Source organism: Fundulus heteroclitus, chromosome 13 (assembly GCF_011125445.2).
Source record: "Fundulus heteroclitus isolate FHET01 chromosome 13, MU-UCD_Fhet_4.1, whole genome shotgun sequence".
In the NCBI taxonomy this organism is placed as follows: domain Eukaryota; kingdom Metazoa; phylum Chordata; class Actinopteri; order Cyprinodontiformes; family Fundulidae; genus Fundulus; species Fundulus heteroclitus.
The window spans coordinates 13,555,460-13,699,638 of record NC_046373.1 but is presented as its reverse complement, the minus strand read 5'-3'; the positions used below and the strand labels follow the sequence as shown (position 1 = coordinate 13,699,638).

General features: G+C 40.1%; 1 protein-coding gene across 2 annotated transcripts; it reads left to right on the top strand.

The window, feature by feature from the left end:
* The first annotated feature begins 60,249 nt into the window (after positions 1-60,249).
* On the top strand, positions 60,250-141,119 carry runx1t1 (RUNX1 partner transcriptional co-repressor 1). 2 transcript variants are annotated; one of them, XM_036145144.1, is made up of 11 exons: positions 60,250-60,789; positions 108,177-108,314; positions 110,548-110,789; positions 114,400-114,489; positions 120,016-120,197; positions 126,422-126,684; positions 128,875-128,963; positions 130,326-130,521; positions 131,515-131,583; positions 134,560-134,750; positions 135,870-141,119. In XM_036145144.1, exons 1-11 carry the CDS (start codon positions 60,762-60,764, stop codon positions 136,212-136,214), a joined length of 1,833 nt encoding a protein of 610 aa, XP_036001037.1. In that variant the 5' UTR covers positions 60,250-60,761; the 3' UTR covers positions 136,215-141,119. The 2 variants fall into 2 exon arrangements, with proteins under 2 accessions (XP_036001037.1, XP_036001036.1); XM_036145143.1 differs by having other exon boundaries at positions 128,875-128,972.
* The last annotated feature ends 3,060 nt before the right edge of the window (positions 141,120-144,179 follow it).

Here is a 144,179-nt window from a genome sequence, read left to right as displayed (position 1 = left end):
TTTTTTAGGGAGGGAATCATGCAGAAGAAATATGGTTAAGTGTATATCCTTTTTTACAGTATTTAGAAAATTCCTAAATAAATTATCACAAAATTGTATAAGATTTCTGAAGTCCAAGTACAATCCGTGTGAAAATGAATAAACAACATAATCACATAGCTTCAGCTGCTTCAGCTAGTAATCCATTTGTTTATCTTTAATCAAATTGATAAGTAACTGTGTTTCACAGGTCTGTCTAAAAAGTGGATCAGACAGCTGCAGCTGATCCAGAACGCTGCTGCCCGCGTCCTCACTAAGACTAAGAAAGTAGAGCACATCACCCCAGTTCTAAAGTCCTTACACTGGCTCCCTGTATCTCAGAGAATAGACTTTAAAATACTTCTGTTAGTCTATAAATCTCTGAATGGCTTAGCACCTAAATACATCACAGACTTTTCCTCAGTGTATCAACCCTCAAGACCACTCAGGTCTTCTGGTTCAAATCTACTCTGCAGAACCACAACCAGAACCAAACATGGAGAAGCAGCATTTAGTTCTTGTGCTCCACTTATCTGCTACAAACTACCAGAAGACTGTAAAAGTGTTGAAACCCCAAGTTCTTTTAAATCAATGTTAAAAACCTATTTGTTTAGAGTTGCCTTTGAATGTTAATGTATTAGTTTGTAGTCCTACTTGTCTTATATCCAAACCCACTGCTACTATTCCACTGTAATGTGTTTTGGTCTGAGATGTTTTATTTTCTTTGTTCTGTTCATATACAGCACTTTGAATTGTCTTGTTACTGATATGTGCTTTACAGATAAACTTGCCTTGCCTTGCTTTGCCTTAATAACAGGGATCTAACCAAGTCAGTTTCACACCAGGAGTGCTTTTACACTCAACTCCTATATTCAACCAGCTTATGTTTAGGCTCTGATAGAATAATAATAAAAAAGAGCAACCATAACCTTTTACAAACAAGATGATTAAAACACTTCCAAAACAAGTTAATTATTAGAAGAAATAATTTTCTTCTTTATCTTTGCTCATTGTTGAATAAACACTAGCACTCATCAATGTCTAAATGTTGCACATTGGACCAAACATTTTTCAGGAGGCAACTTTTAATGTGCCAATGTTGACAAAACAATAACAAACAAAACACGTTTAAGCGTAATGAATAAATACATAACACAGTAAAATCATAATTTTAAATTATGATTTTGAGTTAGTTGTTATGTAGCAAATTATAATTTATGTAGCCCATATATTGTGACATTTTTAAACAGTGTTTTTATTGATCTTCATAACAAATGATAAATGTATTATAATATATTCAGTAGGCTTTAGCTGTGACTCTTTTTTTTTCAAACTTTGGCAAAACAATTACCAAGATGCACATTTTAATATTTTTGTTTTTAAGTTTCAGTAGAATCATATCCCACTGATTTCCCTTTGTTTCGCCAGATTGTGGCAACTGATGTTGAAATCCCCAGCTTGGCAAAGTTAGAATTGGTCCAAGAACACCAAAATGACCTCTAAAAGTTGCTCCTTTGTCCTGGGAGAGGGTGATGTGCCAAGTCCCCAGTCTGTGCGCCCTGCAAGCGAGCATCAGCCTGGCAGTGATGCCAGTCTGGAGCTGGCTGGGAGTCCTACAAGCCATCTGGGAAAGCTCCAGGAAGATGCTGGGAGAGCCTGGTGCTCATCGGAGGAGCGTGGGACCTGGGATTGCATCATGAAGCTGCAAGCGTCTATAAGCACAGACGCACAAATGTGTTCAGAAACTAAAGATGTATAAAATACTGCTTTAATATATATGTTTATTCAGTCAAAAAATACATACTTGCATACTTCTGATTCCCAGAGCCCTTTCAGTGTGTTTTTACTTCACAGCTTTCTCTTTAGAAAACCTTCTCTGAATAGGTTCAGCACAGTAAAATGATTCAAATGATGAAAGGGAATTATTAAAACTCTCTTTCTCAAAGTGGTCAATCCAGACAGTGTTTATCACTACGCGGCTTTGAAGTCTTTGAAATTTTTAAGATGACTTTGATTCTGATGCAGAACACATCGGCTTTCTTTGCTGATGGTTAAAAAGCCCTCTCCCTGGGTTTAGGCGAAAGGTTTGAGCTCTCCAAGGACACCGTTGGTTGGTAAATGTGGCAATTAACTACTCAGTGAAGACATAAATATTTTTTAAGCTGAATTGTTTGCCTTAAGAGCTACAGCTGTTTGCAGTCACTTCACTTTTCATTCAAACTAACATCAAAGACGTGGAAAACAAGAAAAGCATCATATTTGTTTTCTGCTTTAAATCCAAAATCTCCTCTTTCATCTTTACTGCCCTCTCACAGGGTATATTGATCAGACAAGATGATACAATCTGACCCTAGCCCATAGTACTCCCTCCCCTCTCTTTCTTAAATGCAGTCAGTAATCATAATGGTGTGATCAGTGCAGTCCCCCGTGAAATGGCTTTGCAGCTGTGACAGCCTTATTTGACTGGCGGAAGAGCAGAAATATATGAAATACTATGGAGACCTCACTGAAGATAGATTATGCAGAAATGTATATGTGTATGTATGGGTGAACGCATGTTGAATAGAGGGAGGAGAGATGAAGTAAGTGTCTGCATGCTTGGAAGCATAACAGTTCATTTTACAAATGTGTAAAGGAATAGACAAATCTCTGGTTTACAGCGTAACAGATGGGAGGTTTGATGGAATGATGGGAGAGAGAGAAGGCAATAAGGACAGAAACGTGGCAGAAAAAGGGGGAGGGGGGTGGAGGAGTCCCATCGTAAAGTGGCATTCAGGCGTCTCAGAGGAAAGAGATTAATGGCATGTTCTTCTCCGCTGTGTGGCACTTTGCCGAGTGCATCCCCGTACAGAACACCCCACACATCTGCTACGAGTGTGGGTCACTAATATATTTCTTTTTCAACCCTTTTTTTTTTTTTTTTTTTTTTTTTGAGAAATGGAGCCCCTTAACGTTGCTCTGTTTCAAAGGTGGCTTCAGAAAACATGAAAAGAACCTAAAAACAACTGGTCACATTTGCAAATTTACAGTGATTGTTGAACGAAAGCCACAAGAAGCTCAGTTTTAACACTGTACATGGCCCTGTAACATGGTGATGGCATCATTATGCCGTGGTGATTATTTTTTCATCAGAGGCAAGAAATCTGGTCAGACCTGATAAGAATATAAAACTCAACCTACAAAGAAATGGTTTAGACCAACAACATTTAGATCAAAGTATATTCATGTAGTGGGTGGTCCAGTCAAAGTCCAGACCTAAATCAAACAGAGAATCTCTGGCAAGATTTAAACACTGATATTTACACACACTTTTTATCTCATCAAACTGAGGTGAAGCTTTAGTCAAAAATGAATGGATAGAAGTTTTAGAAGGGCAGACAAATAAGATCTGGAACAGTAATACTGGGAAAGACTGTAGTGAAATGTGGTTGTAAAGTATTGACTAAAGAAGAGTGAGAACAAAGACATTTTCAAGTTTTCTCTTTGTAAATAGATGTTCAAGGTCAAGGTCAAACCTACTTATATGGCTCTTGTTGCACAATGTGCGTTAAATGAAAATTTTAAAAGAAGAATAGCAGTTGTTTTTAAAAGCAGCTTTAAATGCTGATTTGCCTGCAATCCTACATCACAACCTTTCAACATTGTGACCATTTCAGGAGCTTTTTAAATGTTATTGTCTCTCTCCACTTTGTGCAGTCTGTGTCTGGTCCCACTCATGAACTCGGGCACACGCTTGACTTGGTCCTGTCGCACGGTTTGGATGTTACCAATCTAGACATTTGTGATTCTGTTTTCTCAGATCATGTGCCGATCCTATTTGACATTCCTACACACTGCCCGGTTAAACTGTGCGCTCTTCCTCACCGCTGTCGCATGTTTAACTCCTCCTCTCCAGCCCGCTTCTCCTCTACTTTTCTTGGTCTCTATGAGGATAACTTTAAAGACTGACAAACTGGTTTCCACTCTATTTATTTACAAGCATCGGACATTATCGCTCCTTTTAAGAACCGGCCCACCAGACCTGCACCCGAGCCCTGGCTGAATGACGTCACTCGTGCTGCGTAGGTGGAAAAAGGACAGGCTACATGTTTCTTTTTGGTATTCTCAAGGAGAGCCTTTTGTGCTATCAGAGATTGGAAAGGCTTAGAAGAATAAAAATCTCTCTGACATAATTGCTTTTAACTGTATCAACCCCACAGTTGTTGTTTAAAACAATAGTTACTGTTCTTGATGCTCCCAGGTTTGTTGGTTTTGACGCCTCCATTGAAACCTGTGAAAGCTTCCTCCACTTTTTCACTGACAAAACTGTGTCAACTATAACATGTATCCTTCTATTCCTTTGGACTATTCATCTATTTTTGATCAGTTTGAGCTGGTGCACCTAAAGGACACAATTGGTCATATGAGGTCCCCTGGTTCCCCTACAGACTACATCCCACCTCGCTTGTTTAAAGAGGAATTAGCTGCTTTTGGACCAAGTGTACTTTAGATTATGAACAGTAGTCTTTCCTCTGGTACAGTACCGGGGGCTTTTAGCATGCAGTTGTTTGTTCCCTTATTAAAAAAATAGGCCCCAACCCCCCTCTCTGCTCTAATTTCAGGCCTATCTCAAATATTTTTTCTAAATATTAGAGAATATTGTCTACAACCAGTTGTTACCATTTTTAGTGGACAATGGTGTCACTGAGCCATTTCAGTCTGGATTCAAAGCCCTTCACAGTACAAAGAGTGCACTTCTAAGGGTTTCAGATCATATACTTTTATCAACAGACTCTGGAAGGTTTGTTTTTGTAGCGCTTTTAGATTTGTCTTCTGCATTCGATACTGTTGATCACAGTATTTTGATCTCTCGTCTAGAGCACTGTGTGGGCAATTAAGCATGTCGCCCTTAATTAGTTTGGGTCCTACCTAACTAATAGGAGGTTTTGTGTAAAGATTTGTGTAAAGGGTCAGAGTAACTCCATCATTCAGGGGGAGCTCAAAGTGAGCCGCTCCTTCTCTGCATCCAAAGGAGTCAATTGAGGTGGTGCATCACGGTGCCTCTTGGGTGCCTCCCCCGTGGATGTGTTCTGGGCACATCCCACTGGGATGAGATCCAAGGGAATACCCAGAACTTGCTGGAGGGTCTATATAGCACATCTGGACTGGGAAGACTTTTGAATCTCTCAGAATGGGCTTGAGGATGTCACCAGGGAAAGGGATGTCCCTCCTGGACCTGTTGTCCCCAAAACCCAACCCAATATCAGACAAGCAAAAGAAAAAAGATGGACTAAGGCATGTTGTCTTGGTCCTGAGGCAGCAAAGCAGCCCAGAACATCACACTACCACCAACAGGTTTGATACCAGTGTGATATTCCCCTTTCTGTAATGCTTAGTTGTAAGCTAAGGCTACATTCACACTGCAGGCCCTAATGCTCAATTCCGATTTTTTAGTGAAATCTGATTTTTTTGCGTGTCCGTTCACACTTCCAAATATATGCGTCTTGTATGTGATCTCCTGTGTGAACTGCGTTCATTCGCCTAAGTGTCCCGCATGCGCAGTAGAGGACGCGATGACGTCATACGTGGCATGCGTGCTCATTGTTTGCGGAAGTAAAAAGGGATCGTAATGCTGCAGCGTATCTGGCGTTCTTTAAGTTATTCTCCAACCGGAGCCAGCACATTACCAATGCAATCTTTTTAAGAAGATGGAAAAGGAAGAGAGACAAAATTTTGTGATGTGAGCGGCTTTACTGATACGGACTTCATTCATAATTTTCGAATGAAAAAGGCAACCTTTATGTGCGTCTGAACGGATCTCTTCGGCCTCTCTTCACCTCTTCGGCCAGAGCGGTGAGTAAACACGTTGCCGTGGGGCTGTATTGACTTGCAACAGGTGTTTGTTACCGCACAATAGTCAACCTCTTTGGCATAGCCAGGTCCACCGTTAGTGACGTTTGTCGAGTATCAATGACGTGTAGGTCAGATAAATGCGACCCGGCCGTACAGACACAGGTAGCATTTGAAAAGATCAGATACGTATCGGATTCAGGACCACATATCCAAGCGACCTGGTTTGCATTTGAAAAAATCCGATCTGTGTCGTTCAGACTGTCATAAAAAGATCAGATACAGGTCGCATATGGGGCAAAAATTCGGAATTAGGTCACTTCAGGCTGCAGTGTGAACGTAGCCTAAATGTCATGGTATGCACACCCAAAAGTTCCACTTTTGTCTTGTCCATCCATACAATATTTTCAAATGTGTTTTGTAATAGCAATAGGATTTTTGGTAAATAGTAGACGGGCCTTTATATTTTCGGTAGATGGTATTTTTTTTTGTCTTGAAACTCCCCTATGGATGCCATAGTTTATAACGCTTGACTTAAGACGACATTTGCCCAGCCGTTAGGGAGTTTATCTTGCAATATGCGGGTTACTGGTTCAATCCCCTGCTCCGACTGTCTCAGTCCTTGTGTCCTTGGCCAAGACACTTCACTTGAATTGGCTGCTGCCGGTGCTCAGAGGGCCAGGTGGCGCCGATGTACGGCAGCCTCGCCTCTGTCACTTTGCCTCAGAGCAGCTGTGGCTACTAACATAGCTCACCACCGTCAGGGCGTGAATGGGTCAATGACTGACTGTAGTGTAAAACGCTTTGGGGTCGTCGGACTAGTTAAAGCTCTGTACAAGTACGAGCCAGCTACCATTTTTTTGGTTTAATAGGACAGGCTGGTTTAGCAAGAAATCATAATTTTTAACCTGCATTTATTTATTTAGTTGGTTTATCTTTGTTCGATATAATATTTGTTTGATGAGTGGGACAAAAAAAGCAAAACCAGAAGAAATTTGTATTTTCCTTTTTCACATCGCTCTAATCTTACTTTCTAGAAAGCAAAGATCCCGTGGCCTCCTGAGGTATAATACAGACTGTCTATGACCTCCTAATAAAACCGGACTTCAACAAATTTTTTATCGCACATTTATTAGGGAATAATAGTTTCAAAAGTGATCATCTACAAAGTTATTATACGGATTCAAATGCAGTTTGAGAGGTGTTTGCTATTGAGAGGAGAGCCAAGGGTTTTGTGTACGGACATTTAATAATGTATGCTGCAGCATAGGTCTGGTTTCTTTTGATAGGAAAAGTTTGAATGAGGCAGATTTTGTGGACACGGTAAGTACCAAACATGTTCACCCTCACGGCCATATGTGCATAACCTATCTGAGAGTTGGAGGCAATCAGTCTCCGGTGAATTCCTGTCAGTACCGCAGAGCAAGAGCGATTTGACGGATCGGCCTCCCCCACGCTCAGAACGCCACGTTCCTACACAGATGGCGTAATTAACAAGAGGCGAGCCGGGGAGGGAAATTTATCTTTGATCAGCACCTTCACGCCAGATTGTCATCTATGTTAATATGATGATAGGATCGGTGTGCATGCATGCACGCATGCATACATGCCCACGTGCACGCCGGGTGGCAAAAGATGGATGTTAAGAGAATGGAGGTTCGGCAGCAGTCGGCCCTGAGGATATGGGGTTATGTGCTGTCACATGCACAAACACACACACAAATGGTCTTCTCCTAATCCTTTGTTCACAGCATGGTGCTGCAGTTGCCTGCTGAGAGGAGAGCCGAGGCGATCTATGGAGGGTGAACACATACAGAAATTCAAGAGAAGCAATACAGAAAATTGAGGAGTGATTGCAGCTTCCAGCAAAAAATATGACCAGTTTCAAGAAGACCTGAATTATTGACCACTTTCCCTCTGAATTTTTATGATGCATTTCTCTAAAACAATAAATTACGTTCATGAATCTAATAAATTAAACCTAAAACATAATCAAGTTCAGCAAGGATATATCTTTCATCTTCTCTGTGTGTGCATTTGCTTTACAGTTTTGTTTCAGGATGCCACAGATGAGCTCTATCTTGTGCGTAGTCTCACCCCAGTGGGTTATTAGGAGTAATGGCGGGTTGGTGTACTGGCATGTGTGGTGGCATCTGGGCTATGAGTGAGAAAAAACAATGAAATGAGAAACCAGTAACAAAAGCTGGTCTACAAGTTCTCTGGGGGCTGTAAGTGCTGTGTAGCTATAGGAGGACAATGGTGGATGTGCACACAAATATATCTTGCAGAGATAAGGATGAAATTACAAAAGCTAGAATAGAGGTGAAGAAACAGATTTGTGATCATGTTTTACTCTCTTAGCAAGCAAAATGAAAAAAACCATGACAATGGATGTGCAACAACCAATTAAGAGATTGGTATAAATTACATACGTTAGTTTAAATAGAATAACAGTGCACAAGTAATGTATTGGTATTTCTAAAAAATAAAAAAAATAAAAATAGCCAGATAAGGAGAAAGGAGAAACATGGTGAAAAAGTAGGCACCCAGACATCTCTGAAAACAAAGACTGTGCTCCTTCGTCTTGCTCTACTTCTCTCCTAACCATCTGCTGCCTCTGCACACAGGCTGTGATCTGTTTCACACTTATTTTCAGCTAACACTTCTCTCCATTTTGTCCGCCATCTCTCTTTCACCTCACCTGTTTCCCGATGGCTCCTGTTTGTACCAACTTGCTTGCCTTTCCTTCATTGTTAACTTTCTTTTCTTCTTCAACCCCTTATTCTTCTGAACATGTGTGAGAATTAACAGGAATTATGAGTCAAGCACAGTGAATATCTGGTGTCACACTGTTTCCTGACCTTACCTATTTTTATCTTATTGTATAGTCACACTTGTACAGTTTGTCATATATTAATTTGCTTAATGTAATTCCACTTCAATTTCTAATATGAGGCCAAACTCAGATCAATTGCATCCTAGTTCTAAGCCAGAAAACCAGTAAGATTTATAGTACTGACCATTACTAAAGGTGGGTTGCACAAGTTTTGAAGTTAAATATTATTTATTTTCTTTTAACATACATGCCCTTACAACTCCCACATGTGTAAAATGAGTTATCATCTATTTCCTGCAGTTGCCTCTATGGGCTAGATTAGTCAATTCATGAGAGAGTAATTCAGGCTGAAACCTCTGGACATGCGTGTGAATGAAAGACGCTGAGCGCTCTCGCTCACTCTGCTACTTGCTACTGTTGATTCTCTGCCGCCACTGATGCATTAGCGAGAGAATACAGGCTAACTTCATTATATAGAGTTTTCTTACCTCAGATGACATTACACCTCTAAACAAAAGACCCGTGTAGTGCTATGCCATAAGAGGTCTGCTCAGACTACAGCTCCCAGCATGCAACACGGCTTGAACCCTCGACTTTGACTCCACTCAAAAGGTATAAATCAAACCGCAGCGAGCAATACGGCCTCCTTCTGGCGACATACGCTGTATTAAAGAGACCTCAAAGAATTCTCAGCTGAAGTTCCCTGGCGTTTGAATATGTGGTGGACTCGGTGATTGACGTTTTGCTGGACAAAAGCTGTACATCACTTTTTACCCTCTGTCGTGGGATTGACATAGAAGGTCCGGATTTTAATTAAATTGAAGCGCACAACCTAAAGAAGTTCTCTTACGCTTTCCTCTGGCCAAGCAGATCACAAGAACCTCTACTACGAGCATCATATATGTTTTATGTTGCAGTAACATGCAAAAAATTCCAAGAGGGAAGACTGGAATGTCGCTGAGAATGGAATAAAGTTAAATGCAGAGCGATCCAGGAAGAAAACCTAATGGAGGTGGTTAAAGACTTGAGATTTGGGCAGATGTTCACTTTCCAGCAGAACGATGGCCCTTACGATGGAACTGTGTAGATCAAAGCAAAATAATGTCAGAATTGTTGCAGGATGTATTGTTGCAATCCATCCTGCTACTACACATACTTGTACCACACGTATGGTCTTTTAAACATATTTCTTTACACATAAAATGTGGTTTTCTGTTGCTGCTAAATTCCTGACAACTACTTATATTTATAATATTTCTCGTTTGTCTTCTGGTTTTACTCAGGGCCTTGGAATGAAATTTCACTGAAATGCACATTGTGAATCTGCAAAAAGCTAAGTCTAAGAATGCCCCAGTCAAAATGTAGACCTAAATCTGAGTACGAAAAGACTGAAAAATTAAGAATTTATCTTCACAAATGCTTTCTCTCTGACTGAGCCTGTGCTATTTTGGAGAGAATTGGGGACAAATATTTGTGTGCAAAGCTTGAGGAGGCATACCTCAAAGACTGCAGTACAGAAGAAAGATGAATGAGAAAAATATCCCATATTACCATTTAAATAAAGCATCTTTCATGACAACAGCATATGAATAAAATAGTACAAAATGTTTTATAGTCCACCTGAAATCTTACATGATCTTCAAAAAGAGCCCTTATGTGACCTTTTTTCCAGTGAGACCCCATTTAAAGTTACAAATAACAGCCTTTATAAAAATTCTTTTCCATTCAGGGTTTTTTGAATAAGATAAAATCGCTGTGGTTGTCAACAAGTGCATGTTTTCCAACTTCCCAGAAAAGTGGATGTTTTAGTAAGCACACAAGTCAAAAGATACAACAAATGTGACCAAGAGTGAGTTCCATCACTCTTCTTACATTATGTCCTTGTTCAATTTTTAACACTTTTATGTGTCTGGTTCCTTTTACAAGCAGTGAACAGTGATTTCTGTGAATCTTTTTCTGTGTGTTTTTAACCACTTTTTAGGTTTGCCTGATGGGTACCGTGGGAGGCAGTTTAAAGGGGGAAATGCTGCTTAGGCTGAAATCAGTGGGTCTTTGAAATTGGCCAAATTGACAAGCTTGAATACGAACTGAAAGAGTGGATAGTATAGGGCACTCTAACTGTGATTGCATGTGTCAGAATCAAAAACCAAGCTTTCCTTGTGAAGAGGCAATTTATTTGAGACGCTTCATTTTATAGTCAAAAGGTTAAAATGAAGCAATTTACAAAGCTGAGTAGACTTCAAGGAGAAAAGAGCAGCACAGCGACTGCAGAAGGCACATCTGTGAGCGCAAACATAATAATGTGCGACAGAATCTCCAGCTGGTCATTGGTCTACATGAGCACTTTATTTTATGGGTCATACCAACAAATCCAAAACATATAAAATATGCTCTATGTGTTTCTTCATCCACAACAGTTTGCCTTTCAAGTTCTTGCCGGTCTTATTTTCAGCACCAGCCAGAATCTTGTCTATTTCTGTCAAATGGTGCTGAAAAAAAAAATCCCTTCTTTGAATACGATGCATGGGCAACACAAGTAAAGATTGCTTTTTGGCTGTTATCTATGCATAGAAAAAGCTGCTGTATTCAACTCGATGCATTGAAATCAAAAATGACTCTAAGTACTTCAGATGTGTTCTGGAATTTCTCAATACCAGAAATGATTACAGTCTAGTATGATTGAAATAATTTGTTCTGTGAAAAAGAAAATAATGTTGTTTCCAGCCTGTTCTGTGGCGGGTCAGTGTTTGGCATCTCTATGTTTTTGTACTACCACTAACATTCAGTGAAAAATAAAACAACCTAAATCAAGGGAATATTTAAACTATATATTTTCATTATAATTTTTCAAAGCTTTTGGTCCATTTCAAGAACCAATTGAAATAGCCAATCTGCCTAACACCTCTGCAGTGAGTAGGGCAGCTCTCCTCACTGCCAGGTTGTTCCAGCTTGCTCCTGGAGAGGTTATCTGACTGAATCCAGGTTTCTTGTTTCTAAATAAACCTTTTAAACACAACTCTTTCCAGCAAGAATATAGGGTCCCCACTCTGATTTTCCTGACAGTAGTGAACTGAATATTTGACCTATTTCTACATAAGAAGTAGACTGTACTGAAATGTGAAAGCACATACTTTAGCGTCAGTGGGATAGTTCGGATGCTTTGAAGTGGGGTTATGTGGAGTTGTTTTCTGCAGTCATCATATCTGTGTAACTTCTTCCCAATGGTATGGGGTGCAGTTTAGGACAGAAAGAGATTTATCCTCACGGAAATAGTAGTAGTGTGTGAAGTCTTTATGCAAAAGAAAACTGAATATTCAATATTTTTTAAACATCTGGGTTTTTTATTCAGGCTGTAAGTGAACAAGAGTTAAAGCAGACAACAAAATAGCTAAAATAAAAACCTACAATCTTATGATGGGACTATTGGATTACATTTTTACCTCAATTATTAGATATTTGATTAAAATAGGACTCATTACTTCAATTCTGAAATATGGTGACTCCAAACAAGTTAGCAACTACAGTCACAATAACTATTTTCCCAACCATATCTAAAATGGTTGAAAAACCAGTGGTAGGGCAACTAATTTGTTTCCTGAATGAAAATCAGCTTCTTCATCCTGTACATTTTGCGTTTCGCTCAGGATGTTCAACAGATTTGGCTACCTCCCACCTTACACATAACATTCAAAGATCTTTAGATAATGGCAAGGCAGTTGGAGCAGTGCTCCTAAATCTGGAATAAAAACCTGGTTTAGTTCATATCTGTGAAGTAGAGAACAGCACATCAAAGTTAATGGAATGAAATCAAGCTTTCAAAATTGTATAATGGGAGTTCCATAGGGTTGCAATTCAGGACAGTTGCTCTTTTTTCTATACATCAATGACAGTTGTAAAGATGTCCAATGTCAATTATATGCAGAATCTCACATTAGGACAGTGTCCAGAACTACTGAGACTAGCATCAACTGATGTCGTCTTATAAGATCATGCTTATCTACAAGAGCTGCCCAGTTGGATTTGCATGCCATAACTCTGTCCCATTTCTCACACCGTCTAAACTGTTTGGACCAAGCAATTCAATCTGCTCTAAAACCTATGCTGCTGTTGTATAAACAAGCACTGAACGTTTTAGACCAAAAAATAATGAAGTGGCACCACTGCAAAATGCTGGAGAACCACAATTTCTTAAGCTTTGCAGTTTCTTTTTTTATTTCTTTTTTTATAAATTGCCTTTTAAATGCATAAATGGCCTTGTCCCAGACTTAGAGAACAGAATGATTCTAAAAGCCAGCAACACAGCAGTCGCAAAAAAGAGAAGCAGTTAATAGAGACTGCAAACCAACAAGAAACAAAATGTAATTTGGTCAATCCTCGTTGTCATTCAAAGGTCCTCAGATTCGGAAACAGTTTCCCATCAGTAATTAAAATAATATTGGATTTAAGTTTTTTCATTCCCAGACGAAAATATGGTTGAAACAAAAATAAATACATGATCACCGATGTAAACAAGCTTATTATGCCTATGTACGTGACATGTATATTCATGTATCTTCTGTTATTAGTTGTATTTACTGTGTGTGTGTGTGTGTGTGTGTGTGTGTGTTTGTGTTTGTTGATTAGTTCTATTCTGCTGTATTTTTAAAAAGTCCAACCAAGGACTGGGTTTGCAAGTTTGCCATTGGTGAGAAAACATTTGTAAAACAACAGTTGCATTGTTTTATCATGCAACATGCAACATTTAAATGAACACAAGTAATTGGAATAAAGGGCCGATAGGAGTAAAAAATGTCATGCAAACAAGTCAATTGGAATATTATATTTAATATAATATCTGATTAAGCTCAATCGGAATGAAATTGTATTGCGAATGAGAGAGGTGGTTTGTGCTGATTCGTAATCCGATCAACGTGCATATAAACGCCTGTCAGGATCAATATATTCCGAATGTAGCAAATTGACCCAAGTGCGCATGTGCGCTGATGTAAACGTGACGTATTTATGACGGGAAGCAAAACTGTTGGGACTCCCGATACAACCATTCTATTCAAAATATTAAAAGAGCTCAAAATTATTATCTATTCATTAAGGACTCAACCGTAATGAGAACCTCAAGCCAGTCCAGCCTGAGCGCTCAGAAGACAAACAAACTCACATAATACTGCTTTGTTTACTATTAGTTACTATAACTTCTTCTTTTTCTGTGTTTTTTTTTTTTTTTTAGGAAAGTTTGATAACTGCGCATGTCATAGTGGCTGTATTCTGAATAATACAGTTAGGATAATATTGGGTACATATACACGCACATTATGATCAGATTAATTGATGGTTAAGTGTTAATATTTTGAAAAGGGATTTGCAGGCAATGTGGAAGAACCTGGTGAGTCTGACAGGGAGTGATGATTGGTAGATTCCGAGAGAAAGTGAGTCTACTCACTGAGGCAGAGCTTGACATAAGAAGTGTTTGGTAGAACTGAATCATCTGTTGGGTTTCTTGCAGTATGGAATCCAAAGTGGAGTTCCTGGCATTGGAGGGTGGAAAGCCAAGGGAGATGGTCACAGTGATTTATAGAGGATCCCAAAGACTTTGGAGGTTGGCACCTAGAACTGAAGGGAGGCTCACTGGTTGGACGCACATAATGACCTCTGGGCTGCTAATTAGGGAGAGATGGAACTGCAGGAAGCTTAACCTGAACACCAGAGCTCTCCTGGATAAGAGGAACATAGGGAATCAATACTATAGTCACGTGGAGTAAAAAGTTAAAATTGCACTGCAATTTAAGAAAACACAATTTTTTTAATTTTCTTACTTTTACACCTAATTGTTCTTTGTACAGTTAAGATGAACACATGTTTTTGCAAAAGCTGCTTTACATATAAACATGATAAACTATAAATGAAGGCGCACTGAGGTCTCAGGAAAAAAGAACTGTGAATCACACCTCGGTTACTACTTTATTATAAGTTGTCCGTCCTTTGATGCACAGATACTAAGGGCTCTCTCTGTGCTCCTCAACGTTTTATTGTGTAGCTAAAATCCCATCGGAATCAGTTTTATTTGGCCAGGATTGTGTGCACAATCGAGGACTTTATGATTAGAATAATGCCAAGACAGAGGTCTTTTATGAAGAAAATGAGTTTATTTCATTAAGCAATGCTACTTTGACGTTTTGTTTTTCTTCTGCTACATACAACTGATATTTCTTTTTCACGCCCCAAACTGGTCTCTCTGCGTGTACTTTCACAACGCACTCAATCTCTTGTCATCCACTCAAGCTATTAACCTGTCTGCTTAGTGCAGAATTGCTATAATTTGGCCATCAGTTTCTCAAAATCCTACCTGCTGAAATGAGGAGAGAGAAAGCTCCCCAGCATTCATCCTGGACGGCAAAGGGATTGGCTGCAAATGCACGCAGGCCAGAACGAGGCACGGCCTTCCACTCGGGTTTGACACTGGCCTCAGAGTCCTGAGTCGATAATTGTACATGTGATGAGAGGGGTGGGTACGATGGAGGGGTTTGTGTTTGCTTAACTGCATGAATGTTGTAACCATGAACCAATAAAACTAGTTGTGTTATTTTACATGAACACGCAATTTGTGCACAAAAGAGATTGTATTTTTTTTTTGTATATTAACAAAAATACTAACAGTCTTTGGCAGAAATACGCAAAATATGGGTGTACCAGCTAGCTACTCTCTTAGAGGGATAAATATTTCCATATTTTAGGTGGAAATTATAGTAATCCATTTATTTCAAAGGTTTTCAAAGTTCAGTATTGGTCCTTCCATGACTGACCATCAACTTTTTTATATTTTCAAGTGTAAACTGCACGTATTCTGGGAAATAAAATATTTCTACACAAGCTCATTACCTGGTTATGAGGTTTTGATTTTGGTTTTTAGACTTCTATTTTGCCATACTCAACTTATTCTAGGCTATGATCTGAAGCCAAGACCTTGTGTGCAAGGCAATAGAAATACAACCAGTGTTGCCAAGTCCACTTATTATAAGCGACTTTGGGCTTGATTTTTTGCAAAGTTGCTTGTAAATTCTGTGAGTCGTCCACAGCACTGTTAACATTTATACAGTATAGAAATAAATGCTGTATTACAGTAGGGTGGGTTGGTTGCTACGCTACTTTTGGGTCTGTTTTCATAGAGCTAGTCGCTTGTTTCTCTCGCTATATCTGGAAACACTAGATACGACTGCCATTGCTGCCTTAATCAAACCTGAACTGGTCTACTATGCATGGAAAAGAAAATCTTTAAAATACAATTTGAGATTTATAGAATGTTTATTCTATTTGGGAAGCCTTAACGTTTGCAATATTTGTTAGTGTTTTGGGGCAAGACATCAAATCTCAGGTTGACATTGCAGTTGGTCAAACCTGCGCTCAGTCATTGTTGATAGAATGCATAAGTATGGGTTAATCAAGGTAGTGCTCATGGATTAACCGCCACCAGGTGTAGTTGTTTTGTCGAGGTAAACTTTAAGCCATGTTTGGCTAACAGCTTTGCAGCCGAGCCTATGTCTCCTGGCACAACTTATGTTTACCATGTGTCCTTACCTGGCCAGCTAGCCCACCTCCTCATTAATCAGTGTCGCTAGCACTGATATTGTACAGTACTATGTGTGCAATGTTCATGTAAATAAGGAAAAAATATTTAAAAACCCTTTGTTGTTGTGCTACCCACTGATACATGTAGGATTGTGTATGCTTCTATGTTGCTTTATTACATTTCCAAGTTTTGGCTCAGAAAGAAAAAATCATAAAGGAAAAATCTTTAACTAAAAGAGATGAAGAATTCCCTCTCTCAGTTCAGACTAATTCGAACCATACTCTCCCCCATGACAGCTCGCCAAGAACAAAGCAGCAATGGTGTAACATTGAGGGGGTATTCTTGATTATTTATTTGTGTTTGAACAGGGGAAACCGAAGCTCCGTCACTGCTATGACGCTATGAGTCATAAAAGCCTGTTTATTTTGAAACCTAAACTTGCAGCTCGACAAGCTCGACACAGCTGGTGGCAATTATAACACTTGGCTCTCTACTGCAAATGCTGAATTTAAGTCATATGTTAGAGGCTCTTTTGTTCTGTATGGGTCCATTTGTTTCGTGATCCTTAATGCGTAATGCACGAATTTGTTTATGGTGCGAAATTAAATCAGGCAGGTTTGCATGAAAGTCTGAATCAAAATCTAAAATTCTGTATGTGTCTGTGTCTGAAAGATGAGATGAAAACACAGCGAGGTTTATTTAATGGAGGATCAATGAGTTCATTCCATTGGTCGTCTGTGTGTCACTCAGCGTTAGTCGTAAAACAGAGTAACAACTGCATTTTAGCTAAATGCCAAATTCCCTGTTGTTGCTTCTTTTCTTATTGGCTTCATCGCCACGGCTGTTTTGCAGAAACAGAGTTTAGTCCTTTAAAGGGAAACCATCTTGCTTCATTTTAGGCAGTCTGTTGTTAAATAACTTGGAACACTTGCTGTTTCATCCCTCCAGCTCTCCCTCTTCTTCCTGCCCTCCCCCTTGACCCCCCCCCCCCTTTTTCCTCACCCCAGGTTCTGTCAAACCACTCACAGAGGAAGAAAATTGAAGGTTGGAACCACATAGTGCAGTGTGGTGTGTTTTTAAATGGGTTTCCTCAAGTTATTTTTTCCTGTGCATGAACACTCTGCTTGGTGCTTTTAAGCATATTTAGTCATGCATGTGCTTGAGCTCACATGTGACTTGGTGTTTTCTCTGTTTAAGGCCACTGTCTCCCAGACCTTGCAAGGCCCCCCTGTGTATAATTGGTGACCTATTGCTTTCTTCCAATTGCATTTGACAGTTATGAATTGGTGAGTGCCTTGCAGACATCCTGATTAATGGAAACCTCAGTCGGTGCCTTGTAATTGCAAGGGATGAGAAGCCAAGCACTGCAGAGAGAAAAGGAGCCAGAATAATGAACCCGTGTTGTTTTGTGTAGTGCCGTGTTCATAGGGTCGTAGTATGTGCTCTTCCACATAAAGTTGCATCTTAGTAATTTAAAATGCCATTGAAAAGTTAATTTAAGTAATTCTGTTCCAAACATGAACTAAATTAATATATATATAGATTCTTTACATGCAGAGAAACATATTTTAGTGTGCTGCAAATCCCAATCCAAGCAACATAGGCTTCCCTTACACCGTGCAGTGCCTATGTAAAAGGAGCATTGACCCAAGTGTTAAGAGTGTAATTGAATTCATTCAACGTGCCCAATATATTCTACAAAGGTATCCCCACCTTTACCACATTTTTCCTTCCACTCAACTTTATTGCGATGCATGCAAGTTTGTGAATAGCCAGCTTCTGTGGCAATGATCTTTTTTTTATCTTACCCTCCTTGTCAAGGATACCAATATTCACCATGGTTGTGTAGGCCATAATATGGCCATAACATAACATTTATCTATGAATGATTCTTATTTGTGTAATGTAATATAATAATCTAATATTAATACAATAATCTAGGTTTATTATATTGTAATATTAATGTAGTAATATATTCTAATACAATTTTCTGAGAACCTGAATTTTGGGTTTCATGAGCACAAAGCCATAATTATCATAATTAATTGATACAAACTCTTGAAATGTATCTGTTCATGTAATGGATCTGTACATTAGTTTCAAATTTTTTTATACATTCTAAATTGCTGGGATATACCTGTGCGAGAACATTAATTGGAAGAAAAGTGTTAATCAGTCAGGAGGTTAGAATAAAGGTACCAGTTATTTGTCAGTGATGCAAAAATGATTTATCCAAAATATGTCCTGATGTATTTTCTAATGAATATGTTCATTTTGGGGTGATTAGTATTTAAAGACGAATGTGGGTGGCATCAGTAATGCATGTGACTTAACCCACATCTGATCATATGTAGTCCATAAACTAAGAGGAGAGATATATTAGCACACGGAGCACACACTTCAGTGGATTTGCACACCGCCAATTAACCCGGTACTCCTCACAGCTGCCGACCTCGACTTTGCTCCTGCCAAGACGGACGTGGGTGGCTCCTCAACCTAAATCAATCTGTACAAATTGCTAGTCTTGGCTCCCCTGCGTCTTTACCTTGCTGCTTGTCAGTATTCTTTTGACCTGTCTGATTTGACAACTAATTCCCACATCGTTGAGAAACGGTGATGGCTTAGGTAACTTGAAAGGTCACTGTCTCTGATTTTGGCACTGCGTCAAGACAATGTGCTGCCGAACTGTCTGCGCAGTGATCAGAGAGCTCTTCCAGTCTTGCATCTGACCCAGGTAAGGGCAAGATGAATTTATTTCTTGTTCGTATGGTGTTTTGTAAAGGTATTCTTACAACTTTGTGTTTTAAAAAAAAAAAAAAAAAAAAAACTTTATTCACTTTACAACCATAAACTTCAGTTTGTTTCATTATGATTTTTTTAACAGACCAACATAAAGTAGTGCATGATTGGGAAGTGGAAGGAAAATAAAACATGCTTTTAAAATCAGTTTACAAATGAAAATTAAGAAATCCATGCATTTGTGTCCACCCCCCTATACTATAAACTATGCTTGGTGCCACTTAAATTCAAGTGCAACCAATTGTTATTAATCCATGATCCAAAAAATGGAATAGTAAGGCACTCCTGCAGACCTACCAAGAAATGACTGTGGGATCAAAACTGGCAGGCCTGGTAAGGACAGGATTAACCAGAGATGCAGCTAAAAGGCATAAGGTAAGTCTGGAGGAGCTGCAGAAATCTACAGCTCGGGTGGGAAATCTGTCAAAAGCACAACTATTGAAGAACCCCATGCATTTGGCCTTTATGGAAGACTGCTAAGAAAGAAGACTTGCAGATGTAGCTGCAGTGAAAGGTTGTTCTACTGAATAGGACTTGGGGGCTAAATACAAATTCACTGCAGACTTTCCAGACTGATAAAATCTTTGAAAACCATCAAACCTTTTGCTTGCACTTCACAATTATGCACTACTATGTGCTGGTCTATTTCAACATGGAGTAAGTATTTACTCTTTACGTACACAGAAACCAACACTATAGGATTTTTTTTACACATCTATTCCAAAGCTCACTTATTCCTGTTGCAGACATAACCAATTTGTCTTCCTCAATCCACCCCTTTGCTGGCCAGAAATGTTCTTGTCGCCATTAAACATGTTGCCAGGAGCCCAGGCCTGAGAACGGGACCAAGAATGGAATGGATTTATACTTACCCACATCTCTCATAGCCACCAGAACCTTAAAAGGAAATATAAGGAGAAGGTAACTGCTCTGTGTCATTTCCTCAAAAGCAGTCATCTGTCTTGTTTTGGCTTTTCTCCCCCCACGCTGACAGAGGTCATGAGTTTATGCTGTGCATAATATGAGGTTAACAGGGAATAAATCAGAGTCAAAGGTATGATATGAATGTGACAAAAAGAGGTAAATATATAGCAAATAGCAGGGAGAACAAGAAAGAGCCTGCAATCTGGTTTCCATAGTAGATGATTTATTCTGTCAAAGAAAAAATAAAACTGACCGATGCCTGATCAAATATAGCTTTAATCAGCTGTTTACGTTCATCATCAGCCTGGATGTTAAATTAGTTAAGACCTTGTAATTTTCCTTGGAACAGTTCAGTTCAGTGTGTGTGTTTTTTTTTTTTTTTTTAAGTTGGGACAATCCTTCTCCACCCCTGATGGAGCATTAAATGATTGTAAGACATAGGGGGTAACCTTCTTGTTAATCCTTTAATGTATGCTGATCATTCTTTCCCCTTACAGTGCTGGTCAGCAGCAGCTACTCAGAGTTATTGCGAGTTGTGGTCCAGCATGACAATTTGTTTGACCCTAAAAAGAGCATCGTTGTAAATGCTACAACTAACCAGGACCAGAAGCTCAATTTTTCATCTATCTGATTTAGCAGACCAAATATTTGATGTGGTGGGCAAAGTGAAATACTTAGGTCAGGTCTTACGAAGAGATCCTTGTAGTTATGATGATTTGAAGCGACAATGTTACAAGTCGTACATGCAAGTTAATATGTTGGCATGTAAATTTCACATGTGTACACATAAGAGGCCGTTTTTTTGAGCCTATTGTCAGTGTTGGGAGTCATGGCGTTAGAAAATGATGATGTTGGTAACGGCGTTATTTTTTCAGGAATGGAGTAATGGAATTACTTGTCTCATTTCAGTTACGCTGTTTTGTTCCCTACAATACAATCCGGCACGATACTACAACTCAATCAATTAAAGGGACTTTTCATAAGCGCACCCTCTCCGCTGGGGGAAAGTTTCTGTCTAGTGAGGGGGAAAGCGGAGAGTAGGGTAAGATAGAGGCGAAAGTGAAGCTGATAGGCTGAGGAGGCTTAAGGTGGGCACGTCTTCTCCATGCATTGCACAGACAGAGCAGGCGAACAGCAAGAGATGCACATGACGATGGAAGAGAACCTTGTGAATTCAAAGACAGCATTCAGAAGCTGAAAGTTTCAGCACTAGTTTGCGTTCTCTGAAGTCGGCAAAAATGTGCAGAGCGCAGACTCTCCATTTAGTATGGAGAATCTGGATTTTAAATGAATGGCCAGAATTAGTCCAATAAAGCTTATAGTTTTTATGTTATGTTTACAACTGGTTGTCTAATTTTTTTGCGCTTTACTTCTTCAGTGGCACACTGTTATTTTTTTACTTTTATAAGCACAAAAATACTTAAAGTACATTCTACCAAGACAGGTGTGACCCTATTTAAATATTATTTAAATAATTATTTTATATTGCTATGACATTATTATAGTTAATGTGTGACAATTTTCATGTTCTTAAAAATCTAGGTTGTTCTTCATAATTATTAACATTGAAGATATTAATAAACATATCATGAATCACATTGCAATTGATAGGTGTCTTGACTCTTGGCACATCCAACACACACACTAAAATTTTTATAGATTAGTGTACAATGTTTTCAAATATTTAGCCCATTTAATTAATCATGGTAAATGGCTTGTACTTGTATATTGCTTTAACTAGTCTGACAACCCCAAATAGCTTCACACTACAGTCAGTCATTCACCTATTCACACCCTGACGGTGGTGAGCTATGTTAGTTGCTTCAGCTGCCCTGGGGCAGACTGACAGAAGTGAGGCTGTCATACTCGCTGCTACCGGGCCCTCTGACCACCACCAGTATTTCATATTTGATATTTGAACTAAGTAGTATTTAAAGTTCCAATAACAGGCAAGTAATCCAATTTCATTCACATTTTAGAAGTACTGCATAGTAACTTTGCCTGGTAACTAGTTAGTTTGTTTGTGCAGCAGCTGGGTAACTGACTCTGTCACTTTTTGTGAGAAGTAACTAGTAACTATAATTAACAACCTTTTTAAAGCAATATGCCCAAAACTGCTTATTGCACCTGCGGTGTAATTGAATAAAGCCATAAAAATCCAGGATGTATTTACTCTTCCTGAGGCTTCAGAGATGGCATAGTCAAATCAAATGTTTGTCATGATCAACTTTCCAACTTTTCAAGCCTTAATGAGGAAATATACTGTATGTATACTGTTCATTTGTGGACTGTTTAAATTAGTAAAAAAAGCAACAGTAAAAGCCGGATAATGATCTGAAACACACATCAAAGCTGATTTTGGGATGCATGAAACAGGCTAAAATTAAGCTTCTAGTATGACCTCTGAAATGTCTAAACCTAAAACCTGCTGAAAATGTTTGGCCCATTATCTAATAACAAGTTTAAATAAGTTATATCATCTGTGACCAGAAGCGTGATCAAGCGTGATTTTTCAGATGCTTTCTATCTATCTATCTATCTATCTATCTATCTATCTATCTATCTATCTATCTATCTATCTATCTATCTATCTATCTATCTATCTATCTATCTATCTATCTATCTATCTATCTATCTATCTATCTATCTATCTATCTAAATTAATAGGATTTTTATGCCTGTGATGAGTGTGTGGAGGCTTTATATCTTGAAATCTGGTGTATGGAAGAATTTTGATTTCAATGTGTGTAAAATGATGGTGTGATAAAGGATGGCCTTACAGCGCCACTTTGTCACATGCACAGGTGTCATGGGTGTTTTCACTGGAGTAGTTGTGCAAAGCTGCAAATTTATAGGCTATCTTTAATGGAAGTGAGGACAGTAAAGAATGTGTCTAATTAATATTTTATGAGGTGTATGATTTGCTACTAGGCCACTCCACAGATCTGAGGAAAAGTGGCAGTGCTTAAATATAGGAAGATTTTTCGCTAATGCTGTAATATTTCACCTGTTAATTTTTTAGGGTGTTTATCAGCTTATTGATATTTTATCTTCTGTTTTTATGGATTTAAAATCTACAACTTTTATGGGAATGGTTCAACCACTCCTTTTTGGCCATATTTAGGGTCAGATGTGGATAGAAATCTGCATAGTCAATAAGCATCTTTACATCTGTGGGGACAAATTGGACTTTTTCTGCCTCATAGATTCACATATATAGACATTTGAGATTTGTCCAAATTAATATACAACCCAATTTATCACAAAGTAAAGCAAAGTGCCAGCAGGCCTAATAAATAGTAAAGTCATTGACTTACAAATGAATGCCACCAAAATCATTAAAAAGTGTAATATCTACTAAATAAATGTCAATGTTTTTTAGTGTGCTTGGCAGTTTAATAGGACAAATAATGTAGTCATGTGCATGTTATATGGATAATGTTGTAATTTTCAAAAGCACACACACATTAACTGTTTCTATACTAAACATATCTTTACCAATGCCCCAACACAAAAAGGGTTATTGCATTATTTATTGTATTACATATTTTCATGTTTCTAACTATTCCTTTGAAATAATGCGTGATCTTCTTGAGGATGTTGCTCAGTACGAGACCAGATAACTTTTTGAATATCTTGCTCAAAACTTCATATCAAAACAAGACTTACTTTCCAGGATTTGTAGTTTTGATAGGTATGTATTTAGAAAGGGAAAAACCATCCCAACTTTCCAAATATTTTGGAAAGTTCTGGAAATAGTATAGGTGTGAATTCTGTTCAGACATTGTGTCTTGTTAAAAACATTCCACTTTTGGTTGGGGACATTATTCCTGCAGGAGACAAAAACTGGTACATGTCACTGTTGTCACTGGAAATAATGAACATTGTCTATCCTCACTATGGGTATGACAATATATTTGAAGCATTTGATTATTGAGCACCACAGACTATTTAAGTTCTTATATCCCCATAGGAACATGATACCTAAGCATCATTTTATGATTTATCATCAATCTTCTATTAGGAAAATAGGCCCATTGTTACATATGTGGTCAATGAGGTTTGAAGCCAAACATAAAATGTTTAAAGATCATTTTAAAAACTTCAAAAATTTGACAAAATCCCTTGCTAAAAACCATCAGATGGTCAGAGCCAATCTTTGAGAGACAATACCTATTAAACAAAATGAGCACCGGTCTCTCAAATAATTTTCACTTAAAGATGAAGATGACATAAGTAATGAAATGCTTCAAATAATTTGGTCAAAAAATGTTTGTTCAACTCGCTGGGTTAGAGTTGATGGTATTGAATACAGACCTGGATCTGTTGTTTTCAGTGCAATGCAAGACGAAATGCCAGTGTTTTGTCAGATAAGTGACATACTTTAGTTGACTACTTTTCTTTTATTATCTAAACAACTATTCAGAGACCTTTGATGATAATTTTCATGCTTTCAGAGTTGTTCATGGTGAAGAAACACAGCTTGTGAGAATCCCTGAGCTTAAATTTTATAAGCCATTTGATATTCAGGACTTATGGAGTTTCTAATGAATGTTCAATGTACCACAATTTAAAATGTTGGAAACACAGCTGCAAAATTGTCTTTAACATGCATTTGTTCTAGTTTCTCTTTATTATAATTAACCACAGTCATAAAGTTATTTTTTTAGTAGAACACGTGAAAGTGTTAAACCAACTCTAACAAAGTAGGTAATTTTTGTTCTTTGATCAGTGTTAACCGTTGCATCCACACAGTGTTAATTTAACTCTGTCTTGTGAGTTAAAAAAGGAACTCTGATACAGTGTTAAAAATTTAACTATTTCGATTGTGTTAATTTAACTCAAATTAGTGTGGACCTATATAAACTCTGAAAAAGTGTTAAAATCAACTATGTGTGAGTTAAGTCACACAGAGGGCTTTTTGCTGTGTTGGGTGTTTTTAAACTACATATACTCCTATCAAGATCAAGGAAAAATGTGGGTAGACGAGGGGATGCAAAGTACAGAAAAAGCATTTTTGTCTTTATGCCTTTCATACATATCAAAAGTAAAGTCTAACTTCCTAAATGACAGCATTTTATTACATGTCTTAACGACAGATGCACTGATTGCTATTTTCTAGGTAGACTCCAGTTTTCCTTTCTCACTGCTGATGCTTATCCTTTTTTATATCTCTCTATGGGTACTGTAAGTAACAGAAAACAACATATTACTTATTAGTTTCAGGTTGACTAGATGTTTGACATCTATGGCAAGAAAAACACATTTTAAAAACTGTCATGTCAAATCTAGAACCATAGTTAAGGATTTACGCTTCAAAATCAAATTTAATTTTTTAACCTCTTTTTTCTGAGTACATAATGTATTGACTACTTTCTGGGTGGAAGAATGATTTCACCTAGTATGACAAAAAGTGTTTCTGAACAGGATCGCCAACCATAGCTTTAAGGCTGTCACAGATAGGGAACTCTTCAGTACTTCTACATTGAGAGTGCTAAATACTTACATTTAGCAAGTACAGTACGGAAACTACAATATATTAAACAAAATTTGCAGAGAAATTTCAGGTTTTTTCTTTGTTTTTGGTGTCATCATCATTCATCTGTTGTGACACTGTCACCTTTACTGTCCTTCAGTCATTCATGTTTCAAATCCTGTGGGTAAGGTCTCTGAAACTATGAATAAATTGTAAACATTTAAAGCCAAATTTAAAACCACCTGTTTTTTTGTACAGAGGGTATTGCCAGTATATGCACAACATCATAAATTACATGTGGAACCTGTCTGCACCCAAATCTACGTGTTAAAAAATCCATGCATAATGAGGTAACACCATTTGTTTCCACAACATTCTTACCTTTTGTTTTTGCCCGTCTCTGAAAGTAAAAGTCCATCGTATAACAGGAGAACCTTTTTATTTTCAGCAACATCTACGTAAATCATCAATTGGATTTTAACATGTCACCATTTTAAGTAGGTGCTAGTACAGTGGCACCTTTACTTTTACAAATTTGCTGCTTACTTTTAATTTAAGAAATAAATAAGGCACGCTTTCTCTATTTTTGATCCAATCAAGTTGATAATCAAGCAACCAGACACAAACTCAGTGTAGCTTTAAGTTTGACAGTTTTCAGTTAAATTGATTATACTCCAGTCAAACAGAAGTGTTTTCAGCGGCCTTGCATTAAGCAAATGTTTTTGTTGCATCAAATTCAGAGCAGCAACCAAGTCCTGTTTTACAGCTGGAAGCTTATTCTGTGTGTGTGTGTGTGTGTGTGTGTGTGTGTGTGTGTGTGTGTGTGTGTGTGTGTGTGTGTATGTGTGTGTGTGTGTGTGTGTGTGTGTGTGTGTGTGTGTGTGTGTGTGTGTGTGTGTGAGAAGGAGAAAATCTAGCACTGAATTACCTGAATTTCTGACCTCTCAGACCAGTTAAGAACCTGTCACCTAAACTGAACTGTGTGTTTGAATTCTTTTGTACATATTTAATACAATGTCAGTGTTGGACCTGTCCATAAAATTAGTAATTCGCTTCCTTCCCTGGGAGCTGCTCTCAAATGAGACTAAGCATCAGCTAACATGTAACAGGAAATAGTGTGAAGTTCATTAAATTTAGCCCCAATTTGATTGTAAAACAAGCCGCATGATAAATGGTAGAAAAGGAAGAGTTGAAGGGTAGAAAGAGGTTGTAAAAAAAAAGACATGTCATTTCTCTGCTGGAGTGCAGCTTACTGCTCTTTTGACCCCTCTCTTATTTCCTCTCCTGTGCACTCATATTTTCAGTGGAAGAAAATGTGAGATCCAGATGTTGGGCTCTTGCTGCAGATGTGCTTATGCACAGGCCAAGAAATCGTAGCTGGATTTGTCGTGCACACAAATCCACACACAGGGGCATAATACTGAGCTTGCACAATTTACATGAAAAAAAGAAAAGCACATTTACTGACAAAAGGCTTTATCTGGGTTTGTAAAAACTCCTGAATAAACTTCAGAGACAACCAGACAAACAATAAGCCCTGATAGCACCTTGTTCCCAGTGCATCAATATTTTCTTCCTACCCAATACTGTAATTTATTCACTTAACAGTCACTAACTGCATATATTTTTCAGGCAAGAATAAAACAAGCACAACTACAGGACCTGCCTAACGGTCCTCAAAACAGCTTAAAATATTAATGTTTTTCTCCGTCAACCACTTGTATGCCTCGAAACCCGTTATTTTGAAAACAAGCTACATTTAAGTGACCTTGGCTGTCTTCAACCAAAGATTTAATGCTTCTAGAATAAGTGGCACATGGCAGCGCTGAACAGCACTAAAACACTCAGAATATACTTACTGGAACATAAATGAAACAAGCAAGCCATTTTCTGGCTTTTTTTTTCTTCATTTTGCTATTATTTTGCTATTTTAAATTGATTATTTAATGTATAATTACAGGTGAATAATAAAAAAGATGCAGTTGTTGTCATCTAAAATGTAGTTTCATTCATGCAATAAAATAATAAAATCAGATAACGCTTTATATTAAGGTCCTTGTAATAAGCATTAGTTAATAGGTAATAAGACCTTAATAAGTGCCTACTAGTTGCTTATTGACATTATTATTTGTTTATAAGACTATATATGCATTAGTAGACTCCTTATGATGTTGTTAATAGCAGACTATAAAATATTTATAATAATTTATAAGAAACTTGTTAAGATCTTTATAAGTGCATGCAAAATGCTTATTAACATTGTATATAAAACGTTACCTAAAATCATTGTACTCCATTTGAATAATAATAGACTAATCATTCACTAAAATCTAACCTTAAATTAATGCATTTAATGCATTTGTCTAGTAATCGATTAAAATAAACATAACAGAAGCTTTTTGTGATTCCTAGTGTTTTTATAAGTTGTTTTTTAAGTCTAGGAAGTCTGCGAAGTTTAATTTGCAAACTACAACGTCTTGTTTCCCTATAGGGTATAAATATGAAGTGACACAGAGGCACATTTAAGTTTGTATTGCAATGATGCAAAAAAACAAAACAAAAAACAAAGCTCACAGTTAGACAACTGCAGCAAAAAGTGGCGTTTTATTGTCACCAAGTCTCCTTAACAACCATTAGAGGCTATAAGCCAACTAATTGTTTGGGAAGCTGAACACTGCTGTTAATTTAAACTGTAAATGTGTGTGCAGAATCCAACACTATAATGCCTGCCAATAACATTATAAAATGATTTTGACCGTTATAAATGTAATAAAAGTTGATAAAGTGCATGGCAAAACCCGGCTGGCTTCTTTGTGAAAACTGGAAAAAGAAGGTCACTGGAGCATTCTCCTGGATGATTCAATGACCTCCAAGGATCTCAAACCTGCGGCCATTTCAAAACAGGAAAAGTTATACAGACATAAAACCAACATTCTTTCATGGCCATTTCATACCCATCTTAAATCCTAAAGAAGACTTAAAAAGACTTTAAGAGTTTAAAAGTATTAGAGAGGACCCATGACTCTGAATGATCTAGTGCAAAGAGGACTGGTCAAATATCCCTCTCTGTGTGTGCCCCTACCTGACGAAATGTTGTAAAATTAGAAAAATGACATCCTGATTGGTGATTTAAAAAAAATCATTCACTAATTTCTATTTTTTTTTCTAACTGATTAAATGTAGTCTCCTTAAACATCGCTTTTCCCCCCTCACAAGTTCAGCATGAGATTACACTACTACTATAAACAATCTATTTTGGGACAACACATCTTTATCAGGGGTTCCAGTAGGTTTGGAGGGTGCTATGTCTAAATGTAACAAACAGGTTGATAAGAAAAAAAAAGTGATTTAAAAACACTGCAAGAATTTTTCTTTGCAAAGACCACCATTTGTACCCTTTTTTGTGTGTCAAAGGAAAATGGAAACGAAAACGCCACAGATAACCCAGTTTGACAGGTATGAATTTGTGTTGCTGCTCTGAAACCCAGAATCTAGAAGCAGCATATTCAAGCGCCACTATTCATCCACAAAAATGGATCCTTGTCTGAAAGTAAGAATGGCTACAGGGAGTTTTTTTTACAGAAAGAATATCTCTCTCTCCTGGAGATCTCAAAGTACAATCTTAATACAATGTTCATGTTTATGTTTTTATTAATAATTTGATAAAATTCTCTCATTGTGGTTGTATATCTGCAGATACCAGCACCCATTTTGTCCTGCAGGTTGGCTTGTGCCGGTCAAGTCTTTTTTTCTTTTCTCCACAGCAGTAGATGAGTCACATGACTGGCAGTCAGTTAGACGATAGCGCTAAACCTGGGCTGAGGTCAGCTGTTCAGTTATTCATTGAAACAGGAATAAGAAAGTGTGTCTGTGTGTAAGAAAAACATAAGAAATCACATTATATTAACAAGAGAAAGAGATCTATTTCTTCCCATTGCCCATTTCAATAGGTGAAAATACCTCCCTGTTGTCATCCGCCACATTACAGAGACACACAAGCACAGCAAAACAGTCCTGTTACCAAAACTACACACGCACACACACACACACACGCACCAATACACACTCAAAGCATATGGGTCAGATTTAATCGTTATAATTTCATTTCCCCCCTCATCAGCTTCAAGCTAGATAGAGTAAGTCCCATTTGTAACCACCCCAGCGCTACTGGAAGGAAATATGACAGATAAGGGGACTCTTGTAATAAGCTGACTGTGTGGATCAGATAAATAAAGAGAGCTTTTGGCCAGTTAGTCAGAGAAATGTATTGTAGAAGTGTGGAAACTGAATCTTGCAGCTTGAGGATTCGTACATGTATATATATATATACATAAAAAAACTAATTGGAGAAACAAATTAACTTTGTTGATTGGTTGCAAGATTTAGGAAGCTCCCAAGAAATAATTCAAAGACGCCTGGGAAATCTTGTCAGGATGAGATTGCATTGTGGTGGCAAGGAGAAGGCAGGGGTACAAAAGACAACATATACAATTTCAGGATAAAGTTTACACCCAGTCATCAACAGAATGAATGCCATATCAATGTTTGACTTTACTTAATTACACCAGTTTTTTTTCAGCAGTGGAGTGATCACTCCAGGAATTTTTAAAACAAGAATTTTGTGCACAAGATTAAGTACAATGTAAGTTGTCATCCATGGAGTCAAACTTGTACACACAGCATAAAACATGCAACTACACTGAAAGTAATATTTGGAATACATTTCCCTTAACAACCTGCAGAGAAACTATACACTTTTTTGTAGCCATCAATGAGCTTCTGATATAGTTCTGGATGGATGGTTGACCATTCTTCCAATCAGTAATGGTTAAGCTCATTTATATTTGCTGGGTTCCTAGCACAGATCTGGCTTTTAAGCACAGTCCATACATTTCCAGCAGGTTTGTAATTGGGACCATTGTGTTAAGCTAATTTATCAATTTCAAAATCAGTTGTGATGTGTGTTTGCATCATTGTCCTGTCAGAAAACCCAGTTGTAGCCAAATTCAAGCATCTGACCCAAAGTATTACCCTTAGTAAATAGTAAATTGGTCAAGATGTTCAAGACTAAACCTCGAACTACTGAGGCTCAAGATTATCATAAATTGCTAAATGCTGAAAGTAGCCACATTGGTCCAGCATGTTTAGGTAAGTTTTGCATTGCCACAGAATGAGGATGCTGGGCAAGAAAGAAGCCACTGTTACAAATCAACACAGCTTGAATGAAATTATAACTTGTCCACATGGACAAGCCAAATGCCTTCTGTTAAAAAGTATTGTGGTCAAATAAACAATTTGGACACAATAAAAAGAAGCCTAATGGGGAGACCAAGGTGATGCTTTCAAACTGAAGGACATCAAACTATATACTCAAGTGATACCAGCATCATGCTGAGGAACTGCTTCTCTGCCAACGGTCCTAGTGGTACAAATTGTGTGGATTAATGAAGGACAAGGACAGCTACCAAATCATTTAATCGCACCACTAATCAACACCTAGACTGTTGAAACCTGGCCTTCCAACAAGATAATTATCCCATACCACATAACAAGGCTGTTGTTTATGACTTAAAAAAGCGCATGGAACAAACCATGAAACCAAGCCCATTAAAAATGTATGGACTGTAAAACTGGACCTGTGCCGAGAAATCAACCCTCTAACATTTCAGGGCTAAAGTAATCAAATACCAAGTGACAAACATACCAGAAGAAATAATTATTTCCTCTTGAGATTGTCCCTGACTTTCCTTTTGAGCTGATTACACTAAGCGTTCACATGTTTTCTCTCATGACAAACACCATTTATCTGTTTAAATCAATATTAATCTGTTAGAATGTAATGTTGTTGAATTTGTTTTAGTAGATTTTTTTGTGTGTGCATATTTTAAAGGTAGTCTAAAGCATGTCAACATAATTTCCGCAGTGTCAATGACGAATAACCTTTCAAAGACTCACTTGCCATGAAAGGTTTAAAAGGACAAAAGAAAACGCTGAAGAAAAGAACGCAAGGATTTATTGATTCTTAAACATTTACAGTTCTGGTTGGAAGTTTACATCCAGTCATCAACTGAATGGATGGCATAATTAGTTTTTGCGTTTAATAGTTTATTGGAACTGTTCTTTTTTAAAGACTGGATGATAATAATTTTATGACAATAATATAACAAACGTCTTCAGTTAATCTTAAAAACAAGAATCAGGTGTGTAAGATTGAATTTACTGTGTATAAAATTATGCAACCAGACAGACAAATACATACACCCTCATTTACCTTTGGATACATGTCTCCTAGCACTTTAATATGTGCACCTTACTAGTATCATATTAGACCTCTTTTTGCCATCTGAATTGCCTAAATTCTTAAGGTAAAAGTTCAGCAAGACATAGGTTACATGCAGCAGAGACTGTACAAGCTAGCCTCATTTTCCTGTTCTTAGCTGATGATTTGGTCTGAATCCACAATCATCGAAAGAGATGGAAATGGGTTCTGACAGATGCAATGGTTCAATCAGAACGAAGGAAGAAGAGAAGGATTACATCCAGGAGGGGCTTCACAAAGCGTTAAACCAGAGGCTGTTAAGATCTGGGAATCATGAGCTTAGTCTAACGAGGAGAGATGTTGTCTCCAGATAACTCGGTTGGATGAGCACACACATAGGAGTATGTTTTCCAACTCCTGGGTCATGCAGTCATATTGACCGTTGGTTTGAGGATAGTTGAGAATTACCTCTCAGAGCTAAACAGAAGTCTTTCCAAACCTGAGCAATGAAAATGGGGACTTCAATCTGATTTAATTTCTGGTGGGAGCCGTGGAGTCAGAAAACATGGTGTATAAGCAGCTTGGCGGTTTCTGCAGCAAAAGGCCACTTGGAGAGCAGAGGTGGGTAAATCTGTCTAAATGAAGTAAAATCTCTGGCTAGTTGTTCTTCATCCTGTTCACTTAACCAGATGATTTTAAACCAGCAGTCTCAAACTTCAAATCCTTGATGGCATGTGTCCTGCAACTTCTAGGTATGTTCCTTGCCCTATATATGTGAATCAAATGGCTAAACTACCATTAATATGCAGTCAAGCTCTGCGGAGTTCTGCTAATGAGTTCATATTAGAGTCAGGCGTGTTGAAGCAGAGACATCTAAAAGATGACACTGGTCTTTGGGGACGGGAGTTTGAGACCACTGTTTTAAACGTTGGTCCCTGTCTATACTGTGAAGCCAGAGATGCAAATGGTTGGAACTAATCTCTGTACAGGCTTTTTACTTTCTGAACCTGGATTATCTACCTTTGTTTGAGAGAGCTACTGAATAGAAGGTTTAAAAAAGGTCTATAATGATTGAAATGACTGATTTGTTTTTGAAGGTGGGAAGAAAATATGATAGGAATGTCTGACAATTGGAGGCTTGGAATGGAGAGAGGCTGAAGACCTAAAGTTGGATAACAGGAGCTTTTTTGTGTTGCATGTGTTACAAGCTGATATGGAGACTGCAACTCCTTATTAAAGAATGACCACCGGAGGTGATGACGGATTAGGCCAACAGTATGGCTAACTCCAGGTTAGCAAGAGAAATGAAAAGTGTGTGCACAATGGATTATCTGAGATAGGATGGAAGATGGGCAACCGGGGCGATCTGGCTCATTTTTCAGCACATGTTGGAGAAGCCTCTCCAGATCCCTGGGGAGAGCCCCAGTGGTGCAGGATTGGGGGAGAATGGATTCCGGATCATCAGGGGTTTCCTCTGCATAGAAATACCATGGGAATAGCTAATTTTTTTATTTCTAGATCCAGGACAGTGTGATAGTGTAAGAAAGTGATACAGAAGCACAGACCAACGTGACTATATGAAGTTCTGGCATTTAGCAGACTGCAGCTAGAGGACGTTCTTGTGATTGGTGCCTCATTTAGATTTAAAGAGACCCCGCCAAAATGAATTGCTCTCAGATGCATTTCTTTCTGCAGGTGAAAATCATTTTGAAAAAAATGCATATTGGCGAACCTTACCATCTGAAGAAGATCTTTGGAATGAGACAGCACCAACAATCTGATGCACCAACCTCAAGAATGAATGGGGAGACAGGATCTGAATGGATGAAGATGGAAAATCTCTTCTTACTTTTCTTTTTGTTTCTAGAGGAAGTTAGAGATGCAGCAACTAGATTAAAATTCTATATTAAACGTCAGTAAAAATGTGGAAATTCCAGAAAATGGGTAATGGGGAGGGGGTCTTTTTTTAGGAGTTGGACAAGCACTGTGTTAATCTGTTCATAATCTGTCTTCGCCTGTCCACCCTTAAAAACAGAGCCAAGTAACATTATGGATGGTTTGTGAAACTTTTCAGCTTTAACAAAAAGGTGATTTTCCAATAATCTTTGGAAGACCTGTCTAACATAGGATTTATATTCCTCAGGGCTCTTTATAAAAACAAAAATGTCATTGAGATATACAAAGATACTCAGGGCATCCCAGAGGTCATCTCTAACCAGAGCCTGGAAAATATCAGGTTTTTTGATGACAAATGGCAGTTTTCCATTTGTCATTGTTATGGAGATCCAGTTTGGTGAAAATGATGGTCCTTCCAACAACGTCAAAGGTGGAGGATATGAGTGGAAGGGAGTATTTGTTTCAGACTGTTATCTGATTTAAACCTCTGTGATAAATACAGGATCAGAATATTTTGTCTTTCTTCTTCACTAATAAAAACGCCGCCCCAACAGGACAAGATGAAGGGCGTATTATCAAAATCAGAAAAAAGTTTACATTGCCAAGTTACTTCACACAATGAGGAATTTGGCTTTGGTTCCACTTTGCTTTCGATGAAGACAATTTCAGTGCAATATACAAATAAGCTAAGTAGAAATACTTTTCTTGTATATATGAACATGTATGGAGCTGCACAATGGAGCAGTGGGTAGTGCTTTTGCCATGCAACAAGAAGGTCCTGGGTTCGAGTCCTACCCTTGCCCTGGATCTTTCTCCATGGAGTTTGCATGTTCTCAATGTGCTTGCATGGGTTCTCTCCGGGTACTCCGGCTACCCCCCAAAGTCCAAAAACATGACTGTTATGTTAATTGGCCTCTCTAAAATTCTCCTTAAGTGTGAGTGTGTTTGAGAATGGTTGTTTGTCCGGTTTGTCTCTGTGTTACACTGCGATGGACTGGCGACCTGTCCAGGGTGAACCCTGCCTCTCGCTGATTGAATGCTGGAGATAGGCACCAGCACCCCTCGTGACCCCACAAGGGATAGACGTATTAGAAAATGGATGGATATATGAACATATACATTTTTATAAAGGAGTATGGGGGCAAATCATAACGGTGTTAATCCAGGTACTATGACTGTTGAGTGTTCATCAGATTAACAGGGTTGGGGGAAGAAACTGTCTCTGTGGTTTTAGCAAATAGTGCTCTTTAACGCCAACCTGAAGGTAAGAGTCTAAACAGTTTGTGTGAAGAATGTGTGGGGTCTGTCAAGACATTAACCACCTATTTTCTGACCCTGGACCCGCACAGGTTCCCAATGGAAGGAATGTTAGGTCTGGAAAGAGGACCATTGAGGCTAATTGTTTGTTGCAGTCTGGTCGTATTCTATGGATGAGCCAAATTGCACAAACAAAGATAGGACAGACTGCATGAAGGCAGTGTAGAAGATGAGTTGCCATGGGAAGTATGGTCTCTGTTGGGCCTTCTTCCGAACAATGTCTACATGATTTGTTTACAATTAGGGTTAGAGTTAATTAAAGGAACTTGACATAGGTGAACAAGTAGATAGTATTTTCAGTTTTTTTAAGCTTTAGCCCACCCACAGTTTTGATCCACTGGAGACAGATGGCGTAGGTCCTCTTATTCTCTGAATAATCCTGCTGGTTTATTCAGAGAATGAGTGAGAAGAGTGGCCAACCACCTGTCTGGTGTAGACTAAAGCAGGAAGGTGAGTACAGGCAGAAAGGTTGAGATCACCAGGTGGTGGTTGATGGTAATGATTTCCTTATTCTTTCTTCCAGGTGGAGACATGAGAGGCAGTGGAGTACCAGAGTGTGGAGAGGCAGGCGAGTGATGGTAGATGGTTGCAGAGGGGGCATGAAAGCGTGAACACGAGAAGCAGCCAGAAGAGTGGTGAGGAGATTCACAGAGGGAGCCTTGAGGTGAGTTCTTAAACAAACCCCGAGGGCGAGGAGACAGAACACTGGAATCCAGAGGCATAGTGTAAACTGGAAAACTGGTTTCATGAAGATGACACAACAAGAGGTAGGCGTGTAACACCAATGAAAGCAGAAACTAATAGGTTGTGGGCCTGATTACCTCTCAGGGAGCAAAACACTCTGGCGTCTGCCTCAGGGAATCCACTCTTCTTTAAGCTCCTCGTGATTAGGCTTGACGAGCTCTAGCTGTGTGGACACACCTGTCGGTCACACCCTGCAATCACAGAAGGTACACACACACACACACACCAATCGGCACGCTGGCCTATGAATATGACAAGGAAAGACCATTTTCATCTCTTTTTCTGTTCTTCTGAAAGAAAATTAGTGTTCTTGTGAGGCCACTGAATTGGTATAATTACATGGGTTTAAATGCAAATTTACAATGTGCCTATTAATTCTATTCTGTTCATTTCAAATGACTGACTGCACTTAATTAAATCAGATTGATTAGAGCTTTTCAAGACTTTCCCTTTACAGCCACATAATTATGACAAATAGAGCCACTTGACACCAAATGCAGAGGACTAGACTTTCTTTTCTCTGCCAGTCAGGGTCTTTCAAGTCCTTGTGTAGGGCGGGTAAGCGGAATGTCAAAGTGGGACTCCACATTATTCTCGAGGCATGGTGTTTATTTATGCAGTCAGTTAAGGCTTCTGACCTGTTGTTCTCATTTTTACCAAACCTTTCATGAAAACATTACATCAGCCATTACTGCTACACACAGCAGCTTCACTCAATCACCACAAGCCTCCTTGTTCAAGTACAAGGATTGTTCTTGTTCCATTTTCTGATGCTCCTGGTCAATAAACCCACATGCTCTGCAGAAATGGGTGACCATCTCAATTGATTAATGCTGGTTGAAAGATTTTGACCTGGTCTTTTCCTTAATGTACAGAAACCGAGAAGAAAAAACGTGAAACATCCAAGTCTTTACTTGCCGACATTTTCATTATTTGTGCACAGATTTTATCTAGAAATCTAATATGCGTACATTATAGTGTACTGTTTACATGTTCTTGCATAGTATGATTCTGATTAATATCCAGTAAAATGTTTTTGCATTGTATAAGGGTTCTTGATGTGGGTGAGAATGGTCAGGAAACAATAAGAATTTAAATCAAGTATTTTTCGGATTTAGATAAGTATGAAAATAATGTGTCCATCAGTCTATTAATCCACACACCATCCATCTGTCTGCTCCTTCTTACATCCATCCATCCATGCATGCATGCATCCATCCATCCGTCCGTCCATCCGTCCGTTCGTGCATCCATCCATCCATCTATCCCTTTATCTTGCAGCTTCTTTCTTCATAACCTGACCAATACAAGTTGAAGTTTTGGTAATTGTATTTTAAAAAGGGCAAAAAAGAAATGACTGAAAACTCTGAAAATTTAAGTCTGAGTAAGTACAGAATTTTGACATGAAAAATGTGTAGGAACACTGTAATTATGAAAAATCATGGAACAATTTTTATTTTTTTATTTATTGCAAATGGTGAATAAGTGTATATACATTTAAACACTGCTTTTCTCAATCAAGCAGCTAAGATTTGATATTACCAATTCCTAAACCGAAGGTACTTTGAAGACAAAGACAAATAAGATTAATAGTTAAGCGAGTGAAGGAAAAAAAAACACAACAAGCGCATAACATCAAATTTAGAAAGCAGCGCCCCAGGACCTGGCGAGTTAATGGCTAAAAGGGCTCCTGCTCCTCAAGTGTTTTTCTGAGCTTTGATTGCAATTTGGAGGAAGAATTATCACATCGGGGTGTGTGGGCGGAGGGAGGTCGGATCTGGCTGTGAAGTGCTTGTCATTACCAAGATTTTTCCCTTTCTATTTTCTCTTTGTCTTGTTTTTTTTTTCCCTCTCCCTTTTGTTAAAGAGACAGCCAGACAGTCTCCAGATACAAGCAGGTCCTATGCACAACGCTTTGACTGCGTCTTTTCACATCACAAAAAGAATGTATGAAACCTTTCATGCCTCCTCATTGGTCTTCTCCACAAAGTTTATTTTTTCAGACTAGTTCTTGTGCCTAAGCATTTTAACAGGCACCTTAAGAACCCGTGTCACATTCTCAAAAAGCAGACAGTGTAGCAAAAAAAATAAATAAATAAAAAGAGCTTATTTTCAAAGATTTGGCATAAAGTTACAATATCACAGATTGTAGAAAAAATAAACAGTAGTGAACAGTGAAAGACTAACAGCATCAACATGTTTTATCTTATTTTAGCTATTTGAAGCAGCTCAAATTGAAAATGTTTACGTCTATGAGATATTTTGCAATTCTAATTAGATTAGAGTATATATTATATTTATAAAAATGTATTTCCAATCTGCACAATTATCCTCATTTCTTTGTTGGTTTGTGCACCTGGCCTATACCACCGCACTTGCTGTCATCAGATCATCTGCTTCATTCAGATAATGGTATGATTGTCTGTTTTTGTATATGATTGGCTTCATGGTGTGACCATCAAGTCCTGCCCTTGCCTACATGGATTCACAGCCCACACAAGATTTATCTCTCCCCAACTGCTGTTCCTGTTCGGTACAGAGAGTAAGTTCATTCATGAATGACTCGTGACTCTGGCTGCATTCTTATCGAAGGCAAAAGTGACAAATATTTGTTTTGTTTTTTTTGTGCCAAGACGTAATTCTTAATCAGATTTTTTGATGACAGTCTGAACAGCATCATTCGGACAGGCCTCACAATTCTACAAGGAAGCAGGAAGGAACCAGATCTAATCTAATTAATGGAAGAAACAATGAATCTGTTGATCAAACTAGTGATAATTTCATCAGCTCCGGTTGCACAACACTATCAGATTTGATACATACATGGTGACCTGTGACATCCAAATGTAATTCCTTAAACATAGCATGCTGCGTGTCTTCAGGTCTTCTTTTGCAGGTTGTTTCAGTGCTGTAGACTGTTCATGCTGGTGTCTGATTGTAGTCCCATTGCACATTATGTACAACCAAGAAAAACGTCTCATCAAATGTTGATACTGGGTATGAACATAGCCTAAAAAATTAAGATGTAGGCAACTTGGGGTGAAGTTGTTAAGTTATGGATGAAGTTGGAATTAAGACAAGGCAAGTTCATTTTATATAGCACCATTCAAGCTCAAGGCAATCATTGATTGTGTTTCACACAAAATCCAAGGTGATACAGAAATAAAATATCAAACCAACAACTTTCCGATTGCAAGACAACTACTCTTGCTGATCTGCAGTGATCCCACGCTGCCCAAGCTTTAAGGTGTTACTTTACAGCACAATGAAACAAGAGGCAGTTCACTTGGATTCAACGAGAGAACTGCAAACAAGAGAGCTGGAATCCCAAAACCAAGATGGACAGTTCAGCACCACCTGAAAGGACCACTGGCCTTCATATCATAGGACTGATTCCTCAATGGTTTGTAGGTACAGTCTCGCCCTTGCAGGTAATTGTCAGCAGAGGGGAAACAGAAAATATAAAACAGACTAGAATACAGAACTCACACAATCATGCCAGAATCATGGGAAATGCATAAATGACTTTTGCACCAAAACATAAAAATCCGTCCCTCTCATCAACAACCTTTCTCACCTCAGCAGACTGACTCTCCACTTTCCCTCTCCTATAGCCTCTTACATTTTTTTTCACTTTTTGCGTAATCTTTTACTCTAATGACTCATTTTTTTTAAATGCCGTCGGCACTCAGGTCATGATATTTCCTGTTAATTACTGTGCCACATTATCAGCATAAAGTACCTCTGTCACTATTCTAATTATGTGGTTCCGATTGCTCTGACATATAATTTCAGCTGCTGATATACATTACAAGCTTATTCGAGCAGAAAAGGCAAAAAAAGAATAAAAGAAGAGCAGCAATTGGTTTTTCACTGAAGAAACATCATAACTGGTTTTGACATTTAATTAGCAGTTGTTTGTCAAAAGGAATGACATTTAATGTAAGGACAAAGTTTCCTCACTAGCTTTTAAGCCAAACGCTAAAAAGAAATTGCCTGCAAAACAACAGAACAGTGAAACATGGGAAACAGTTGGTGTAAGTTTTTCTCCGCTCCAGTTATTTTTTAGGAGGCTTTTCAAAATGTCATGTCACACATTTATATTAAAGCCGTTTTCCATCGCTTCCTGCTTCAGTTATCAGTACAATATCTCAGGGAAAGGTGCAGAGAAAAAAGGAAATCATCAGACATTTGACAAATGAGTCTGCTTACATGTATGTTCAGAGAGAATAAACACAGCAGATAGATGCTATACATTTGTTGCTGAAAACACACACACAAAAAAATCAAAGCATTGATATTTGCATGACAGCTTTATTGTAGCTTAGAGAAAGACAGGGCAGCAGTCTGGTGGCTTTTACATGAGAGTCTGTGAAGGTAAAATGCAGTTGGAGCTCTTGCAGCCTTCAGATGGCTGTAGAGATTTTATCTGAAAGGCAGTTGTGCACAACAAGCACTACAAGAAACCCTTTAGGGATCAATACTGTTTTTAGATATTGTTTTATAAAATAACCCTATGTGTTCAACTCCTCTACAGCTTTTTTTTCCTGACCTGAGCTGTGCTCTTGGGCTTCACAGTGCTGTTTGTTCGCTAATGTTCGCTAACAAACCTCTGAGGCTTTCAGAGAACAGATGGATTCATGTTGAAATGAAATTACGTACACAAACTTTTTTGCAGATTAACTTCTGAAAGAGATCGATTCCACTGGAATCTATTTAGCTGTCAAAGTAGAGTTAGCTGAATACATGTGCATGTCAAATTTTTCAATTTTCCATTTGTAAAAAGGTTTGAAAACTATGTACTTATTTTTGTTCTTCACAAATATAAACTTATTTGTGCTGATATATCACACTGGATCTTAATAAAATGTATTTTATTGTTTTCTACACATTATTTTACCACAGCTGGTTTACTTAGCTAGTAAAGTGTAATAACAGAGCATTTTGACATGAGTTTTATCATCAAATCCCTTTTGTACAATAGGTATATAAGTCACGATTCAATGTCTACTAGAGAAAGAGGAACAGTCAAAGGTGATCAGTCACTGGAGAGAAATTATTAGAAGTTTAGTTTGATGAGAAAAAATCATTACTAGGCCCTTTTTCAGAACGCTGGATTAGTGGATATTCAGAGTAATTTCTGGGGTAAATTCCTGCATACCCTGGCTTTTCCGTTTCATCTGAGAAGCTCAGAAGCCTTTACCCTGAGTCAAATTATGACAACAAATTACTCCATGAAACAACCCTGCTACCGAGCACAGTTTTGGCTAACTCTGAGTTATCCTACTTCTAAGCTGAGATCTATACAAAGAAGTGTCATAAAAGGTGTCTTTTTTTTCTGGAGGAGCCTGTATGCAGGAGCGCAAATACTCCACAGAAATCTCTGTCGGGAGAGGCTGATCAGACCACATTTGAATGTCTTATCATTTCTGGATTAATATATTTTCAAGCCTTACCGTTTTTGCCGCTATCATTGCTTTACCTTAATATTCTCAGCACTTTGTTCTCATAACACAACGAGGGGACGCTCTCAGTTCTTTTCTTTGTGCTCTTCATTTCCATACCAACAGCAGTTTTTTAATAACGTAGCTGACGCAGGTAATCTTTCAGAGGCAACTGTATGTCGCGCTGTCAGGAATGTTACTGTTGGACTGAGTTGTAGTAGACTTTCATGTTGTTCCACAGTCAGAGACCAACAAGATTAATGAAAGTACAACACAGAACGAAAACAATAATAATAATAATCAAATACAGACTGAATCATTATTTAGTCTGTATTTGATATTAGATATTTATTCTGTATAATTCCCCCCCCCCCCCCCCCCCCCCACACACACACACACTCAGGACTATGGCACATTGCTTCACTCTAATAACACCACCTTTACTTTAACTTAAAACATTAATATAGCCTATATGATTGATATAAGGTAAGCTTGGCACAAATGATACATCTAAAAGTAAATCAGCATCAACTCATTTTTAGAAGGATGAGAGAGCAAAATTCTGGCAAAAACATTAAAGACCTGTTGTTTCTGTATTAACCCTCCAGACCACTCAGATCTTCTGGTTCTGGTCTACTCCGCATACCCAGAACCCGAACCAAACATGGAGAAGCAGCATTTAGTTCCTATGCTCCACAAATCTGGAACAAACTTACTGAAAACTGCAAACCAGCTGAAACATCGATTTCCTTTAAGTCAAGACTGAAAACCCACCTTTTTAGAGTTGTTTTTGGCCCATATTAACAGGAACAGTGACCAACATATTTGATGTTTATTAATGTTTTGACCTGATACACTTTGAACCGCATTGCTGCTGAAATGTCTTATACAAATAAACATATTTGACTGACCGTATCAGTTATTTCAAAAACTCACACCATCCCATCATTGATTACAAATGTTGATTATAGCCAATTAATCCTTTGTTGATTAAGGTTAAACACAACAATAACCTATAACTGGACCTTACCCAATTAAATTGTACTTTAATACTTCATCTTGATTTTCTGCCACGTCCTTTGCAAGCAACCCCCCTCCCCCTCAGGTTTATGGTTTCATACAAACAACAGAATGGTGCGTCTGGGTGTTCTCATTTTAAACAGCCTAACTCCCATCAGCAGCCCATTTTTACTTGTCAGTGTGTTCACAAACCATAATGGATTTCTTTTTCACTGGTGTCAGAGCGGGATGGGGTGAGGGGACAAGGAGGCCACATTTACACCATATGGGCTCTTTGCAGAATGGTGGTTGCTCCTTTAAAGTACCCATTAAAGACACTGAAGTGGTGATGGTGTTGGACATTTTCCTTTTTTAGAGTGTACGCTGTTTGAGTCTTAGTATGTTTCCATTGGTGGTCCCCATTTGCTCTGGCTTCATCATTCTCCTTTTCTCAAACCAAAAGCTATTACACACCGACAGTGAGTGTCCTGCTACCTGATATATCAACACTTTGCATTTTGAAAGGGTCTGAAGAACCATCGGAGGGAAAATGGTGGTTGTTTTATTTCACAGAGAGCTGAGGAGATAGAAAAAAAATCACAAGGAAAAATTCAGAAATGCAATATTTTTTCAGATCGGATGAAGTATAAAGCATTATGAGCTGACCTTTTAAATTTTTTCATTTTTACTTGCTGCAAACTCTGGTTTAAACTTACCACCTAATTAGAATCAGGAAAGCATCAAAGTTTGGTTTGATACTTGCAACTCTAAGACATATATGAGCCCATGTAACCGAGGAAAAGAGGATATTAAATTGGAAATGTTAATGTCTCATATTTTGTAATATATATAGGGGAGAACAAGATCCCTCTGTTTTCTATTCTTCAGACCAGTTCATTTGACTGGAAAAGGAAAGGTCTTGTTACATAAACTCCAAGATGTAAAATTAGTACATGGTTGGTCAATATTTTCTTAAACAGTGAATTTTAGTAAATGAAACTTTTGCTTAAGCAAATGTTTTTGTCAGAAACATCTCAAAAGTTAAAACGGAATGAATCAAATTTATAAACTAGTAAAAAAAAAAAAAAGGCAGATGCAATGCTGCCAACATGTGCTATGTTCCTGTTTTTTTCAACAACTATCTTCACTCTAGAATATCTCGGCAATTAGCGTCAGCCATCTTTCCCTCAACTCGGACCAGATTCTCAGTATCTGCTGCTGAAAAACATCCCAGAGCATGATGCTGCCACAACTATGTTTCACTGTGGGGACGGTGTCCCTGGGGTGATGGGATGTGTTGGAGACCGCTGGAGATACACCCCAGCCCCTCCACCCCAGCGGGTCTCTGCAAGGATAAACAGCCTGGTCCAGGTGGAATGGACCCTCTTTTGGCAACGCTCTACTCACCATTCAGCTAACAACAGACCAACGCTGGTTCCTATTGCGTTCGGAATGCTGTTTAGATATTCCACCCCGCAACTCCAGAGTCTTGGGGGTGGCGCCTTTTCAGCGTTCACATTGGCTGTCGGAAAGGCTGGATTGTTTTGTCGGCCATGGTACATCCATCGAGGCTCCCGGAGAAAAATCATCTGGACTCAGTCAGACAATGCCACATGGTCCATATGACCACAATCCAAACTCTTAAGGTTTTTACCACCTGAAAACAGTTAAATGACAAATCAAACATTTGTTCATTTAAAAAGGCACGTTGCTGTCTGACACTTGACAATTCCTCTAACATGGAGCAGAAAGCAGAAGTTGTTTTACCCTGTTTCTGGTACACTTTCCCATTTTTTGAAATGGGCATATTTTTAAAAGTTTAAATAAACCATATTTATTAAAAGGATAAGTATGTTTTATATTGTATGTAAGGGAGATATGTAACATGTTTGGACAAGGAAATGGCTATGGCTTCCTTATGTTATAAAAGATTAATACTTAGCAGTGTCAGAGAATGGTTCTTGATGGAGCCTGATGAGTGAATGAAAACAAGGACAAAAATAAAAGAGTTAAATTCAAAATATCTTAAAGATTAACAAACAAATAAAGGAAAAACATTGCAAGATTACGCAAAAATAAGAGGGTACTGGTAGACTTGCATTTCTTAAACTTGATCAGTTTTCGGTTGGCCAAAAACTAAAATACCTTCAGGAAACATGGGATACCGATCGGCTTTTGAAACTGGGGAGAAACCTTTTATTTCACTACATGCAATTAAGACTTTGAAGACTCTTTTTATTAATCTTTTTTTTGTACATCTACAAAAAACTGGACTCTGGACTTCTCTGGCCCACTCCAAAGGGCTTCACACTACATTCAGTCATTCACCCACATCGATAAGTGAAGACTGACAGGACCAAGAAGCCATTCATCGGATGGAGGGTCTTGCCCAAGGACACATTGACTGAGATGGTCGGAGCAGGGGGTCGAACTGGGAATTACAGGACTAGCTCCCTAGCCGCTGCGCAACTGTATCCCATGTTTAATAAAAAACAACCCTTCTGCTTTTGTTTATGTGCTTTGGGGTTAGCAATTGGCAGTCTTGTTTAACTTGGCAGCTATTTATGACCTAGAGGTAATCAGATTTGGGATTGTTATTTTTGCATGAGTCTATTTTTCCTACTAATGAAAATTTTTAGTTGAGATGACATGAAAAATAAGTTGAACGTATTCCAACACATACCAAAACAAATTGCCCATTTGATTCGCTCCTATGAGTCTGGAAGCCCTATCAGAGAATTAGGAAGTTTTTGTTTATACATGCATACATGCATACAAACATGTGAATGTGTTGCAAGGATTTGTATAAGATTTTGTCATTATATTAATTTTGAGTAAAAATGTTTCACAGTGTCAGGGTATTAACACAAATATTTTAAACAGAGGTGATATCACTTTTCTTTTAAACAAAAATAGGATCAAATGATCTTGCTGCTTCTAAAATCATACAGAATTTGAATTTTACAGTTACAATACAAGACAGATGTAGGGATAGAGTTTAAAATCAGGGTTAGTTCTTTAAACTAAAGATATTTGGAAAACCAAGGATTAAAATCTATGTTATATTAGTTAATATAATGTTATATTTAAAAGCATAACATTTTTGATATATTCACATAAACCCTATGCCTGCTACACAGAGAGTTAGATTACCTTGGTGCTTGACTGTCCAATTCTCACGTTAACTTTCAACAAAACCAATTTAACAACACTAACAGACATCAGGCATAAAAACTAAAGGAAATACTTCTACACTTCTAAGTAGGTGTTTGCATGTTGCGGTTGTACTGTACGTGACAAAGAAAAGCAAATACATTGAACATAATGCAAAGTTCTACTATACGCCATCTAGTGTGTCATCTTGACACGAATAAACATTAAACGTATGCAAATCATGTTTTCATAGAAGCAGTTTCCCATTCATATTGCATACTATGGAAGGTAAACATGGTAAAAAGCCCTTTCATGGTGCAAACATAGCCATAGAACTGAGGCTAATATTCATGTTACTGCTGTGTATTCAGCTATTACACTGTGATCACTGTCCAAGGCCATGTAGTTTTTTTACATAAACCTTCCATTCATTATACTCCACTTACCATGATGACTTCTCAATGCCTTCACTGATAGTAGAGGGAGATGAATTATCTTAAAGGTGCCATGACATCACTGTATGAACCATTTCATGTAGTTGATGTTGCTACATATGCAAATTCTCCAAAGAATTGAATAAAAATAAAAAAAACGGCAACTTGTTGTTTTGTCAGGCCAAATGTCCATCATCATTAAAAGGGTTGGTTGCAGTAATAATATGCAGCTCTACCAAATTTACTTCACTTTGATTGGCTACAGTGATATTTTGGAAACCGGTCAAACTTAAAATCCATTATTATTCTTTTATGGCAAGTGGAAGTGTTCGCGTTGCAGGATGTCGGACAGTCGAGGCCAAGCTGACCAAAGACTTTGACCTGGCAGTGCAATTCAACACAGTTGAACCGAAATAAATAGCTACATAGACCGCAGTGTGGCAGGGAGTTCACTGCGGCAGCACTCATGCAGCTGGGATCCAACTCATTACCGCTGACAGCGGCATGATTTTCCGTTCTTACACACCTTTCTTACGTTTGGCAGCATTTAGAAATTAAATAAACTTACAGGTATTGACAGCATTGTGATCGCCACCTTCCATGTTGGTACAGAAGTATTTTTTTTAAACCGTTTGTTCGAAAACCCCAGCTTAAATCATCACCCCCCACCACCCACGCAACAGTCTTCAGTAAAGTCCCCCCAAATGAGCTTCAGCCAATCTTCTGTGTTTCTCTCGTCCTTGGGGAGTAAGTGGAACCTTCATGCATTTTTGAGTACCCTCAGACATATCAGCTCCCCTTTTTAGTACATGCTAGTGTGACTCACGGAGGATGCATCATCTGGGATGAGGAGGAAGAGGGGAGGGGGAAGGAAGGAAGGGACGGGGAATGGGGAGGCTGTTTGCTTGATTGATGGGCTCTGACTGGAGAACGTAGAAAGTCAACCCAAGTAGAAAGATACCTGTTTTCTGATCTGACCGTTTTTAAGCAAAGCAACAAAGGTGACATCCCCTGAGCAGGTGTATTCACTTCTGACATTCATACAGCCTCATCAGTGCACAACAGAATATATTATACCCCCAAAACCTCAGAAAAATTAAATGTGCTGTCACGGCCCCTATAAAGAGATGGGAAATAGAGGCATGTGGTTCGAGGTGGCTGGGTGTATCACTGTGTGATTGCACCAGTTTTTGTGCACGTGGGAAGAAATACCGTATGCACATAATGCGTGTTCGAAGCAGTAAAAAGGGGGAAAAAAACGGGATGCGTATAGGAGGTGGTGTGTGTTTCTACGCTGGCGTGTGAGTGTGACATTGCTTTGTGTTGTTTTCAGCCTTTGATGACCTATTCGTGTTGCTGCTGCGAGTGGAATGACCCGACTGTACTCATTAAAACCAATGGGACGGATCATTCTCCACTAATTGTTTTCCACTGACAAATGGCTCCTCCAACTCCCAAAGACTGCTGCAGGGGCCCCCGCGTAGCTTGAACACGCCAACTTCACTAATGAGAACTGGCGATAAGTAAGTGTGTGACTTTCTCTGTGTGTGTGCTCGTGTACTTACAGCTGAATAAGAACATTTCTGCACATCTTACTAGTAAAGTGAGGACTTTGATGTAAAATGAGGGGCCCTTTTTTTGGGGGCTAGGGGTTAGGTTTAGGACTATGGTGTCAATCAGGTTTAGGTTAGGGTTGGGTATATACTGGTAAAGGTTAGGTTTAGGGTTACGGTCAGGGTAAGGCCACAGAAAGGGTTGAAAATTAATGAAAGTCAATGGAAGTCAAGGCAAGGTTCTCACTTTGCATTTAAAACAAGGATGTGTGTGTGTATGTGTGCGAGCAGTAGTTTAACTGCATGTCTGTATGAGCACACAACCACACGCATCTGTGTGTTATGTATCTGTGGTGTCAGCTTCCCTCGCTGTGCAGCGGCATGTGGAAAGTCGGAAACACTGCTACATTAGGCTCAGCGTAAGCCATTAAGGCATTTTCCTGTTGTCAATCACCCGACGCTAAGAAATTATTAACAATTAAAGTATTGTATCAAACTGCTTAATATGTCAACATTTACATCTCAGCATATTTCATTCAAAAGTGTGGTTGGCAGTCATTTGGGTAAAATTGATTGATTTTTGCTTTATTTGCACATGTACACTGCCATTTTTGCACATTTTGTGATAATACAAAGAATAAAATGAAAGCACTATTTTAAAAAAGGTAATCAATCCCCGTCAAACTTTATCAAAGTTTTTTTTTTTCACAACACTGTTACAAATTTTATGTAATTTATTGGGATTTTATTGGAGGAACCAACACAAATTTTTGAATAATTGTAAAGTGGGGTAGAAAGGGAGAAATGTTTTCATACGTAATTTGCAACAAGAAATCCAAAAAAGCCACCTTTCACTGAAATTGAAGTTGCAGCTGTTTTGGGGTATGTCTCTAATGACTTTGCATGCTTAGAGCGGTGTTATTTTCCATTCTTCTTCAAAATTAATTAAACTTAGCTCTGTGTGGGTGGCAATAGTTTTAGGCCTGGTATTTGAACAGGCAATTCTGACACATGAATTTGCTTCCATGTAAATCATTACGCTCTAGCCGAACATTTGGGGACGCTGTCCTGTTAAATGATGACGTTTTTCCACAGTACCAGGTCTTGTTCAGCCTCTAAGAGTTTTTTGAGGATTTTAAGAATGACCTTGTATTTAATTCCCTCTAATCTTCCAACAATTCTGACCAGCTTTCCTTTCCCTGCTGCCTGCCCACTGCATGATGCTGTCACCACCATGTTAGTCTGTGGGAATGGTGTATAATCTAAACCTGCTTTAAATTAACTTCAGAGGTCTTCATAATATCGTTTGTTCGTTAATGTTCTCTAATAAGCCTCTGAGGCCTTCCTGGACTCCTACTGAGAATAAATCAAGCACAGGTGTATGCTTTTTATCAATTTTATGACTCCTAAAGGCAGTTGGATTCACCAGATCTTTTTAGGGGAATCAGAGTAAAAGGGGTTGTATGTAAAACAAAAATCTGGGAAACCATGTGTCCTCTTCTTTCTGCTTCAGAATGATGCACAACTTAGGGCAGGCCTATAAATGAGCTGAAGGTTTTTTTTGTAATGTGACAGAATGTGACAGAATGTGACAAGGTGAAGAGGTCCAAAAACCTTATCAAAGAGCGTTACACGCTCTTAATAAAAATTCTATTTTTCATTTTTCTACGCTTATTCTATACTCTCGGGTTCAAGGTAAGAAAAAAAGAAATTATGAGATAAGGGAGAATCCTGCTTGGCTGAACATGCAGACACAGACACCCCTTTCTTTCCCCAGTCCTTCTCTGTGATTCCACCTGTTCCACGCTCCACTGAGCGACTGGGGCATCCCTCGGCACCCTCACACCCCCTCCTCATCCACACGACCTGGCACTAATCCATCAGAGGGGCAGTCAGGCTGTGCACCACCCCGCCATCACCCATTCCTGATACCCGCCAGTGCCCAGTGCTTCTGCAGAGGCCCCAGCTGGGAGACCGCCACAGCTTGGTCATTATCAGATGACGGATAGCTTCATATCAGGTGTGAAATGCGAGCGAACATTGGTGAGGGCCATCTGGCTGATGATTCCAGGGAAGTCGGAAGTAAGGCCTGCAAGTGAGGTATAGCAAGCTGGGTGACGGTGATGGATGGGATCAGGGGCATCACTGCCAATCACAGCAATGTTTGGCAGTGGCTGTAAATACAGGGTCAGTTATTCAAAGCCTGAAGTTTCCACGTACTGCCACACACACACTTGAAGTCGGCTATCTACCTCGGTTGGCTATATGTCTACCCCAACTTCACAAGCCTGGTAAAGGTCTAAAGATGAGAATGAGTTCTTTATCTATGTGTCATTTAAGTATTTGTTTTTTGTTTTTTTGCCCCACTATTCTATCAATCGATCAACCTTGGCTGCTTACTTGGATGTCCAAGAAACAATAAGCTAAACAACATACTTGTCATACAAAATACATTTGAATTTTATGTTTTCTGACCAATATCTTTACTTTAAAGGGGAAATATCATGCTAAATCCACGTTTTTGGCCCTTACATACATTTTGTTGCATACTTGGAGTCTCTAGGAATGCAAAAATTTTAATGTAGTCTGTCCTACTGCTAAGTAAGTATCTTTCTTATTCTTTTTTGGGTCATATTTTTCAAGCAGTTCAGTTTTCTCTATTCTTTATTAAGTTTTTTTAACAATTATGTCACATTATTTGCTGAGGAACCGCTTTTCTTTTCTTTTTCTTTTTTTTTGTTTGTTTTGCCGCGATTTGTAGTCCAACCACAAGGATGCCAAAGCTACTAGTGGACACGTAAAATTATGAACCTGCGAAGCTACAATAACAAGAACTTCAGACCAGAGCAGTGCAGTTCCACTTTATACAGACCACAACTGAATAATTTCATTGTGAAAATAAAGAAACAAAAAACATAATTTCATACAGTGGAAAAATTAAACCAGTCACTCCCCTTTTACCCCTGTTCAAGAGGAGTTTTCCTCTCCACTGTTGCTTCATGCATGCTCAGTATGAGGGATTCAATGCCATCGACTGTCCACTGTGGCTCTACGCCTTTCAGGAGGAGTGAATGGTGATTTGTCAAGACTTGATGCAATCTGATGTGTTTCCTTAGACAGGAAACTTTTTGACCAATCTGTCTGTATGATTTGATTGAATTTGACTTTGTAAAGTGCCTTGAGATGACATGTGTTGTGAATTGGCGCTATATATATATATAAACTTGAATTGAATTGAATATTTTGTGTCGGCAGTGAATAAAGGTTCTATATAGTGGTTATGCTGCTTCTTCATCTGAATACCTTCAGCTCTAAACTGAATAATAGGGTTGATTTTGATGGATTGTTTTTTCAACTATTGCAATTGGATTTGCAGTCAACGGGGGTCTTCTTCACTGGTTCAGTGTTCTCCAGCTGGCCTGGTAACAAATTTTGATGGAGATGAAGCTGTTAGTGGTAGACACATTGGAATTTTAAATAAATTGAAATTGCCATGGGGTTTTTATTGTTTCATTTCGGTAGGTGATTTAGCCATAAATCATTGGTGTTGTTAAGAAGTAACGTACTGAATTTCTTTGCTGTTTTCTTGTTACCACCTAGAAAGGGTGAACTCATATATATATATATATATATATATATATATATATATATATATATATATATATATATATATATATATATAGATAGATAGATAGATAGATAGATAGATAGATAGATAGATAGATAGATAGATAGATAGATAGATAGATAGATAGATAGATAGATAGATATAATCAACTGCTCAGATTGTTAAAATGTGTCATGTCCGGCTGTATGGCCCTAAGTTGGAATCAAACACACAACCTTTCGATCAAGAAGCCACTCAGCCACAGTCGCTCCTTAATCATTCACCTGATGGAGGTAAGACAAACAGTGTTTTAAGATAAGATATACTTTATTGATCTCACGGTGGAGAAATTGGCTGTCATATCGGTTCAATAATCAAAAGAAGGTGCCAAAAGGAGGAAAAGGTGCATGAGGTATATACAGCGCGTCCACATATATACTGTGGACCGAGACAGAAAAAAAAAAAAAGTAGTTGAAAAGTAGGCCCGGGTAGGTGGGACACGTAGAAATGCATCTGCCCTTTTCTGGACTCTTGTTGTATAAACCGTGTCTAGATCTTGTAGACGGCATCCCACAATCCCCAGTGTTGACTGTGCAGTCAGTACAGGGGAGCCATGCAGTTCCCACACCACACTGTCCCTCTGAGACACAGAATGCTTTCATTTGTGGCTTTATAAAAGTTTATGAGCAGCTGAGTAGAAAGTCCAGTCCGTTTAACTTTCCTGAGAAAGAAGGACCATTGTTGGGCCTTTTTCACCAGGTGAGAAATTTTCTCAGTCCAGGAGAAGTCAGAGGAGATGCGAATGCCCAGAAAGTTTATGCTGTCCACACGCTCCACCACCTCCTCATGTATGCAGAGCAGAGTCGTCCTGGATCTCTTGTAGTCCACTCTGACCTCCTTGGTCTTGCTGGTGTTCAGGAGGAGGTGATTCCTGTAGCACCACTGTGTCAGATTGTGGATTTCTTCTCTGTAGAGGCTCTCATCATTGTTGGATATGAGACCCACCGCAGTGGCGTCGTCCGCAGTCCTCACAATCATGTTTGTTGGGTGTCATGTGTAAAGAAGGCGAAGAGAGCAGCTCTGAGGACACAACCCTGCGGCCTTCCAGTGTTGAGGATCAGTCAGGCAGATGTTAGTTTCCCTATTCTCACCACATGTGGCCTGTTGGCAAGGAGGTCCCTGGTCCAGGAGTAGAGTGGTGGAGATAATCCCAGGTTGTTGAGTTTCATGGCCAAGTCCAAGAATAGCATCCTAACCATAGGTGTTGGGATGCTGCAGATGAGTCAGAGCTGCGTGAAGTTCCAACAAGAAAGCAACCTCTGTAGAGCCATTCTCCATGTTGGCGAACTGAAGGCTGTCCTGACCGGCAGGGATGGCATCATCGATGTATTTCAGGAAGATCTTCTCGAAGCACTTCATGGTGACAGGGGTCAGAGCAATGGGATAGTAATCATTGAGGCATGTGATGGTTGTCTTTTGGGCACATGTACAATGATGGAAGATTTCATGCATGCAGGGACCATGGAGAGCAGCAGGGAGATGTTGGTTGTCCAGAAAAAAACCTGCAAGTTGCTTAGCACTTGTGTAAAGGCAAAATGATGGTGATATTGTTTGCACAAAGAATGTAGGTTTATGTATATGCATCCTATATAAACTGTAAATATTTTTTGTTTCTAAGTAAAAACATAAAAACTTATATCAGTGTTTTTCCCCCAATTAGAAAAGCTTTATAAAACAGGCTATGGACTAGGCAAAATTTAGGTTGTTTTTTTTTCTAAGAAATTGCAATCTGAAATAACCCGTCAGATGCTGTACACACTTAAAATAAAATTTCATTCTCACTGATAGGAAAAACAAAACAATGTTTTTTTGAATTTCTTCCACCCATTTGTCAGCTTTTCCTTTTCTGCCCTACATCCCAAAAGGAGCAGAAGGTGCTGAAAAAAAAAGAAAAACAAAACAAAACAAAAAAAACTAAAATACAAAGAACATCTGTTCAGTGTAAATGAGGCGAAAATGCAGTATATCCCACATTGCACATGGAGTTTTATATGTACTATAATTTGCTATTGTGAGGCATTATTTTCTGCATTGTGATTTTAAAGTTACTGCATTCTGTCAAGATGCTTGCACTGCAGTCTGTGCAAGTTGGGAACTCTCATTTTTATTCTCCTGGAATAGGGTGAGACTGTCAGTTTTCGCCCACTTACCTCTCCTTTGCAACAAGCCAGAGTGTGGGCTGAATTCTGTAATACCTCAGTGAATAAGATACCTCTCCAGACCCTGTACCTGTATATGATGCTGCACTGCAGCTGCTATCCCATTATGCATCTCAGCCTTTTTTTTTCACCTTCTCTCCACTAAGCCTTTCATCTAGAAAGAAGCTGTGAGAGAAAGAGAGAAAAACACAGGGCTTATTTTTAAATGATTAAATATTAGGTCATATTTTCTTTTTTTATATAGTAAGCTGTAAAATATGTTTTATTCCATTTGTAAATATGTGATTATTCAAAAATGTGACCACATTTTGTTCCAGAACACTTTATTTTCAGGAAAGGTCAAACAAAATATCCTACGATGACTCTGATCCAAATTTTGACACAATCCCTGACCTGTTCAATAAAACTAATTAACCCTTGAGCGCATTCAATATAAGCCAGTGAGTTTTCCCTTGACAGAAAAACTCAATGGTGTTTTTCCTTCTTTTCTATAACAAATTCATGAGAATTTTACTCTCTACATAACTCGGGGAAATCTCAGATGGCTCATGCCACCTTGACCGTGCCTCTCAAAAAAAAAAAAATTGCTCTGTGGTGAACCCTCACTTTTCTTTTCTTTTTTAATATCTATCTATTTATTTATTTTTGTAGATGTAGTTTTTTTTTTTTACCAATTCAATGTGCTGAGGAATTTTGTGAAAAAAATGCCAGAATAAGTTGCAATGCTGTGGAGCTCAGTGGATCAAAGGTTTTTTTTTTTTTACAGTTTTAACCGAACAGATTTAACACTAATAAAAGTTAATCATCTAAATCACTGCGTGGCATTTGTGCACTATATCAAGGTAATATGTCATTTTGCAATACTTTATCATCCATTTTTTGTAAAACAGATCAAAATGCCAACATAAAATGAATACCAGCCCTTACACAACAAAATTGAGCTGGTGCAAAAAAAAAGTGGATGAATGGTTGGATTGCTTGTTAGCAGTTCACTGGGAATTTTGCAGCTAAAAAAGGTTATAGCTTTGACGTTTTCATCAAAACGATAAAGTTTTCAAACATAAAACAGCCACAGAATGTCTAGAGTGGTACAGAATAAAAGTATCAATTTAACTGAAAAATAAATTTATAGTATATAAATAATTTTTAAAATTTTGATGTGTTCAAAACATGTAAAAATATTTACTTCTGGTTACGTTGCCAATGTCGAAGCGAAAGGATTCTGCAGCAATAGCAATAGTAGGTTGAATTCATGTGAGATGGAGCTCAGGTGTTGCCGGACTGTAGGAGCTTCGTGACTGAGATGAGAAATGGCTTCTTTTCGCCGTTACATTTCTCAGACTTCAAGCGGACCAAAAAAGAAGCAAAACGCAGGTGAACATCGGTCAAGCTTTTGAACGTTGGTACCAAATCAAGGAAGCAAACAGGCTCAGAAGCCATGCAGAGGTTGCCACTTTCCTTCAGGACAGGTAAGTTAAATGTTTGCTAACGCTAATCAAAAGGCCTGACAACCGGCTAGCAAACGGTACACTTAAAAGTTGGAATGAAATCGGGCGAGCATGAGTGAGTCACCTACTGGTTATATATAGCATATGGTGTGTTTATATATATATATATATATATATATATATATATATATATATATATATATATATATATAAACAAATGCCTAGAAAACACTAGGCATATGCAGACAGCTCATGTGAAGTTAACACAGCAGCATGGCGGGGGAGCTGACACTGGGGACATGTTGTGTTGAGCGGGCTACTTAGCAAGGAAGAGTCCGAGGATGCTATCAACAGCCATAACAAAGCCACAACACTGAATAGTGCCATCTTTATTGTTATTTGTGAGAGTGAGGTGCAAGTGAGTTATAGAGAGAGGCGAAGCTACGATGTCATCTTTTAAGAAAAGATGCGGCTTGTGCAAGCACAGAAAAATGAAACCATGAAGTAGATGAATTTTGAAATTCATCCACTTAGGAACCCGGTTTAACAAAAATTATGATTTACGATCTCACAACATGCCACATCCATGTGAACGTATGGCCTAAACAACAAACTACCTCTGCAGATACACATCATCTTGTCTCCGTGGGGACGGGGCCTTAGACACGAAAAGATCTATGACTCAACTCAAAATGGGAAAAAGCCAAATACCAAGACAACAAACCAAAAAAGGAAAGAACTCAAAGAATGTAAGAAACTAAACACAAAGGAATGAAGCTTTATGGTAAGAACCCAAGAACAATAATAAACAACACAGAAACTAACTATGTATGGTTATGGTGAGATCTTACTAACTATAAAAACCCCAGAAATTAGCAGGAAAAAAACACAAAATCAAACAAAACACACATGATCATGAGACATGAGATACTAATCACTGGTTCTTAATATTTCCACTTGCCTCTGCAAAAAGGTAAAAGTAAAGCACTGTATGTATCTCATTTTGGACCTTTATACCTTGCGAAAGCGCAGTGACACTCAACACCAGGTAAGGTTCGGTTTAATTGTTTCTCTTCCTTTTAACCTCCAGCTTTTTGTCAGCAGCAGTGTCGATGATGTTGACGGTGGGCTGCTAAGCCTCTAGCAATGCTGATTAAATGACATATAATTACAGGGATTTGAGTGGCACTTGTTTACTGTCAACTCTCAACTTATATTTGTCTTTTGTGTGTGTTTGCACATGTGTCTATGACTGTGTTACAGGTGGCCGCCCAGTAGGTGGGAAAATGCAGGAAGTCTGCTTGTCTGGTTCCACATGTATCAGACACAGCATGTTTTTCCCTTTCAGAGGCGAGGTATCCTGTATGTGCTTGCGCGTGTGCGCGTTTGTGTGTGTTTGTGTGTGTGCGTGTGATTGTATGTGCGTTTCAGAGCCGGCGATCGCACTGGGCGGCTGACTTCCAGGAACCCCTGCAGCAAAAACAGGCACTGTGTGTTTCCTGCTCTCACAAACCATTATCACAGGACACACACACACATACACAGATCATTGCCCTATTCTTTTTTTCCCCTTGCAGGTTTCCTCAACGCCTATCCTTGTGCCTCCGGCTGTCAAGATGTTTCGCTGCGATTGTCATGAGACTTGCTCTCTGGGAGCGAAGCAGAGGACACAAATAGGTGAGGAGTGACGGCATCCTCACAGCTATGTTGCTCTCTCTCTCACCACATTAGGTTGCTCGCTTTAAGGGGGCCACATTGTTTCTGTTCCTTTTTCAACCCCTTGTGTGCTGAGAAGTGGCATTATTTCCCACAACTCCAATCACAGCATTTCTTTCTGTCTCGTATCGAATTAACTTTCCCGGTCTTGTCATTCGGTATTCCTTCTGATTCCACTGCTGTTCAACTCTGTGGTTGTGTTCGCTCATCGTGTCACTCCTTTTGTCACATTGCAATCACAGACTTCAATGTATTCGGTTGGTAGTTTTGCGATTAGCCAGCGCAAATGAGAGGCAAACTATGCATGCCTTTCAAAATGTTACGGTAACACATGTCTGAAACATGCGAGCCCATTTTATATTTTTTCCCCTGAGATAAAATCCAGTGCAACCAACTGCCTTCAAATCTTCAACTCCTGCCCCAATAGAAGAGTGGTAATGCTGTTCAATTACCAGACAAAAAAGGTTAGAAAATATCTTTTGCACACAAGGGGGTGCAGCTAATATGGGGAATAAGGTGTAGTCAGGTGAGACCAAAACCGACTGAAAACACTTTTTTTCTTGGTGAAACATGGTAGCAACATCAGAAAAATAACCCAGGGCTGACAGGAAGATAGTTGGAGCGATATTGAAACAAAAAGGTGCAGTGATTCACACCGTGTGTTCGGGTGGCCTCAACCTAATTTCGACGGAAAATATTTGGCATGTCCGTGCTCACAGACGCTCTCCTTCAGATCTGACCAAGTTTAGTCCATTCTGTAAAGAAGAATTTCAGTCTCTAAATGTGAAAAGCTGGTAGAGATACACCCCAGAGGGCCTGCAACTGTAATTGCAGTGAAACTTTTGAATCATGGGGGTGAATGCACGCCGTAAATTTCACATCCGTGTCTCGTTTCTCTTCCGTTTCACCATTATGCTCTACTTTTTGTGAGTCTATCACATAAAATCCCAAGGAAACGCCCCGAAGTTTGTGGCTGTAACGCGGCTAAATGTGAAAAATCTGAGAAGGGAAATAATGACAATACTTTTGCAAGGTACTGCAGTGTACAGCCTTTGTTCGGAATTGACAAAAGGAGCCAGACATGAAAATGTAAGTACAGGTGGAGGTTTAGAGACTACATCGATCATTGCTGCCTTGTAATGTAACCTACCAGCTGAGCTCTTTAAAACGACAAAGGAGAGATGAAGAAAGGAGAAACATGAAATAGAAAGAAATGCACCACGACACAGTTGCAAACAATTACCATTAATGGCATCATCTATTCCCCACAGAGACTGCACTGACGAAACAGTGTTCTCCACATCAGGGGTGCGCTGAAAACTCTTTTTTTTTCATACTGTACAAAAGAAAAGAATTTGTTTCATGTTGCTTTCTAATCCAGAGAACTTTGTTTATGATGGAATTCATTATTTGATATGGTACTCTCTTTTCGGAGAGAAGATGAGGCATATATGGCAAATAAACTGGTCAATGCAACTGAAACGAGCACAATAAAACGTTTGATGACACGTGAACGGACAGTGGTGCATGGCTTGTTCAGCCATGCAGTCCAAGAGGACCGGTTGCTGCCACTGAGTTGTAAACGTAGCTTCTGCTCTGCGTTTTCACTGGCTCTGCAGGCGAGATGACTTCCAGATGGTCTAGGGAAAGTGTTTGCCTTGGGTTACGGCGGGCCAGCCTGCTCGGGCCTTTTTCAGCACGGGGAAAGAGTGTGTGTTTGTGTGTGTGAAATGCAGACATGCATCACACAGCCCAATCTTTTTTTTTTTTTTTTCTCTCCACACACTCACACATGGCAGTGAACTCCGGGATTTGGCTGGTATGTTCTGGTCTATAACAGTAGTGCTGTGTGTGCGAGTACGCCTGAGAAGGATCACTAGAGATTCATATGAGGGAAAAAAGGAGCAAAAAAGACAAAAAAACACCTCCGAATAATGTCTGGATTAAAATACAGCTTTGTGTTTGCTGTTATTTTACTTTGCTTTTGATTTATTCTATACAATGTGTCTTGTTAGTGTTTGGATTATATATAAAAGTAGTGGACAAGTAAGTAATTTCCTAATTTAACAGTGAAATGAGAGGGAATTTAGGTTCCATGTTAGTATATAAAGCACATTCCAATTAAACCAACACACATAGACAGGAGGTCTATAGTAGCTATAGAGAGCTCTACAGAGCCAGAGAGATGCACAGCTCTTACAGCACAACTATTGAATGCATATATAGAAAGTAGAGCACATCACCCCGGTTCTAAAGTCCTTACACTGGCTCCCTGTATCTCAAAGAATAGACTTTAAAATCCTTCTGTTAGTTTATAAATCCCTGAATGGTTTAGCACCTAAATACATCACAGACTTGTTATCAATGTATCAACCCTCCAGACCACTAAGGTCTTCTGGCTCCAGCCTTCTCTGCATACCTAGAACCAGAACCAATCAAGGAGAAGCAACATTTAGTTCCTATGCTCCACTTATCTGGAACAAACTTCCAGAAAACTGTAAAAGTGCTGAAAGCCTTAGTTCCTTTAAATCAAGATTAAAAACACATCTGTTTAGGACTGCCTTTGACTGTTCTAGTTAAACTGTTCTACTGAAATAAATGGTAAATGTCTTGTACTTGTATAGAGCTTTAACTAGTCTTGACGACCTCCAAAGCGCTTCACACTACAGTTCAGTCATTCACCCATTCACACCCTGACGGTGGTGAGCTATGTTAGTAGCCACAGCTGCCCTGGGGCGAACTGACAGAGGTGAGGCTGCCATGCACCGGCGCCACCAGGCCCTCTGACCACCGCCAACTCGCCAAATATAATTAGTTTACTTTATATTCCAACTGTTTTTACTTGTTTGCTTTTAATTTTTATTTTCCCATGTTCAATTTTGTTTCTGCATTTTAATCCTGCTTGCTTTTATTCTGTTTTATTTTCCTATATTTTAATCATGTAAAGCACTTTGCATTGTCTCTGTACTGACATGTGCTATGTAAATAAATTTGCCTTGCCTTGCCTATTGGTCGTGGTTTCCACATATCTGTCCTTTACCGAAGAGTGGCAAGAAGGAAGGAACTGTTGAAAGAAAGGCATAAGAAGTTACATTTGCAGTTTGCCACAAAACAGCAAACGTGTGATGAGATGAAACCAAAATTGAACTTTTTAGCCTACATGCTAACAAAAAACTCACACTGCCCAAGGCCCTAAAGCTGCCGTCCCAACTGTGTGGAAGAATGGTGGCAGCATCATGCTGTGGGAATGTTGTTCCTCAGCTGAGACAGAGAAGCTAGTCCAGAATTTTCTTTTCAGAAAAAATAACTAGTTAAAAGTTGCAAAAATACTTGAGACTGGAATGATTCAGATCCTATAGCTACGTGTTTGAATTGAACAGTACAACTCCGGATCTGAATACCATGGAGAATCTGCGGCATGACCTGAAAAATTATGTTCAGTTTTCAGTCCCTGTATGCGCGAAACTGTTGGAGACGTATCTGGCAGTCAGGTGGTTCTGAAACATAATGACCCAGAGGGACTGAACACAAAGGCACACCAAACCTTTCTGACTTTTATTAATAAAAGTATTTGAAACTGCTCGGTCCTCTTCACAACGATGCGCTACTTTGTGTTTCCTAACCTCATGAAATCACAATAAAGCGCAGAGAATGTGTGGTTCTAACGTGAAAAAGATGCTTTTTTCACTCTAATTACAGATGATTTGGCAGTAATTACATAGATTCATGGGATCGGGCACGTAAATGGCTCCGTGGTTTAAAAATAGGGTTAGAAACATGTCTATTGAGTCCATGAGTACCACTGGAGGACACCTTGAACCGCCAAACCTTTCTCTCCCTAAAGTGAGAACAGAGCTTGAGGTAGTCCAGATGATAAACACCTTGACTTGCCCTGACCCTGCCCTTTCCCTACCTGTTCTAAGGCACACAGAAGCAGGCTGCTGGCCTCCTCCTCCTCCCTCCCTCTCCTCCCCCCCTCCCCCTCAGCGGCGCTCCGGTCCCACCCCTCGCCACCTGGCTCTGCTGCGCACCGCCGACTGGAGGCAGAGCGCCGCTATTCCTCTCTCCTCTCTCCTCTCTTTTCGCCGAGGGAGCAGCAGAACTACAACAAACCTGATCTCCGAGTCCGATGGTCTATTTCTCACCCTTAAAGCAACTACTTTCAGGCTGGAATTCCGCAACAGACGCTAGTGGGGAATCTGAAAGAAAGTGGGAAGAAAACGACCCAGAGAAAGAAAGCGGACGGCTGCGTTCAGCATCCTGCCTTCGCATCTCCTCCTCACCTCTCCAGAAGACTCCGGGCTCTCCCACCCTGAAGGTCTCCCCAGTGTTTGTCCCGAGAAGCGTCCCTTTATTTGCCGTCTCTGTGTGGGAACTTCAACCCCATTTCTGAGCTGCTGGAAGGAATCCGAGGAAGATCCCGAGAGCTGGCCGCCGGACGCTGTGATTTTGCTCTTCCCGACGCAGGCGGCGCATCACCGCGTGAAAAGGACTGGAAATTATTAATCCCGCACACACCGCCGTACCGCATGGTGGGAATTTCTGCCTCCTTTCAGTGTAAGTGAGCGCTCTCTTTTTTTTTTTTTTATTCCAACGGTGGCAGAGTGTAGAAAAATAAACACCAAGTGCGCAGGAAATGTTTAATTTCGAGCTATTATCTTTGTTCAACGACCCTTGCAAATTCCTTGTTTTTTTTTTCTGATCCTGTTTACACCAGTCATATATATATGTATATATAATAAAAACAAACTGATCTTTAATTGTCTGGTTTTGGTTGGAGGAACCCGGGAACAAAGGCTTTCTGGTCACAGGATAAAATTTATTATGACTGGGGGGGAAATTAAGATTACTGCGGCTAGAAAGCTCCTCCGAATATGCATAACTCATCTGATGGATGTTATTAGATTTCCATAAATTAGGGATTGTTTAAATGTTGACATCGGCTTTCATCTGCGCAGGCATGTTTGCGGTTTGTTGTGGCAGCAAGCTTTTTAAGCATTCCGTTTGGGCGTATCATTTTTATTCCCATGGATCTCAGAAAATCTAAGTTTGATATATATTTTTTAATATTAATATTTAGGATTGAGATCCCTCCAGAAATAAATATATTGGTGGATATTTTATTCAGAAGACTACATAATTTTTTATGTTTTATTTTTTTTTATTTTATTTATGATTAAAATGCGCAAACTTATTTCTCTTCTCACATCTCCTTGGAGCGCATCGTCTCCAATAAACCATGTGAACTTTCCGTCATCGCCCTTCTGTAGTCATTAAAAGATGCGCTATTCTATTCACTTCCATTTCTCCCTCTCATTTTCCTGTTTCCCTTTTTTTTCCACGAAGTGTACTTAAAGTGAAATTAAAGGCTGCGCTGTATATTTTTCTTCCGGTGGGAACCGTCTTGCTTGGGCTGGGAAAAGCGCAGACATTCGGGTTTGGAGGGCGTGAGGCGGCTCTGGCTCAACCTGCTGCAGACACCCAGACTGTTCTCACGGCTCAGATATGAGGGAGCAAAATATCTCCCGGAGAGCCACTCAGCTGGGGCATTTTCTTCTTTTCTAAATGCGCAACAAAAGGTCCCCAGCAAAGCTTTTCATTCATCCTAATTGCGGAATAAAGTTTTAAATATCTTTTGAGAAAACTCATTAGATATGTCTTTAGCAATCTGTTACATCAACACTTGAGTTTTATTCTATTGGCTATATTTAGCTAATTTACTTGTTGATTTTGGCCTAAAAGGTCGAAGAAAGATGTTGGTTTATTGTTTAAAATCATGTGTTTTTAGAAAAAATGGTTCCTGAGGCACAGTGGAAGGACAAGTCGAGAAAAAAAAGTATACGGGAAAAATATGTCTAAATTGTGCATTTTTCCATCCATCCATCCATCCATCCATCCATCCATCCATCCATCCATCCATCCATCCATCCATCCATCCATCCATCCACTTTCTTCCAGCCCATCTGATTGTAGCTTGTCTCTAAAGCAACGAAAGGGAGCACAAAATGCATGAAAAAATAAGTTGTAAATGAAACGTAAACAGAAGTGGTGATGATGGGGAGAGTAAATGAGGAGTGCTGTGATTGCACGTGTGAACGTGAGAGTGTTTACACCCAGAAACAGGCTCGCATTAAAGCCATGCTGCTCTGTGGTCCAGCCTCTGCAGCATCTTCTAGGGGCCATCTGCCCAGCCACCAGCCTGCCTCACACCTGTTCTCCCTCCCTCCTCCTCCTCCTCCTCCTCCTCTTCCTCCTCCGATTCTGAGGCTACAGGGTCAAACGCATCAGGCCACTGCTCTCACACACTTGGACCGCCATGCAAAAGGAGAACGATGGAAGCCATTTTATTGTCGCTTCACACGCGCGGCCAGAGTTGCACTCGACCGATAGCACAAACCCTGGTTGGCAGTTCGAGCAAGCAATGCTGAAAAAGACGGCGCCGTTGCCGGCACTCTCACTCAATCTGTTGTGCAGATGACCCCCCCCACACACACACACACACACACACACACACACACATCTCGCTTTGATTATTCATATTCCCTCCCCCTTCCCTTATTTGATTGCTGCTTTCTGATGTTAACCACAGCTAATAGATTTCTAGGTTTTACACTGAATCCAAACAAGACTTCTAGATCACAGCAACCAAACAATGAATTGCTGTTTTTTTTCAAAATTGTAAAAAAAAAAAAAACACACACACATTTTTCCCTCCAGCACAGAGTCGCATTGAAGCTCCAGCACTCTAATGTAATTACAAAGCGCTTCTTTTAAGTGTGACACACAGACGTTTGGATGCGGTCCAGGTTTGCTGCATGGTGAATAAGGGATGTTGACTCAGTCGATCCTGAAGCCTGGGAGCTTTTCTCCATCAGCTGGGATTGCATCACACGTTCTCCTTCTGCTTGTATGATCGTCTTTTGTTTTAGGATTTGGTTGTGGATTCTAGCATGCGGAAACACAAAGTCCTTCCTGTGCCGAAATGCTCGTAAATGCAAGAGCAAATTGTTGTTCTTAAATCCGGGGCGTTGTTTGGATGTGGACTCTTTCTTTTAGTCATCTCTGTGCCGCCTGGCAGGTTAGCAGTGGCGTATCGCAGCGGAAATCAAGATCAAATAAAAGTATTATTAAATAGTGCAAAAATTGTAATATAATTGAAGTGTCTGAAGTGGACGATGTGTTGAAGACTTTAGTTGTGTGAGCGCTGTCGGCGGGCCAAATGTTAGCTTCTGACTGAACTGGGTACTAAAACCACTGTTCTCCGCACTCCTTTGAGCTCTATAGATCTGTTATTATTCACAGCTGTCTGTTACCAAGTCCCAGAGTGAATTATAGATGTAATCACAGCGCACGCTCCCATACACACCCCATCCCATTGTAGATCAATAAGCCTATTGATGGTTATCAGCGAGAGGGCAGTTCTCCTCTCTGCTTATTGAATTTCATCATCCGTGAAAGAGCTGCTGTGGTTTAAAAAAAAAAAAAAAAAAAAAAAGGAGTTGCAGGTAAAAATGCATGTGTACCTGACTGTGTGCTCGTGACTCCAGTATCTGTGGAGCGTGTGAGAGCACGTTCCCGTCTTTGTTTTATTGCAGCTCTAAGTTGGCCTTTTACTGTGTCCTATTTGCTGTCAGTGTCAACATCGAGCACTGCCAGCTGATTTTATTGACCTCGTTCGGGTTTTTACTCCAGATTACGTGAGACATATGAGGCAAAGAAAAAAAGGGCAGAGGAGGCAGAGACAGGACACATCAGTAAACCGTATTTTCGTATCCGTTTTCTTGTTGTGGTTTTGTTCGTCCTTGTAAAAACTTTGACCTGCCGATAGTGAGTTTAGTCAAATTCTCTTTGACAATGAAAACGACATAACAAGCGAATCAACATATTCCTTTCAAGCCTTCCTGCCACTAGAGATCATTGATCATTTATATTAGGAGCAAAGGCGATGTCTAATTGGGTGTTTCTGTAAAATAGGTTTTTATGATTGTAAAAGAAAACAAAAAAAATACTACATGATTTTACAATTATCTATAGTTTCCTGTATATCCAATTTGTTAAATTTAGCATTGTGAACATGACTAAATGGGGAGTCTGCGTGTATTTTTATTTTCTCAAGAATGTAAATCCTAACTAGGGAGCTTTCCAAAACGCCGTCAACCTTTCCAAGTCCACCGTGTGCCATGACAGCGGTTTGACAGGTCAAAAGGAGAAAAAAAGCAACTATGCTCTGATACAGTTTTAGCCTTCCTGTTATCAAGTGAAAGTCCTGCTCTCTCTCTTGCTGTGAAAGACAGCTGGGAGGTGTAGATTTCTGGACAGAGCGCGTCCAAGGCTGTGGAAGGACCTACTCAGAATTTGTGACAGACTTTTTTTATTTTCCACAGCTCAGCTAGCTCGTCTATCAACATTCATGGATTTTAAGTCAACTGTCTTGTCTAAGTCGAGGTTTGTAAGTTATCTAACAGAATATACTTTCTGTTACTTTCCACATAGTTCATTTAAACAAATAATCCAAAATATATTATTTGGAAACGTCAACATGTTTTCTTGATGTTCACAAAGTTTCAAGTAGTTCGTTTTACTTATACAGTTTAAATTGATTGCACAGTGTAAAAAGGTGAAGCGTCAGAAAAGCTAAGCTTCTTTCTGAATTATTTCTGACAGAACCGATGTAAACATCAAGTTTTCCTGAATGTCCCAAAAGATAAAACAGAGCAACTTTACTGAAATATGTCCAAGTTTTGCTCTCTCTCGCTCACTTGCAGCCCGAATGAACGCTGGCGTGCCTCAACATGTCGTAGCAAATACAGTTTCTTTTTAAGTACATCTCTGTGCATCCTTACTATACCTGACTTTCAATCTTAGCGTTTAGTATCATTAGTACCAAAATATCGAAACTTCCATTCAACTTGTGTGCCACTTTTAATGCTCTTGGGAGGCCCCTGTTGGTTTGGAGGCCCTAAAGCAGTTGCTTAGTTGGTCAATAACTTTGGCTGGCCATCTTTGTTGCTTTTACTGCTACTGCATATACCTCACCAAGGACTAAATACACACTGATTGATGTGTGCAGCAGCATATAAACATGCATGTTGTCTCGCATTTACTCCTCAGCCAGTCCACTGTATGTAGACTGGAACTGAGACACTAATTAACTTTACTTTCTCTAACTGTATCGCTCACAAGCAGGCCGCCCCCACCCAACCCACCCCCCCCCCCACACACACACACAAATACACACAAATACACACATCCAGAATCTCTCTCTTAGCCTCCTTTGCACGATGTCTGTCCCTTAGCTCGCTTGCGCACTCATCCACTGTTTATTTTCCTGCCTCCATCTGGAGTCGGCAGATATTGTAATCGCCCTAATGCACATTGCCTTTCACACTCACACACATTTGCACACAAACACCCTCCCATAGAATGTGCCATCCTGACAAGCCCCTTTTCTTATTCCAGGAGATAAGCCACTGGATGTGATTGCATGTGTGTGTGTGTGTGTGTGTGTCTGTGTGCAAGTGCGTGCGATTTAAGCACACACTCAGGTGTCTATGAAATACGTCTTTTGAATACAAAAGGACACAGAGACACACAAGTGTGTTCCTCCGCCCGCGCTCTGCCAAAGGTGATGATACTGAATAGGCGCTTCATAGCGATGTGAAGCGGCGATAAAGTGGCCGAGTGAAGATGTTACCCGTTATCGGCAGGCTCCTCAATATTCACCTGTCAAACGACTTACGTTTAAAGATTAGCCACGGGTAAATAGCGGGGAGATCCAGCGGTGGTAGGGGAGGAGGGAAAAAAGTGTCCGTTTGCATATTTGGAAAGAGATTTGTTTGAATAGAAAAGGATTCTAGAGCATGTGTAAGGAGATTGCCACACCGCGGTCTGTAATGGCTTTTGTTTTTCGGATTCGGCAGACGCTTAAGAGCTGCAGACAGAGGGAACACGAACGCTCACACAAATGCCAGCGACGCTCAGACAGCCGTGATTGATGGGAGGCGTGAGCTGTGAAACTGGGCGATTAGGAACCCCTTTTTATTTAACTCGTTCATGGGAGAACAATTGTTTTAGAATGGACAGGTTAGCCTTGCGATCACTCCATAAAAAGTGACATCATGAGTCGTTTTCGCTCTTATTTGTGAGCTTGGATGAGAGCTGGAGGAAACGGTGCGGGTAGAGAGCTGTTAAAACAAAGGAGGAGAAAAAAACATACACTTTGGTAAAGAAAGAAAAAGTAAAAAGGAAATACAAAAAGGCCTGAACACACTTACCTTGGCTCATTATACTATAGTAGAGACTCAAAAAATAAAGTGTCTGGTGGTTAGAATTGCTTGATCAGTCCTGTTGGGTAACCATCATAAGCTCAGAAGTCAGATTTCTTTTTTTTTTCCTTTTTATTTTGATCAGTGGAGGCACCATGCTAATAACCTGGCTCTGCCAGATAGATTTGCTCCGCATATCCATCTGGAAACCTTCCGTTGAAGTAATTTTGGGAAGGGGCGAAAATACTGGTTAGCTGATTGGCCTATGTTGGTGATAGACGGGCCAAATAAACCAATCAGATTCGTCGTCGCTCGTAACAGAGCGACGACGAAAACACAACCACAAGCCAAGCTACTCTTGCTGTTGCAGGTAAAGGCTCGTTAGCTCAGCAAAGAAATACTCTGTAATTCCGATAAAACTTGCTCGATAGCCACGCTAACGCTAGTTTCATCGGCTGAAGCCGCCATGTTGTTTAGACTGAACTGACGCGCTTCCCGTTACGTCACACCTCAACCGCCTCAAAGCCAACGCTGATTGGACGTTCGTTTGGTGAACGGCTCCAAATTTTCTTTAACGGAGAGTAGCCAGACTGATCTGCGAGTGAAACCTTGAAAGCTCGCGAGATCAGGATGGTCTCACGAGGCTACCATGCTAAGTGCAGCTAGTTTGGACTAAGAGCAACATTCACTGCAATGTGGAAGTTCCTAATGAGGGAAGGTGAATTAAGGGTAGCTATTTGCATTATCAATAATGTGTCGAGACACTGTTGGTGTTTTATTCAGGCTGGAAGAGAGTAAAGCTTGCTACATATTCCACTAGAACTGAGAATGTTGGTCTGGTTGTCGGGAAAGAACACAAAAAAGTTTGTGGTGCCCCTGTCTATTCATGCTTCACGAGAAGCTCAGCTGCTGAAGTCCGCCGTACTATAACGCACGTCACTCCCACTTTAAGACTGTGGAAACTTTCAAACTTAAACTCCATTCTCAAGGATGTATAAACAGCACCTGCTGTTTTGGTAATCCTAGCTATGCTAACTAATCTAGCTAATCTCTAATGTGGTATGGTCAAGATGTCAGCTATGAATCATATTGTCTCTGCTTCGAGAGGCCATTTTTTAAGTGACTACATTCTTACAAGCGTGCTGTTATATATCATCTTGGCTCATCTATGTCTGTATATTTTATCTCAGTAAATTTAAACTGACCACAAAATTCTGACCTCTGCATCTCCATAAACCAGTTTACTATTCAAGCTGCGCTCTGCAGGAACACACTGTTGGGGTTGAGGTGTGTGAGCACATATAAACAATGGCCTTTTAATTCTTATCTATCTGTCTTACTTGAAGGCTATGATATATAGTTGCCACCCCATATTGGATGCTTTCTTTCTGTAACTCTAAATTCTCTCATAATTGTGATGTATAGGCGCCGATGAATCAAAAGCTTTGCGAAAAGGGCAGCTTTCCTTGGCCAGCCTGGTAAAAAGAAGAGTAATTAAGATCAGCAGACAGGGAGCGAGAGAAAGAAAGGGAGAAGTGTGGATCAATAGACGTAGACAGTGGAGGCTCTGTTTTTATCCCTCCAAGTATTGACATGTTCAGTCAATTACGTCGAGAGAGAGAGAAGAACAGGAGAGATGTGAGAGGCTTTGCATTCAGAAATCTGCGGCAGCATCTGCAGATGGTAGCAGCGTTTACATTTTGCTGCCTTAACAAACATGTTCAAATCCAGATCAGACTGCAGAGCCTTTCATCCACCTTCCGCAGACACAATTAAATCCTTGTTTGCTCTTCTTGCTGGTTAAAATCGCACCACTATAGCCACTATAATGAAGCCCTTTTTCTATTGTGCCTTCATTTGACTTGCATGATGGGTGTTGTCGGAAGAGAGAGGGCTTCCAGCTGTTGTCACTTAGTGTCACAGACAAACCAGGAGCCGGGACAATGGGACGACGGTCGCCCGCTCCATCTGATTGTCTTGTTGTCAAACTGACAGCAGGTGCCTCGAACGATAAACGGCAGGCATCAATTATGTCAAGGAAGAGCCATTTTGGAAATTGGCTCTAAGATAAAGAGGGAGAGTGGGGGAAAGGGAACAGCGAGGGTTAAATAAAGATATGAAAAGAGCTGTTCCGTTTTTTTCCCCTAAAATGGGTCCAAGTAACAGCCCCATTTTGTTTAACTTATAGCGCATCCTTTCCTCGCACGGACCCTGCCATTCCCATCCACCCTTCAAGAGTCTGAATCATTACTATCCACTCTAAGTATTTGTTCGCTCGCACTCAAACGCTGCAAAATTACAGTTTCTTTTAGTCTCGTCAAAATTGATATTTAAAGGCATTTTTGCTGTTGAAAACAACCACAGTTCTTGCTATCGGTTAATTTTTTTTTTTGTTTTTTTGTAATTTATTTACCCCAAAGGAGGAAAAAGCGTAAGACCAATTTCTTTTCTATTAAAAACTCAAAAGGTGCTGCAATTCAGCGAGACAGGAGATAAGGTGGGGAGCTGTGGGGTTTTATTGATGAATCAATATAGATCTCGAGAGTCGCCTCTGAGCCGATGTGCGAATGTGTATTTGTGAAACAGACACCCAGACCATCTATTCACTGCTCTGTCTGTCAGTCTGTAGCGTGCAAAAACATATATATTTGTATCTTGCAGGGTTCGAATTTGCGCCGTCATCTGATACATCTTCATAACCCCAGCTGCTCTTACGGGTTTGCAATTGCCAACCCTTTAATCAAAGCATCTGTTCCTTCTCTCAGCTGAATTTCAACCATATGGACATGTCTTTCACAGTAGCTCCGTTTTCATGTGAAACGTACATTTGTCTCCGTGCGGTGCCTTGCAAAGTGTACATACTACTTGCTCTGTTACACAGTTTACGAAATAACCTAAAACTTCTGCGTGTTTTCCATGGGATTTCATAGATCTAAACAAGTAACGTTGTCCAGCTGGAAGTTGAACCTTCACCTCGGCATAAAGTCTTTTGCAGCCTCCAACTGAGGAATTCCCCAATTAGGGGCGGTGAAGTTAAAAATAATAAACATGTGTAGTAATGTCCCAGCTATTTAGGAGCTAAGCATAGGCTAACAGTTACATTTTGGTCTCATCTGACCAGAGCACCCGCATTTGCTGTGTCCTCAACGTTAAATAGGACTTTTTATGGCTTTATTATTCCAATGGCTTTTTTCTTGCCACTGTTACATAAAGGCTAGGGTTTTGTATTGCACGAGTAAAGGTTGTCCTGCCAACATATCCTCCCCTTTGGTCTGTAAGATGCCATTGTTCACTCATGTTCTCCAACTAATCTCTGTTGACCAATAAGGGGCCTTCTGACTGGAATTGTTTGCACTAGAGCTTATTTAGGGTGGCAAAATAAAGGGGGCTTAACCCAAGTGCACGCCACAATTTTCTGATTTGTAACACCGTGTGTAATTTTCTTTCCAGTTTTCAAGTAGTGGGGCGTCTTTAAAACAAAACAAAGGGCATGAATACTTTTACAAGGCACTGTAGCCGTCCACTTTGACTCTAACTGTGTTTCAAACGGACGTTGTTGGCAGGTTGAGGATTGGTATGGACCTGATCGAGCCATTGTCTGAAGTTTTACAACTCTTGCAGTCCACAGCCATGTTTGGTCTTCTCTGCTGCGATGAAGCCATTTGTGGAAGAATCCGTCTTTTTTCCGAGAGCTAAACAGCTCCAGATTTCAGCGTAACTTTTTTGAGGCTTGTTAACACATAGAGCAGGCACGGGGCGGATGACTGCAAACGGCTCTCACGGAGCAGGGAAATTTCATGCAAAAATAAAGGAAAAAAACACGTGAACATAAATCCGTCTTCTCCTTTAAGGTTTTGGATTTTTTTGCAGATGTTTTAAAATGTTTGGACCTGGAGATGGTAATTTTTTGCCCATCTGTCCTCTCCCCACTCCCCCCCATGTCTCTTTATCAACATCTGGTTTTCAGTGCGGCAGGGAAACAAGTATCCTTTATAAGCCGCGGGTTCCCAGTTTCTCCTCTGCTTGTGTTATTAGCTTAACCTCAACTACTGCACTCTCTCTGCGTGCACATACTCACATATGCTAACCATTAGGAAGTCATACCATTCAGAAAATGTAATAACTTTCAGTTAGAAAGAGATAAAGCATTTTGTGTTTTTTCTTCATTCTTCACTCTTTCCATAACTGCAAAAAGTTCTGCTTTTTATGCCTCCCCTGTGAGAGAACGACTTACTGCCTATGTTTGTTTGAGGATGCTTCAATCAAGGGAACCCCCCCCCCCCCATTCACTTTTGTATTACTCCTTTTTTCTGCAACAAATTCAAGAGTGAAAATATACGTTGAAATTTCAATGCAGTAAATATTTTTTTAAAAGAATATTATAAATGAATTTAAACAGATGTCAGGCATAAAGGTTTTATCAGATATTCCACAATATGATATTCTCACCTTATAGAAACTTTCACTAAAAGTAAAATAATTTTCACTGTATACACACAAAAAAATTATTTAATTGCTTTTATTTAAAACAGAAAAACAACAATCCCCACTACTGTAATGCGATTCTGTAACATATTGATTGCTTAAAGTTAGAACACGTTACTTGTGTCACATTTCCTTTATTTTAACACAGACTTTGGCCAAAACAAAGAAAATATAGCTAATAGATTTAGCAGTAGTGAACTTTAAAAAGTCTGTGAGCATGTGGCACAAAATATTACGCTCTTTGTATGTTCCGCTATTCTGGGAAGAAACAGGGAGACCAACTATCTGGTTAATTAGCCAGGATGTATCCAGCAGCTTAACAGACATTTACTCATAGCTTGTCAGCTTTACTTTTAAAATAACGTTACCATGATAACACTGATCGGTGACATTCCTTTGCGCTACGTGCCACACGTACTTTTTGTAAGCATGGTTAACGTGTAGCAGCTTTCTTTTAACCAGTTGACTGGCAGCGCATAGCAACATAAAACGTTTTAGGAGTACGAAAGGAGGTTGCAGCAAACTGTTGCTATATGGGTTGAGTCAGATACGAGTTTAGAAATGCAAAGCCGTCCTGCAGAATCTCCTGCTGGAACAAAATATCAGGCAGTGTTAGTTCTCGCATTGACGCAGCCCTGGATGAGCTCCTCCTTATGTAGCCCCCACCCACGTAATCAAACACACGGCAAAAGCCAAAGGAATTAATTGTTTAATTCATTAGAAGCCTTAAGGTGAAATAAATGTGTTTGGTGCTATTCCTGTGCTCTGCAAAAATATATAGACGCTCCCACTTTTTCCTGTATTTTTTTTAGCTTTATGTCAACCTACAGTGGCTCTGATACACAAAACGAGGACGAGATGGTCTAGATTAATTGACTGTGAATTAGCCCTTTAATTTATTGCCAGCTAATGCTGCAAATCAGACATTAGCTTGATCACCAATAGCCAATATTGCAAAAGAATTTGGAGCGCCCACTCACCATTGACTAGACGTGCACACAAGTTAGAGAGCTCCTTTAGGAAGAAACTAAAAATATTTTGTTGATGTTATTTGAGGGCTGATGGCAACACCAAGGCTCTGGTGCCCTATAGGCAGAGAGCCATATAGGCCATCTTAACATCTGCCGTTGCTGTCAAGAAAAAAAGATACTATAACTTCCGGTAAATTATTAAATTAGGTATTATTATTCGGATACAATCACAACACTTATGTAGACCCTCTAATACTGATGAATACTTTACTGTGCTTTAAAGCTACTGAGTTTTCCAGCATACATGTCTTTGGTTTTAATGAACAATTGAACAGGCAAGCGGTATCGTTAGATGCCTCATTTTAAGTGACTTGCATCGACACGGGGTACAAAAAGACCTGAACAGGACACCGCTTTTAAGTGTGCGATCGATGGCAATGTCAGCTGTTTGAAGCCTATCGTTTTCAGACTTTTGCATAGCTTCACGATGGTAACCAGGCTAATGTCTAATCCACAAAATAATTCACAGCTGTGCAGAGATTGTGCGATATGGTGCATCTGCGACCTGATTTCTGCAAATGTAACCATCTCACACATCTCACAAGGCTACCAACTTACAGCTCGAGTTCGCACACACACAAACACACACTCTATGGATACACAGTCGTGCACTCACCAAACTGCTCTCTCGCATGCTCATAAACAGAATTTGGATGTGCAAACAAAGCTACGCAGCCCAGTGCCATATGGCAGAGCTGTCAATCAAGAATGAAGGCATGCCGAGCGTGCTTTGAGCGCTATCGCGAAGGTGGTGTACAACGCTGCGTGTTTGATGGGGTGAACAATATTATAAAAATTGCGTGGAATGTCATATTAACAGACGGAGTGTACCCACATGCGCGTGCAAACACACACACACACAGGCATGAGTCACCAGCTACACTTGCTGCTGTTTCCTGTATGCATGAATGTAGGATATGTACACTCCTACTCCGAAACATACCCATGTCCTACTTTTTTTGTGATTTATTCACTTAACAAAAGCCTGCTGAGCTCATTGCTACTGCCAATTATGTTCTGTTAAATCACTGTTGTTCCTGTAACACAACGCAGTCCTGCAGAATAGACAAATGCATTTTAGCAACCATGGCGTGCAACTTCTTTACCACTTCATCAGCGTGAATAAAAAACAACAACACTTTTTTATGTACGTGTAATAGTATTAGCAAGGTTTCAGCTTTTGACAACTATATGGAATCGCATTCAGTTCAGACAGTTGTACCAGAAAAAAAAAGCAATGCATTTTGCAAAAAGCTTTTCTAAATTCAACTGCAGACTATGAGCATCTGCACCAAAGTCTGTGTGTCTGGGATACAGCCTGGTCTATTCGGCTAAAATAAGACTCTTTGTATTTGCCTCTTTGCCCAAGGCTACAAGATGCAGTTACACAAAAACATGTACGAAGTCATGACAGATGCCTCTAATTGCTAAAGAGGCTAATGCATTAGTCGTGCGCCGCCCCAGGCTTTTGCCTTGTAGGACCACGACAAAACTGAGTCATCAGCTGATTGAGGTTGGAAGACACACACAAGCACATTTGCACCCAGTTACATGCCTCTGTTTATCATTAACCCACATTTATTTGTCATTATCCTACAAGAAGGTTTGAATCTGTATTTAGTCATTTTCTTTTGAGAACTCCCCCCTCTCAAATATTACCTGCTCCCAACCTGCTCCGTTGTATTTCCTGTTTGAATACACAACTCATTTAGGTGGTTTAAGTTGAAGCGAATGAGCAGAGGTTTGCTACTTATCTGATCCAGCCACTTAGATGATTATCCCTGCATGGTGTTTTTTTTTTTTTTTGTGTGTGTGTGTGTCTTTTGCAGACCTCTGTTTGTTTGAGTGTGTGTGTGTATGTGTGTGTGTTGTTGTTGATGTTGTTGTTGTCGTCGTTGTTGAAAGCGGGTGGTATCTTCACGGGGAACTGATTGCAGAGGATTAGATAGTGATTACGCCAGGGGTGGGGAGCAGAAGTAGAGATCGGAGAGTGGAAAAAAGGTGACAAAGTGTGGCAAGGCGAATTGGGGAGAGGAGCTTGGGAAAAATGAGATAACCATCATGTGGGGAAAGTGGGTGTAGGCTGCAGTGCCTTGCGAAAGTATCTATACCTATCGAACCTATACGTATCTGTTCGAAACTTTAGCCTCACTATTGATGGTCACAATGTTACCCCATCCTTCTCCGTTCGTAACCTCGGCATCATCCTGGACTCTTCCCTGTCATTTTGAACACATATCAGCCATATCACCAAAAAGTCTTTCTTCCACCTCCGCAACATCGCACGCCTCCGTTCATCCCTCTCCCAGTCTGCAACCCTCATACTTGCCCTCATCACGTCCAGACTCGACTACTGCAATAGCCTCCTCTATGGTCTTCCCTTCAGTCATCTCCAAAAATGACCATGCATACAGAATTCTGCTGCCTGCCTACTCACCCGTACCCGGTCCAGAGATCACATCTTCCCTGTCCTCCCTGTCCGATACCGTATACAAGTCCCTTCATAATATGGCCGCTCCATATCTCACTGACCTCCTGAACTTTAAACTTGCTTTTCCCTAGTATGATTTTTTGTATATTTCTGTGTTGTTTTTTTTTTTTTTTTTATTTATTTTGGGAAGCGTCTTTGAGTGTCCAAAAAAGCACTATACAAGTTTGATGTTGTTGTTTTGTTTTGTTTTTTGAGGTTTTTACGGCGCTAGTGGCTCATTTTTCGTATAGTGGGCTGACAGGAAAGGGGGTACAAGAGAGGGGAAGAGACATGCAGGAAAGGACCACAGGTTGGAGTCAAACCTGGGTTGGCCACATTGAGTACTAAGGGCTCCGTACATGGGTGCTGCGCGCTAACCACTGTTCCACCAAAGCACGGCCAAGTTTGATGTATTGTTATTATTATTATTATTATTATTATTATTATTATTATTATTATTATTATTATTACAACATTTGTAGATTTAGTCAAAGGAGGCCCAAGATAACTTTGGTGGAGCTGCAGAGATCTACCGCTCAGGTAGTCGTGTATGTCATAAATCCGACTCGTATGAAAATAATTAAATAAAAAGTCAAGGGAAGTCGTAAGAATATCCTTTCACCACAAGCAGTGTAGGGGGCGCAGCGAGCATGTGAAAAAATTTACCTATTGACCTGCAAAATGCTATGTGCAGGAAAACCCTGAATGCACCACCCCCATTGTCAAACACAGTGGTGGCAGCATCATAGTGTGTTAATGGTTTTATTCAGCATGAACAGGGAAGCTGGTCAGAGTTGAGTGGAGGATGGACGGCGCTAAACACAGGTCATCACTACATGAAGGCCGAGGCGGAGGTTTACCTTCATGCAATCCGAGCTACAATTAAATGGTTTAGAAGAAAAAAAACATGTTTGTGTTTTAAAACACCCCCATCTGAGTCCAGACCTAAATTCACCTGAGAATTTGGGGCATGACTTAAAATATTTTCTTATAGATTCTATCCATCCAATCTTACTGAGCTTGTGCTATTTTTGCAAGGAATGAAATGCAGAAATTTCTGTCTCTACATGTGTAAAGCTGGTGGAGACAAACCATAAAAGAGTGGCTGTACAAAAGTATTGACTTTGTGGGGCTGAATACATGTGCAGACCATACTTTACACATCTTTAGCCATAAGCAGCACTTTTTCCCCTCTATGACATAAAATCCCCTCAAAATATTGTTACCGTTGTTGTTGTGATGTCACACATAAAAGCATTTAAGAGTTATCAATACTTCTGCAAAGGACTTTATGCTAAAGCCGTTGTTATCATAATTATTTTTTTTAAAGATTTAAACGTTTGCACTCAAATTCTTCTGTAATTCAGCTCTGCTTTTCATTGCCCATAGCTGTTGTGGACTACAAACGTCTGCATGAGAGACTTTATGTGGCAGTGCCCAGACAGGCCTGTGGGAGCTATCCAAAGTGGAATTGTTGTGTTTCAGTTTGAAAACCACATTATTACATGGGGTGAGCGAGGTCTGTGTGATTGCGCGGCTCTGATGTCAGCCTGTTTGCCCGTGCCAGCTGGAGAACTCGACCCTGGAAATGGAGAACCCGGGAATAAAGCTTGTACATTTGCGAGTGACTCTAAACTGCTGCGGACTGATGCCAGAAGCCACAGAGTTGAGCAGCCAAGGGAGAAGGGAGTAGTCACAGACACCAAAAGGAGAAGCAGACGGAAATCCCCAAAAAACAGAATTAACTTTAAAAAAAAAAAACGACGATCTCAGATGTTGTAGCTTCTGCTTTTTCAGGATTTGCTTTTAGACAGACTACGATGCTAGACCACATCTTTGCAGTATTTTGGTGTTTGGTAAAACAAAAATAACACATGAGATCAGTCCAACCTCTTTCAAGGAGTTTACAATGCAGGTAGTAGCCACAGCTATGAGAGCCACAGCATATTCTATACAGTCCTATCTAATTAATTAGAATTTTCATTTCTGAGAGCCTTGTCAAATTCAAAGTAACCTCTGAAAAAAAACAATCTTTACCTGGTATTAAACATATGTTTCATTAAGCTCGCATGTCTGCATGAAATATGTTGCTTTTTATTGTTCTGATGCGATATTCTAATCTTAAATACGTTGTTTTTAATAGCTGAAGGTAGAAAAAATAATTAACAGAAATAAAGGATTCAAAACATAACCAGTCTGTGGTAATCTATTAAATGTGTATCGCTCAGTGAGAGTTACTGAAAATAATTAACTTTTCAATAATATTCAAATTTACTGAATATGACTGAATACACAGAAAAATTTAACTACAACTGGGGATTGTGGGATTGGAAAGCCTTCTGTACTTTCACTATCTAGTATCTAAAATATTAAATATTCTGCACTTCGTCTGATGACTGAAAAGTTTGGATCTAGTTATAAAAGGCCATCTCTTTCTGTATTTTGTATTAGAAAATGTGAATGGACCTGTTGCTTCGTTTTCTTAGAAATAACTGTTTTCATTCCTACTATGAAACACCGAATCACAAAACCTCTAATACCACAGATTTATTTACCTCTAAATGTCGTCAGTGTGACAAACTTAATGCCATTCCCCAGCCTTGCCCCTGTGCCTACTCGGATACCTTGGATTTAAATCTTATGTCAAACAACACAATATAAATAAACATCCATCTATCCAGACAGATAGATAGATAGATAGATAGATAGATAGATAGATAGATAGATAGATAGATAGATAGATAGATAGATAGATAGATAGATAGATAGATAGATAGATAGATAGATAGATAGATAGATAGATAGATAGATTCATCTCCTCAAAATCTGCTGAAATGTGACCCTTTTTAACCCATAGGTTCTGTTCTCATTAGGTCTGAACAGAAGCATTGAAAATCAGGCTTGGTCAACCCATTTGATCAGCCTCAACCACCTTTTAACCATATTAGACATTAATAGATGATATGCCACTTAATATGGCAGGAAAATTGTCACCATGCCTGCAACAGAGATGAGCATACGGTGCCACCTTTCATGCTTGTTAGGAGTGCTGCACAATACATTAAACGGCAGCTACCATTACAATTATAAAGTGTGTAATATCGCAAACCCTGAGGACTGCTTGGATGCAATATCTGGTAGGATATTACATTTTATGTGCCTTGCATGATACTTCTGCTTGCTTATAAAGTATTTACTGTGTTGGATAGACTACTACTGCCCTCAGTGTCCAAACTGGGGGTACATTTTCAGCCGGAAGAGACGCTACAACTTACGACAAGTGATGGGGACATGATGATTTTATGATGAAGAACAAGAAAGACATTTTGTTTTGATCATAACTGATACTATCATCTGAACATTCAGCAATTGTGCTGCTCTGCTTGTTAGGGAAGGACAGTACCAAATGTAACGCACTGAAATACATGTGAGGGGACACAACTACTGGTGTTGTGACTGTGAAATACTTGGGTATGTAATTTCTGTTCAATGCTTGCTGGAAAGAACTGATAATGATATAAGGAGTGTACCGATGTAACCAGTTTACAAGAGAAAGCAATACACAATGCTAGGTTCATGTAGGTGAGACAAGATTTTCACACTGTTTTTGGAGAATCGAAGAAAATACACTTAAATTTTGGGGGTTTCTTTTTGTGAATACAGGGTTCAAAATCTCATAAAATCTCCCAGTTAAAATTTGACCCATTGAAGAAGTGTAAATATTGAGGTAGACTTGAGTTTTTCAGTGTGTCTGGACTGAATTTGACTGTCATGTGCCTAGAGGAAGCTATTGAGCAGATGCTGTCTTTGGTGTCATTAGGGGCAAACGGTTAGCCAGATGCGGCATGCTCAGTGCTTACACAGCGTTAATGTCTTGTCTGTCACAGCTTCTTTAGTAGCTTGATGATGTCAACCAGCCCCAAAGAGAATATTTTAAAACTTAACTTTGTTCATGAAACAGAGAAGCTCAAGGCCTACTTCCTTTTCCCCCCAAACATAGATACAGGGTCAAGCTAATAGCACAAGTCATCATATTCAGAGCTCACAATAACAGTTTAAACTCACTTCACCAGATGAAGTCACAAGATGACATCAACTAGATGGCGCTTCTTCGCTTTGACTAGAAACGCCGTGGTGCTGTTAGGAGAGCTCATGCTGTGAGATCTACTGAGACAAATGTATTGCTCGTCCCAATGGTAAAATTGTTTTAGTGGGGACACAAAATTGCATATTAGTTCACATTTCTGTGATTGATGAAGTGAATTAACAATTACACCAGATGCAACACGTCAAAATTGGCATCACTGTTATTGAGAAACAAAAGGGGTGAAGCTCAGACCTCTTCTTTTCAAGTCTTTTCACATCACCCCTCCTCATATCAGCTCCAAAAGCTTTAGGAAACTCCCAGTTCTCTGTAATGAATGGGCAAAGCATGGGTACAGGGCTTCGAGATGGAGGACGTCATGAAATGTTTTTGACCAAACGAGGAAGGAAGTATTTTCTTTTTTCGCCGTTGGGTCCAGTTCTGTACAACACAGTAGAGACAAGTAATCAAAAACAATGTATTTTAAAGGCTCAGCTGTTTATTGGACTTCCTGCAAAAACACCAAAATCCAGTCATCCTAAAAATGCACGCAAGGCTTCTTGTATTTGTTGCACTGCATGTGTGCATTAGTTTCACGTGCATAGTGTTTGGGAAACATATATGGCTTTTAATGCTATGACCTACACTTGTTGTCATGGAAACAACAGACCGCGTGTGTGTGCTAGTGTTTTACCCGAGGCCTTTAAAACAAATCCTGAAGGAGGACTGATCAGGACCAGATTTCTGTTCTGTCTCTTTCAAATAATTCACTTTTTTCTTCTTTTTTTTTCCCCCGTGGATCACCTCTGTGGTTGGGTCACCGTTCGGTGCTCATGGCTGAGACAGTAAAAGTCACCAATCGGGTGCTGGCGGCAAGAAATTTGGCATAAGGTGCAAGGGGACTGGTCCCAGCAACTTTCTGTCCTGCTTGCGTCAGATATCCATCTGCCTTCCATCCTATGCAGAGTTTCAGCCCTAATCACCCAAAAGCAGGGAAAAACATCCTGGCTCTGTTTTTATTTTTGTAAGGTTTTAAAATGTGCGTGTGTGCATGCCAGCGGTTGTGTGTCTGTGACCGTGTGAACAAGTCGAAACATGTTCCTGCATGGGAACAAGACAATTATTTGAACAGCTCAGTCCACTCTTCCACACGGACACAAGCAGCGTCTCCTCCACACACATCCTGACCCCGAGCAGCCAGCCACCCAACCCCACCCATCTGGGTTCCCATCCTCTCTGCCCCCCCCCCCTTCTCTGGTTCCTTCTGGTTCCCTTTCTGGTTCCTGACCAGCAAGGGCTATCTCTGAATGGCCACTGGTTCCTCTCATTCTCCCGGCCCATTGTGTGCTGACTTGGGCAGGGCCCTTGGCCCCGGGGGCCGGGAGGGGAGCCAGGAATGGCCTGGTTCCTGTTGCTGCACTAGTTAAAGGAGCTGTGGCATCATTTCCATTAGTAGCTGCAGTGAAACTGATTTTTTTTGAGCAGATTGTTAGAGACTTCCTTCGTTTTGGAGGAACACTGCATTTGATAAGGGGTACTGGGTTCTTTAATTGGATGCCTTGGGTGTTCAAATAACTTAACACAATTTGTGCCACAACTGTTGCAGTAGAGCTGTGCATTTTACATGGAGATATTGAAAAAATGTTCTCCTAGTTCAGGAATCGATGGAAAAAAGACCAGACTGAGAAATATTAATATATAAAACTAAGTAAACACCAAGCATCCATGATGTTAGAACGGTTGCAGCATCTAATTTTTTTACATTGAAAAGCTGGAATGTTTAGCAAAAGTGTCCGACCAAAATTAAAAACTGAAAAGAACTGAAAAATGTATTTATAATACAATTATTCCCACTGGTTTCGAATTAGATCCAGTCAAAATAATTTTAACCACAACATTTATTTATTGCTCTTTGGATTCGGATATATAAAGAAAATACATAGAGTGATGATCTGCTAAATTAAGCAATTGTTTTATCATCCTTACCCTGGAATATTACGCAGAATATTGTGATGTTCGGCTTTTTCTGGACGAAATGTAAAGTAAAGCTCTCAGAGAGAGTCTGTAATCGGCTGCTGAACAGGCACGAAGCTCTCAGTTTGCCAGCTGTAGGTTTAAATACACCACCTTAATAAGAGTGATGGATAGGACTCCTTTATTTTTCACTTTAAACTATAGGAATAACATGTGGGAAAATGTCATGGGTTTTTAATGTGTAACTTCCTTAAAACATAATATCTCCAGCTTCCTTTAAACAAATTAAAACAAACTTCTTTATACAGTTAAAATCAATCCATTTAGGATAAATGGATTGATTTTAAGGCATAACAAAAAAAAACAGATCCCAACATTAATCACCAATCAATATCTTTAAGGATGAGATTAATCCATCGAAATTAAGCTAAAATTAAGCATGTTTGCTATATTTATATATATATAAAAAAGGAAGTGATGAAAGCACACAGTCCATCATGTGTGTCAGAGCGACTGCAGACAGCGTCTGGTTTAGTAGGAGCACACACGGCTGATCAGACGTGCATGAGAGTGACTGTTGTGCCTGGTGGCAGCTCTCCCCGTGAGCAGTCCACTCTGAGCCGGGCTCGCTGCAGAGCGTTACACTAGCTGGTGCTCTCGGTTAATTATGACTGCCAAGCCAGGCTGTCACAATGATTCACTATGGAAGGAGGAAGCGTGGTGGTGGTGGCGGTGGCGGTGGGGGTAAAGCTGGCAGGGCTACAGATGTATCGCTAGCGCCACCTACTGACACAGAAAGAGCCGATCCTCCCGAGGAGAGGGCTTCATTTTGAGAGAACGTGCCTACATGGCTGCACATCTCTCTTACCTGTCTCCTCGTTGCTCTCATTGGTTTCCAAACATCTCCTCTCTGCTTCCCTTTCCCGTCTCGATAGCGAATGCGTTGCTCCTCCCCCTTTAGAAGGACGCTCTCCTCTTCCATTCCCGCATTCTTCCCTTATTTCTATCGACGCCACCTCTCTATCTCTCGCCGGTGTCAGTGGTGGTGCCTCGTGTATTGTTGTGACAAATCAAACACCCTATTCATTTCATGTCATCTTCGTTTCAGGTAACCGTAAATGCACGCTCATTCCTCTTCCCCGCTCTGACTCCTGCGTGTTCACTTTGCCATCAGTGTCAACGCTTCCCAGGATGGAGTGGAGTGAAACTATATATTGTTGTTTTTTATCAGCGGGTGCGTCTGATGGCAGAATTGCACTTCTGGAAAAAAAAAGAAGAAGAAAAAAAAAGAAAAATCTAGCGTCTGTCAAAACCCGCATCAGTTCACCTGCTGGTAAACTCCTGCTATTCTTTCTCTTCACGTGAGAGAGCGAAAACAGTTTCTGCACAAACATTAACTGTTCGCACAACATCCGAGCGAGTGCTGGGGAAGCAGAGATTGGAAAACATTTCAACAACCAATCCTCCCACACACACACACACACACACACACACACACACACACCCGCACACACACACACACATTATGCTGAAAGCCCATCACACATGCATGCACCCGCAGCAGAAAACTCATTTGTTCTACCTCATTAGCATGTATTGTGGCAAGAGGGTGTAACACGCTGAAAGGTGAAATGGGTCCGCCATGAATAGCGCACCAGTCGGCCGAGAGGAGGAGAGGGAAGAGGAGAACGAGGGGGGAGGGAGAGTGGTCCAGATGGCTGGGGACCTGCAGCACACACAGGGAGTCTCTTGCCTTGCTTTTTTTTTTTTTTTTTTTTTTTCCTCCTCTGCTTATTGCACCTTTTCGACTTGCACTCCCTCTCGCTTGGCTGTCTCTCCGCAGCTCCGTCTCCTCTCTCTCTCTCCCTCCCATCAGCACACACAAAAGGCCAGGCCCGTGTGCAGCCGCCCTTTCCTCTAGAGCTGTTGTTCACTTGCAGCCGCACATATGTACTCGCGGAGGTAATGTGTGACCGGAGGGGAAAGTGCAGGTGGGTGCATCCCTACAGAGCGCTTACCAAAGGCCCACAAGGAGACATCCTTATCACCAAGGCTACTTCTTGTCTCTTTCAAATACTTCCATCCTCTCTTTTTGTACCTACTGCTTCACACGTCACGCTTAATGTTTCCATTAGGTGGTACTCTCCTGACCTACTGCTTTGACCCAAGTCACCCTACTGCTGCTGTTGCCTTGGCTGTATGTTTCGGGTCTGTGTCTTCCACCTCAGTCTTAAATCATCTTAAAGGATGGTTCTGTATTTAGCTTCATCCATTTCTCCATCATCTCTCGCCAGCTTCCTTGTCCCGGCTAAACAAGAGCTTCCAACACAGCAATATGCTATCAACACCATGTTTCACCACATGCTAAAAAGTTTACTTTTGTTCTCATCTAACTAGAGCACCTTCTTGCACATGTTTGCTGTGTCCCCTACATGGTTTATGGCAACATGCAAAACAAAGAAATACTTCTTGTGGCTTTCTCCTGGCCAATCTTCTTTGTTATCCTATCCACAGATTCTCCTACCTGAGATGTTAATCTCTTTAGCTCCTCCAGAGTTACCATGGGCCACTTTGCTGCTTTTCTCATCAATGTTGCCATTCCCAAACACCGCACAAAAGCAATCCCCCTAAACATTACGTTACGCAAATCTCTCCCGTCTTTATCATCCTAATTAAAGGGCTGCATCGGTTAAAGTTTCATGGATAACACCAAGTATCCCACACTTTAAAGCATGGCACATTTTAGATAGTTTTAACTTATTCCCCTCCATTGGCTTGATGACGAAACCAGGACTATGTTTGTTTCACAGCACAGAGACCGTTTCTAGCAAGTTGCGTCAGATCCTACCGAAGTCGAGGGCATCTCTGGTCAGTCAAAACGGAAGGAAGACTACTGACGTTTGCCCTGATGTTCCCTTTCCTTTCTCTGTGTTATGTAGCGCTGCCAGAATATCTCCTCATTTATCTTTCCATCTGTGTGTGTGTGTGTGTGTGTGTGTGTCTGTTGGCCAGTCTGTCACTGACTGTCTCTTTCTCTCATCCATCTTCTCTTGATTCTGTCCTCCCTTGATGTCTCACCCACCCTTCCACTCCACTGCTCTTCTCTAGACTTTTGCCTCTTTGCCTGTATTTCTCCTAAACTATGCCTTCCTAGCATGCTGGGTAGGGAATTACTAATGGTCTCCGCTGGGGCGTAAACTCTGTGAGGTTGTGTTTTTGTATAGGCTGTGTGCAGACACACATTCGCACAGAAAGATTCGTGGAAGGTTTGGTTTGCCAGCGACGTGTCTTGTTTCAGTGCCTTTGCGAAAGTACTCACATCCTTTTCCAATGTGTTCCACTTCCATGTATTACACTGGGATGCTGTGCAACTATCCAGCACAAAGTAGCGTATAGGTGTAAAGTGCATTTGTGTTATCCCCTTCATTCCAGTTCATGCTTTCATCCAAAGCATGAGCCTAAAAAAATAAAACATGGTGGTGGCAGCATCATGCTATGGGAATGTTTTTTCTTCAGCAGGAAGAGTGAAGATTGCTCAGAGTTGGCAAAAGACTTTAGACTGGGGAGGTTCACCTTCCAGCAAGACATCAGACCTAAACACACATCTAAGAGCTACAGCGTAAAGGTTTAGGTCAAAGAATATTCACGTGACCCAGTCAAGGACCTCAGATTGGATGGAGGGCATCCGATGTGAGTTACTTGACTGGGTCAGGTTGAGCTGTTTTGTGCAAAAATATCAGTTGTCTTGAGATTGCAAGTTGGCAGAGAATCTTCTCAAAAGAACCAGTGGCTCTTAAAAGCATTGATTTAGAGGTTCTGAATGCAAATTATTACTGTTTGTAAAACAATTTGGAAATCATGCATTGTTTTCCCTCCTCTTCGCAATCCTGCAGTAATGTGTTTACCTTTCACAAACAATTCTTATAAAATGTGCTCAGGTAGTAGCTGTATGGTGATAACATGTGGAAAATTCCATGGGGAAGGTGTATTTTTGCAAGGCCAAATGCAAGCCTTTGTTAGATTGCATGTTTTTTTTTATGTATTATAATCCTTTCACTCTCTTCTCTCACACATAACTACTCTGTACCTTTTAATCTGCACATGCAGAGCATGAGTTTCTGTGGGACTTCAAGGTGTCTGTGCGTGTTTCACTCCATAACCCCTGCTATTCAAAAGCACCTCATTGACTCTTCATTGAGTTGACCCTCTTAATCCCCTTTGAGTTTACCAAGCCTTCCACGAAAACCTTCCTTCCATTCTCCCCCATAAAGCCCCCCTACCCCCTACCCCCCACCCCCAGCCACCCAGCCGCCCAAACACACACACACACACACACACACACACACACACACACACACGCATAACAAGAAAGAGAACTTCAGATTTGTCCTTACCAAAACAGTTTGGCCTCTATAGCATGGTTAAGTCTTTTTCGGAGAGATCCTTTTTCCATGTGTCTGTTTGAATCCGAACACAAGAGTGTAAGTTGGGAAGTTAAAAAAAAAAAAAATGGCTCCTTGAAAAGCGGACTTGTTTAATTCTCAAATAAAGTAAACCCCTCGGTGCTTGTTCACACGCCGAGTCGTTTTAACTCAGCACGACTCATGTCCCATACAGTTGCAAATGTGGCATTTGTAACACTGTTGCCTGCACTGTAGTTGTCCCTTTTTTTCTTCTTTTTTTTTTTTTTTTTTGCAAAATTGCTCAAATAGCAGAGAATGCCTGTCTAACCAACTGGCAAAATTACAGGTATTACGAAATGTCGACCAATGCAAACAATCATCCACTATTTGGAGTTATTTTTTATTTTTTTGCAAAGCTTTTGTCATTGTTGGGCTGGATTAAGTGTTTTGGCAAGCCTCTCTGTCAGGTATTTGTTTGGTTACCTGCAGCTGCTGTCGTTCTAGCGCGTTGTTCCTTCGGATGAGACGGGGAAAGCTGGACGGATTCCAGGAAATTGGAGCACAAGTCGGCTAAGGACGATGCATTGTAAAGATCCTGCAACGTGAATGGGACGGAAGTTTAAATAGTGCGGCCACGCACACAGACAGTGTAGCCCATGTGATCCCGTGGTAATTCTCGGATTCCTGGCATCTCTGTTGAAGATGATCAATAATGGATATCTGATTACAGAAACTGAAGAGAGGGATATGAAGTTAAGTTGCTGCCCCTTTCATTGAATGGAAGAAATCAAATCAATACCGGCTCGTGGAGGCTTTCAAAACGTAGTCTACATTTGTGTGAACATGAGTAATTTTAAAGTAGCTATTCTCAGAGGAGCTGATGGAGTCTCTCTTTCATCTTTTCTTATTGTATTTCCTCCAGTTCCTCTCCATCCTCCATTAAAGGCATTTTATGTAGCACACCAGGGAACAGGAGCCGCGTTGTCTTGCAATAATGTCAAGATGCTTTCCCTCTCATACTCGCTTTGGTCGCAACACACAGTCACTGAGCGACAGGGGGACGTAAATGCAGTTAAAAGAGGGATCAGGGGACTTTTCTGTGCCATTTTTTTTTTTTTTGTCTTCTATCTGCGCTCCTCGTGAACCTGAGGAACGAGATTGTGCGAACTCGTGTGCCTGTGTGCAGATGCCTGCAAGCTGACAGGGAGTGAAAGCTCAGACATATGTTAATCAGATGTTGTGATGATGGCAGAGCAGAAGGAGCGAGGGGGTTGTGGGGGGGGGGGGGGTGAAATAGAGCACTGGAGAGAGGAACGGGGGTGAAAGGAAAAGATTTTAGCAGACAGGGTGACAGAGAAGAGATAAGTGAGAAAGCATGGACGGGGAGGGATGTGGATTGGAGATAAGAGGAGTTGAAAAAAAGAGGAAACTGCAGGAAGTGGTGCAGAGATTGGTTTTAAATCTGGAGAAACCCATACTGAGAATCAGTCCATTTCTGAATTTAAACTTGATTTCTTTTAGACTTTTATGAGTCTATCAGCTTTCAAAGTTTTCCACTCTGGGAACCTTTTTTTTCCATTTCGCGGCCACTTCGTCTGGACGGGACACCCTATCCGACCAAGAAGTGTGTTGTGTGGTCGGGTCCTTACATTTCAACATAAACCCCGTGATGGTTCAAAGACATCTGGGAAAATATTCTGTGGACTGACGAGACAGAAGTAGAACTTTCCGGAAAGTGTGTGTAGTTCTACATCTGTAGTAAAACTAGCAGACAATTAAAAAAAAAATCATACTGATAGCTAAACATGGGAGGGGTGGTGTGGTGATCTTGGTGTTCTTTGCTTGTTTAGGGTCTGGACATCTTACTCTTCTTGATGGCACCACAAGTCCTCCCACTGCAAAAATAGAACTAAAAATAAGAAAATATTTCTTGAAATGAGAGTATTTCTTTTTTTATTTAAGCAGGTAAATAAGATTATTTGCCAGTGGAATACGATTTTTACATTTAAAATAGGAACAATTCCATCATCTTATTTCAAGTGCAGTATATCTAATTGTCTTATTTTAGGGGTAAAATTACTCATTTCATAGGCAAATAATCCTATTTACCTGCTCAAATCAAGGACCAATACATTAATTTCAAGAACATTTTACTTATTTTTACTTCCCTTTTTGCAGTGCCCTTGAAAATCCTGAAGGAGAATGTCCGGCCATCAGTTTGTGATCTTAGGCTAAAAAACGTAGTTTATGTAGCAAACAATCAAAGCCCAGTTATTAGGTTTAGGGGGTGATTAATTCTTCACATATGGGTCAGGTTGGTTCAGGTGGCTTTTTTCATTAATACAAATAAATTAACATTTGGAAACGACTTTTTGTATTTACTCAGCTTCTTTTTTTTTGTCAACCACAAAAAAACCCAACATAAATCATATAACATAAAGCAAATTATAAACTATTGTCTCGTGCTGTCAGTTTTTATGTGTTGCATTCAGATTTAAAGTTTCAATGACCACTACTTGTAAAAACTCAATTTTCATCTCCCTGGGATTTGGCCGAAGTTAAGGTGTATTGCGGGAATAAAAGTAAACGGCTGCGACATTTCTTCAGATTGATACATAAACTTCTTTTTTTTCCCCGTTTTGTAATATCGAGCGTTAACCTGATGTGTACAAACATGGACGGTGATTATGAAGGTTACACACAGGGAGAAAATCGAGTGGCTCGGGAGAAGGATAACACAGAGAAAACGAGAAGTAGAGAGAAATGATTACAGAGAGGAGGAATCCAGGAGGGAGAAGAGAGAAGAGGAGGTATGTGGGCCATTTCCACTCGAGAGAGTTCAGAGGGGGTCGCAGAAGCAGCAGAAGGCTGCTCCAAATGGATTTTCCTTGTTTGTAATGAGGCTCCTTCTTGCAGAGCATGTGGCGTGTTTGAATGGCGAGAGAGAAAGACGGAGAGGCGAACAGCAATAGAGGAGTGGCGAAAATGGTTGGATGGTTTTAGTACGACAGGAGCACCAGGAGGGGGGAGGCAAACAAGTAAGACCCTGGGTGATGAGAATAAGAAGGATGGGAGTAGGAAAGTGTTCAGTCATAGATATTTCGGATGTTATTGTGCAGTTGCCAGAGGGATGAAAGGGGCGAGGAGAGGATGGACGGTGGGGAGGAACAATCAGTTCTTGCAGGTAGAGGAAATGAAATAGACGGTGCACAGATTTTTAAGGCATAAAGAGGTTTTAGATTCAAGATGTTGCACTTGGTATTGAGCAGGCGAAGAATAGCTTTGTCCGATTCCAAAAACCTCCGTCTAGGAATATCGGGGGCACGTAGTTTGTACTTTTAATCTTTTCAACTAGTTACTAGTCTGTAGGCACACATGAAATCACTCAAACACTGGGAGGAAAGCAATATGGCTGAGATGGATCAGGACAGTATGGTTGGCTGTAGCCTTTACTTTCAGCTCAGAAACAATAAATGAGAAACACATGATGTGGACCTCACTCCCAAGAAGAATCTGTAAAGGCAGTGTGACCTGTTTGAGCATGTCTTTGATGGGAACTCTACGGTTCTGTACTCTGACTACCTTCCTGCTCTTTTTTTCTTTCCTGTCCCCTTTACTGCCATCTTGTTAAAGTTATTTTGCCACCAATTCTCTCCCCACATTGGCTTCGATTCTTGTTTCTTTTCTCTCTCTCTATGCACAGTGTAAAAATCTAAGACGATTCGTTTTGGGTTTCAATATAGAGACGTAACAATTTGACATGGTATTTTCAAATTATGATTATCTTGGGCAAAAACAGCAGATTTGATTAAAAAAAAAACATTAAAGTCTGAAACCTATTAAATGACCTAAATCAAGCATCAGTTAAGATCCCTACTGTTGTGGAGTAACAGAAGTACAACATTGCTGATATTAGCTGGTTAATTAGTTGGACTATGTGCTTGAATAGTCAGACAGGAGTCTGCAGCTTAGCAAACATACCAGTTAAAGCTCCCCAGCAGAAATTTTGAAACAGTCTTACCTTACTTGAGCATGATGCATGGAGCTATTATACCTTGATTAAATCGGATTGAGGCTGATTCAATATGTTGCAACACAAAAAGAGAGTTTCACTCTGAAGAATATAAACCTTGAAGTTCAAGATTTAGAAGACTCAGCCCTGGGTAAGAACTTTGAAAAAAAAAAAAAAAAACATTGGTACATTTTTTACTACCATTCTTTTAACGCTTCAAAAGGATGTTGATGAGCACCCTAGAGTAGTAAACAAAAGACCTAAAAGTCTTCAACAATTGCTAATACAGTCTGACCATGGTCTTACTGACATAATTATCTGGGCTTTTGAATAATTTATGTGGCTCATTGTATTTTCACCCTCAAATACACAGCATATATAAAGCCAATCAGAGGAGAGTAAAGGGAATGACAGGAATCATTAATTCAACCAAAAATATAATGGCATTAAATGTAGCCATAGTTTTGCATTTGCTGGAATAATCTGCACAGTTGTTAACAATGTCGCCTATTCTCAGTTCACACATTACTTCCATAACTGTTATGCTCATTTTCAACTCCTGTTCCTGGTTGGGCTTTTATACAAAATAGAACTTACGTACCTATAGCAGAAATGTGTGTGTAGATGTGTGTTTGTGTGTGTGAGATCTTTATTTGACAGGTACAATGCAAATAAACAGTGTCAAAACAAAGCATGTCACTGAAGTGCTGCGTATAAAGTTTAAAGGTTATGCTCATTTTCAACTCCTGTCCCTGGTTGGGCTTTTATACAAAATAGAATTTACGTACTACACTACTTCAATGTAAAAAAATAGAAACGCGATCAAACTGTAAAACATGCATATCGTACACAACTCTTACGTACTTACACTAATTAAAAATAAGTAGACTGTTGTTTTTTTCTTTAAACAGTTTCTCTAGACATCTGCACTCTGTTTGTGGGAGTGAAGGGAAGGTATAGGGGCCTTTTTTTCAGCCAGCTGACTGGCAGTGTGAACCAACAAGCGGAACAGGAGGAATGTCGCATTACTCTTTGCTCCGTATATCCAGGCATATCACCTGAAGTCGCTATTAGATGGCTCTGTTAGCATAACAACCGGAGTTCGTGTGAAGCCTAAAGCGAACACATTCAGATCAGGTTCCCATAATCTGATTAATTATTATTTCACACTTACCAAACGAGATGAAGCCATATACTGACAGCAACAAGGTAGCTCTATAACAGACACAGTTTATGTTGTGGTGTTTTCACACCTCAACATCTAGTTACACTGCTACTCCACTACCTTACAGTGGCGTTGTCCTCTTCCTCATTCTGTTTTCTAATCTTGTTGTGTCCCAGATGATTGAGATGCATGAGATTATTATATTTACTGTGGTTAAACAGGGGGTAATCCTTATGCTCCCTATTTTTTATTGTGTAACTAATCAGTGAGACGAGACGAAATGAGCATAGCACATGAACTTTGCCCGTTTAACTTCCAGGTAGTCTGAGTATGGAAATAATCAAGGGAATTTTAATTGTACACGTTGTCACTTAAAAGGTAAACGTGAAGCCTAAGTGCACAGGTGGTCATGACAAACTGATGGGATGTGCTGCCTCGAAATTCTCTCCAATAAGATGCTATCTACCGGGGTGACTCGAGGAAAGGGACGGAGCGTTTATGAGAGCAAAAACGAGGGCAGAGAACGAAGCAAAGGGAGAAGTCAGAGGCAGCGCACAGATGGTGAGCTGTCAGCGGCCGGCTGTGCGTTTGTCTGTGTGTGTGTATGTGTGTGCGTTTGTGTGTGTCGTGCTCATACACCTCATATTTGTGGGTGCTACATGAATTCAGAGTGCACGTCTGCCCTTGCTTTCTTGTGTGCATCCATGCATGCACGTGTGTGTGTGTGTGTGTGTGTGTGTGTGTGTGCCCTCTGTGCTGAGGAGAGGTACTGTACGTGCGCAGAGCTGTTCTACCCAGATGGCACTGGCAAACAGACACTGCAAGGCTGGCAGAGTTGGCACAGCTATGCGGTGCACAGTTGGCACTAGCAGCCACCATGCTTTCCCCTATGTACCGGGGCGAGGGTACCTGCTGCCAGCCTCCTGAGCAATGACCGACTGTCTAGATACTGATTTATTCCACTGATGAACCTTCTCTTCAACCCTGTATGAGAATACAACGTCTTCTGCATTGAAGAGATCCTGGTTCTTGAGGCGTAATTTGTGGTTCCAGTGTGAATTAGCTTTTATGAGGTTATCATGGTATTATCACTCTTTAGTAGGAAAAAAAAGAATCTATCCCTTACAGTAATGCAGACTCTGCATTACTGTAAGGGGTAGGTTCTGTAAGGGATAGATTACTACTCTGCATTGCAGAGTAGTAACTTTACCTAATAAAAATTGTAACTTTTAGACTTCAGCAAACATTGAGAAGTTAATTTTTCTGCTCTTTACAGAGGTACACGGGGACCATAAGAAGCTGGTTAATTGATCAGGTCATCGTAGCTTCCATGCTGAAGTTTTAAGATAAATGATGAACTCCATTTATTTTGTTTCAACGCAATGACTGTCCGTTTTTTTTTTTTTTTGTATTTTGTTTTTTGGTCACTGAAAACATCTCCAACTTTCCAGATTTTTTGTTTATTTTAAGTAAATGGAAAGTGGAAGGGTGTTCTTTCAGCCAGCTGACCTGCCGAACCCAGCAACAGGTGTGAAATAGACAGCCCTGCATTGGTTTATGCTTTGTCGAAGCGAGTAAAACGATGCCTAATACAGCACCTCCTCTGGTATCTCCTGAACAGGACTGTAAACTAGGGTAATGGCGCTTTTATTGTGACGTTTGACAATGCTTTCAATCGGCGGGCGCAAACGCAAGACACAAAGCCTCGTGCAGTCGCCTGTCATGAAAACTCGCATCACATCCTCAGCCTTTTAAATGGTTTCATCTGTACACAGCTGCTTTGTAATTAATTGGATCCATTCTATTGTTCCGTCAAGAGTTTTCATGTCTTTAAGTTCATTGTCAGAAATACGACACTCCGCTTTGATCAGGCTGATCTACAAGCCTCCGCTGGCAGGATACCAACACCAGAGGCATTCCATCTAAACGCCTTGATGCTTTTGCTCTGCGTGTGTGTGTGTGTGTGTGTCTGTGTGTGTGCGTGCATGCGCGTGAAGTGAACAAGCAGAAACACAGAAGCAGCCACCAGGGATAAGGAACCCATCCATCCTTGCACAAGATGCTCAGGAATAGACGTGCCTGGCTGTGTGTGGGCTCTGGTGGACTTTGTATTTTATTATGCCATAGTCAGAAAGTGTAAACCAACCACAGCGCATCAATAAGTGTTCGAGCTTCTGAGGAAGCAGCTGTGCGAGCAGGAGCAGAGCGTGCCAGGTCGGGAGACACTTAAGGCAGAACCAAGGCACTGTGCAAGTATGCGCACGCATTATTGTGTGTCTCTATTCTGGAGCATATGTGTGCGCGCGTGTCGATGCTTGCATGTGTTTGTGTTTCTTGTATATAAGGAGGAGGGATGCGGGGGGGGAGGATGGAGGGCTCTGGGAGTGGAGAATTTGGTCACCCATCTGTGCTCGGCTATTTCGTTACTGTTTCCGCAGACACACACACGCACACACACACACTCAGCACTAGGCTGGTACGCTCACACACGCTTAGCGCCGTGCCAGGCAAGCTGTTCACTGGCTGGCACTGGCAGCGCTCCAGAGAGAGTGGTGGCATCCATCTGTGGAGCTGGAGAGCGATTAGGATGTGTGTGTCTGTGGGTGCGTGTTTGTGTTTATGCCACGGGGAAAACAAAACAGCGGATCTGTGATGATGCTATTAGCCATCTCACCATTCAGAGTTCGGCGTTTCTGAAAAAAAAAAAATGAAAAGAAAAAAAAGCTGCCGGTGTTTGATGGACAGCGGGGGAGGTCGATCTGAGGGGGACAATGATCTAAAGTGCTTGCTGCGGGACAAAGACCTTGAGGCATGAACAAATTTTACCAGCACGTAATGCATATGTTGTTAGGCAAACAAAGAGTCGCAGGTTCTGCATTTATTCATTGAATGGAGCAGGTTATTCTTTTCATCCTTCTGTTATTCACATAAAGTTGTGATGATGTTTACGTCTTATGCGCACAAGGCTGTATGTATTGAGGTATAAGTATTTAAAAACCTCTTCCATGTAGCAATTATTTCTGCTGTAACAAAAGCTGATTATCTGCATTTCCAATCTCTCAAAACGGTTACAGCCATTTAATGCAAGGGCCTCTCCAGAATAGAAATAAGATGGATAACACTGAAAAATGATTCAAAATATGTTTAAATCTACTTAAATCTACTACTCTTTGTTTATTTTTTGTAGCAACAGATGCGACCATCTTAATCTGCCATCGTAAGGGCATTTGTAAATGCCAGAAATTGGGTTCACCAGAACAATACGAGATTTTAATTAGATTTTTGCCACCAGTCCTTTGACATGAACCACGGGTACCGTGTCACAGCTGTGTGCCGTACCTTTCTTTTTTTAATTCTTATTTTTATTTTTGCTGTGTTACATAAATGCAAACACCGACTCCTCCTTTGCTGCATCACCGAGTGATGAGGAGAACAGGCACAAGAGAAGCTCAGCAGAGTACGCCTGCAGAGCTTATTTGATATGGAAATATCCCCCAAGGTTATCTGAGTTGTCTGCACTGTCTTTACTTGAGACGAGAAGAACACAGCAGTGTCTTGATGCACCTCTCTGATGAAAGCGATGACAATAAAGGCTCTCGAGTCTTGAAAATGTAGGTTAACCAGAATCAGCCTTAGTGGCCAGGTTTGTGCACCCAAACAAGGAATTCAGCTTCAATTTGACTTAATTGATATTTTGAATACAGATGTGTAAATTTGATGGAAATAAAAATGGATTTTTTAATTTGCATTGAAACTGTTTTACCTCTGTTTTACTTTATGTTTATTTTATAAAATAGTTATTAAAATGATTTGCCATATTGTTAGTAAAGGAGAAGAATGTAAATATTATGTCCATTATTTTCAGTCAAAAGGAGCATGTTAGAAAAGTCTATTTAGAAACAGGTGTTTAGACAGGGGCCTGAATATTTTTAGGATTACCCATATATGCTCAGAACCCATGAGGAAAGTCGAAATTCAAATTTAAGGGCTCTTTATATTTGATTTTTAAGATTCGGGACTCAAATATCACCTGGAAGATGGATATCGAATATTCTGTTTTCCAAGTACAAATTCAACGCACCATAGCTCCACATTAACACAGATATTTTGCAAAACAGATATTTTCTGTGGTCTTTGCACCTGTTTTCAAAAGCAGGATTTTTTTTTTTTTAAAGCTTGTGTCGTGACCGTGTGGCTTGAGGATGCTGACGTGTTTTAGGAACAATCTCGTGGAGGTCCACTTCATTTACCCTGACCATTGCTTCCTGTTCAAAAGACCGGAACAAAATTGTGGCTGTTTTTATGGGCTTTTCTACATCTGCCCTGCTTTGTCCATGCTATTTTTCAACTAATGTTCAAACGTACAACGAAAATTTGAGTCCAGAGCTGCAGTAGGTTCAGGGCTATTGTCATGTATGCTGTGACAATTACATTGGAGCAATTTTGACTGGGACACCTAAAGATCACGTGAATGCAGATTTTATTTCCCACAAATGGACAAAATTGGATACGATAAAAGGGAAATCTGCTAAAAACTTAAAGAGCCAAGAAGAAAGTGTTTAGACTTCAGATAAAATGAATCATAGGTCATCAGTGACCTGCGAAGGGGTTGTTGCAGTACTGGCTGTACCATCCCCTGCTGCCTTTGCCTCTGGCTGTTCTCCACTCTCAGCCACTCAGAGCCATTAGCAAACCGCTGTCACGATGTTGCACATACAGGTACGCCTGGAAATGCCCTGATCCAAGGTCTCCCCAACCATCACTCCCTGGCTTTCTGCTCACCAGATGTGACTCGGGCCCCTGTTGTTTTTTTAAACACTTTCTCCTGCGGGGCATAAAGGGGACGGCGGCGGCGGAGAAGAAGAAAACAGTGTAAAAAGAATAGGGAGTAACATTTTTCAGAGAACCGGGGTGAGGGGTAAGTCCATTTTTATGTTGTGCAAATCTGGTTCTACTTAGCAGGGCCCGGTGGAACACATTTCATAAATTGCAGACATATTTTTTCAAAGCAGTTTTCTGAAGGGAAGATAGTTAACTAGCGGTAATTTTTAACACATGGCGGCGGTCATGTGATATTCTGCAAACTCCAGGCGGACTTGCTGGAACTAGGAACCCTCGCTCCATTACAGATTAGTCTCTGTTCTTTGTTTGGTTTCTTCTGTTCCCATCATCTGCTGATCACGTTTGATCTCCACATCTGTTTCTCATGAACACTTAATGTTATCTCCTAATTTCAAACCCTTGCTGCAGCATCCTCACTTCCTTCTTTGGGAACACTGCTTTTGTTTGCGGAACTCGTTCCAATATCTGTTTCCGACTTTAAGTCGCTCATCTAAGTCTGGTTTTACCGCACGTCAAACACCGCTAAACTGCACTCTTACTTGACCAGCAGGCAGCGATCCGGGCCTCTCTCTTTGAAAAATACAAAACATTTGGTAGTAGGGTATTAGGAAAACATAACATGAGTGGATATTGCGATAACAAAATTACTCATGACTCAGAAATAAACAATCTATCCAGCTACTGGAAAATAATCAGAATTTCCATCTCAAAAACAAGGTTTTATTGAAAAAGTTGCCTCTGGCCCACTCTTACTGTTTTGGCTTTGAAAGAAAGCTCAGTTATAGGCTCTTATTGACTTTCCCCGCTTACCACCTCTTTACCTTCTAAAGCCTTTCATGCCGCATTACGCAACGAGTGCTACCAAATGTAGTGCAGGCATAGAGAGCCTGAATACATAGTGCATAAATAATCAGCTAAATAATTAGTCCAGGCGGTTCTTCATCGGAATCAATCCGAATCAACTTTATTTCGCCAAGTTTGAGGAGACAAAGAAGCAATTTGACTTTGGATTCCAACGCTCACGTCATCAGAGGAAACAGGCAGACAAGAAACAGTGAGCAGACAACAACTATCTATAACAGAAAATACATTATTCAGGGGGGAAAAGGTAAGAACAGGAGCAGTATGTACAAGTGATTTTATTTTTTTAAGAACAGCAGGGCACCCTGACTGTAAAGTTGTCATCAGAGACACTGCCTCTGGATAGAATGGAGTGATGGGGGGTTCTTCTGAAGTCCAGTGTCATCGCTACGGTCTTTTACAGTTTAGCTCCATCTGCAGCTAACCCGGGGCTCACACTGACTACAGTACAGGTTGCAGTCCTGATCCAGTTCCGGTTTGACACAATGTCAAAAATTGTTGAAAACACAAAATGAATGAAAATGACTTTTATTTAATGGTGTTTTTTTTAGTTGATGTCACACGTTTTCCTTCCATGTTGCCACGTGTGTAGGTGTCTTTTAGAACATTTGTTCTAAAATACACATGCATTTGTTCTTTTAATCCAGATCTAAATGTAAAGAGATTAAGCTGGTTTTGTGAAGCAATAAATCATTTCACGTCTTTAAAGTTTGCATCTCATTTGATACACCTCCGTTTTGAATAGAGTTGGGTGTATTTGGATAAAGTATTTGAAATCCGCCGTGTTAAACTGCATCAGGATGGGGTACTTTAGTCCTGCTTTGGCATGGCTGTCTCATTGCATTTTTTGTTTGTTTTGTAGGACTAAGTCAGGAAATAAAATTTACATTTTCCTAGTGTGCCCCCTAAGACGTCAGATAATTTTTGCTGACTTAAACAGGAAATGGGTCATGGTGTCAGTTTCACTTGCAGTTTCAAGCATCAGGTATCAAGAGGTGAGTAAATCTTCTCTAGTGTAGAGTTATCATTTGCATAGTGTAGCATGGGAATAGTTAATATTATTGAATGCCTATTATGTTATGCCTATTGGCAATCTGATCAGCATGCATGTAAATGCTTGTCAGGATTAAATTGTTCCGAATGTGGTAATATGACTTCATTGCGCATGTGCGCCCGACGTCAACTTATTCTCTCTTTGAGTGTCGGAAATAAGTCAGAGAGCAAAACTGGTTGTGCTCCCGATACAACCTATTAGAAACATTAAAAGAGCTCAAAATGATTATATATTCATTAACATTTCAACCTTAATTAGAACCTGATGCTCAGACTGGGCGCTTGGAAGACAAACAAACTTGTACAATACTGCTTGGTTTGCTATTCATTTTGAGACTGCTTTGTAACAATATTTGATAGGAGTGTGTTCAGTTTTAGAGGACGGATGAAGGGTCCCTGGGAATTTTTTTTGGTTCTTTTTGATCACTTGCTTTCTGAAAAACAAAAGTCTCTGCTACAGAGACTTTACTTCAACAGATGGGTGAAACCGACATCACAATAAATCTTTTGTTTAACAGTTGTTTTCCATCTCGTAGGGGTTAGACTGTTATTCACCACATGTGTTTTACTGTCCAGCATGTATGTGGGAATGTGTTACTTATTTTGCAGGATGTGCATGTGTGCAGCCATGTGTGTGTCATTGTTTGTGGGACTGAACAGATGGTGTTCAGACCTCTGCGTACGGTCGAGAAATCTCCTTCTGTTTTTTTCCATTTTTTCATATTACAACTACAAACTTCAGCGTACTTTTTTTTTTATATATAATAGACCGATACAATGTGGCAAGTAATTATGAATTGGGAAGAAAAAGTGACATGGTTTTTAAAAGAGTGCATTTGCATTCAACCCTTTTTGCTCTGAAACCCCTAAATGAAATCAAGTGTAACCAGTCAGCTCCAGAAGTCACCTTATAGGTAAAGAGAGTCCAGCTGCATGTAATTTAATATCAGTTATGAAAAGCATTCTGTGGTTTGTCAGAGAACATTAGTGAACTAATAGCGTCATGAAGACCAAAGAACATAGCAAGCAGGTCAGGGATGATGTTTTAACAATGTTTAAACCAGAGCTAGGTTTCAAAACAATATTCCAAGAATTAAGGATCCTACAGAGAGCAGTTCAGCCCATCATTTTAAAATTTAAACAACTGGAGGCAATCACAGCCCTACAGAGACATAGGTTATATTAGCAGTTGGAGAGGCAGACAAGTTGCCCATCGAAACCCCGGAGGAGCTGCAGACATGCACAACTCAGGTGGAAGAAACTGTTGACAGGAGAACTTGTTATTTTCCATTAATCCAGACAAGTGGTAAGAAGAATGCCATAACTGAAATAAAACCCTAAGAAGTCATGTCTGTAGATATACTTCAACTCAATTATATGTTATTTATATATCACCAATTCACAACACATCTAATCTCAAGGCACTTTACAAAGTCAAATTCAAGCCATAGGATATAAGCCATGTAGGACACATGGCCCACATGTGAGGGAAGCAAACAGAGTTGAATTTCCTTGACTTACATGCGTGGAATAATTGGTGAAAAGGAACATGACCCAATGATGAAACATGGTGGTGACAGCATTATGCTGTGGGGATGCTTTTCTTCATGGGACATGGGAGACGTCACAGTTAATGGCAAGATTGATGGAGCAGAACTGAGACTCCATGGGGATCCTGAAAGATTACTGTTCACAAAATGTTTTCCATCCAAACTGACTGAGCTTGGCTTATCAGGCAAAGAAGAATCTGCCAAAACTTCTGTCTCTACATGTGCAATGCTGGTAGAAACATACACCAAAAGGCTGGCAACTCTAATTACAACAAAATGTGGTTCAACAACCTAAGAAAATCATGTAGCATTTTCCTCCCGCTCCCGTTTGCTTTGGTCAGTCACATAAAATACATATTAAATATATTTAACATTGTGGTTGAAACGCAACAAACTGTGAGCATATTTATGTGCTCGCTGAGCTCGGTTTTGCTATGCACTTATGTACCAGTGTATACTATTTACCATCCTCTATTATCACATAAACATCCAATTCTCATCTGAAAGATGAAAGATGAGAATTGGACAGAATTAGCTTTCAGTGTGTAGGAGAGCGGCATCCTAGTGGAAACAAACCTATTAATGTTTAATTCAGTGAGGGCTTGAACGAGAATCTAAAGCAAATATTTATTAAAATTCACATTAAAACACCTCATTGTGGCCCCAAGTGCAAATCTTGTGGGCAATGTTTCAGCATCGTTCGCTTTAAGGTTGCCGCGGATGGGATTTAATAATGCAAGATCGCCGGCATGTGTTCACATATTTAGAAAACGTGGAAAAGCAGAGATAAAAGATACAAGAAGGAGTAAAAGAAGAGGGGAGCAGTCGGGTGTGTGTTTTTCTCTGCATCCCGAGTTTACTGGGGAGGGAAATAAAAAAAAATGATGGCGCTACATCTATACGTGTGTTTGTGCAGGAGAGGGAGGAAAGAAAGTTTCGCCGTTTGGTGAGCTGTGTGCGTGCTCGCAGCTGTGTGTTTGTGTGTTGTTTTGCAGGGTTGCGGTAGGGCGTTGCATCCATATATCTTCTTGACAAGCGGGTGGAGTTTGATGAGACATGCTCTGCATACTGCTCCATCTGGCTGGGTAGTTGTGTCAACGTGTGTGTGTGTGTGTGTTAGTGTTAGTGTCTGTTACGCCACTTGCATACAGATAGATCTATCCTGTGTCTGTGCGTACTCCGTCTGAATCTCAATCAGTGCACCTTTCCCTCTGCGGTGCTTCTTTAACACACCTGGCCTTTCGTTCTCTCCGCCGTTATCTGTCTCGCGTCTGTCACCCCTTCCTTCTCTCCACATCTGCAAGCAGCCAGCACACAGCGCAATCACAAGCCTCTATCACACCATCTCACTATCGCTTCATCTCTTCCATTACCTGTTCTGTCTCTTCACACATTATCGTGTACGCTGTGTGCACGCGTGTGTGTGTGTGTGTGTGTGTGTTCTTGTACTTGCAGCTGAGTGAGAACAGCTTTTGCTCATTTTACTAGTAAAGTGAGGACTTTTATATAAAGTGAGGAGCTTTTTTTGGTCTTCACTTTTTTTTTTGCGCAGGGGTAAGGTTTAGCACTAAGGTGTCAATTAGGTTTAGGTTTATACTGATAAAGGTTAGAGTCAGGGTTAGACCATAGAAAGGCTTGAAAATGAATGAAAGTCTATGGGAGTCAAGGCATGGTCCTCACTTTGTATTTTAAACAAGGATTCTTTTTGTGTGTGTGTTTGTGTGGATATACCGTACCATGAGGTTAACATTGGGGCAAACACTGGTTTGCTGTTAATATTAGTGCGGGATGTATTCAGCTTTGGGTTCTCTGTCACTTACATATCAGCGTGTGTGCACACAACAAGTAAGAATTGCACAGCTGCCTGTGTGCTGATGGCATGTCTTCAGAGGTGGGCCAAGAATAAACGAGGCCCTAGCCAGAATTTATTTTGGGGCCTCCTTCATCTGCTCCATGCATGATTATTTGGGTATTCTTTATTTACCAAAGCTTATGATTGTCATCAATTATGATTATTATGTTCACAGGTACCCTTCAAAATAAAATCCTTAGTATTTCATGGGTTAGATTATTACTGATGCGGCTTTTTCATTACTAAGATAAAAATGTGATTGGTAGCTCTTCAAAATAAAGCTATTTTAGCTATTCTATTTTTTTTTTATTGGGTTTGCTTATGTTACGTGCTTTCGAGTTGCATATTATCACATCATTCTTCACGTCTGCAATGGTTATGTCCACAGGTAACCCCTACGCAACCATACGCAAACACCGAAAGGCAGTATATAACGTATTGTTTGATGATACCTCCTTGTGGTTTGATTACAAGAGTTAGACGATGTTGTCTGCGTTTTTACGCGGTGATTTGAATACAAAATGACCCCTGGCTTTTAGTGCAATGATGAAATATATACCAGTTTGGTATAACATTGTATTTCTGCCTTGAGTAGTGGTTTAGCAAAGTCCTCTCTATAACACAGTGAACTTGTTTCTCAGGGACCACGCTCTCCTCGATACCGTTCGTTGCAACAACCTTGTTTTAGGCAAGTGATGTAACTTGCATGTAATGCTGGAAAAGGCATAATCTCAAGTCAGCGGGGGGATAAAAATCGTCTTTCTTTGAGCTTGGCTGAAAGAGAAACACGAGCAACAGGGAGGGGGGAAAAAAAGGCAAAGAAAGAGGAGCAGGGAAAAAGAAAGCGGGCGAGATTTTGCAAACAGTGAGGATCATGTAATCAGAGACGACGCAAACCGGGTGATGTAAGAGTGAAGACATATCTGTGAGTGGCAGGTCGTCGTCCAGGGTTCTGCCTTGTTTCTAGGATTGATTAAAGAAGTTAAAAACTTGAACAGGTTGACTTTTACTTTTATTTGTTCTGAAGGGGTAACCTTCTGGGATCATGGTTGGGGAGAATGGGGGAAAAGGGGAGTTTTTTTTTTTATTCTTTTCTAATAGCGGGGAAAGCAAAGGCCAAAATCTGGTGACTGGGGTTCCTCCAGGGCAGATGTTCCCAAACTTTTTAAGGTGTCAGAAACCAGTGACCTTCAGTAAGTTCACCTTAAAATTTATTATTTTATTTAAATAATTTTCTAGAGATTTTCCCACACCCAACACTCGACCAACCAGGTCTGTATTCAAAACCTTGGAACCACTGCTATAGGGTAAAAGACGACCTCCCTGTCTAACAAGTTGTGTGAACAAATGTCATGTGAACAAAACAAATATGAGCTCTTTTCTTTTGGGAGTGACTCCAGGACAAATTGCCCTTTCATCAGTTAGTGTCCACCATTTCTGAACCTGCTCAAATCATGTAACCTTAAGCAAGTAATTTGACTCAAATATAATTTATGTCTCTTGTTAGTTAAGTTTTCTGATGAGTTTTGGCTTTAGATTATCAAAAATGCTGAAATGTTACATGTAATTTTAAATAATTGTATACTATTTTCTAAAGACCTCCTATTATAACCTTTCTCCATTAATTGCGGATCAGATCTCTGTTTGGACCAGATTATGTTCCACTGATCAAACTCAAATAACTTTAAAAGGCCTCCTGTCAGAGAGTGCAACCAAGATTCAACCCCCCCATAGAAAAGATGTGGACTTAAAAGGCTTCCTGCTGGTATGTAATATTTTTTGAGTCTCAAAACTGCATTTATTTAGAAGGAATGAAAGCATTTACTACCATGGTTTGGTGGAATTTGTTGTGACAAGGAGAAAGGAATTAAAAGGAAATATTAAAATATTCATCATAGTCTTTTTGGCTATGACTGTATGCAGTCAAAGCCAGAGCCGTTTCTTGCTATATGTGAATTACGCAAGTACAAAAGGCCCCACAAGCCACTAGGGGATCCCAAACCTATATAATTAACCTTATGTGTGGAAAATTTTAATTTTCTGTATTTGTGATTAAATAAATGTAGAATATAAGAGTAAAGGAAGCTGCATGACAAGCTGTAGGTAGCATGTTTGTGGCATAACACATCATTATTCCAGACAATAATCTTGTTTAAAGGCCAAAACAAATAGTAACAGATCCAAAATTGTGTAATTATGTAGTTATTTGTAATTGTTGTACGATGTGAACATCTGTTACTTGAGAAAACTTGTGTTCTTGCCCTGAAATTTGTTCAAAATGTAAGCATTTTTGAGAACACTTGATATATTTTATGTATTTATCAACAAATGGAGAATTGCTGTTTTCCTTACATTATTTGAGGGGTTCAGCTAAAGGTGTTTAATGTGAGATTATAATGACTAAAACCTATTTTGCTCTTAAAGTTTGATTGATTTTCTGATGTTCATGAATCTTTTAGTCATTCAGGAAATGTGGTCAGGATGTGGGAAAGCCACAATTTGATATGACTAAATAGATCAGTATCTAAACGCTTACAACGCTTTATGAATGATGGAGAATACGAGCGTCCACAAGCAGGAAACTGGAACGCTATTACACCGACTATGCAAAATGTTCAAGATTTGCACAGTAACATAAAGATTTCACCCTTAAGGTCTGATCGATACTGATTATATGCAAAAAAAAAAGTTCATTTGGAGTTCAGTTTTTCTTAAACTGCATTCAGTCATATTTAGAAATGTAAATTACCGTATTTTTCGGAGCATAAGGCTCACCGGATTATAAGGCGCACTGTGAATTAACGTGACTATGTGCGCCTTATAGTCGGAAAAATACGGTAATGCTGGAATAAACTGTTAAAAAACTTCAAGATACACAATGCATAAAAGTCCATATATCAGCTTTTCAGGTTTTCAGGTTTGCACAAATTCATAGATACGAGTTTACAGTTAGTAATCACAGGTTGATTAAGTCCTATCACAATAACATTTCCTTTTGTGTGTGTTTGTGTGATAAACTGTATATTACTCATCCTTTTTATTCATCCTTACAGTAGTCTATAGGTAGATGATAGGAATTACTTTAAATCACTGGTTGTCAAATCTGGGACAAAACAGGAAAATAAATGTGTGGTCTATACAAAATGTCATTTGGGAGATAGCTCCATTTACTTACCGTAAAGCTACAAAATGACCAAAACTGTAAAAGTTTGAAAATGCCACAGCCTTTGGAAGCTTGTGATTCAATTAAAAGTCCAAGTAACTCTACCTTAGTATGACAGACGGGAAACAATATGCAATGAGACACCATCACAGCACTTACGGTCTCTTGAGTATATCTCATTCAAACCACCTTGTCAACCAATGTTTGCGCTAAAAGCTCTTTTATGCTGCAGTAGATGAAGAAGGAAAAAAAAAAATCATGAATGAAGGGGCTAATGTGAGACATTTATCTCTGTCATACCTCCGGCGTGATCGATAGGTTTAGCACCTCTGGCTGCACAAGTGAATCAACACATCGAAGAGACTCTTCTGGTCCCTCATATCTAATTGCTGCCTCTTCAACAACTGTTCTCATCCTCTTCAATCCATTAACTGCTGGACAACAGCACTTCTGAGAAGTCGTAATGTGAGTTAGGTAAAGTCAAAGCACTCACCCCCACCCCCCCCCCCCCCCCCCCCCCCCCCCTTTCCATTAAGGCTCCGCACATCAATACCCGTCTGTCCTGGACTGCCATCGATTGGCCACAGATCTGCAGCTTGCTTTCTTTATGATTTTATGCAGGCGGGACAGTAACAGGACTAATAAATGGACAATAGATGTGCAGTCGGCCATTAACTTTTAACAGATGCATTAGACTGGACGAGGTGCCCCACATTTCAAGGTTGTTTAAGGTTGCTTTTTTTTTTTTTTTTTACTTATGAATTATTCATGTAGAAGCAAGTGCTCCATGTGGTTCAGCCATCTTCTAGTGCCGTAATAAAATGAGAGCTTGTCTGATTGTTTGTCTGCTCATGTCTTAAAAGATACATTCCACATTTATGGATGAAGAATATTGCTGCAAACACGTGGGCCGTGAGTTGTTTTCCATCGCGGGTTAGTCGCGCGACGTATTTCTTCCAAATTATTTCGTAGACGGAGAATTGCTATTGATTCGAGAAGCACGGCAATTGCATAGCGAATAGATGCCACAGGCCTTGTTGGTTAGTATGAAGCCATCGATTTTATTCCACTTACGTGCCGTGTAGTACACCCGATCAAATCAGATGGCCAGACGGCGCTGGTGTTTGTAAGTCACACAGCTCGCGTGTGCGAGGAGATGTTATTGTCTGGAGGCCGGTGCGCGCGGGTTTTCACAGTTACTCATTCCTTATCCTTCATCTTCGTCACCTGAGGGACTGCCGATGAGTTTCAAAGGCTGGCAGGGTTTGTTTCTCTCATCTCACTCCAATCATAATGCTGACCCAGGTGTTATTCCCCAATTACACGCTTGTAACCAAACTCATCGTTTCATTCAACCGCAAGGTGTGCAGCGCCACACAAGAGTTCAGCTGGATTTTAAAGTTCAGGCATTCAGACATTCAAAAGCAAACTGAGGAAGGATAAGGGAGTCAGGAATTGTTTCATCTCTTTGTGAGTGACTTTTAAATTTTTAAAAAGGATAAGGATAAACCAAGTTTACATTTTTGCACAGTCATGTTTGACCACAGAAAATAAAAACTTCTTGCTTTTCCATTTAACATCTTGTGTTTTGCAACAAAAATCTAATTCAATTAAATTAAATTTTATTTACATAGCACCAATTCATGAAACATGTCATCTCAAGGCACTTTCCAAAGTCAAATTCAATCATATTATACAGATAGGTCAAAAATTTCCTATATAAGGGAACCAGCTTAATTGCATCAAAGTCCCGACAAGCAACTGTTTTTTGTTAATGGTGGTCCTTTTTCTTTGTTAAATCGTTGTCTGACAAGAACACCTACTATAAGCTACCAAAAAATACACAGACAGACTGAATGTGTTCAAATGCAATTGAAACAATATGCAATAAAAAATGTTATACTTGTTCTTGTCCATACTCATCAAACTGTTTAGACATGTGTTCGTGTTCTTTAATATCCAATTTCATATATATATATATATATAGACAGGAGCAGATCAACTGGGCCAAAATGACCACACAATCAGAAAAAAGCAATGCAGAGACCGATTAAACAGCATGAGCTCAACAGTATATTGAAACTGAATAAGCACAACCTTGTGCAAGACGGTGGCTTTACTCAATTTAATTGGCCCGTTAAGCATATACAGCATGAGGTCTTTCTTGCTTGACGGGGAAATGATGAATTACCTCGGGTCCTGACTCCCGACCATCTTTTTTAATGACCTTGTATTTTCACAGATCCTGTTGTAGCCAGTGATAGTTGGCTACCAGAGGCAATATTAATTCCTTCTAGATTTTCTGCTGAATTTGGACAAATAAATCCCTAAGACATGTTTATTTTGGCAACATTAGAGAGGTCAATTTTTCATTGTCTGATTGGCTGGCAAATATAGAGAAAGGATGTGTGCCATCACCGCATTTTTTCCTTCTCTCCCCTCTTTAAACCACTCATGTACCGCCTGCTCTTTCACCTCGCTACATTTTCCATCCCATCACGTAGTGTAGATTGTTATGTCGTACCAAGTAGTTTTGACAGTGTACCCTATCAACACATAAACATGCATGTTTCCATTAGCCTCGCAGCATTTAGGTTCTGGTTTGAGGTGGGCTGTGCGTCCAGTATGAGAGTAAATAACAGCCGTCATAAATTACAGCGTGCAGGATTGCATTTTATGCTACGCTATTCGTGTAATTTCAGTTGTTTTATGAATCTGGACTGCACCGGATCATCTCTGGGTTAGAATCAATCTAGCTCGGACTGATCAGTCCTGAATTGTATGCTACACCGAACAGAGATTCTTCAAAACATTTTTATGTTTATGTCAATTTGTGGGGAGAAAAAAAGATGGGAAGATTATTAATTGAGCTGGATGCATTGATACAGTCGTACTCCTTTTATGGCCCACAGGTCACATTCAGTCCTTAGGATGTCCCCGGTTTGCCTGCTGTAAAATAAATGTTGACAGTAAGATGTAAGCAATACAGGCAGATAATATGGCGTTTCAGCTGTCAGCAGGGCATGTCATTTATTATTTTTTTCAGTTGCAATGACCACTGTTACCAGCAGCTGACATAGATCATATTTAGAGTTTTTTTTTTTTTTATAAAATTTGTTTTAGGAAAGCCTTCAAAGTTCTGCTGACGATCTGGCACCCCAACAACGATCCCAGAACTGTGTGGCCCTTATTAGGATAAATGTGTTGCCCTGACCCCATTTACAGGGCTTTCTGTGCATTTCGCCTTTTTGAAAACCTGTCAATGAGATTAATGTTCAGTCAAGTAAAAAAAAAAAAAAGCACATTAAACTTACATTCATTATGTTCTAATCCTATAACTAAATATAACTCTTGATTCGTGGTTAGAGTTCATGCGTCTCATATACGTTGCTTGACAATCCTCATTCTTTCACACGCTTACATCACTCCCATGCTGCTGTCTTAGCGGCAGCTCGATGTGTACTTTAGAGTAAACAAACATTCTCCGAAAGGTTAAATGAAAAACAGAGGCTGTGGAGCCATTTCTTTAAAGGGTTCTGTGACAGCTCCATCTCTCGCCCCGGCTGCCTGCTGAAAGCCAAGTCGGTGTGACTAAAAATCTTAGTCATGGTGCACCTCGGCTGCTTGCGGCAAGGCTCGGAGCTAATAGGCTCAGACTACGCGGTCTATTTCGTTTCACCTAAGCTCAACAGAGTGACACCACGCTTCCAAACAATGAAATTCAGCGGGGAAAAACACACATTCCTAAACGAGGTTGAAGGGTACGTTGGTAAATCTTCATCGGGGCTCCCCCCCCCCTTTTTTTTTTTTTTTGCAAAACATGCATCACCCGATTTCTGAAGGTAGTACTGTTTGTTTGACGTTTCCTCCATGTTGCATCCACTGCAGGGTTGCAGCAATGTTCTCGGTTACAGAATGTACTTGTGGTTCACTTTGCTGCTCATCCTCACTCTCTTTTTCTTGTCTTCCTCCGACCTTCTTTTTTTTTTATCGTTTCCTTTTCCAAAATGTGCCACCGAGACATGATTTGATAACAGTCTGTTGACTCGGTGACAGGCGTGCTACAGCTATTTTTTATTTTATTTTTTTTACAGAAAGAAGTTCAGTATCTCAGCTTGCACAATGAGGGCTCTGCCCTCGCGCCCACTGCAGGACTCTGATAAGGTCTTGTTGTTGTCCCCATATATTCAATATGCTTCGTTATCGGCTGAACAGCGAGCAACTGAATTAAGTGAAAACAGACGTATCAGAGAAAGGGGTTTTGGTCGTGATAATGAATTTTATCTGTGAAATGTCTTCTTTCCGAGCAGATGTGAATATAATATCCAGAGATATACAAATTATACTGTGGGAGCTTGACTGTGATGAGAGATGCAGTCAGTATCTTGGGGTGGAGGGTGGGGAGTGGCGGGGGTGGGGGGGCGGTTTGTAATTGTGGGTGTTTGGAGGGGGGCAGTATGATTGTTTCGGGATGGTGTTACAATGAGAACTGAACTCCTCTCTCAGGTTGAGCACCAGATTCCTCGTTTATTACTCAGAGCACACGTGTCAAAGGCAATAGGACACAAACCGATGCACATGCTGCATGGACACGGTAAGATCGAGGCAGAGTTAGTCAAATATTCCCTGCGGTCTGCGTCGTCAGCTAAGCTCTTGGGCTCACCTGGTTGGAGAATGAGTTTTCTGAACTGAGCCGTGTTGTGATCTCTGCTTATGCTGCTCGTCTTTCGCCAGATCGCACTGGGAAGCGCTCCACCATGCCCGACTCACCTGCGGATGTCAAGGCACAGTCCAGGTTGACGCCCCCTACCATGCCGCCTCCACCCAGTACACAAGGGGCTCCCCGAAACAGCTCCTATACGCCCACCACACGTGAGTCCTTCTTTATTGCATGAACTTTTTTTTTTTCTGCAATTTTAATCAATGCAGTAAAAGGGGAGGAGAAATAAAGGTCTTCGATAGTAGTGGAATTGCCCCCCATAATAAGAATATAATCAGACTGGCCTGCTATTTCATACCTTTGTAATTTTGTTCATTTTGAACCTGACGCTCCATGTTTGAAATGTAGTAGTCTGCAGACGTTTCGTATCTGCTTTGAACTCCATTGATTTCAAGTAATTCTGTGTAATCTTCTTGAAATATACTATAATAGTAGGTATTGGACTCCGATAACTTTGTATCTACTTGTAGAATGTTACATATCATCTTATTTGTACGTTTAGGGGTCATGATCCCTATTTCATAACTCGAGGTCTTATGTGGATCAGCACCCCATGTATTGGAAGAAGGATGTATTGTAAAAGCTTCAGAAAACAATATATAGTCATATTCAAGTGAATTATACAGAATTAATCTTTATATTACATAGAATTATTACAAATAGATGTATATTTTCAAGCCTTTCTTGCTATCAATTATCACAATTTCCCGCTTACGGCTAATCAAGACACAACATTTAGGAATATAGTATTACATCGGACCAATAGAATAAGAAGATTTCTAATATAGAAATGTGGGTTGAATGAAATGTATTATTTAATACCTGTTTAAAGGGTGTTAGTATGACTTTTTATCTCCAAAATTCATGAAAAAAACTTAACTGCCCAGACACCTAAACTGAAACATGGTAGTTTAATTAATAAGTACAAAATAGTTCATTTATAAGTTCAAAATGCAAGCAAGGAGAGATGAAATGGCAGCATTTGGGATGAAATGGGATACAAAACAGCAAAGAGGCCGTCTGTTAAAATAAATGGCAAATTACTCAGCTGAACTTTGTCTCCTTATTGCCTAGTTTTTAGTCTTTTAAATCCGGTCTTTTTAAGATTTCGGGGCAGAAGCCGCACCGAGCCTCGAGTAACAGCAGAACCCTAAGTTAGCCGTGAGGTAAGGCCACAGTTACCCTGAACAGGACTTTAATTTCACCTTTGCTTCTGAGAACATGTACGGATGAACCCACGCTGCCACGGAATGGCTTCGCAGGAGCCCACACATGGGAAGACAGCTAAAGTATGTAAATAGCAGAAAGGGGGTTAACAGCGCCTCAAGACCTCCTTATCAAGTTGCGTTGAGTCTTTTCCGAAAGGCAAAGAGCTCCCTCAGCTAGTTCATTAACACCCACACTTACAAACGGTTGGAGCTCTGCCATGATGCGCACATCGCTGGTGATGAGCAAATTACACCCTTGTATTGTCTCAGAAGTAGATGCTTAACCACTTTCATGAAGAGCACTAGAATCAAGGAATCTGAGGCTGTGCGGCTCAGAAAGCTCTCAAGTCTGTCTTAGCGGCGCTGCTTCATAGAGCCTCCGTTCGGTTCTTCTCCAGCCTCGGACCTTCCTTGTACCTCTTGAGCTTAATTTAAACACCCTTCTTTCTAGCTCTCTGTCCCTATTCGGCTGCAAACGCTTTCTCTCCGCAATTAAAGTCGATGCTTCCACGCAACGAGGGAGGAAAGGCCCGGCTCGCTTAATAACCCACGGCAAAGGTTTCAACAAAGCAGCACACTTTGATTTCCACCCGCCGTAATTGTCACCAGATGCAGTTGGAGCATCTCGTCTCTTTACAGTGGCGACCTTGGACGGTGGCCAGAGGGGGAGTGAGAGTATCGCCGGCCAGAAACTAATCTCATTAAAGAGAGAGCTTTATGTTGCCTTGTACGTCTTTGTACATCAACTCCCCCGACATGAACAAAGACACGCGACTCCCTCGGCCTCACGCTACCGGGGGTCCCGCTGTCCCCGCTTGTTTAGACTGCGGAGGGGAGGGGAAAGGGAGAAGGAGGTGGAAGGAGGCGAAATGTCTGCAGGCGTTTTTTTTCCTTTGGGCATGACTGAAGGGATCAGAAAAGGCGTAGAAATTGGAAACAAATGCGGAGGATGGAAAGCGTTTCCAGGGAGCATACATGTGATTGCTCTGTTTTCTGACTGTTTTTATCGTAACTCCTCTTAGGAACAGCTCCGGAGTGGAAAAGTTTTTCAGAACAAAAAAAATCGTACTTTTTTTCGTTACGTTTTTTTTTTTTTTTATTTGAGATGTTTTAGCGGAAAAATACACAAAAATATCCAGGTGAAGTGTTCAATTCTGTATGTCCTCGTTTTGTGCAGTGACAAATGGCAGTAGCCACTCCCCGACGGCCCTCAACGGCGCGCCCTCTCCTCCCAACGGCTACAGCAACGGCCCCAGCTCTTCGTCCTCGTCTTCGCTGGCCAACCAGCAGCTGCCGCCGGCTTGCGGAGCCCGGCAGCTCAGCAAGCTCAAGCGTTTCCTCACGACCCTACAGCAGTTTGGGAACGACATCTCACCGGAAATTGGCGAGCGGGTCCGCACGCTGGTGCTGGGACTGGTGGTAAGCAGCTTCCACATTTATGTGAACGGCGAAAGGCACCAGACGAGCTTTATTTGGGAGATACTTAACGGTAACTAAAGTGTTTGGAATTTCTCAAAAGAGTAATTAAGAAAGTGCTGTCGTTCATTAGTCACTTGTCATTCACAGTAGGCAGTGCTTTAATTGCTTTTATAAAGCAAGTTTATAAATACTCTAACCATTTTGTAAAAGCCTTCTGTCTTCAGTGTTAACTGAAAACCTAAATTATGATGTAAAGCAGCTGGTTTCAGAACTGATTTATAACAAAATACATTTTTGGTAAAACAGTGCTTTCAGGTTGGTCTGGTGCGTTACGCGACTGATTTGGCATAGCTTCCATATTCCCTTCTGCTACTAAAAGGAAATTATACACTTTCTTATTAAATTACAAACTTTAATATATAGATTATAGATCATATGCGGCTTTAGCGGAGATTCCCGTTGGAGTTACGTGTGTTTGACGGTCTTTATCGCGGAATATTATTTAATTTCCTATCCCTTTTATTAAGGCACAAGCTAATAATAAACCCCTAACCCCTCATGATGATCTGGCCCATCAAGCGAAGTCAATGGCGCATGCTAATAAACCACTAAATTAAAGCTGTATATAACCAAAAGAGTGTCTAAACTGGATGAAAAGCTTGGTACAAATGAAGCTAATAAAACAGTATTCGAGCTAACTGAACCTCAGACCCAGTGCTGCATAAATAAAGCCTGCAAACACATCCATCCAACTGAGATTCAGATAAAACAGATGTGCTCTCGAGCGTAGCTGACATGGATGTATCAAGGCTGCAAACAGAGAAAATTTGAGCTTAATGAGCAGGGGGATACAGAAATAAGGATAGAACGAGGAGGAGGCAGAAGAGATGGTGGTGGTGGTGAGGGGGGTATTTTCTTAATTAGCCACACAGAGTATAACCTGTTTTTGGCTTTTTCTGTGTTTATTTTTCTCAACGTCTGCGTATGCACATGCCTCTCCTGCGTCCTTTTTGGCTCGCACACCACCCCGCCGTATCTCTCTGTTCTCGTCCCTGTTTCGTCTCTCCCATCGCCATCTCTGCATCCCTCCTCCCGCCTTATTGAAAAGAGTGACACTGTTAATTAGCTGGTTGCGTGCAGGGGAGAGAGGGAGAGACGGAGGCTCAGGAGGTTTCGCTGGCTGTCAAGAACAGCCCCGACGCAATCTGGGCGAACAGATGTAAGGCTGAACGCAACAAAACTCAGGTCTGGGAGATAATGCGGAGCGCGAGGAGGAAAAATAATATCGTCTGCTTCTTTCGCGTTTTGTCTCGCTTGACTTTTTGTTTTTTTCTCTCCCTTGTTTAGCTGTGATTTTGCACCCTCAAGCGTGCATGTTGGGCTCCTTTGTCTGCTTCCATTCTAGATGCTGAAATTAAAAGTAGCATCATCAGTCTTGATATGAGAACAAAAGCAGACAGAGCGGAGATTTTGTACAGATATTAAGACGTTGCCTTGCAGGGGGGTTTACATAAGATGGCTCATGTAACAGCAGAATAACAACACAAGTGCAAACAAAGATATAAAGAGAAAATAGCATTTGTGACCTTTCAAGGAGGCAAAAGCAAGAACAAGAATTTAGCAGCTGTGACGACACAGAAGGACATGCGTAATAAAACGAGTCCAGTTTCACTGCAAGCGGCCTTTTTGTTTTATTTGACATATAAAGATATAAAACTGCAGCGAAGAATCCTGTTTTCTTTACAAGCAGAGATGCTAAACAAAACAAAAAGAAAAAAAAGTTCAGGCTTCTCTGAAAGTCTCTAAAAGTCGCTACAATTTCATCACCTTTTAGACCCATTTGCAGCGTGACATGATGAGCAGCAGCTCCTCTCCTCAGCCGGCAAAAGAGCCAGGCTGATGTTAGGAAACGAGCAGAGCAGGAAATTCACACAAAGTCTGAGAATTTTAAAAGAATGTTTTCATACTTCCCATTTTTTTATCCTTTTGGGGGGGTGTGAATAAAAGGGTGAATTCCACACTCCTCTCTAACAGATCTCTAGTGGATCGAAGGTCTGAAAGAGGCAAGTGGGATGGAAAGGATAACTGCAACTTTACAAATTTGAATGGACATTAATCTGGACACATGGACAGTTTTAACAACTTATTTGAGAAACTGAGTGGAAAGTGTTGATGCATTCAGACTGAAAGCGTGTTGCGGGTCAAACGCCACAAGTCGGACGGTCGTGCACTTTGAAAAAGCTCCAGACGCGCATCTGAGCAAAGTTTAGACCGACATGCAAGTATCTGACTCACGTTGGGAGGAGCTGCCCTGTTCTTTTCCTTTGTCTTCCCTTGTCTCTTGTGTACAGTGGCAGATGCAGTGGAGAGAGTGGCTTTATTTGCTGAATAAAGCAAAAAAGCATCATTCTGAGGCAGCCTTTGTACTTTGTCTGGATTCACCAGATAATTCAGAGCCATTCAGAGTTCGGTGAATAATACCAATTGCTCCAGGAGCTACGAGCAAACGAGGGTCGCTTTAAGCAATGGGACCTTTCCGTCCCGTAATAAAATACGTCGCCACGTCACGAAGCTGAGCTTCTGTGATTTCCCGAAATCCTGCGTCTGCCACTTTGGACGAGCGTTAGATGCTTGAAACCTCAAAACGATGCCTCACGACGCGGGTCCAGCTTAGACTTTGCATGAAAACCAGACGCTCCTAATGCTCAAATCGCGTTCGGTCTGAATGCACAATGAGGCTTTTTGTGTTCGTCTGGAGTCCCCTGGAGAATCTGTTGATGTGTGATGGCGTCTACAGCTATTTCTAGGCTTGTTATGTCAATGATGTATTATTAGGGGTCTAATGTTGAGGAAAATGCTCCAACTAAATGTTAGGGACAAATAACAAATGTCTAAATGTCCAAAGTTTTTTTTTTTTTTTTTTTTGTTTGGTTTATTCAGAAATAAACACTAACAGCAAAAACAAGAGGTGATTTTTAACTAGACTTGTGGTCCAGCAAGGATATTTTAAAAGTTTTGTATGTGGAGATGAGCTCTTAACTTTTAGGTAAAAGGTCAAATCTGAGGTGTTCTGTGTGCTTCATGTGTTTGTGTCCCCCCACTGGCGAAGTCGTGCCCTGTCCACTGACGTCACCCAAATACGCAGTATGCATATTGTTTTGGAAGGCTTTGTGGTAAAACGAAAATAAACTGAAGAACAATTTTAGCCGAGTGTGCCGATAAATACAAGACGCAGCTACGGTTTAATTGTTATGTGACGATAAGTTACAGATGTAGCGTGGCCGGCCTACTAACTCAACGAGGGAGTGCACAGGATGAGGTGAACCGTCTTAGATGTCGAAGAAAGATGTAGATAACCCGTTTTTTTTCAAAATGTGCGTTTAAGTCGTAACATTTAATAAAAAAAAAAAAACTTTCGGAGATTTCTGCTTGTGCCTTTGTTTTGTGTGGCTCTTTTCACTGTGGTCTGCCACATATGCTTCCTATTACAAAAGCCAAAACACTCACTCCAGGCCAGGATACAGCTTAGCTTCCAATAAGTAATATTATCACTTAATGCCTTCCACATGGAGTCATGTGTTTTCCCTCTTTCTCTCTTCTCCTCCCACAGAATTCCACGCTAACCATCGAGGAATTCCACTCCAAGCTCCAAGAAGCCACCAACTTCCCCCTGCGACCTTTTGTCGTACCCTTTCTGAAGGTAGATATTCAAACACACAACCGCTACGCTTGCCTGTACTTCTCACAAACCAGAATCTGGAAAGCATTTAGGCTTTCCAGATCCAGATGTGCCCACTTAAGTTCGAGACATTCGTGACCGTTTTCTACCTATATGTACTCCTGTATTTTTCAACAGGTTTATTTGTTTCTTGCTTGCCTCCCCTCGGGTTTGGTGCTGTTTAAGATCGTTTGTTTTGCGATGATCTTTTTCTCTCTCACTGTATTTTTATTTCCTCTGGTTCAATAGTGCACAAGTCATTTCAGCATGAACAATAATTTTCTGAAAGCCAACAATCACCTTCAGATTGTATTTTTGCCTTCAGGTGGGAGAAAAAGCAGATGTTTATTTTATTAATATCTCAATCATCTTTTTTCCCATTATTCAGTTATTTTTTTTAAATTCATTATGTTTCATCTGTTACATGTTTAGCAGTTTCATCCATTAGTATTGTATTACCTCCAGGAATGGCCACGTTCCTATAAGGAAGGGTTAAGGTGGTTCTTTTAAAGGAGTCTGAGTGGTCAATAGCAGATAACTCTCTGGGTGACTTTATTTCGTTTAAGTCCAGATTAGTTGGAGCCAGAGGCTCAACCTTACAGCTAGTTCAAGAGAAGAGCCACGACCAAAGCTGACTTCTCCGATTTGATCCCCGCACTTTTCTTAGACTAGCTGTTAGCTTCAGCCTATTAAACCAATTAATCTGAATTTACATTAAATTAATGCTGTCAACAGCACCGTGCCCCCCCCCCCCCCCCCCCAGCTCTGTCCCAACTGACCACAATGAAGAGTGATGTCGTCGCTATTTTTGTATCTGCTAGTATCCGTTGTGGTCGTTTAAGTGCATTTAGTCTCACGAAGCTGCAGATGTTGGCGGTCTGCAGCGCGCAGAGCTGGAAGGAAGGCTTTCGGTGGTGGCGATGCTACGAACTGTTGTGATGGTCTAACATGACAAATGGCTCCGGGGTTTTTACAGAGGGGTCCGTCGTGCAGTCACAGTCCAGCTCATGTTCTGGTTTCTGTGCGGAGACCAGATCAGTATCAGTTTGGTACTGAAAGATGGAAAGATGGAAAGCAGGCGCAGGCTAAACATTTAATATAAAGCTTGCTCGTTTCTGTCACGCTCTTCTGCACTTTGTTTACATAGCTTTCACACTCTTATACCCAGTGTTCCTCTTTATTAGTCTTTCTCCCACTTTTATGTTATCTGTTCACCTCCCCTTCTTTTCAACCTTACGATGCTGTTCTCCATCCATCCATCCATCCTCCCAATGGATGGATGGATAGATGGATTGCCAGATGGTGAGTGTATCTCTGGAATGGCTTAGGAATCAAAAATGCAACTTTCTTTGTCTCTCTCTCTCTCTCTCTCTCTCTGTCTCCGCTCAGTCTAATTTTAGTGTCTTCCCACTGCGGGGCCTTTAATGCTAGCTACCATATGGTATCAGGGAGCAATCGGAGGTGTGGGGCTGGCGGGGTGAGAGACTTTGCATCTATGCGCATCAGGGCTTGGTGCTTTTTCCTTTCACTAATGCCATGCACATATAGTGGAACCCTGCATCTCAAACCCACTGAACTCGCGCTCCACTTTGCTTAATGCTAAAACCACAAATTTGTTTGGAGCCCTTACTGGAAGGAGGCCGTCATAAACCGCACAATGCCCGTGACGTGATGGGCTAGCTAGGTGCCATGCCACAGACTTGCCGCAGCGTTTCTCTGTTTTAGCGAGCTGACATTGTTCTTTTGCAGGCAAACTGCTCAGATTTCCATGTGTCAGTGCCACAGGATAAAGACATTTGCTATTGAGAATATGTGGCACAGGGAAATCATTGAAATGGGATAAAAAAAGACCTAGTCTTAAATAGGTATTCAGTGTTTTTTTAACATAACAACCACATACTTTGATGTTTTTATTGTGATTGACCAACCCATAGTAGAGTAGAACTTAAAAAATTAGTGGTAGCATCGTGCTGTTGGGTGGCTTTTCTTTAGCAGGACAGGAAAGCAAGTCTGACTTTCTAGGAAGATGGATGAAACTAAATAAGGGGCGTCGTGGAAAATAACTGAGACTTATGTGGAGGTTCACTTTCCAGCAGCAAAACAACCCTAATAATACAGCCAGGAATACTGTAGAGTGTTTTAGATTTAGACCAAAGCAAATTCCTGTGTTAAAATGGTCCTAACTGTAATGTGAACTTGAAAAATGATCATCACAGACTCTCTCCATCCGGTCTGACCGAGTTTGAACTATTTTGCAAATGACCATGTCAAGATGTGCAAAGCTGCCTGAGACGATTAAAAGATTTGCATCTGTAACTGCTGTGAAATATGCTCTACAGAGCTTTTCCAAAGGGGGCCTGAACAGTCACATATTTGTAAAAAAACAAAAAAACAAAACAAAAAAAAAACTGAATATTTTTCATCTACCTCACAGATATACACCACTTTATGTCGGCTTATCACATAAAGTCTGAACGATATACATGAAATTTGTTGTTCAAGAACTATTAATGTTTTTGCAAGGTGCTACAAGTCCATTACTTACAAATGAAAATTGTGCAAATAGGAATCCGGTTAAGTGCACATTATCTAGATTTTTTTGATGTAATGTAGAGATAATATAATTATTTCTAAACAAGTTTTAAGCTTTAGCTGCAGAATACTGTATTTTAGTGCGTGTAAATGTCGTTCCGCTATATAGGAGCAAATCATGGCACTTAATCATATAAAGAAATGATTCAGCCTCTGTAGCGTTCTGCATTTCTTGACTCAGTCTCCTTGTTAATGCCTCCCACATCTCACAGGCAATTACGATGACCTCTAATTAATAAAAGATCAGTTCACCGGGGTTAAAGCTATTTATTTTAGCCTCTTTTTTTTTAATTCAAGGGTAATTATGCTCATAAACTATTACCAGATCATTAGCTTTGGAGCGTAAAGGGAAGTTTGGCTCCTGACATTTATTTTACTGCGCAAAGGAGATTGTTGTAGATTCAAACATTATTGCTTTAAAACAAACCATAAATAGGTTCTGTATTTTAATATTTTCTAGCAAAGATTGGGAGAAAACTAGATTAAATTGTTAGAAAAGTAGAAATAGATCAGAAATAATCATTAAAGCATTAAAGCTAGACAAGGAGAAGATTAGCAAAAAAAAAAAAAAAAAGACGACTTTGAAAGATTTTATTTCTAAGGACAAACCAAAGATTAACCCACCTAAAGCGTCATGCACCCCAGCTAAAATAGCACCCGTTCTCGTTCTGAGCCCTCCTGACGCAACGCTTTCATCTTCTTGCCTGGAAACACATGCCATCAGATGTCTTTGAAGTGGATGCTCACATACCTGCATGTCTCTAACTTCACAAGAAAGCAGACTCTCTCTATTTCAGTGTGTCAAAGGCGGATTGAAATGAGGTGGTGTTCCTGTTTTTTAAGAAATGAACGCGTCACAGGGAAACTTTGGGAGGGGGGGGGGGGTAATGCGCTAAGGGTCACAGAGAGAAGGGATGGTTCAGTAGCAACGTACAGCTGGTAGGGTTTTCACCATCAGTAGTTTAGGTCTAATACTGGGAACTTTATGTTGCATCTGATCTGAATTCAGCTCCGATCGTTCAGATGGATACAGTGACAAATTATACGCCTTGAACAACTTTCTATCTTACAACTATTGTATTATCTGTCCTTCTCTTAAAAGAAAATATTAGAAATACAAGGCCGTTTTCAGGAAATAGTGAAGCACTGGTTTGTATATTTCATCATCCTAATGTGATGAAACTTTTGAAGTGCTTAAAACTGTGTTTTAAGTTTCTTCCAAATCAAATTACATCATGGTGTGGGGGGGATTTTGGTTCTGTTTTCTTCCTTTGGTTATGAGTTCTGTATCATTTTGGGTTTAATTTGCTTTTTAGTAGATTGATTCATTGATGAAACAATCATGATTGTTTCATGATTACTAACGCAATGTTTTCCTGTGCTCATCATGTTTTCTTTTGTGTTCCTATGTAGTGTTTACATAGTCTGTGTAATTTCTCGTTTATCATTCCACTGATCCCTCCTCTTAGTATATACCTGCTCTCTGTTTCGTTTGCTGTAGCCAAATTCTCCTGTTGGTTCCAGTCATAGTCCTTTGATTATTGATTTTGATTATTTAGTAAATCCCCATTTTCCCTGTGACTCTCCCTACGTCCTGCCTGCTTTTGGGGCTACACCAACACATAACGTGATATATCAAAAGTAAATTCCCTCTGGGATTATGAAAGTATGTCTGATTCTGATCATATCTGAGAAGTGACTAAAATGTGACGTTTTGACATATATATATATATATATATATATATATATATATATATATATATTCTTGCTGAGAAGAATTAAGATATACATCTTAATTCTTCTCAGCGAGCATAAATTAATCAAAAAATATCTATATAAAAAACAAGTTAAAATAAGTGAACTAAACTAATTGCAATGCAAATAATGTTTGCTTGGCCATTTTCCTTATGTCTCTACCACCCTTCTACTGGGGAAAAAAGAAATACAAAATATTGGCACGAGCCATTTCCAGGACGAAAGTAATAAAACATTTTAATTTGGAGCTGAAGATTAACTCATAAAGAAAAGGGAGAAGAAAATAACATTCTGAGCGTTGGCTTTTAATTCCAAAAGTTAATTTTGCTTTCGGCTTAGTTTAGGACAGAAGAATAAAAAACACCAAGCCCTAACATAAATGAAAAGTCATATAATAACACTGAATTAACATGAAATAACACTCATCTCCATCAGCTAAAAGAGCTACGTTCACCATCACTTTGTTTAGCTATATTATACAATACAATAAAACTTATATTTATAAAGCCCGTTAAAAACAACACCATTGACCAAAGTGCTATACACTGATAAAAACTAATAAATGCAGAAATACCCTTCCCAGCTCTAGCAATAAATTATGACCAATTAATAAAACATCAAAATAATAAAATAAAAAATTTAAATAAAAACCAACTTCTCAAACCGAGTTAAAAGCCAAGGAGAAATAATGTGTTTTAAGAGAAGATATATTAATAAACAGCAGTTGTCTTTTTAAGTTAACATAATCACATCCTGTAATAGCTTTTGAAACAACATGTTCCTGTTTGCCAGGCCGTTACAAACACCAATAAGAGCTCTAGCTCCCAGTTAACAGCATAAAGAGATGATAGTGATCATATAAAAAAAAGTTTAAACATAGCTTTGATTGTAAATAGCTTGTCTCCCTGAACTGTGTCTGGAGATGGAGAATTCAAATAAATCAAAATAGAGTCACATAATGAAAAGACTTGAAGATGAATGTCTGTAGAAAACAACACTGCTTCTTAGCTTCTGTTTGAACCTGTTCAGAACAGAATTGGCTCTAGCTGCAGCTCTGGTAGTGCTGGACCCACTGAGATGCAAAACCCATAAAAATATGTCCTGCTCTAATGTTGTAGACGTCTTTGAAATTATTTTGTTGATTTCTTTTTTTTTCTGTAGGCCAACTTGCCATTGCTCCAGAGAGAGCTGCTGCACTGTGCCAGGCTTGCCAAGCAGAACCCTGCTCAGTATCTGGCCCAGCACGAGCAGCTACTCCTGGATACCAGCACCACGTCCCCGGTGGACTCTTCTGAGCTCCTGCTTGATGTCAACGAGAACGGCAAGAGAAGGACGCCAGACAGGTGAAAATCAGAACATTGCGCTGTGGGTTTTTTTTTTTTTTTTCTGAACTAACACATTTTTCGAGAGGGTTGGTAAATTATTTCAGAACTTAAAGGTCCAGTTCCCTTCCTCAAAGCTGCCAATACGTTATTTTCCTCTCTCTATTATTCGAGCTCATGTATAAATCCCTTTGAGGCTTTCTCCATCCCCATGGGCTGTTGCATTACTCCCCAAACACAGGCTGAGCCAACAGGAGGCAATAGTGGGATGTGTGAATGTATGTACGGGAAGGGTTTGTAAGTGCACCACTGGGTTTCTTCATGTGCTCGGCTGGATGTCTCGGCTTCTCGCTGCTGCTCTTTAAAGGCAGGAACTATGAAGGGGAAGTCAGTATAGTACATCTGGCCCTACCACTTATACATAACGATAACAGAAGACGATAGTTGGATGAATCTTTGAAATATGTACGTTTTTGATACCTTGACAATCATCTAGAGACATAAAAAAGCACTCCATACTTGGTTCACGACAAGATTAACTTTAACACATTTCCTGGGAAATCCAATTAACCCAACTGTGTGTATCTCAAATAACCATTTAATGAATCGCATGCTGATTACAGATAAAATAATCTGTATGAAATTGAGAATAATCTAGTATAAGTTTTACTTGTCTATTTATTTCTACTGTTATGCCTGGCTAATATGGTTCTAAAATGCTTTAAAAATGGTCAGACAGTATCTAAGAGAATCTTTATTCAGTGTAGGATTACCAAGTTTAGGTTTGATCACTCTTAAAGTGTTTTAGATGTTGAACAAGCATTAATCAAACGCAGTCCGGACTAATTAAACTGTAAAATAACCCTAAAGGCTACCATGGGAACATACAAAGCTCATGTAAACTTTAGCAATGTTAGCAGCTAACAGTTACCCTGTTATGGCATTTTCACAGTGCTTAAAATCATGTAAAATGTGTCTATTGGTATTTCTTTCTACTATCATGTATTGAAAACAGGTGATGATCCTTCAATGTCACTGCACTGTCAGCCAGCCTAGCAAGAATGTTTCATTGGCTGATTCTGTCAGCAAAGGAGGGCCCTTAATGAACTTCCTTTGTTGCTTTAAAACTAGAGTATCTAATTATTAGATACTCTAATAATCTCTATTAGATTCTAATAGAACCATAGGGTGCCAATATTAAAGAATCTTTATATCCAAGATTTATAATAATACTTTAAACTTAGGTGTGTTGGAGTTGGGATTCAGAATTGTACAAGAGTAGCTCTCCAGGCCTGGAGTTGGACATGCCTGCTGTAAAATAACTTCACCAGATAAAATCACATATGCTAACTGCAACTGGAAAGCCTTTGGGAGTCAGACCTGACAAGTGATTATGTGCTTTTTGATGTCATAAGATCTAATTATTTCCATGTATGCATGTATAAATGTAGAGTGTGTGTTTTGCTTTTAGAATCAATTCAGTCAACCTATTACAGCCCAAATGTATCATCATATGTGCTGTAAACGTCAATGGAAGTGAATCAATATTGCCTTAATTTTTTTCATGGAACCAATGGAAAACTAGGAAAGTACTGAACCCATTAAGGCAAATAGTGATATTAGGTTTAAAGAGTAGTTTTGTGATAGTGTTGTAGTATCAACGGTGTTGATAGTAGAAGGAAGAAGAATTTGTTAGAATAAGACAAAAGTCTACATTCTTATGCTCCCTTTCTTGCATTTATCATTATTAAGCATTTTTTTCAAGTTTCTGGACATAAGTTTGAATAGAATTATGTGTTGTTGTGCGTTTCTGTCTTGGCTGCAAGTACAATGTAAGCATTGTACTTTAAAATGAAGTCCCAGTGGCCCAAAAAAAAATATCGAGACAGGCTAGGTGAAAGGAAAATGTGCATATTATATCTGCTGAGGGCCAAAACTGCTGAATGTGTTATTAAAAATTCCCACCTCCCTATCCAACTCCACCCTTCAACACCAGGATAGTCCGATTTTTTTCATCTTTTTTTTCTCCCCCCTGTTATACCTGCATATTTGCAAGGCCGTCTGGTGCACAGGGGAGTGGGGTTAGGAGAAAAGGTGCGTTCGTAAATGCGAGAGGTGAAAATATGAGAGGAGTGAAAAAGTAAGGCGGCATCTGTGTTTAGTGAGAAGAAAACAGTGTATGTGTGAGTCTGTGCGTGTGTGTGTGTGTGTATATCCAGTGTGAGTACAGACATGTGTTAGAGCCTGGGGAGATGTGCTGATAACACATACAGATGAGGCTCCAGCACCATTATGGCTGGCTAAGCACCTCTAGTTTCTGCTTAGTCCTACTCTGCCTTCCCAGAAGCTGGAATTTGAATATTGGAATTTCAGAGGAAATCCTTCATTTTGAACAATGCTCTGTCTATGCATACTGATCAATACAATCACATTCTTGCTTCTGTCCTGTTCCTTTTTGTTTTTGTTTTTTTCTTTGGGTCTCCTTGTGATTCCTTAGAGCCACAAAGCCGTATAATTGGCTTTCCAACCATTTCTGGACTGATACCGATCTTTCAAACCAAATAACTGAAGGATTTCAGAAGCAGTAATTTCCCTCTACAACACAAAATGACATATCTGACAGTTATCTGGCTTAGATGTGGCAAAAAAAAAATCAGATTTTTTTAAAGGGGTTAATCACAGGTAATTCATGATTTTCATATGTGGCCAAGTTTGGTTGGACTGATTTTTTTCTACTTCATTTATTAAACCATGATTTTCTCAAAAAACAAAACATGTATTTACTCAGGTTGCCTTTGTCTGACATTTTAATTCATTTGATTATCTGAAACACTGTGGTGTGACTAAAATGCAAAAACAGAACAAATCATTAAGGGGGTGAATACTTTTTTTCATAGCCGTGATTATTGAAAATAGTTTTCGACAAACGTTCCCTCACAAAGAAATATATTCATTAAATTACAATTAAAGTTATGAAGTGCTGAACTTGGCATTTGGACCTCCAAGAAGACTTTACAATAGAAGTGATTGTTAAAAAGGCAAATCAACAATCCCTGAATGGAGGATCATTGACAAGAAAATGTCTAATGTATATGTGCCCCAAAATTAAGTATTTTAAGTATGCAGACTTGATATTAAATGGTAGAACAACCTATGGGCTGAGTATATTCTGGGTGATCAGCCTTATATCTGGAGAAAACAGCATGCATGTGTTTTATCCAATAACAGAGTAAACAGAGTCTCTGCTTGTAGGTTAAAAAGATTATTACAAGTTCTGGAAACACACGTCACACTGTTGGCACAAGCAGCGGCTGCAGATATAAAGAGGATTACTTTTACAACAAGACGCTGACCTTCACAAGATCATCAGGTAAGGTGAAGGTTTCGCCAGGCCTCTTGAAGGCTTTTAAGCAAAGCATCATCAGAAATCTTTGGACACAGAGTTAAGCACGCTGGCTGGGGAATCTCACAGAGGCTCAAAGGCTTCTTTTTTTTTTTTTGGAAGAACGAGTGAAAATCCCTCAAACGAGAACTGAGGGACTTTTAGCTGCTAGAAAAAAGCTGTTACAGGCTGTGATACTTGCCAAGGGGAGTGTGGCTGCTGTCCATTCCAGGAGTGTTTGGTTATTTTTAAACCCTATAATGGTAATTACAAGAAGCTCTCTTCTATAAAACATCAAGTTTATGTTATTTGCACGCCTCTGTGAAATTAGTTAATCGTTTTGACATATTTTTTGTGACAGATTATAGATGGAGAAGCTTTACGCATGTCAGTGCAATCAGATTACCACATAGCAAATCTGAAACCAATTACTTTAAGCTCGTGCCAGTGTGCATTAATAGATTTTTTTTTTTTTTTACAAATCTGACATTGTTCCAATGTTCACTGTTTTATACCAACAAAACACAGTTTTATGAAGCATTAGAAATATACAAATGCACCAATCAGATATTATTTTATACCTGATTTCAGATCGCCGATTTTAGAAAGCTCTGACTTTCTGGTACCAATTTTATCCGATTCCAATTTTCCAAATTCAGGAATCAAGAAGATACAGTTTTTACTTTCCAGATAGATTGAAATATTTTATATCTTGGTGAAAGAAATGGTATTTGGTCAGGTTAGTGAAGTAAAATCAAAATAAGTTTCTTAAGAAAAGACCAAAATTACAAAGCCGTAACTGAAAGCATATAAACAGTAACGATTCAGGGTTGTGTGAAAGAAATATATATTGAACAAGTCTAAGTTCAAACCATTGCAGCATATCTCATTTATTTTTTTACGAGACATGTGGGACCTTGCTAACCTTTTTTGAACACCTCAAAATGTAGCAGTACAATGTCTCAAAAGGCTCTGAATGTTTTAGGACAAGTTCCTTTCACAGTGGCGTCGCTCTAAATATTTGAGAAAAAAGCTCTCCTTTGCTGTTGTGTGTAAGATCCGCTGCCCTAAACCCTGGTCCTCGGGGCTTGCCGTCCAGCATATTATAGATGCCATCAAGTGCTGCGGAGGCCCGTTAAGAAACCTTTCATTTAAGTCACCAGAGTAACAGTTTCCATTACACAGCTCCGCCGTTAAATGGGATCTCTCACTTATTTCAAAACAAGGTGATCACCCAACACCGTTAGCTTTAGAATCAGTTAGCATTAGCCTTAACACACCCGGGTCACTATGTATGTTGTGACCGAATGCTGAGGTAGTAAATCAGCCTTTATGATTCAAATGTGATTGAATTTGAGATGCAGCTAAAAGTCGCAGGGCCGCGGCCCCTGAGCTCTCAAATTTGAGACCCCTGCTGGGTAGAAAGGAGGTCGTTATCTCAGCTGTGAGATGGCCAAAGCACTGGCAACATTTACAAATCCAGCATGTTCAGTGACGGAACTGGACTCATGAAAACGATGAAGCGGAGCATCTATGCTGCAAAAGCTTCCCCCTTACTTGTATCTGCTGAATTCTCACTCTGGTTACATGTAGCTTGAATGAAAAGCCAACATGCTTCCAAAGAAGATACCGTTTCCCGACTCCTTGCGTACTTCCTCTGGCTTTATTTTAGACGCCTCACAGCAGCTCATTTAGACTCCTCTTCCATTAGTAACAACCTCCCTCCAAAGAATATGGACCTGTTATTACTTAGATATGCTGCATTTACTGATCGGAAAAAAACATTTGGTTTGCACCGGACTGGCCCATCAGCGATCGGGGATGGTCAGTCGTAAAATATCTAACTCTGGACACCAACCGATTTCTCTGTTGCATCGCAAATCAAAATGTCTCATTCGTTATTTTAAACAAGGCTGCGCATGCATGCACGAGCAAACTGTGCGTCAATGTGACCGCGTGTGCAGGTGTATGCTCTGGCGTCTGTAAGACGCAAACATTGTTGCAGCGGGAAATCTGGGGAGACGCGTGTGGGAGGAGGTGGATGGATGAGTCGAGGGAAACAGAGAGACGGACGGATGGAAGAAAAGAGCATATGGAGAGCTGTGGATGAGCATTAGGAGCCCATAAAAACAGCTCATTAAGAAGTTCAATCTGTTCATCGGCGAGAGAGAAGGGAAGGAAGAGAAGCGAGACAGAGGGGGGGGAGAGAGGAAACCAGGGGACCGTAGATAGCAGGGGAGGTTGGCAGGTTTTAACTGTGAACTGACAAAGCTGAGAACACACACAAAAACATACTGCAGGCGCATATGTGCAAGCATGCACACACACACACACACACACACACACACACACACACACCTGGCCACATTAATCTTCTGAAGCAGGCGTACAAAAATCCACCTGATCCCCTTGAAACTACTTGTGTGAGTATGCGTGTGTTACTTTTTGTGAGTGAGGTTTAATTGTTTATGTATCAATTGACTTGTTTTCAATAGGATAAAATCCCCTCATGATTCCAGGTAACGCAACCTTCCATGGCAATTACTTCATCTGGTGGGGGGTTGCACTTACGCTGGAACAGCAGCTCTAGCGCGTGCACCAATTGTTACACCCCTTTCCTGAATAAATTAAAGAAGCGTTGTACCACATATTTTATTTTTACAAATGAGGCGTGATATTAACATCAGTTGTACCTGCATCATACTCTCACCTCTCCTGACGTATTGTGACTCGAGACGTCTCCTATTTTAAGGACGAAGACATGTTTGATCTCCTGTTTCTTCAAATGCGATAGTCACGATTTTCCAGATGCATTTTAAAGTCCAAAAAGACTTAAAGTTTGTCGCGTTGTGTTTCCCCTCAGAACCAAAGAGAACGGCTTTGAGCGAGATGCCGCCATCCATCCAGACGTCCACCCGAGCAAACGGCCTTGCACCATGAGCCCCGCCCAACGCTTCAGTCCCTCCAATGGGCTCTCCTACCAACCCAATGGGCTGCCCCACCCAGGCCCCCTCCCTCCCCAGCACTACAGACTAGACGACATGGCCATCGCCCATCATTACCGTGACACGTACAGACACCCAGCCTCCAACCACAGGGAAATCCGAGAGCGAGCCAGACCTATTGGTAAGGATATGTTTTCTAGCTAATCATTTGTTTTTTTTGTTTTTTACAACTTCAAATCATAAATATACATGTTGAAACGCTACAAGTGACTGTCTTTTACAACACTGTTAACCTTCCCCGCAAGCTGAATTGTCTGTGCGTTCACAAACACACGAGCATCCATCTTGTCCCGCTCCCACCTCAACCATTCGGGACCGATCCAAAACGGGTCGGCCAATCACGTTGCAGTATTATGGTTTGAGGCGAGACATACAGCCGTGACGAAGGCAAGAGCCGCCGAGCCCACAGCCAAGCCAAAATAAACATGGCGGAGCAAGAGGACGCATGCGTAGCTGCTGCTGTCACATCTGTTTTGTCAGAATCGAGGATTTCTTCTTTGAAAGAAGAACAGCAAGAAGTGCCTTGAGCAGCGTAACCTGTGGTTATTCATGGCGGCTGCTGCTTACACTCTCGTTTGATACCATGATTGGCCAAAACCAACCTTTTGCTTAGGCAGGCACTAGGTGTTACGGCGCTCAATTAGCTCTAAATGTTCTGCTGAATGGTCCTTCCCCGAACGGATATGATTAGAGCATGTGCTAAACATCATTAATCTGGCTGGCCAGGTTACAACAGTGTATGTTGGACAACAAAATGTTGTCTGAAGTAACATATTCCATGTATATATGCAGAGAAATATATCATCAATTCAATCAGTTAGAGAGACTCAAATTCAGTGTAGAAACTTGTACAATGGAGAAAACGGCATGTTGTGCAGCTGTTTTCCTGCATTTAGGACGGTGGGTATTAAATGTGTGAAAACTGATCCCCAGGAGATTTAGGATCTTATTAAAACCGCAAAGACTTCACAAGTCCCCCATCACACCCGGTTTTTACCTGCTGTTCCTGCCCTTGTGATCTCTGTCTCACTACAGACGTGCACGCTGTCAGGAAGGGGCATATTTTGGGTGGCGCTCATGCACCGCCTGGTTTTTGTTACTGTCCATATAGAGCGCCACTGGTGCTCAGCTGGAAGGCATAGTCTGAAAGCGTTGTCGTTTTTATGAATCTATGGATGTTTGAGTTTAAACACATGAAATAGTTGTTGCAAAACGTTACGAAGATTTATAAAAATGGCTAAGAAGTAACACTTTTGATGTCCGGTAATAATGAAGGGAGTTCAAGTCAAAACGACACAGAGGTACAGCTTAAGCCTTAGAACGTCTGTCATACTTCTCTTCTCGAGCCCTATCGACTCATTTTTTCTGCTGGTCAACTGGCTGGGTGCTTGAGCCAAAACCTGTTGGATTTATACATCAGGAGACTTTTAGACTAAACACATCCTGAGTTTCTAAAAGACATGCAAGACAGTCGGCCCTAAGGACTAGGGTTGGGTATAGCTGTTTTGGGCCTGTTTAACTAAATCTTAATGAAAGTTCCCAGCTGTTATTTATTTTATCCCTCAGATCATTTTATTTCATTAAGATGTTCTGCAAATGAGCTAAAACTGTCAAAAATCTCTTTAAAAAGGTTCGGCAGATGTCTAAAACAGACATGTCCAGAATTTCAATTCTTGCAAATAAATGTCTTGATTTTGTCATTAATAATATCTAAACTAGCATGTTGTACTGCCTTGTAATCATTAAGTAAAACCATTTTCTTTACCATATTTAATCATTTAAAGTTTTTTTTGACTAAGTGATAACAAAAGAAAAGGGGATGTAATAACACCCTCGATGTTCAGACTGTGCTTTCTCTTTTAGTCCCAGTTGTTATGTTTTCTTCTTATGTCAGAATCACATACTTTTAGTTGTGTGGCTGGAGATATTTAGATAAACTGGTCCTGCAGCCACCAATATGACATTATAGCCCAGTATTTTTTATATCAGATACTTTCATTTTTTTTGCATGTGCCAAGATGTGATGAAGCTGTAAGGGTCCTTTTCTAAATATAGGCGAGACATTTACCATGTCTCACCCAGTGATGGATGTTAACTGGACGAGAGGTTCAGTCATTTGCCCTCAGGGTGCGAGAGAGATATGGAGACTGCAAAGAAAAGAGGGCAGAGGGAGAAAATGGATGAAGAGGGAGGGCATAAAAGAGGGACAAAATGAAAAATAGAGAAGTGAAATATAAAAAGAGAATGATAAAGTAATGTTATATCAATTGTGTCTCACTCTTTGTCCCTATGTTTTCATCTGTTTTTGCAGGTATGCATGCAGGGAGCCGGCAGGAGGAGGTGATTGACCACAGGCTGACAGACAGGGAATGGGCTGAGGAGTGGAAGCACCTTGACCATGTAAGAAAAGTAATAACATTTTTATTACTATTCTTTCTTTGTAAGTGACAATTGATAGTGTTTTTGTGTTATAGTGAAGCATTTGCTGCAGTTTAGGTAGCTATATTATTCCTAAGCTGTATGATATGCCTCTTTGGTTGGTTACATTTCTTGTGAAAATTACCAGCATTTCCCTATTTGAAAAGGGGACACTTCAAAAACGATTGATGTTCAAGATATTTAATGATTATTTAAGAATCTTTAATTAATGAATCTTATAAAAAAAGCAATTTTTTAAAGAGTTATTTTTTCTGGCTGAAGCAAAACAAAGTATTGATTTTAGGGGGACGTCCAGACTCATATTGCAGGTTTGTAGATTGCAAATACTGGTCATTGTTTGTATTTCATCATGTTGGTTTATCTTATTGCAGTGCAACCAGCATAAAATGAAAATACTGAAAATACTCGACACACCTTGTTGTTTCTGTAGTGTTTTGCAAAACTGTTGAGACTCCTTGTAATTATTGCTAAGTTCATGTGACAGACTATACAAACTGTTCACATAGGTAGTGAATGGTAAATATTTATTTATTATAGATTATGCATTACATAATAAAATAATATCTTTATTTTCTATCTTTTCTTTTCTATCTATCTTTTCTCGTGATGCACTGTGTCCCATCATGGGAACCTGGCCTGTCAGGCCAGGTGGACAGAAAATGAATCAAGGTAGAAAGGAGAGGCCCATTGTAACTCTGGGATTGAACCAGCAACCTGCCACTCAAACTCTCTAACTCCTGTGCCATTGTCGGCCCATATTTTATGGGGAGGCTGAATACCAGTGTAAACCACAGTTTTCAGAACTCTGTTTGTAATAATTAGTGAACCGTGCTGCATTTCTTTCACTTCAAAGGTATCCCCTACTTTGTGTCTTTTTGTTACATAAAATCCTAATGAAATATATTGAAGTTTTTAACTTGCATGGCAAAATGTCAAAAAGTTCTCAGGGTCTGAATACTTTTGCAAGGCACTGTAATGCTTTAAGAGGCTTTCTGCTTGTGCAAACTACTTTAAACATGATACTTGCTGTTTTTTCATTGATGATTTAATCAACGCACATAAAGTGACATAAAGTGGACATAAATACATCATTGACCAGCTGAGGTGAATGATAATTGCTGATAGATGGGAAAGTGGAACCTGACTCAGAGTGAAAGTCTGCTTCGAAAATATGGACCCTAATTCCACAACAGCACATCACATTGCCATGATAAAACAACACGAGTGCCTTACGAAAACTACAGCCTTGCTGAATTAAAATGAGCTGCTCCTTTGTGTCTATGTGTTAACCCAGCGCTGTGTCTTGCCTTCTGTCCCGCCCAGCTGCTGAACTGCATCATGGACATGGTGGAGAAAACGAGGCGCTCGCTGACTGTGCTGCGGAGGTGCCAGGAGGCCGACCGCGAGGAGCTCAACTACTGGATTAGGCGTTACAGCGACGCCGAGGAGCTGAAGAAGGGGGCTTCCAGCGGGCAGTCGAGGCAGCAGAGCCCTGCGGCACAGGAAAATGCAACGTCAGGTAAAAAGAAAATAAAAAATCGGGGGTTCTAAATATTTTTGAGGGAACTGAGGCACCAAAGGAACTCATCCTGTGTGCTTTCAGATCATAAGCATTTCCTTCTTGCTTTTAGATACTGTGGTATCTAAAAGCAAGTAAACTTAACTTTACCATTACTGTATATTAAATACTGTATATTCAGCACTAAAGATGTTTTCTTTTATTTGGACTTTGTTTAACCTTTACATCACCAGGAATAATCCCAGCCTCTTATTGTATTAATCTACTGCTTGTTGCTTTGCAGTGTTGCTCTATTGTTTGGCATTTTCAAGACGCTGTTAGAATAGAGGATATCTGCAAGCCCCATATGAATTTAGCGACCCAATAATAATTTACGTAACTACTTTGACCCACTTAAATCCATGAACATGATGTCTTTTACATCATTCTTCTAGTTTTCTGGCAGCCCTGGTGACAAAATGTGAAAACTCTTACTCCATAGTAAGAAACATGAATTTGACATGAATGGGACCCACTTTTCTTGGCTCTTCTACAAAATGGGAAAGAGAGGATGCCTCTGAAGGGTGGTTATATTTAATGTTCACAAGATTCAGAATATCAAAGAAAAAATAGCCACTTGCCTTAACTTGTTTGACAGTCTGAGCAGTAATTACAAACTTTAAAATAACTGAAACTGTGGGGAAAAAAAGCTGAGCCGCAACTTAAAATTGATCTTATCGCTGTGCACAGTAGGGAGGATGATAGTATCTTTTCACATCTTTTTTAGGGGGACCATTAAACAAATTACCACTTTTTAAGAGTAAATACTATTTGACGTTCCTCTGGTTTTCAGAAATGAACCATGAGGTCGGCACAATTTGAAAAGAAGCTGTACTTTGTTTCATGAGTCAACAAATACTGCGGATCAAAATCCTCCACATTTGCTGAGCAATCTTTTTTTTTGTGTGTGTGTGATGCTAAAAAAATTACCGACCCGCTTTGTTTCTTCCGCAGAGATTCACAGGGAGCTGTTGCATCGGCCTGTGTCCGGTTATGTCCCTGAAGAGATCTGGAAAAAAGCCGGTGAGCACCACTTTCATCCCTCGTGTTTGTCTCTTCACAGTTTACAAGACATTTTCTCTCTTTTCCACTTTGATGGCTGGTGGGAAGAGGTTGATGTCCGCTCAGTCCTGAAAACACTTTAAAACAAATGCTGTGTACCACTTCAGTGGTCAAAGCACAAGAACTACTGTACCAAAGCATTCCCTACATTTGTTATACAATGTGTTCTTTGCAAGGGAATTTGGAAGTCATGACAGATTGAGCCCTTCTTTCGCGGAGCATATGTTCTCAGAGATGCTAGCATTCACTGTAATTGCATCTTAATCTTTAATGAGAGCTTGTAATACCTAACGTTACAGTTCAAAAGAGAAAACTAAGCCTTGTCCAGCATTAAACCGCTCATATTTTGTTTATTTACACTTCAGCCATGGATAGCCTGTAATTATCCATCTTTACAGCAACATTTCTTTGCCAGTCATGCATTGAACTGGCCAGCACCAGATACACAGATGCCAAAGCACACATTAATAAGCGCATTGGGTCAACCGACTTGCATTCTAATACCTTTACACCAAAACATTTTTGTTTTTGCTCAACCCAAGTAGTCTCCAAGGTGTGTGATTGAATCAACTGTACACCACAGCTGACAGCAGTGGCAACAAAAGTGTGGTCTTCAGCTGGTGTAGTCCCATCTGCTTTAAGGTGCAACATGCTCTTTGTTCAGAGAAAAAAAAAAGGATTTGTTAGACCCCGGTGGGATCGAGCGGTTACTTGAGCTGCCCGTTGCCTTTCTATCATCTTGAAACGGTCGGTTTTTCTCCTTTAAACTCTTTGAACTTTGAACTCTGTTCAAAACGCCTTTTTCCCTTTTCCCATCACCTTTTTTTTTTTTTTTTTTTTGGACCATTCTATGTAAATCTAACAGATGGCCATGCTTGGAAATCAGAGTAGGTCGACGGTTACTGATATCCTCAGACCATGCCTGCCTAGCACTACAAACGTGGCCTCTTTAAGAATCCCTTGCATCCCATTTTTTCCCCGTTCTGGTGCTCACTTTGAATTGTAGGTCGTCCTAAACGCATCTGGATGTCAATTGCTGGCATGTGATTGGCTGATTTGGTATTTGTATTGGGGTTTATTGTGTCACTATTTCTTGTAAAACGGACAGCAAAGAAACTAGCTGTAAAGGCAAGATAAGGAGAACTGTGGTGCAAAAAAAACGATTTCTTTATTTTAACTAAGGGGTATTGTAGAGATTTCTTGCTCTCGAAAAATAGACGAACTGTGTCAACTTGTGGGGGAAAATAAACATAATAACGGTGTTTCTAACTGAAGCCTATGAGTGCATTTACACTCACATATATGGCTGCTCTGAAGAACTGGAAGGAGTCCAGTCCATGAGGAATCCACTTGGTATTCAGTGTCAGAGATAGATTATATGTGCCTTTTAAAGTTGTTGGAGAAAAGAAATTGCCCCCCTTGCTTGACCATGCATGATGTGTGTGATACTCAGAACAAGTAATATGCATTTAAATTGAATTGAGTAACACCATTGGAGCTCCGACTGCTCTCTAGTACTCTCCCTTCCCCTCTCCAGCTTTGATCGATCTTCCATCTGAGGCATTTGGTGTGTAATCACGATTCAATGCACCAGGCGTATATCTCAAGGCACCAGAGCAATTTCCATGGCTTCAGACAGCACAATAGGTTAAAGACAAAACCACCCTGGTTTAAATATGTTTTTGCTCAATCAGTGTGGGGAAAAATGCATTTAGGAAAAAAGTGCACATTTTGTCTCATGCAGAAGGCGTTTTTCACCTACAACGTAGCCATAAAGTGTACAAAAAGTGCAGTCAGCCTTTTTATTACGCATGAAGTTGTTTGTATTTGTGGTCTGTAGAAAGAAAACACGACTTTTTGTTTTCCATTCTGTTCTTTTCTGAGAAGAAAGCGATATAAACGTGACCCGTGGAGGATTGCAAAAACAGGATTTTTAATACAATAGAGAGCAGCCGTGAATATGTCTGTTTGAAACGGGCAAAATGTTTACAGTTGGTGATAAATATTCAAGCACCTTGCACGGTTTTACTGCCGCGTCTCCCACTTCCCCTCGCCGCGTGGGCCTCTGGGACTACAATGGAAATGCATAATTTAAATGCAAATTGGCCGATTTGCATACACAATTAGTCAAGTTACAGGCATGACGGGAGCAAACACAAAAAAGCCCTCCTCTTGCTTTGACATGATTCTGCTGTTTAATATCCACACGCAAGGTCATTCTTTGCTCTAAACAAGTGTAAAATAACACCCTGGGAAAGCTTGAAAGCACCGTGTTATTATCTGGAATAAAATGACTTATTCTGTTGTTTTATTTTCTGAGAGTATTTCAGTTTTTTTTTTTTACTTAACATAAAAGATTCATGTTTAGTTTGCTTTTTGAATAAGGTTTCCATCATTAGCTTGGCTACAAGATTACATTCAAAAGCATTGATAGAAATCAGTTTAAATTAGAGCTATAGGGGCCATTCTCTGTAGAATGCCTATATGGAGGATTTTTTTTTAAAATCGTCTGGGTTTGATATTTAATTGAGTTGGGTTGTATGAAATGAATTAATAACAAAAAATGTGTAAAACAATTGATGATGATTAATTGTTGGAGTTGTAGCAACACGTAGGTGCAGGTAATTTGTCCGTTACTGGAAAAAATAACGCTGACCTCGACACTTAATCAAAAAACGCTGCAGGAATGTTATTTTAGGGGATTGTTTTTCTTGATTTTGTTTTAGCTTTGACATTATGCTGCTGTACTTTTGATTTTATACTTCAAGGCTTTTTTCACACATCTTTACCGGGGGGTTCCGATCAGCACAGACGCCGTTATGTCTTCCAGGAATAGCATTTATAATAGCATTATCTGACACGTTTAGTCGTTGAAGGAAAACGGTGGGACGAAATACATGCGAGGGATGACGTCCTCTCTTTCCAAACTCCTTCCAGAAGAGGCGGTGAACGAGGTCAAGCGACAGGCCATGTCTGAGCTGCAGAAGGCCGTGTCGGAGGCAGAGCGAAAGGCTCACGAGATGATCAGCAGCGAGCGGGCAAAGATGGAGCGCACGGTGGCTGAGGCCAAACGTCAGGCAGCCGAGGACGCGCTCTCCATTATCAACCAGCAGGAGGACTCCAGCGAGGTAAGATCATGAAAGCGCTGTCTGCTGTTCTCCGCGCATCTCCATTAGCAGCCGTTCTAGTCACTTTGGAACGTGATGGCTAATAGGATGTTCTTGCATACAAATAAGTGAGTTTCCACGGGGTTTTTTATTGCCATACCTGTAAATGGATCTAATGTAACCTCTTTGCAACGCTAAAATACGCCAAGCCTTAAATGTTTTGCTTTGTAGTCAGAAGATTGTGAGAGAATAAAATGCAGCAAGGACACTCAAGTGTCTACTGCTTTGTTTTCACGCGCTGTAGCCAGGCTGTACAGGAGGATGTTTCTAATTCAGCTGAGAGGAAATAAGGAAAGCGCCCCTCATTTGCTAATGGCCATTTGAGACCTTGAGGTTTTAATCAGTTAAGTAAGAGGGAAATATGGCTGACATCTGACATTAATTGGCGGAGTGACGCTTGTGAAAGTTAAGCGTCTTAGAGGAGAACTTTTAGAGGTTGTCTATGACTCTGTTCTTCTGGTTTTCTGAGGATGTGCAGCAACCCTAGAATGCTCTCGAGATCTCTATAGGAGACCCTTTGTGTAGTAAGAAAAGATTTAACCCAGTAACTGTCGTGTTCTCTTTTAGTCTCGTTTTGCTTACGTGAATCTCACATCTATGTGAAGTCAGCCAGTGGCTTATATTCAAAACTTGTTACAGGTAAAAAGCTGCTGTGCGAACCGCTCTGACATAATGCTTTATAGAATTACCTCCCCGCTGAAGTGTCAGCTGCAGAATTGATCAAGATCGCTCAGATTGGACGGATAGTCTCGGTGAACATCGGTTTTCAAGTCATGCCTCAGATTTTCAAGGAAAACCTTCAATATATTTTTTGTAAAATGAAAATAATATAAAAAAAAAACATGCCTGCTTGGCAATCATTTCCTGCTTTATTTCGGCCAATCACACACAATCCTAATAAAACCTTTGTTTGTAACGTGACTACTTTTGCAAAGCGCTGTAAGATGTACAAAACTGCAGTTAATTATTTCTCTTTTAGTGATCAGACGTTCCTCAGGACAAATATCTGGCTGTTTGTGAACCCACATTTTCCGTTAATAAGTTGTCGTTGTTTGTTTTCGTTCTCCGTCTATCCATCAGAGCTGCTGGAACTGTGGTCGCAAGGCCAGCGAGACGTGCAGCGGCTGTAATACCGCGCGTTACTGCGGCTCCTTCTGCCAGCACAAGGACTGGGAGAAGCACCACCACGTCTGCGGTCAGACCCTCCAGGCCCAGCAGCAGCAGCAGCAGCAGCAGCAGCAGCAGCAGTCCGGCCAGCAGCCAGGAGGAGTTTCAGGCTCAGAGACTCCTGCTCCCATCAGCTCCTCGGCCTGCACGCCAAGCAGCGGCACCGGGAGTCCGGCCGCGACCCCGCCGGCCGCCACTCCGCGCTCCTCCACCCCCAGCACCCCGTCCTCCTCTGCCCTCGACGGCACACCTCGCTAAGGAAAGCTTCCCACGTTCGACACAGTCGCTCTGAGACCCACAAGCAGCATGACTGTCCACAGCTTGACATTGCCTTGCAAAAGATTCCAGGAAATCCCGACTAACACGTAGGGACGATGCGGTCGAAGGAGGAGGACGATGAGGTCAATAATCAGGTCATATTGACTTGCCGTGACTTTAAAGAGACGCAAAGATATTCTTTGTTTTGAATGAATGAACTGAAAAATCCTTTTATTGCTACCCTTCTCTACTCTTGTGCGTTTGTCGTTGTACCCGTCGTTGTCAATGTCGTCATTGTAGCTTATCTTTCTTTTGTAAATACAAAACGACCGATCAGAGGAACTCAAGACCTCCCCTTTTACAGACGTTCCGTTCATCATCTTCCATTCAAGCTTTATTTCCTCACCGCGCCAGCCCTTACGCCCAGGTTACCTATACGTACAGAGCAGAATGACTGAAGCGGCCGATTGCTCGCTGCAAATGAAGAAATTAGATTTCAATACAGGCTGATGAATAAATAAGGGATGGACCGATCCTCTGGCTCGCAGACCCAGCCGCCAAAGAAACGGGCAGATGTGCGGCAGATTGCAAGCCGAGCCAGCTGTTCAGCCGGCATTATTTCCCTCTCACTTGTCGTAATATCCAGGTCAGTGGGCTGTGAAATCCGAATCCCCCCCGAAGGATGTAAAAGGAAGACTTCTTGGAGAGAATGCAAAAACTTTGCCCGCAGCACACACACACACACACACACAGGCGTGCAGGATGCGCTGCGAAGCATCTCGCGTGCACGCTCGCTGGCTTACAAAAGCGCTTTAACAACCAGAAAATGAGGTTATCATCTTGCCGGCGAGACTGTCAGACATCTTCAATGGCAGCTGCTGGGCGGCTCAGACCTGGAAAACCAACAGTGTGCCGACACGCTCCTCCCGTCTCAGCCTTCCTTTCGGGCCGTTCATTCCTTTTCCGTAGACGTCATGCCGTTGAGCTTTCTGTCCTGTGGCGTCGCCGATGGTTATTTATTGAACATGTGTTGGACACTTGTGACAATGCATAGCACCTGGGAAAAAAAAGTCACAGTTCAAACTCTTCATAATTCCATCTCTAGCTGGAGCAAAAAGAGATAAAAAAAAAAGAAGTGTTAACTTTTTTTTTTTTAAAGCTGCTTTTCTATTCTGTGTGTAGGTGGTAGATTCTTTGTAGCTTCATAAGTTTTATCCTCTCATCCCATGAAAAGACACAATATTATATTTCAGAGCTGCTACTTAATTTCGACCCAGATTACTAGCATGTTGTGTGGAATGCTAAGCTAATTGTTTTGTAAAAGGGACACACAATGCTGGGAAAAAGCATTTGCCCCTCACAGACTTCTTTTGTTTTTTGTTGTTTTTTTTGTTACACGTAAATGTTTCAGATCATGATGGGTTGCTTATTGAAATATTTTACCCTACTTCGTGTTGTCAGACAGGTAACTACTTTAGTGATTCTTAGTCTGCCAGTAAGCAGGCCTGGGCATGGCTAGAGAGTTTGAATTCAGATTTACCAAAAAAAAATAAAACTGAATTTTGTATTTACTCAGGATATCTTAGTCTGACATCGATACGACGATCTGAATTATTTAAAAGAGACAGAAAAAGCAAAAAACAAATCTGTGAGGGGACAAAGGCCTTTTTGCTGCACTGTATATATATGTATTTGCACTGTCATGGAAGTTATTTTGGCATGCTTCTTTTCAACATTCTCAGAGCCATAATTCATCAACAGTTTTGTATACTGTATTAGCATCATCATCCTTTTTATTATCTTTTTTTTTTTTGGACAGATGTGGTTTAAAAACACGAACGCATCAAAATCCCTTTTCCCCCCACATAACACTTAAAGAATAGCACCCAAAATGTTTTTTTTTTAATTTAAATAGCTACACGCTGTGCATGTACATTACTGAAGATTTGTTAAATATTTGTTTTTTTGAAAAAAAAAAAAAAGAAACTGCAAAACAACCAAAAAAAGTCAAAATACAAAAAAAAAGTACTCTAACAAAGTGATTTTCCAAATGCAGAGGTGTAGACTTCGATTGACAGCTTTAACACTGCAAAGCACCAGGTCACGCAAACACACACACACACAAACACACACACACACACAGTATTACATCATGAGTGCAACATGAAACACCAAAAACAGCCAAAGACTGACACCAAGGACCAAAATTCTGATGTAAACATGTCTTAAAAGAGGTTTGTCCACTTAGATGTTTGATCACTTTTTTTCCACAGGTTTGGTTCCTGCTGTAAAGACCAAAACTTCAACGTCACAAACTACATTTATTTTTAACCCTTTGTGGATCTCAGCTGTACCCATTAAGAGAGAGAGGAAAACAAGTGGGAACGCAACATCAAAATAAACTGCAGTGTTACATTTTACCTGGAGCAATAATACAGAATGTGACATGGTAAATATTTTGTTAAAAACTCAAGATGTGTTATTATACATTTGTTGTTAATTTTCCCATCTCATAAAAGTCAGATTTAGTTAGTTAGGTAGTTAGAGATGCACTGATCGGAATTTTCTTGGCCAATTTCTCCAGTCTTTGTCAGGTTTTTGATGCACCAATACCAATTTCTCTTTGAGGATTACAATATAAGCAACATTTCAAAAAAAAAAAATAATAATAATTCTAGTCTGCCATGACCAGCTGTTTATTTATACTAGAAGCAGAAAAAACATCCCACCATCGGTGTGAGAGAAGAATGGCAAAACAACGAAAGTCTGATTATGCGGTTCACATTTTAAGCTGTGTTCGGCCACAGCAGCAATTAGTGTGGTGGGAGCCAAACCTAAACTAACATTTCCAAACGGCTTTCCAAAAAGGATGAAACAGAGAAATGTTGGTGTGTCCTGCTGAGCGGTTCCCTTATCTGCTGAACTTTTTAGTCTCTCTCATTCTCTCGAGGCCTGGTTGAAAAGCATGAAATGTCTTTGACCAGTTGTAGAAAATACGGTTTCCTTTTAAATGACTGTGCTTCCGCTAACATCGTTAACCTCAATAATACTGAAAATAGCTATTTTTGAGTGTTCTTTCCTCATGACATCTACACCGAAGAGGGTTTTTTTAAATGTCTGGTATCATAATCTGGTAATGCAAAGGTTTGGTGCATTCAGTGATCAGGATAGAGATCCGATCTTGTAAATTCACCAGTCGGGATCGGTTAAGATGATTTCTCGGTGCATCAGCATATTTAGTGTCCATGTCAGCTTTTAGTCTGTTTTTAATTTCCCCCAAATTGTACTTAAAGCTTGACTTTTACACCAATATCATTTGCATTTGCATTTGTCCCCAGGAGGTTTACATAAAATATCGGATTAATAAGTTGAAGCTTTGTTCTAAATCTACAATGTCAATAAAACAAACCTCTCATTTGCATTTAGAGAGCACTGACATACTCAAAGGCTCCTCACCCAAACGCCTTGGTGCTATTACAGAAGCCTGTTACAAGAATATATTCTGACCTCAAGAAAACAAGTGGATGCCCTCAAATGTTTGGGGAACTTTGCTCCCTCTATACTTCCCTGTTTCTTTTCTCATGTCAAATTAAAAACTCACACCTGCACTCTTGAATTCGAAGGGTCACACGGTCCAAAATAGGTGTCCGACACCTCACTCCCAATTTCTAAGATGCTGTGACGAGACAGCCAAGCTGTCGGAACACAACTGTATGAAAAACAATACAACAGACATCCATCAGGGCAAAATCTGAGTTGAAAAAGAAAAAAAAAAATGAAGATAAAATCTCAGTCAACCATTCTTAGAGAAGCTCTATTTTACCTTTATTCCCTTCTCTAGCTGTGCTTTGCTACAAATTTCTAGGTGGCAACCCAGTTTATCTCACTCTACCTCTTAGAGCACGTTAAGAGCATCAGTTGTGGCACTGATACTGGTCTAGTCTAAACCAAATGGGCACAAGAGAACAGGAAAAATAAAAACCCAAAGTCAAAGCTCATACAGCTGCAAAACCATATCACTACTTGGTAACAATGCAGACCTCATAAATAAATGAAACATAAACGAATAGAAATAAGAAAAAAAAAACAGAAAAAAAGATTTTGTTATGTTCCTGTAAGACTTTGAGTACACCAAGAGTTTGAAATGTTTGAACAAATCTAAAAATGTGTGCAAATTTTAAAGAAAAAAAAAAGTTGTTTCTTATGTTTATGATACAAAGTTAAGATCACGGAGAAGAAATGTCTCGTTCTTTTTTTTTTCTTCCCTCTTTTCTCCTTTTGTCTGTTGTAAAGACCTGCAGATGTGCTTGTCGACCTGTCAGCTGGGGAAAATATACAAAAAGGAAAATCCTGTAAAAAAATAAAAAATTTAAAAAATTAAAAAATTAATTAAATTAATTCAAAATAAAATATAAAAAATAAGTCCAATGATTTAGACTTGCCTATTATTTAAATTTCCTAGATATTAGGAAAAAAATGCAGGGGCTAACAGCAAACTGCGTAGCATTAACCAGAGGCAATGAGTTGAACTTCAACGGTGGGTGGGGGAGGGTTTTTCTGGTCTGTTGGCAAAATGTAAAAAGAAAAAGAAAGTTCTGATAATTTGACGTTGTTGTGCAATACTTTAATAAGATATAAAAACCACAGGTTAGTGGTAGCCTGACACAGAGTGGTTTTTAAATCACTTAGAGTCAGTGTCTTCTAGAGAGCTTTCCAGTCTACTATGTCAGAACTGTGGTTTCTTGTTGATTTATTTCTTTTGGTTTCTTAATTTTAATTTCAGTTTTTTGTTTTATTTTTTTGGGCTGTAAACTATGGTCTGTCAGTCTGTGAAACTTTGCAGTATAATTCTGGTATTGTTGTTCTCTTTACAGTGTAATAAATATGTTAATTCTTGCCCATAGACTGGAGACTTCTCTGTGTTCCTTTGCTGCGTGAATCAATTTGCTTTGATAGCAGTAAAACAATCAAAAAAGATGTTAATGTTAAAAATGATTGTTTGGATTTTTAGACGCTTGATTCTGTGGATGCGGTATTAGCAATCAGTATCTTACCTGCAATAGCCATCACCAATTCGGTGTGTTACATTTTCTTTCTTTCTTTAAGCCATAAACTTAACTCTGCAATGAAAACGAACCAATTTAACTGAACTGGACTGTTTATTGCAAGTGAAAATACTGACTTGATCATATAGCGGAATAATAATCCCGATATATCTGAATGACCCCTTTAAAACAGATGAAAGATAAAATATGTAGCGTTAGACAATCCTCAAAGATGTGATGTTGTTAGCCTTTTAATGACTTCTTAAGTCAAACAAACTTATTTTGATATTCTTAAAGCATTTTTTTTAAAGGATGTTAGTTTTAAACGTCAAAGGTTCTCACCCAAGGGTTAACCGTCTGAATGTGGGGATTCATGCTAAAGGAGCACCAGCCTCGTATTAGGTGCATATAATGTACAGTACATGGACATATATTTCAATAGGAAGACATTTTTCTATTAAAATAATATTTCGTGGTCTTATTACATATCATATTTTGCAGGGAGACTACATTTTTACTTTCCATTAGCTGTTAGGCATGATCACCAGGCTTGAAATATATATCATAAGACGTGAGTCATACTATTCTTTTTGAATTACTGACACATATTTCATTAATTCTTTGATGATATTCTAATGTACCTAGATGCGTTTGTGTTATTGTGAGACAAATGTGAGGTAGTCATTTTACCATACGTTTATTCCTGTAAATTGGAGATCTTTGTCCTTACCGATGCATTCTAAGAGACAATTTAAGCTCACGCAGTAACGCCCCACCAAACAGAGGGACCAAAACTACAGCTGACATTAAATAGTGACACGTGGCTAACAAAGAAGCAAGGATATGAGCCCTTGATGGAGCTAGTTATGGCTTGCTCTGAGAACAGAACAATTAACCTCCTAACTAACCTTTTTTTTTTTGCCTGACAAGATCGTAATGGAGCTCAAAGCGCTGGAATCAGCAGCTCCCCTCCCGGAATGAGCAACAGCCAGGCCACAAAGCAGCTCGTCGGCTCTGGAAGCGCAGCCCCTTATATGACCTCCTTCCCCTATCCTTATCTCTATGTTGAAGCACTTTGGAGCTGATAAAGCCTGGGGATGAGTCGGACTGCTGTGATATTCCTGCCACATTCTTCTACATAAAGTTCATTGTGACCAAGGCTCTTTTCTCCCTCTCAACCTCATCTTCTGTTCGCTCTACCCTCTTTTCCCTCTCTCTCCCTCTCTTTCTTATCAAGCCAGGCAGACGCAGACACCGACTTGAATTAAGCGCTAGTTCGAAGAGAGGGTGGGCGAGCTGTATGAAGCTGATAACAATACAAAATGGATTTTCTCAAACAGAGAAAAACAGCTGTCTCCATTATTTGAATGCTTCACCTTTCCCCGCTCCATTAATTGGCTCTTTGATCACAGGCAGAGGTGCACAGCGGCTGATAAGGAGCAGGTTATTAGTAAAGTAGCCTGGAGGACCCAGAGGCGGCTGTCCGTGGCAGGCTGCAGGAGATGAGATAAAGGCGTGGTAATGGCGATGTGAGTGGGTGCTGGTGAGTGATAGGGGCTGCGCCGCCCGGGCCTCGCGTCGCCATCGCCTGGCTCACGGCGGCCCCGAGGATGGGAGCTGCAGCGGCAGGATAGAGCGGCTAATTCAGGATCGTGATTCATCTTGTGAGGGATGGAGTGTAGCGTTTGATTTTGTAACTGCTAGCTCCTTTAAGTAGAAGATCATTTTCTCTCTCTTTCTCCATCTTTTTTTTTTTTTTTTTTTTGCAGTATATCCCTGCCTCTTTCATCCCCGCATAATCAAACTGTGTGACAGGGAGTTTTTCCTTTGCTAAATGCAGTCTGTGATAGCCTGCAAGCAGAAGAAAAAAAAAAAAAAAAAAAAAAAAAACGGAGGAAGGAGCATGACATTACCCCCATCTTAAATAAAAACAGGCTGCTTCAGTAGAATTTGCGCTGAGGGAAAATGAGTGTATTAAACTTCATTACATCTCAGCAAGAAGCTTGTTTATGTATTTCTCGCATCCACCGACAAGGGGCAATTTGCAACACTTCCTCGTAGAGGAAAGAAATCTTTAAGAAATTGTAATTCCCACCCCCTTCTTACAGCCACCCTCTCCTTCCCACCCTATTTAAGACATATAGGACCAGAGGGGACAAGAAGGGTATTTGTGTGTTGTAAAGCATGCCGAGAAATGAGGGGAAGTGTTGATATTAAATTAAAGAACACAAGGTTATCTAGTTCCTGCACATGGTAGGGCTGCCCTGGGCCGAGGGTAATCTTCTAATAGTGTTCACAACGGATGACATTATTAAGGAACTGGGCCGATGTGTCAGGGCTTTCTCTCTCTCTTTCTCTCTCTCTCTCTCTCTCTCTCTCTCTGTCTGCTCTTTCTTTCTCTTCCTCATAAGCACAGAGAGACCAGGCAGAGCAAGAGAAATGCAGGAAAGGGGGACAGAGGCTGGAGAAGTTTGGAGGAGTTGGAAGGTAAGGAACTGGTGAAACAGTGCAAAAAAGAAACAAGTCAGGTTTATAAAGGAATAAAGCTGAAACATTTCTTCTATTTGTTCATCCATCTATCTATTCATCTGTCCATCCATCCAGATTTGCTGGTGAAGATTCTCAGTCATCCAGGTCATGGTCATTCCAAAAAAAGTAAAGAACAAAGCAACTGGACTTGTTTTCCGTAGTTGATAATGTTTCGCTTCCTCTCCAGGAAGCTTTCTCAATTCAAAAAGTCTGGAGTAATGTGCACTAACAAGCTTACTACAAGGCCTTTGTTTGGGCAGTAGTATAAAGCTTGGTACTCCACATTACTCCAGACTTTTTGAATTGAGAATAGCTTCCTGGAGAGGAAGCGAAACGTCTTCAACTACCGAAAACAAGTCCAGTTGCTATGTTTTTTACTTTTTTTGGAATG

Coding starts and splice junctions, on each gene's coding strand:
- runx1t1 (XM_036145143.1), top strand. CDS start 60,762: ATGGTGGGAATTTCTGCCTCCTTTCAGT. Junction 130,522..131,514: donor ACAGGAAAATGCAACGTCAG/GTAAAAAGAAAA, acceptor TTTCTTCCGCAG/AGATTCACAGGGAGCTGTTG. Junction 134,751..135,869: donor AGCAGGAGGACTCCAGCGAG/GTAAGATCATGA, acceptor TCTATCCATCAG/AGCTGCTGGAACTGTGGTCG.